This window comes from Schistosoma haematobium, chromosome 7 (genome assembly GCF_000699445.3).
Source record: "Schistosoma haematobium chromosome 7, whole genome shotgun sequence".
Lineage (NCBI taxonomy): Eukaryota > Metazoa > Platyhelminthes > Trematoda > Strigeidida > Schistosomatidae > Schistosoma > Schistosoma haematobium.
This window is the reverse complement of record NC_067202.1, coordinates 3830611-3958448: the sequence shown is the minus strand read 5'-3', so window position 1 is coordinate 3958448 and position 127838 is coordinate 3830611. Positions and strand designations below refer to the sequence as shown.

The 127838-nt window shown below is 35.4% G+C and overlaps 1 protein-coding gene across 1 annotated transcript; it reads right to left on the bottom strand.

Annotated features, from left to right (window-relative positions):
- Positions 1 to 22037: 22037 nt before the first annotated feature.
- On the bottom strand, positions 22038 to 92096 carry DRD4 (Dopamine receptor D4). The gene is made up of 4 exons (XM_051217834.1): positions 91359 to 92096; positions 37175 to 37287; positions 25623 to 27844; positions 22038 to 22454 (listed from the first exon to the last, which is right to left on the bottom strand). Exons 1-4 carry the CDS (start codon positions 91671 to 91673, stop codon positions 22231 to 22233), a joined length of 2874 nt encoding a protein of 957 aa, XP_051064259.1. The 5' UTR covers positions 91674 to 92096; the 3' UTR covers positions 22038 to 22230.
- Between the last annotated feature and the right edge of the window lie 35742 nt (positions 92097 to 127838).

Here is a 127838-nt window from a genome sequence, read left to right as displayed (position 1 = left end):
CAGCAGCAGCAGCAGCAGCAGCAGCAGCAGCAGCAGCAGCAACAGCAGCAGCAGCAGCAGCAGCAGCAGCAGCAGCAGCAGCAGCAGCAGCAGCAGCAGCAGCAGCAGCAGCAGCAGCAGCAGCAGCAGCAGCAGCAGCAGCAGCAGCAGCAGCAGCAGCAGCAGCAGCAGCAGCAGCAGCAGCAGCAGCAGCAGCAGCAGCAGCAGCAGCAGCAGCAGCAGCAGCAGCAGCAGCAGCAGCAGCAGCAGCAGCAGCAGCAGCAGCAGCAGCAGCAGCAGCAGCAGCAGCAGCAGCAGCAGCAGCAGCAGCAGCAGCAGCAGCAGCAGCAGCAGCAGCAGCAGCAGCAGCAGCAGCAGCAGCAGCAGCAGCAGCAGCAGCAGCAGCAGCAGCAGCAGCAGCAGCAGCAGCAGCAGCAGCAGCAGCAGCAGCAGCAGCAGCAGCAGCAGCAGCAGCAGCAGCAGCAGCAGCAGCAGCAGCAGCAGCAGCAGCAGCAGCAGCAGCAGCAGCAGCAGCAGCAGCAGCAGCAGCAGCAGCAGCAGCAGCAGCAGCAGCAGCAGCAGCAGCAGCAGCAGCAGCAGCAGCAGCAGCAGCAGCAGCACCAACAGCAGCAGCAGCAGCAGCAGCAGCAGCAGCAGCAGCAGCAGCAGCAGCAGCAGCAGCAGCAGCAGCAGCAGCAGCAGCAGCAGCAGCAGCAGCAGCAGCAGCAGCAGCAGCAGCAGCAACAGCAGCAGCAGCAGCAGCAGCAGCAGCAGCAGCAGCAGCAGCAGCAGCAGCAGCAGCAGCAGCAGCAGCAGCAGCAGCAGCAGCAGCAGCAGCAGCAGCAGCAGCAGCAGCAGCAGCAGCAGCAGCAGCAGCAGCAGCAGCAGCAGCAGCAGCAGCAAAGCAGCAGCAGCAACAGCAGCAGCAGCAGCAGCAGCAGCAGCAGCAGCAGCAGCAGCAGCAGCAGCAGCAGCAGCAGCAGCAGCAGCAGCAGCAGCAGCAGCAGCAGCAGCAGCAGCAGCAGCAGCAGCAGCAGCAGCAGCAGCAGCAGCAGCAGCAGCAGCAGCAGCAGCAGCAGCAGCAGCAGCAGCAGCAGCAGCAGCAGCAGCAGCAGCAGCAGCAGCAGCAGCAGCAGCAGCAGCAGCAGCAGCAGCAGCAGCAGCAGCAGCAGCAGCAGCAGCAGCAGCAGCAGCAGCAGCAGCAGCAGCAGCAGCAGCAGCAGCAGCAGCAGCAGCAGCAGCAGCAGCAGCAGCAGCAGCAGCAGCAGCAGCAGCAGCAGCAGCAGCAGCAGCAGCAGCAGCAGCAGCAGCAGCAGCAGCAGCAGCAGCAGCAGCAGCAGCAGCAGCAGCAGCAGCAGCAGCAGCAGCAGCAGCAGCAGCAGCAGCAGCAGCAGCAGCAGCAGCAGCAGCAGCAGCAGCAGCAGCAGCAGCAGCAGCAGCAGCAGCAGCAGCAGCAGCAGCAGCAGCAGCAGCAGCAGCAGCAGCAGCAGCAGCAGCAGCAGCAGCAGCAGCAGCAGCAGCAGCAGCAGCAGCAGCAGCAGCAGCAGCAGCAGCAGCAGCAGCAGCAGCAGCAGCAGCAGCAGCAGCAGCAGCAGCAGCAGCAGCAGCAGCAGCAGCAGCAGCAGCAGCAGCAGCAGCAGCAGCAGCAGCAGCAGCAGCAGCAGCAGCAGCAGCAGCAGCAGCAGCAGCAGCAGCAGCAGCAGCAGCAGCAGCAGCAGCAGCAGCAGCAGCAGCAGCAGCAGCAGCAGCAGCAGCAGCAGCAGCAGCAGCAGCAGCAGCAGCAGCAGCAGCAGCAGCAGCAGCAGCAGCAGCAGCAGCAGCAGCAGCAGCAGCAGCAGCAGCAGCAGCAGCAGCAGCAGCAGCAGCAGCAGCAGCAGCAGCAGCAGCAGCAGCAGCAGCAGCAGCAGCAGCAGCAGCAGCAGCAGCAGCAGCAGCAGCAGCAGCAGCAGCAGCAGCAGCAGCAGCAGCAGCAGCAGCAGCAGCAGCAGCAGCAGCAGCAGCAGCAGCAGCAGCAGCAGCAGCAGCAGCAGCAGCAGCAGCAGCAGCAGCAGCAGCAGCAGCAGCAGCAGCAGCAGCAGCAGCAGCAGCAGCAGCAGCAGCAGCAGCAGCAGCAGCAGCAGCAGCAGCAGCAGCAGCAGCAGCAGCAGCAGCAGCAGCAGCAGCAGCAGCAGCAGCAGCAGCAGCAGCAGCAGCAGCAGCAGCAGCAGCAGCAGCAGCAGCAGCAGCAGCAGCAGCAGCAGCAGCAGCAGCAGCAGCAGCAGCAGCAGCAGCAGCAGCAGCAGCAGCAGCAGCAGCAGCAGCAGCAGCAAAGCAGCAGCAGCAGCAGCAGCAGCAGCAGCAGCAGCAGCAGCAGCAGCAGCAGCAGCAGCAGCAGCAGCAGCAGCAGCAGCAGCAGCAGCAGCAGCAGCAGCAGCAGCAGCAGCAGCAGCAGCAGCAGCAGCAGCAGCAGCAGCAGCAGCAGCAGCAGCAGCAGCAGCAGCAGCAGCAGCAGCAGCAGCAGCAGCAGCAGCAGCAGCAGCAGCAGCAGCAGCAGCAGCAGCAGCAGCAGCAGCAGCAGCAGCAGCAGCAGCAGCAGCAGCAGCAGCAGCAGCAGCAGCAGCAGCAGCAGCAGCAGCAGCAGTAGCAGCAGCAGCAGCAGCAGCAGCAGCAGCAGCAGCAGCAGCAGCAGCAGCAGCAGCAGCAGCAGCAGCAGCAGCAGCAGCAGCAGCAGCAGCAGCAGCAGCAGCAGCAGCAGCAGCAGCAGCAGCAGCAGCAGCAGCAGCAGCAGCAGCAGCAGCAGCAGCAGCAGCAGCAGCAGCAGCAGCAGCAGCAGCAGCAGCAGCAGCAGCAGCAGCAGCAGCAGCAGCAGCAGCAGCAGCAGCAGCAGCAGCAGCAGCAGCAGCAGCAGCAGCAGCAGCAGCAGCAGCAGCAGCAGCAGCAGCAGCAGCAGCAGCAGCAGCAGCACATAGTAGTAGTAGTAGTAGTAGTAGTAGTAGTACTATTTATAATTATGCCACATACACAGTGATAAAATGTTCAGTTTGATAACTATTTGTATGTTTGTCTTAAACAATGGATGCTTAATATTACTATTATCCGGTTGCATAATGAATAGAATGATGTGGATATACTGTGTGTTTAATGTTTGACTTTCTTTTGAATCTTGTTCTTCTTCTTTCCGGTTTTTTTTTTAAAGAAGGTTAATTTATTCACCTAACAGAGAGCATAGAATGGATATTATAGAGTATATACTTTTCATCCATATATTTACTAATTAAGATTGTGTTAAGTAAGTATTCTCCCTTCATCTCTTTCTTATACACATTTCCATAAATCTATCTATATATACGAGCATGACTATATGGTAACCAATCAGAATATGCTCCTCTTCTGTATTTCTTTGTTTTTCTATTCTTCTTTCTTAGTTATGCTTCTATTCTCAAATTGTTTACTGTTTCCTCATTTCTTCATTTTTCCTCCTTCTTTCATTTGTCTACATAACTTCATTTGATTATTCAGAAGTAGTACTATAATAAATTAATAATTAATTACTATTCAATTGGTATTATTATTTGTGTATTGTTAAACATTGAATTGATATGTTAATGTTATTGGTTCATCAAGTGAAATTGCAATCATCATTTCATGAGATCACTATGTTTTAAATGTTTACTGATGATGAAGAGGATGGAATGATGGAATGCAGATGGCACAGCCGAGAGTGGGAGGAGTCAGCTCTGGCTCTCGAAATGCTCTCACATGGCCACATGCATACAACCACTTCCAGGAAGTCCTACTCACTGCCTCTTCGTGGCGGCGGTCTTGGTGGACACGAAGGATACACCTACGGGAATTGGAAATCCTTGATTCCAAACAAATGGTGTCCATGTGCTTCACGATCCTGAAGGAACAAATAGCGTATGAACTAATCGTTGGTTACCAGCTACAATGGGATTTCATCTCTTTACGTTGCTCCATTGCCTTGTCGATCAAACTTTTAGGTCGAAGGCTCCGGGTGTGACCCCTAAGAAAACCAACTACTTCGGTTCGGACATCCGGGCCATCACATAAATCGAGTGATTTATGTGGCGCATATCTATTTGGTGTCTCCTTGTATTATTGTTTATATGTTTAAATAAACAAAATAATTAAATATGAGCATATTGTGCTGTTGCATGATAAATTAAGTTACAGATTTAAAACGTGACCACAGATGATCATAAGTGTCTTCTCGTGTATGTTAGGACTAATGAGTGAATAATGCTAAAATGTAAAGTGAATTGCACCAGATGAAGATATAAAATCAATTGACGAGGTAATGAGAATGTAAATGAGTGAAATTCAAACAAGAAAATCGTGATAAATTCATACGCTCAAAATTTGGGGAAAGACAAAGAGTTGATGCACCCATGACCACCCCTCGAGGTACACGGTGTCGAGTATATGTCAGAAATGTGCCAAGTGATGTAGATTCACTACCTGATCAGTCGATTTTTCGTATATACATAGTGCCTTGTGTCTTACACCGATTTTGTTCATTCAATGATCCTACAATACACGAGTGATACTTGAAGGACACCTGAAATCTAATACTGATAATCTACAAATAATCTGTCATCATAGTGGTCATTTACACAGCTATAGATGAGGATGGATCGAACAGGTTCTCTGAGTAGACATATATCTTGCTTACACTATAAATGACGCAAGTTGGCGAAAGTCAATGACGCTTTGTGAATTGGTGCCGAGATTTCACGAGAGATCAAACCATCGAGACTGCTAAGACTACCAGTAAGAGTGAACAGGTAAACACACTGAGCTACTAACTTGACTCTATATGATAAATTCGAGAGTTGACTGGGTCCGGTAGCGAAGCAACATTTAGCATTTGGAAGGAGAGAATCCTATTTGAACATGTCTGAATCAGGAGACTGCGTTTTGTCAGCGTCTCCACCAAGTAGAACTATGTCATCTGCCCATACTAAGTGAACAAGTGAATCTCGTGCTAGAAAATTAACCCCTGAAAAGTTAAACGATGAAACCGTTGTCTCTGGAGGAATCATATCCATCATGACGAAGTCAAGTAAAAATGTGGAGAGGACAGCCTTGATGAACATCATTTGAAGTACCAAATTTTGATGACGTTTCGCTATAAGTTCTCACTTCACCAGTAGTGTTTGAATAGAGAGTTTGTACAAGGTTGGTGTAGTTCTTTGGTACATATCTCAATGGTAGACACTGCAATAGAACCTCCCGACCAATAGAGTCGAATGCCGACTTAAGTTCAAGGAATACAACCATAGATGGACGTTGAAAAGCATGTCTATGTTTCAGAACCTGGTGGAGGGTGAATATTTGGTCTGTACATACATTCACGTCTAGGTCTGAAACCAGCCTGGTTTCTCGGGTCCGCTCTTCACGAGCTCTAGGTAGACTTCCAAGTATGTTTGAGGCTAATATTTTAGATACTTTATTTGTTAGACTGATTCCTCTGTGGTTATCGTAAGAGGATTTTTATCCTTCTTTATAAACTGGGAGACCAGTCAGATGGGGTTAACTGAAAAAACTGAACCACTAACCCAAAAATTCCGGAGGTTAATCCATCAGATCCTGCTGCTCCCCTCACTTGAGATTGCTTATGGCCGCTTCAACCTTATTGAGAGTTTGTTATTTAGGTTGCATGGAAATGGCAAGTGACAGAGGTGTGGTTGAATGTTAGTTGAACTGTTCCCTAGAGCGTTCTATCCAGCTGTCTGATCTGTTTGATAGAGAGTGAATTATGGTCCCGTTTTTATGCGGGATAGACTAACCAAGAGCTTGATTTTTGATAAATCTGAACAGTTGTCTACTGTTACCTACCGCTACTGCCATTTCTCGCTCTTCTGCTTTCGCTACCCACCACTGTTCATGATCATTGTGTAGGCTTCTTATCAGCTCACTTTTAAGCTGCCTCAGTTCTTCATCATGCTCGTAGCCAATAAAGAATATTGTATCACATTGCTGATTATCTATTTTGTTGAAATTCGACTCATCTACATTCACTTGTTGTTTGGACTGCAATTTATCATTCTCTTGTCAGTATATGTGCATCCTATGCGTATTGCTTCGATATTGCTTTAAGTCACATGATTTATAATCATAGATGAGTGGTGTCTAGCAGTGGAATCCAGGATTCACGTTTCGATTTTCGGATTGACCATCAACTCAGGGATACATATACATCCAACTTACGATTCTTGAATGGGATGAAACTCGCGTCCTGGCTTCCACTGTTAGCCATCATCGATCTTTGCATATAAAACCCGATTGATCTCAGACCATTGGTTACGATAGTCACGTGGACCCCAACCAAGTAGTCTGCATCATTATGCACTTGGGATTGTCTTTTTTTCTTTACTAGTTAAAATTGTCCAACTTGATAATTTTCTAAAATAATCACTGAGTTTAATCACTTAATTACTTACGCCTGTTACTCCTCGTGAAGGAGCGTAGGCCGCTCACCAGCATTCTCCATCCAACCCTGTCCTGGGCAATGCTTTCTAGCTCCGTCCAGTTGTAATTCATCGTTTTCATATCTGATTCTATTATCCGACGCAATGTGTTCTTTGGCCTTCCTCTTTTCCGCTTCCCTTCAGGATTCCAAGTTAGGGCTTGCCTCGTGATGCAGATTGACGATTTGCGTAATGTATGTCCTATCCATTTCCATCGTCTTTTCCTAATTTCTTCTTCAGCTGGAAGTTGGTTTGTTCTCTCCCACAGAAGGCTATTGCTGATGGTATCCGGCCAATGGATGTTGAGTATCTTGCGTAGACAGCTATTTATAAATACTTGTACTTTCTTGATTGTGGTTGTTGTAGTTCTCCAAGTTTCAGCTCCATACAGTAGAACTGCCTTGACGTTCGTATTGAAGATTCTCACTTTGATATTGGTTGAAAGTTGTTTTGAGTCCCATATGTTCTTTAATTGTAGGAATGCGACCCTTGCTTTGCCGATCCTCGCCTTTACGTCTGCATCGGATCCTCCTTGTTCATCGATGATGCTTCCCAGGTATGTGAAGGACTCTACATCTTCCAGAGTTTCGCCATCAAGAGTGATTGGATTGCTGTTTTCCGCTTTGAATTTGAGGACCTTGGTTTTCCCTTTGTGTATGCTGAGGCCTACTGATGCAGAGACTGCTGCTACACTGGCTGTCTTCATCTGCATCTGTTCGTGTGTACGTGATAGGAGGGCTAGGTCATCTGCGAAGTCCAAATCGTCTTATTGATTCTGAGCTGTCCATTGTATTCCGTGTTTTCCTTCAGATGTCGAGTTTAATCAGTTCAGTAACTAAGTTAACTTCACCAAAAAATTAACTTTTCTTTGATCCCTTCCTAATAAATATTCTTGTTACAATATTTAGCTTTTAGAATAATCAAATTTGGAAGGGAATTGAGCTGTTTATGTGTTCTATTATTGAGGTATTTTGTTTTAGAGTAATTACAGTCATGTTAGTGTTATTGAGCAGTTGATACATTCAATCATTAAATATTATGCTAATCAATCAATTCTCACTTTATTGAATTTAGTTTTAGACATGTTTATTGTATCGCTGTGGTGTGTGTATGTGTGTGCTACTGATGTCAACAGATATAAGTAGCATATATCATCAATAGAAAGTGAAATGCCTGATAGCAGAAGTGTTATATCCCGACGAGAATAATGAATGGTAACTTTTAGGATCTATTGATGTACCAATACTAAACGTATATTTTTATCGCATAATTGTTAAATAATTAAACTATCCATATCTCGCGAGGCGGGATCGTGGATGTGCACTGCTGAGGAGTCCCACAATAGGACTAAACGGCCGTCCAGTGCTTCCAGGTTTCCCATTATGGTCTAGCTTCAATTGACTCATGATTGAAACTACTGGAAAGAAATAATTATCATAATAATGGCAAATGAAACCTTTCCGTTGATTGGTTAAAACCTTTGAAGCTAAATCAAGAAGACCATGCCATCATTTCATTTAATACATGAGTAACTGACTTTTTCATCAATTTAATGATGGTGAGAACATAATTTGTGATTGCCCTTTAAACGAATCCCAAGTGATGTTGGGAGATTTCAGCCAATCAGAAGACAACTGGTATAGGTTAAGAATGTGTTATATAAAAACCAAAAAAATAATTGAAGTGGATACACTTTTACAACATGGGATAAAACATTTCAAGATTAGAAAAAGGCTCTGAAGTTCTGAAATCATAATGCATACGATACAAAATCTCGTCCATATGACCCGATAATAGTTGGCCTTTGGAGCTATAATTAGGTTGCAAAAATTCTTTTAGCCTAGACTACATTATTTCTGTAGTGTGTACTCCTCTGGTGGTGTATACAAAATGTCGTTTGGAAACTACAATATTTATTTATTTGAACACAAAGATTGGTACAAAGAGGCTTCAAACAGATATGCTCCAAACAAGTCACCTGATTTGTGTACGGGCTATGATACTGCCAGGGTACACAAACCGAAGGAAGTGGTTTCCTTAGGGGGTCACATTTGGAACCTTCGACCTAAAGGCAGTGGAGCGGCGTAAGGAGATGTAGTCCTATGGTAGCCGGTGACCAATAATAGGTTCATACCCCACTTGTTCCTTCAGGATACTGGAGCCCATGTACACCATTGGTTTGCAATCAGGGTCTGTGAACTCCCCCTAGGTGGACCCTCCGTATCCATCAACTCGACGACCAGTTTGAATATCTGGGCTACTTGTTCCTGCCATCTGGATATTTCAACAAGTTATCTGTTTTCTTGTTTGTTTTAACACATCATTATGCCTATTAGTCGCATAACCTATTCAGGTGTTTGTGACAAGTTTACAACATTTTACTGTACAAGTTACAAAAGAGTCCAATCAGAGACATAATGGTTGCTGACAATATGCATAAAAAAGAATGTATATTATTCAATTGTCGATTCCCGAACTGCTAACATCTAACTGGCGACTACTCAATATTTATCTCAAGGATCGATCAAGAAATAAGAAAAGGAGACTTGTTGAAATACTTTATGCTGAGAATTCTATATTGTACCAGAAATATGATATTGAATAAAGCCAATAATAATAAATAGATTTGTGACCAGATTCTTATTATCACGAAACCTGATAAAAGAACAGGAACTGTTCTACTTAATGAAAAAGACTATATTGACAAGATGAATAACACCTTGAGTGATAACCAAAGATTTGAGGAACTGGATGATCAGATCTTTAAGAAAGCTCAAAGATCAACAGATGATTTCATCAAACATATATGAAAAAATTAAGCCGATAGATACCCATTTACCTAGGTTATGCGGACTAACGAAGGTACACAAATTTTTGATATGTACGATCCCTCTTATCATACTGTAGCAAAGTGGTTAGTAACCGTTTTAAAATCATTTTACAGACACCTAGTAAAGCATAGTATTAAGCATGTGTTCCAGTTCGTCTAAAAAAAATCAAAAACATGAACACTAAAGGTCAAACGATGATGTCATTTGATGTAATGTCAGTGTTGAAAAATGGTTGATATCATGAGTCAATTGAAGCTAGATCATCATGGAAAACCTGGAAGCACTGGACGGCCGTTTAGTCCTATTGTGGCACTCCTCAGCAGTTTGCATCCGCGATCCCGCGTCCCCCCCCACGAGATTCGATTCCAGGACCTATCAGTACCGCGCGCGAGCGCTTAACCATTAGACCACTGAGCCGGCATCCAACGGTGTTGATGTCTAACTTCAACCAATCCACGGGATCTTAGATGCGTACTGTTGAGGTTTCCCAGCAGTACTTCTAGGTTTTTTCATAATGGTCTTAAATCGATTGACTCATGATCTCAAATATTGAAATAAATAATTAGCCTACTTGTAAGTAGTTTAAATTATATCGTTAAAAAACACTTCTCGTTACTTAATCACATTTAACGTAATTAATATTTATCATCACAGTTATTTCATTGCTTTTTCAAATATTATTTATTTGACATATAACTTAAAACTTTCAATGATGATTTAATTCATAAAATAATAAATAATTTATCTTTGACCTAAATTTATTACCATTTTAAGTGAACAAAATTAAAGAACTAATAAGGTCAATTAATTCTTCACTATTAATTGAGTAATTAATTTTATCATTCAATTATCAATTCAGGCTAATCAGTAATTTGATAAAGTGTCATTAATTAATCATGAAAACTAGATCGTTTTTCGTGTTGTTGCTGTTGAATGATTAAACTTTTCCTTGATTAGAAGAATGAAAACTGTAAAAGGTTTGAAGTATTCACAATTGATTGATCACTGGATAGTGATCAATGTTATGTGTGTCAGGTACTTCTTGGTGATAACATCTCAGTTATATAGGAGGTCAATCGCTGCCTGGATAGCACAATGACTGTGAAGCTAGGTGACAGGCAATCGAATCCGTCAAGGAGTACCAGTTCCCTCAAGATTATAGGTATATCTTCCTGATGAGTGCCAAATAGCAAAAAACCTGTGTCCAGGACTTCCTGTTTATTACCTCCAACCACCATTTTAAAAGTTTTGAAAAAGAACGAACATGTCTTGTTATTAAACTCTTGTGAATGAATTGTATATAAATTAATGATTAGCTTAGAAATAGATGTTGAATATTTTAAACGAAAGTTATGACTGTGGAAATATAAGTTTGTGTGTTTGTGTGTCGGGTCATAGGAAACAGGTAGTTACCAATGTATGGTACTAAACGGTTGTTATGTCATATTATAAGTTAGTTAATGTTAAAAGGGTTCAGTATCGGAATAGTAGTATCACGTTTGCAAAGACAGTTTGTTAAATTATGTATTGGATCATAGATGTATACTTTTGTTGAGGACGTTAGATCCCACATAACTCACTTGGAAAACGACCTCATTCTGTAATTTTATTTTGAAAATTTGAATTTCTTTGTTTTCGTACCAAAAACGCTCTTTTCACCTTCATGTCGTATTTCTCAATGGGAACTATCTTAAATGCTATTGGTTCGTTGTGTCTTTCAGTATGCTATTTTGTAACTCTCCCGAAGGATGGTTTTGTGCTGTATATATACGTTTTGAACTGTGCTTGTTGTTATCGCTCGTTACTGGTTTTTTGTAGAATATACATTCCCATTACAAACTTGGACTTCTCCCTCTAGTTAGTGGGGCTGAGACGTATCAAATAGCTAGCTTACTGATCTTGGTCACTGAGTCTTTGTTCTCGTTCGCAGATCAAATGAACTCGTGTTAACTTCAAATCTAACAACTTTTAGGAAGTCTAAAACTATGACGAATCAATTGTCTGATTCTCAATGGGTTATATTGGACAATTGTATTATTCAACTGTTAGACACTTTATTATTAGTCATCTTGCTTAAATGTATCGAATTTAGATCTTAATTTGGACAGCTATTTTTCGGTTAAGTTTCAAATAAGATGGATTTTCTTGATGAATTTTTGTATGAAGGTAAATATGGGAATTTCAATAGTTGAGATCATGAGTCAATTAAGGCTAGACCACCATGGAGAACCTGGAAGCACTGGGCAGCCGTTTTGTCCTATTGTGGGACCCCTCAGCAGTGAGCATCCACGACCCAGCATCGCGAGACTAGAAAAAAGGACCAATCAGTCTCGCGCCAGGCGTTCAACCAACTAGACTGCCGAGCCGGCATCCAATGGTGTTAATGTCTAACTTCAACTAATCCACGAAATTGAGCAACATATCTACCACTATCAATATGGGAATAACGAGGTAAGTAGGTATGTTGATATCATATGGCTTCCAAAGACGTAAATTCATAAATTCGAAATATTTGTTTACGAAAATGAAATTCATATCAGAATAGTGTTTTGTGAATATTGTAGTAATTTGTAATTACTAAAATTTCCAAAAAACCTCATGCTAATAACAATCATCATGTGTTCACTAGTGACTGATATCAACAGCGATTTCCTGGAGTTCTAGTGAGAACCAGTGAACAATGGAGATCAACCGTGTCTGTTGTAGAGGCAGTGACATATTGAAGATAATGATGGATGGTCACACAATATTGTGAATTGGTTGAAGTTAGGCATTATTACTATTAAATGCCGACTCAGTAGTTTGGAGTTGAACCGTTCACCCCTGAGATTGAATGTACTGAGTTCAAGTCTGTTTGACACAGGATCGTGTATGTACACTGTTGTGGAATCCCACACTAGGATGAAACAGCTGTCTATTGCTTTCAGGTCTTCCATGGTGGTATATCTTTAATTGACTGATGGATTCAACTATTAAGAAAAAGTATCATTAGTCAAAATCAAATATTTTCATGTTACAACTTCATATTATCAAAAACAAAAATGTTGAAATCATTCAAGTGACTACTTATTTCTTTGACCCTTTCTCTCATCTCATTATTCTCAATATAAGACATACTGACAAATAAAACCATTAGTAGATAAACTTGAAAATGATAATTTACAAAAACAAACCACCCATGGAATTACAGAGTAAGTTATTCGATAGTTGGTAACAAAAAAAAAGAGAAGTAATAGTAGTAGAAGCAGTAGTATTAGTAGAAGGAGGACGAGGAGGAGGAGAAGCAGTTTGTCACTTCTGATAAGGTAAGGAACATGGAAGACAAGATAGATGAATGGAAAAGGGATAAATCGAATTTGCCGTTCTACTCACGGATCGATTCGATTCGAAATTCAAGTAAATTGTTACTACTACTACTACTACTACTACTACTACTACTACTACTACTACTACTACTACTACTACTACTACTATTACTACTACTACTACTACTACTACTACTACTACTACTACTACTACTACTACTACTACTACTACTACTACTAGATGATTTTTAAAACGTTTCTTTATTATAAAATCAGTAAAACTATGACATTTATATATATAAACATTTCTCTCTCTTTCTTCCCAAAGAATGTAAATGAAAACCTTCCAGTTATCAAAACAATTGACTTCAATACGAAATAGTATCACTATGCAGTATTTTGTTGTTGTTGTTGTTGATTCAAATTTATGCATATTCTCTTCAGTCCCCTGCCAACACTAAATCACCTTTTAACTTAACAACATCATATATCCCAAGGAATATTTTCTTGGTTAGCTAGTCACTATTTTAATATTATTATCAGAAGAATAATCTGACCTAGTTCTATTTACTAATAATTGTAACATATATATGTATATATAAGTAGTATATGCCCGATGTTTATCATAATGATCAAATGAAATAATCATAAAATTATATTTGAATAACGCTTTTTTTCTTTCTTAAATGTTTCTGAATGTTAAATGAACAATAATCCGGAAATCTTTAAAAAGATGGTTAGTGATTTCTATGGATACATGTAGTATGTTGAATAAATATGTGAATTAGAGGTCATAGAAAAGTTTGTGGATTAAAGATAGACCATCATGGAAAATCTAGAACAACTGTATGGTTGTTTTGTACAAGTATGAGATTACTCAGTAATGTACATCTACGATCCTACATTAAAAAGACTCGAACTCAGGACATTCAATCTCAAGGTTGAACGGTTCAATTGCAGACCATGAAGCCGGCATTCAACATTATAATTGCCTAACCTCAACCAATCCACAATATTGTGTGACCATCCATCATTATCTTCAATGTGTCACTACCTCTACAACAAACATGGTTGATCTCCATTGTTCACTGGTTCTCACTAGAACTCCAGGAAATCGCTGTTGATATCAGTCACTAGTGAACACATTGTGGTGCGTGCTACTTATATTGATATAAGTAGTATATTATCCGAGTCAGGAATGTAATGTCCGTCAGCAGAAGATGAGGGAAGATCAAGAAAGCAAGAGCGGAAATAGAATGCAATTTGTATGAAAAGGCAAGGACAATGTAGTCTGAGATATTTTGGAACAATTGGTGGACATTTTAGAAATTAACGATTTAATATATGGTTGTCAGATTTTATTGAGATACTCTTTAATTTTGTGTAAATACATTCGATTGTCCCCATCCCTGTTCTGTTCACTACAACATGATAATTTTTATTATAATGGGGTTTTGTGGAGATTTCAGTACATCGGTAGATTCTGATGTTCGAATTCTGTGAGCGCGGTTGAGGATGCGCATTGCTGAGGAGTCCTACAATAAGACGAATCAACCGTCCAGTGCATCTAGATTATCCATAGTGGTCTAGTTTTAATCAACTCATGAATTCAACTATTCAATTACTAAAAATCTCCACAACTACCCTCTTCTGATAATAATGATATTTTTTTTTCCTACGTTAGTTAACAGTTATCTAATTGTATTTATCATTGAGATGAAGCACATTCCTTTTTGGGACGATCTATAAATTGATCTAATCTACCATAACTTTTTATTGATGATCATAAACTTTAAAAGTTGGAAATAACTGATGTTATCATTAGATTGTATGTAAATAAATTGACTGAATTCTCTTTCCATCATTGTCTATTAGTTGATAGATATAATATAGTTTAACAAGCTGAATGAATTCATCTAGAATAGTTTGAATAAACGACTATATATACTATCTAGATCCTTATAGATACCTTAATGAATTGCTTGATTATTAGTGAATAGTTAGTAAGGTAGAGAAACATATTGAATAGTTTACAAATTGTAACAAATATAGTACTCCATTTTATGGATTATGATGTTCATAGTCAAATTAGACAAAGATGTTAGAAGTGGATAGGATATACATTGCGGAAGCTACCAAGCTGAATCACGAGGTAAGTGAGAACTTGGTATCTTGAATGGAAACGAAAAAGAGGAAGTTCAAAGAACACATTGCATTGAGGATTGGAAGCAGGTATGAAAAGGATGAATAGCGACTGGAAAGAATTGGAAAGGATTGTCTAGGATAGAGTTGTATTGGAGAATGCTGGTAGGCGATCTATGCTCTTCCACTATGGGTAACAGGTGAGCGTAGGTATGTAAGTGAGCAGTCGATTATCCTATTTATCAATCGTTTACGGATTATTTACGATTGTCGTTAAAATCATGAACTAAGGAAGATCTGAAAACACTGGACGGCTGTTTTCTTCTAGTATGTGACTATTCAACAGTTGGCATTAACCAACCCTCATTCCAACACCGAACCCACTGACTTCATCCTTCCGTGCCGGCGTTTAACCTTCAGACGACTGAGTTAGCACCCAACGGTGTTAATGTCTAAACTCAATCAGTCCACAACATTAAACGACCATCTTCCATTGTTTCAAGTGGTAAACTGCTTCACTCTGGCTGTCACGTTTTCTCACTAGAACTACGGAAATTTCTTTTTGAAGCCATTAACTAGTGAGAATATGATAAGCGCAAATACAGGGTTGTGGAGATTGTTGAATTTTATTAAAATAGTGAGCCGATCTAAGTTAGATCGCCGATTAAAACCTGGAAGCAGTTTTTAACAATCTCTATAATCTTATACTGACTACTTAATATTGGTTGATCGCCGAGTAATATTCAATGTAACGTCGGTGATCAACCTATTGTGAATACCTAAACCATCTTAGTAGTTTTCCTCCCTAATAGCTTAGCTGTCACATGCAAGACTATAAAAATGAAGGACACAGATTCAAATCCCATAAATATCATCACTTCCTACAACCACTTTTGATTATGGTTAATTTTGGTTAAGGCCTTTTATTAGCCTACTTAACAGATAATGTCATTTGATCAGTAACAATTCGCATATTTCTTTGTACCGTTATGATCACTAGATCATATGACAGACTGTAGCTAAAATGTTGACCGCTTAAATATCACTAGATGATTCATTCTCCTCCCCAGGTATATATGTACTCAAATCCTATTATTAGTCCTTGCTTTACCTTGCTGCACCCTTATGCAATTTAACTAGAAATTTGCCGATGTAATTGTTCGTATCTACTTATTCGCCTCTCCGCTTCAGTTTCTTTCGATGTGCTTATAGCTTTGTGATCTGCGCTAACCGTTAATAAACTATAGTTGACGCTTTTCATTGCCTTCTGATTTCAAACACTGTTGAGGTTTATACAAAAATGGTTACAAGGGTGATTGGTTAACTAAACAAAGCCACTACAGTATGTTTAGCAATTAGTTTCAACTACCATAAAGTCTATGCCAAGCTGCGTTCCCTACCGATCATCTTTTGACTAACTTGATCACAATCCGTACAAGAAAACTCCTGATCAAATAGTACTTGAATTTGAATACAACAGGAAAATATATTCATAACTATCTTCCACCTCTAATTGGTCAACTATTACCCAATCAAATAAATCCATCCCATTGACCTTGATGAGCTAGGATATTACAATAAGTGTAATAAAATGAACAATATATGAGTTTTACTTTCCACCAACTTGACAAATACACTAAGATCAACTAAATTACAACAACAACAACAACAACAACCACACACATACACACGTTCCACAAATATCGTTTATTGTTTGTGTTGTGAACAAGATTTTGATGGAGTTTTGTTCTCTGAGCTGAATGAGAGATTATGAACAACGATATCATCAGTATAAAACTTCAGGTAGAAGTGAATGATGAAAGCTCCACGAATAAACTACCCAGCTCAAAGAACTAAACTCTATTAAAATCATCCACCTGATCGACAAATCTTCTCCACCATCTCGAAAGATGTGAACAAGAAAAAAAACCCAGCAACAAGATTTTGATTAATGAATTCCAATTATAAGATTATTTCCTTTGAATTCTCATTTTCTTCCGGTCTCTTTATCCAAATGTAAATGGGACTATGCATAATTTTAATGATAAGCATACACATTATAATTTGTAGTCAGAAACAATAATCTTTAAGCAAAACGAAAGAAAAAAGAAAGAAAAAAACAATAAACTTCATAGTCGAATTCATGAGTCAATTGAATCTAGACCACCATGGAAACTCTAGAAACACTGGATGGACTTTTAGTCCTAGTATAGGACTCCTTAACAGTGGGCATCTACGATCCCGCCCCTCGGGATTCGAACCCATGACTTTGGGTCTCGCGTATGAACGCTCAGTCCATTCATGATATTTTTTAGACATTTCTTTATATACGATATGACATATAAGATATTTCTCATTTTTATTTAGATTTTAATAAACTTTTTTACAATATGCCAATAAATGTGTACATTGATTAATTAGGTCATGGGTTGGAATCCCGCGAGTGGGATCATGGAAGCGCACAACTAAGGAGTCCAATATTATGACGAAACAGCTGTTCAGTGTTTACAGATGATTGATCACTGGGTGATGGTCAATGTCATGTGTGTCAAGTCCTTCTTAGTGCAGATCGAATGCAATCCATCAAGTTGCAATGCGGCTACTAGTCTGGGTGACTCGATATTGCGTTCACTATGTTGAGATAAGATGGTGGTTTGAAGTAGTCAACACGAAACCCTGGACACGGGTTTCGTGCTATTTGGCACTCGTCAGCAATGTGTACCTGTAATCTTGAGAGAACTGGTGATCCCTGACGGGTCTGAGCCATCTAGACTAGTGGCCATATTACAACTTGGTCGATAGCATTCGATCTGCACTAAGAAGGACTTGACACACATGATATTAAACACCACCCAGTGATCAGTCAATTCTGATTACATCTCAGTCCTACAGAAGGTCGGTCGTGGCCCGGATAACTCAATGGTAACGTCTCTGAATGTAAAGCTGGATGACACAAGATTGAGTCCGTCAGGGAGCACCGGTTCCCTCAAGATTACAGGTACACCTTGCTGACGAGTGCGAAACAGCACGAAACCCGTATCCAGGATTTCGTGTTGACTACCTCAAACCACCATCTAGCTGTTCAGTGCTTCTAGGTTTTCCATGGTGGTTTAGCTTTAAGAAGACTTACGAACTTAACCATTAATTATCGATTTCATCTCAAATAATCAAAAATCATTTGTAATTTTGCAATGTAACTTATTCTAAACTATTCAAATTGTTAAACAGAAATATCATGGTGATCTAATATTGATCGACTCATGATCTCAATCAAAAGAGAAAGAAAATAATCTGATGTGGTTTCGCCTTTGTTATTTGATCTTCTCTTTTTTTTTTGATCAACTTTTGATCAATGAAGTTGACTTTGTATCGATTTACTCTGTACAGATTAATCAGAAAATTATTAGATCAGTTGGTTTCATTTCTATTTGAATACTAAACTGATGTCAATGTCCGAATAAGTTATTACGTAATTTTTATAAATTCGAAATCATAAATCTTTTATTATACTCATTATCAATAAAATCAAATTTCATTGGTTGAGATCATGGGCCAACTAAAGCTAGACCACTATGGATAAACTTGAAGTACTGAACGGCCGTCTCGTCCTATGATGGGACTCCTCAGCAATGCGCATCCACGATCCCGCTTCTTGGGATTTAAACCCAGGACCTATCAGACTCATGCGCGAGCGCTTAACAACTATATCACTGAGTTGACTGGCGTCCAACGGTATTAATGTCTAAATTCAACTAACTTAGAAAATCAAATTTCACTAAACAATATGAAAGCTATTTTCATGTGGATATGCTCATTGATCACAGAGATGTGTCGAATAACACTTCTTCTTTCTTTTACTCTAACCTAACCTAACTGTAAATATTGCGAAGAAGATTTATATGATAGAGACTCCAGTGTATTTCTGAATTACACTCGAGTTCATTGAATTATACTTTGAATAAATTCAATGATTATTAGTTTCAGAAATTATCAAATTTATTAATTATCGTTTGAGAATTAACTAATATAATGAAAATTCATTGAACATTAAGCACTTGAAGTTAATTAGTTGGTGTTCGTGATGTGTTGATGTATAGTTAGAGTCGAACTGCAATTGTCAGGGACCATACAACTTCGAAAACGCCGGTTCTTGTTTCATCATCGAAATTACTCAGGATACTAAGGTTTTATGGTGTGACTTTCCAACAGTGTTAAGCTTAGTCAAGCCTTATCCCGTGAAACCGATTGATTTTTCTAGAAATGGACTCCATTTTACAAGGCCCTTAAACCCACCTCGATACCACCGAGTTTTAAAGCGCATAAATCGTACCAGGGGCAATTATATAGGTATTATGGTATCATATAAGTTTTCATTTATCCATCCTTTGATATACACATTGGTATAGTTAACACTGAGCTCAAATATACGATACGTGAACACCGGTAACACATAAGTTTTCACTCATGGATTCCATAGCATTGATACAAATAGATTCATCTACCTAGTAGGATGATGAGTCACCATTCCCTCCTAACGTATTTTCTACAACTGACTGTCACCTACACATTACAAGGATATCACTGGTATAAGGGTTTTAAGCGCTGCGTTTCGTGATATACATATAAACATAAGCATTCTTTCGGAGAGAATTGATGGGTACCTCCTCCCCGTATTTGCTCCCAGATTATTCGTATTATATCTTCAACCTGAAGAATTAGGCTGTTGATTTTATTAGATATAGTGCAGATATTTTGTCGGCTTACGTTATTCGAGCTAACCCAGGCGCGTACCCTTCGCAAATATCTACATATATAAACTACACAACCCAAGACTCAATGCAATTCATGTACATCAGGGAGAATGCAAAACTTCAGTCAATTCTGAATCTGTAACCCAGTTAATCCGGTTTACAGTAGTGTTGAATTAGTCCTATCTCCTCCGACCGCTCAAATTAACTAGCAAGGTTTCTTGAAGGATTTTGGTTGGATTTCGCTACTTGGTTTATAGTATTTTTAAAATACTGATCTTATCGTAAGCTGTCGTTTCATTTATTAACTATTATCATTTTTGTCAGTCGTATTGCCATTTTGTTCAGTATCACCTGTTTCTGTTCAAATTATGATTTATTCTATGTTGTGCATCGCAGTGACATCTGAACTATAAGCTCATAGGATTTTGTACGTCAATTGATTACTGACTTAGTGTTCTAACTGGCCGGTAAGGGGAGCAGTATGGTCATTATTCAAGATTATTTGTTGTAATACGTAGCGAAAATGTTATTGATTTAACTGATGTAAAACCATACTCCTCTGTAATTAAGTGATTCTACCTACTGTCGACATATAAAAGATTGAATTCACAACATTATCTTCACATGTTCTAAATATAGGATTTCCCATAGGTCGCTTTTATTTACTTAAGTTACTTTTTCTTTAGATTGACCAACATTAGAAATATGGAAGCACTGGACGTCCGTCCTATCCTAGTATGAGACTCAGTAATGCGCTTCTACAGTCCTGCATTTGGGATTTGAAATCAGGACATTCGGTCTTGCGCGCGAATGCTTTAACTCCAGACCACTGAGTCAGAATTCAATGCTAATAATGTCTAACTTTAACCAATCCACCATACTGTGAGATCATCTTCCATTGTCTTCGGTAGGTAACTGTATCACACTCGACATGGATTAGCTTCACTGGTCAAATGTGTTTAATTTAAAGTTCTTGTCAGTGTATGGGATGGGACATTAATAAGTAGTCACTAAATAACACATTAGTCAGTATATTAACATAAAGAGTTTAGAAAGCATAAGTTACCTTTGAAACTGTATAGTATAGTAGAACACTTATCCAATAACACATTAATGAGAAATGTATCATTGTCTCAAATTATCCAATCTACTGAATATATTTTAAAAAGTGTTTAAGTAATACGAATAATTTCATTAGTTGAGATCATGAGTCAATTAAAGCTTAATCACCATGGAAAACCTGAAAACACTGGACAATCGTTTCGTCTTATTGTGGGACTCTTCAGCAGTGCGCATCCACTGCTTTCAGGTTTTCCATGGTGGTCTAGCTCTAAATGACTCATGATCACAACTATTGAAATTACTATAATATTCCACAAAACCCCTTCTGATACTAATATAAATAACACAAAAATAACCTTAACTACTGATAACCGATAAATCAATTTTAAAATCGACTCTGGAATCAAAATATAGATCATGTTGAAATTATCATTCTCTTAACACTAAAGTCTGTATATAAATTTCATCATATCTTTGATATCATTCGAAGGAGTATTGAAAACTAAAGGTCTAGAGTTTGCTCACGAGACCAAAAGTTCAGATGCGGGGCTTTAGAAGCGCATTACTGAGTATCATATTAGGATGGAACGGACGTCCAGTGCTCCCATATTTCCAATGTTGGTCATTCTAAAGAAAAAGTAACTTAAGTGAATAAAAGCAACCAATAGGAAATCCTATATCTAGAACTGTTGGGGACGTTAGATCCCACAGAACTCACTTGGGAAACGATCTCATTTTGTAATTTTATTTAGAAAATTTGAATTTCTTTGTTTTCGTACAAAAAGCGCTCTTTTCAACTTCAGGTCGTATTTCCCACTCGGAGGAATCTTTAATGCTATTGGTTCGTTGTGTCTTTTAGTACACTATTTTCTAACTCTCTCCAAGGATGGTTTTGTGCTGTATATATACGTTTTGATTTGTGTCTGTTATTATCACTCTTGCTTCCGGAGTTTTTATGGAATATACTTCCCCGTTCGGACTTCGACTTTCTTCTCTAGTTAGCCGGGCTGAGACGCAATAGAGTAGCTATTTTATTGGTGTTTGGTCACTGAGTCTTTGTTCCGTTTGCAGTCTAAGTGAACTCGTAACCGCTTCAAACCTAGCAAGAATATGTGAAGATAATTTTGTGAATTCAATCTTTGATATGTCGACAGTAGACAAGATCACTTGATTACAGAGGAGTATGGTTTTACATTAATTAAACCAAAAACTTTCTCGTTAACTCTCTTTAAACTATACAAAAATAACTTTTTACGAAACATATAATAAAATCATTTAATAACATAACAGTTTTTATTTCCACCTCCACCTTCACCCCACACCCCTTCAAATTTCAATACAAAATACTGAGTACTGAGTTCGAGTCTCAGAGTGACACACCAGGTACATTCAGGTACATTCTACTGCAGACGAGTCTCAAATAGGACAAAACGTGCATGAACCTAGATTCCATTACTATTCACTATCCATCTTTACTTATAACACTTAACAACATGACAGTTTTTATTTTCACCTTCACCCCCACTTCACACCCCTTTTCAAATTTCAATAGAAAAGATACTTCACTTGTAATTTCTATCAATTTATTGATTATTTCCCCTTTATATATATACATCCATAGAAAATATACAATTACAGTCATCTATTCGAATTCACTTTCATTTCCCCTTTATTATTATTATTATTATTATTATTTGATATGTAATAGTTTTTGAAATGCTAAACGAAATTCCATATTGAATATTGTATATATAATTGGATTTAATGCAGAATTAATATAACCAAGCCATGTACATGATGACATTAATTTACTAGCATATTCACATAGACCATATTGATCTGATCCTAAATAGATACATAAACCTAAACCAATATTAATAGAAAAAAATGGTAACCAACATGCTAGAAAAACACCTAAAATAAAGAAAAAGAAAAAAAGGAAAATCAATATGTTTTTTTGTAATTGTAATATATACAATCAAATTATGAATAGTTACTATGAATGATATAAAGAGTTTTGTTTCCGTTAGTGATTAATTATAAGAAGTGATACCAAGTGTTCTAATATGAATCTATGACTGGCGAGACTATAATTTATGGACGAACTAATCAAATTGACAATAACAGGTTTTGTATTTTGGCGCAGAATTCATTTATCCATTTGACTAAATGGAATCCTGGTATTATAGCTGATGTCAGTTCGTGATGAAAACCTTAAATCTAACCATCAATTATAAATCATAACCCTTACTTAGCCCTTGTAAGTAGGTTGACGCTCTCAAGGTCAGTCTGGCGTCGTTCAAAGGTAGTCCATAAATTATAGTCTCACCATATAATGAGTTGATTGAAGTTATGAATAAAGACTGATAGATAAGAACTTAGTAGGCCCTCTTTGATAGACCTAAGTTTGATCCGCAATAGAGCTATCGATATGGAGTATTGAGGAATCAAGTGCATTCTTGTTTCTATTGGGTGTTTAGATCAGGTTATTCAATGATGAAAAACCATGAAATTGGTAATGAGTTTCCAACTTTAGTTGTATGTAGACAGTCAATGAAACATAATACGTTAAGGTTAAACTGTAGTCTAAACTTTTCATTAAGGCGTGTTTTACAGTTTGAGAGAACTAATTCTCCCTTATGGATATAAACCTTTGCCACAGTGAGGGGTTGACAATAGAAGTTTGGTTATAGAATTTCGATTTTGAAGAACGTCGATTAATGAGAGTAATGAAGTATGACCGCATTCCAGATTCAAAGTTTCACTGAAGCTTGTTTGATTGAATATACACATGATAAACTAAGAAGTGAGTTACACTGTTGTTTGATTATCTTGTTCTAATACATTTGTCTAGTTTGATTAAGAAATCAGATGACAGCGAAACTGGTTCAAATTCTTACTCTTCGTTTCAGTCAATTGAGAAAGACGAACAAGTCAAGATAAATGTAATATCAGTGATGATAGAAAAGAAAATCATTGAAAATCTGGTTCATTTCGAGAGGTTTTGTCAGCACTGGTTTAATTAGTATACAATATTCATCACAGTTTGATCTTAACTTGAATGCCATTAGAAATCAGAGAGTATTGGATAGCTATTTCTTTTTAGCATGGAACTCCACAACAGTGAAATTCACATACAAACCTTTTAACCGAATCCAGAATATCCAGGCTTCGCGACAAATATTATGCCAGTAGTTCATGGGTATGATAACTAATGAAAATGAGGAATATAGATAGTGAAACAATACGAAGACTGGAAATCGTTTTGAAGATAAAGATTTCATACCTGTGTACCTATGCCATCGATATTGAGCTATTTTAAATAAGGTCTTCAATTGCCACGTGAACTTACTAAAAAAGCCGGGAATCGATGTTTTCCTTTAGTCTGACCGTATTCAGCTTTCTTTCATACACTTATATAGTCATTAGTTAATACATAAAAAGCAATGACAATTTGCCTATATGTCCTATATCTTCTCCTTTTAAATTGACAAGAGTTTATGGTTTGGCTATTCGACTCCATGAAGTACTCTTATGCGTGACCTTAAGATAACTTACATAATCGTTTATCCGTATTCTAACAAATGCTGAAAGATCTTTGTATTACCATTCTAGTGACATACTCACGTATTTTACCTTCGACTGGTAGACTTCACAGCCATGAAGAAGTACTGAGCGAAACTCATGTATGTAGACAGAAATTTCACTAATTCTACAAATGCCATATGTTGATGTAAACCAATTTCATTTTGTGTTAATATCGAGATTTATTCAGCTATTGATCTATTTGGGTCAACGAAACACTTAGGCTAGATGAAGTGATCATTACACTCAGTTTTCTATGATCAGACGAATTACTGATGTAGATAGGTTCTGAAGTAACATTTAAAACGGTAGTGCTGTTCATTGTCATTTTATACTCATTCAAGCAACATAGATGCATTCAGCTTATGACTTTTAAGCACATTAAAACAGTTTGATGTGGAGTTCCTGTTGGATGTTGGCAAAATTTCCAATTCTCCTTAGTTTTAATGATTGTCTAGCCTAGTACAACCTTGTAATAAGAAAAAGCTAGGTTTCTAGCAATTTGGAAGGGTTCGTATATTACATTTATAAATGTAAAGAAGAGCTGCAACTAATCTCTATTAATGTATTTATGCATTCTGAGTCAATCACATCGATATTGCAATGTTTCCACAAGTTTTCATTAAAGTCAACTAACAGTAGAATGCAGGATACAAATGTCATCTTAATCTTAACCCTCCACCTCCATCAAATCATCATCTAATCTATATGTACCAAATGCGATGAGATATGAATCGTTGATTTCACTTCTAGTCACTATATACAAATCTGGTGAGACTATAATTTATGGATGATCTTAAAGCGACGCCAAAGTGACCCCGAGAGTATCTACCTACATAATAAGACTAGATTATAAAGGAGTTTAAAGAATAAAGATAATGATTTACAGTTGATGGTAAGAGTTAGGATTTAGATTTATGAATTTCATCATGTACTAACATCAACTTAATGCCAAAACGCTATTTAATCCGATAGATGAATAAATTTCACATCGAAATCCAAGATCTATTATTCTAAATCTAATTGATTTCACAAATTGAAATCATGAGTCAATTGAAGCTAGACCACCATGGAAAATCTGGAAGCACTGAACGGTCGTCTCGTCTTAGTATGAGACTCCTCAGTGGCAGTGCGCATCCACGATCTCGCATCGCGCGAGTTTCCAACCCAGGACTTATCACTCTCGCGCCAGGCGCTTAACCAACTAGACCACTGAGCCGGCCGGAATCCAATGGTGTTAATGTCAAACTTCAACTTCCAGGTTTTCCATGGTGGTCTAGCTTCAATCGACTCATGATTTCAATCTGTGAAATTTCTAAAATCTCTACAAACCCTTTCTAATTGATTTGTCTAATAAATTATAGTGTCAAATTCAATACCTTTTAACCTTAACCCTTACTCCTCTCAGTCATCATCAACCAGATCTGTTATGAGATAGTAACTCAATTCTAGTTACTATATCCAAATATCTTATTGTTACTAGGCAAATGAACTTACCCAATACAATAGCTAATGTTTTTGTTGCTTTTTTCTCTTTATTTGATAGAATATTTTTAGTTTTTATTGTTTTATATATAGGACTTTGACTATATAATGTTTTTTGGGTTGATTTACCACTACTTATATCGATATCAATAGGTAGAATTGAATTAGTTGTCATTGTTTTATTAATATGATGATGATTATGATTATGATTATGATTTATAGGATCATTTATATTTGTTTTATGATGAATAAATTTAAATAATCTAACTAAATATTTCATAAAATCTTGTATATTTTGTTTAAATTGATCATTGAATTGAATTTGAAATTTATCGCGGGAAAATTTGAATTTATTTTTTTTTGAATTTTTCATATTTTTCTTATTGATTTTTTCATGAGTTTTACTCAGTAATCCGTTACTATGGTAACAATTTATTTTATGATTATTTTGTAATGGAATAGATTTATTTTGATTAAATGATTGACAATTATATTGAAATATAATAGGTTGACATTGAATACATTCATATGATTGATTATAATTAGATTGATATAATGAATTTGATTTTAATTGATTTTGACAAAATTTACATGGAGTTAATTCATTCACAGTTTCATCATCATCATCATCATCATCATCATCATCGTCTTCATCGTCGTCGTCAACATCATCATCATAATCATCATCGTCATCATCATCATCATCATCATCATTATCTTCTTCTTCATCACCATTATAGTTGTTGAAAAACTGACCTTTATTTAATTTAATCCTATAATTTATCATCTCTTCTGAACATAGTCCAGGACATGAATATTCCGAATTATTTGATGATGAAGAACTATTATATACATGTGAATGATTTAAACACTTATGAATCCATGATAATTTGAATAGATTTCTAATATTTGATCTAGATAAGATATGATGATGGTCGTGATGATGATGACGACGATGATGATGATGATGATGATGATGACAAGAAGAAGATTTTTGTGTTGAATATGAATTAAACTTTTCAAATGACAATATAGAAGATTTTGATTGTTTCTTTGAATTACAAATGACTTCTTTTAATATCATTGGAGAATTATGAATAGTTTGTTTTTGTTCTGTATGTGATTGTTTCTCTTCTTCTGAATGTATAGAAGGCGATACATTATATAGATAACCACATTGAAATCTAGTCCTAGATTCATTAACATCATCATCATGATCATCGTCATCGTCGTCGTCATCGTCTTTGGTATATGGTGATATAAGTGATACATCATTTGAATTATTCAATATATGTTTAGGTGATTCCATTGATTGAATTGTATTTAAATCTATATCAGAATGATATAATTGATTAAATTGATTATTTAATAAATCATTATTATTTTCATTGAAATGACTTCTTTTATTTTGATTGGTTAATTTCAAATGATCCATTGAATAGGTATAATTCATTATTGAAACGAATCGATCAGAATTATTTAAATTTGGTGATGATATATCATAACGTGGTCCTTCAAAATTTACATCCGAGAAATTCTCATCGAATTCATTAGTAAATTGTTTATGATCTGAATCATGTTGTTTTATGCATTCTATTACTTTGATTGGTGAAGATGATTGTAATTCAGAATAACTAATTTCATCATTTGAATTCATTATTGTAGTAGTCGTAGTAGTAGTAGTAGTTGTTGTTGTTGTCGTTGTCATTGTTGTTGTATGATATAATGTAGATATAGTTTGATCATTATTTAAACAAATACGATCATATAATTGAACAATCGATTGTTGTTCTTGTTGTTGTTGTTGTTCTTCTTCTTCTACTACCCGTCCTTCTTCTTCATCATCATCATCTTCTTCTTCTTCTTCTTCATGTAATCTTGATTGTTTTCTTTGTAATTGTAATTGTTGTAATGATGATGTATATGGTTGTTGTTTTAATGATTGATTTAATCGTAATAATTTATGTCGTTGTTTAATTAAAGCAAATATACGTTGATAAACAACAATTAATATAATAGCTGGTAAATAAAATGAACCTAATGATGAACATATAATATATAAGGCATTAAATGATTGACATATAGTTGGATCATTATAACGATTTACATTTAAACCGCATATTAATGGTATAGCTATTAAGAATGATACAATCCATACTAATGCAATAGATATTTGTACACGTTTCATATTATTATGTTTTGCATAGATTATTGGTTGTGTTACAGCTAAATACCTAGATACAAAGAAAGAATATAAATAAGGAGGGGGAAGGGGTGGAGGAGGATTGGAGAAAACAATGATATTTATGTGTAGAAAATGTATTTTTGTTACAAACAAGAAGAAGAACAAATCAAAACACAAGTTAGACATTGAGACTGCCCCCAAATGCCCTGGTATGGCCGAGAGTAAGGTGAACCCGCGTATACAGCCTCTACCAGGAAGTCCTACTCATTGCCTTCTCACATCATGGGTGTTGTTTACGAAAATAAGAGGACGAAAAGCGAATGTCCGGCGCTTTAACCAGATTCCAAACCAATGGTGCACATGGGCTCCAGTATCCTGCAGGAACAAATGGCGTATGAACCAATCGTTGGTCACCGGCTTCCAAGGGACTGCATCTCCTTACGATGCTCCACTGCCTTGTGGATCAGATTTTCAGGTCGAAGGCGCGGGGTGTGGCCCCCCAGGAAAACCACCTGCTTCGGTTTGGGCACCCGGACACTATCCCAGCCCCCACACAAATCGAATGATTTATGTGGCGCATATGTATTTGGTGCCTCCTTGTACCAATGTTTATGTGTTTAAATAAAATAAATACTGTTGAATGCCGACTAGGTTAACCGTTCGCGCCTGAAACTGGTAGATTCTGGGTTCGAATCTCACAGAGTGAGATCGTGGATGCGCACTGTCACTGAAGAGTTTCGTGTTAGGATGAAACAACCATCCAGTGCATCCAGGTTTTCCATGGTGGTCTAGTCTTAATTGAATCATGAATTCAACTGTAAAGTTACTAAAATCTCCACCAAACCCTTTTTGATAATAAGTTACAATTTAGTTAATGAGATAAAAAGTAAATCAGATGTATAGTTAAATTTCATTGGTAATAGTTGTTAATTGACCTATTGAACTCCCTTTCTTATAATCATTTGTATTTTAAGTGATATTTACCATATTGTATTAATTCTTCCATATATTTGTCATAATGTAATGTCTATCAACTCTTTCTTGCTAACCTGTTATTGGGTCTTTGGATATTCATTCATCGATATCTTTAAGTTGTGTTATTTGATCAAACTATACATACCAATTTAGGGGGTCAGTTTCATTCGACATGATTATTAACAAATTTCCTCCATTATACTAATAATCTATTCAACTGGGTGTGTATCAGTGAACTGTTACTGAGGAATCTATATTCATTATTTTGAACCATGATCATGAGTAAATTAAAACTAGACCACCTTGATGCACTGGACGGCCATTTCGTCCTATTGTGGGACGCCTCAACAACACGTATCTACGATCCTGCCCCTCGGGATTCGAACCCAGGACCTATCAGTCTCGCACGCGAACGCTTAAGCTTTAGACTACTGAGTCGACATCCAATGGTGTTAATGTCTAACTTCAACCAATCCACGTGAGGGAGATTAGGCTATGCACTGCTGACGATTCCCATACTGGGACGAAACGGCTGTCCAGTAATTCCAGGTCTAAAATAGTCATTTATCATTGATCGATTCATCATCTCAATTTGATGTAACTTTAATTATCTATATTTTGCGAAAAAAATAATTAGAAATACACGAACATGTAAAATAGTTTTATGCAGATGGATGGGTAAAACGTTGACTAAATCATAAAGTGCTAACATTAATTACTTAGATGAATGAAAGTATGATTAATTCACTTGTTTACATTGTTCATTACAATTATACTAGTTGCAGGTAAATTTTTGAGTTTACATCATTGACTGATCTAAGTTAGGCAACCATTGACAAGCAGGATGTACAAGACAGTTGTTCCAATCTAGTGTTGGACTACTTAATTGTTCACATTCATAGATCAAATGTAGGATTTCTCATAGAATTATGAATGTGCACTTCTGGGTAGTCTAATACTACAACAAAGTGGTCTTCACAATTGATTGATCGCTGGGTGGTGATCAATTTCATGTATATCAAGTCCTTCTTAGTGCAGATCGAATGCTATCGATCAAGTTGCAATGTGGCTACTAGTCTAGGTGACTCGACATTGCGTGCACTATGTTGAGATAAGATGGTGGTTTGAGGTAGTCAACAAGGAACCCTGGACACGGGTTTCGTGCTATTTGGCACTCGTCAGCAAGGTGTACCTGTAATCTTGAGGGAACCGGTGCTCCCTGACGGACTCAATCTCGTGTCACCCGGCTTCACAGTCAGAGACGTTATCACTGAGCTATCTGGGCCACGACCGACCTTCTGTGGGACTGAGATGTAATCACAATTGATTGATATTTGGGTGGTCATCAATGTCATGTGTGTAGTAGTAGCACGAAACCCGGGTCCAGAGTTCCTTGTTGACTACCTCCAACCACCATCTTATCTCAACAAAATGGTCTTATTTAGCATTCTTCAGATGAATGTACCTTGATACTAGTGGGACTAGTCACCCCAAGACTAACATCATATACTTCGCAATTTGATTAGTAAGTCCCAAGTAAGAAGAAAAAAATGTCTATTCTATATTCCCTTGCAATTCACCACCAAACTTTTTATAAAATGATTCCTTCAATTTGATTAACTTTTCTTTTAACAATGGCTAAACCTATTCAATTAAAGACAGGACAATTTTCTTTACTTTATCTCATCTGGTCTATCTTGTCTCTTATCTTTTTCAGTAGTTGAGATGATGAGTCGATTGAAGCTAGACCACCATCGAAAACTTGGAAGCATTGGAAGGCTGGTTCGTCCTATTGTGGGACTTCCCAGCAGTGGGTATCCACGATCCCGCCTCACGAGACTTAAACCCACGACGTATCAGTCTCGCGCGCGAGCGCTTAACATTTAGGCCACTGACCTGGCCTCCATCTAACGGTGTTAATGTATAACTTCAACTAATCCACGAAATTGAGCGACATATCCACTATTGTCTTCAGTGAGTCACTATCTCACAACAGACCTGGCTGAACTTCTCACTAAAACTCCAGGAAATACCTCTTGAAACCAGTCACTAGTGAGCATATGTTGATTAATATCAGATGGGTTTTGTGGATATTATATTAATTTCAATGGTTAAGATCATGAGTCAATTGAGGTTAGACCACCATGAAAAACCTGGTACTACATTATCTATTTATTACTGATACTAATATTCATATAACATTGGAATTGATTAAATGACATATATATATTTATACATTTGGCAAAGAAAACCAAAGTTCTAGGTGGTAAATATTAACTTACAATCTAACTCTTACTATCCCTTACTCTATATATTTACCAATATGTATATGTGTTTTTTTATAAAAGACAAAAAAATATAAAAACAGAGAGAAGGAGAGTGAGGGGGGAGTGAGGGAGGAGTGAGAGGGGAAGAGTAAGGGGAGAGTGAGAGAGGGAGAGTGAAGGAGGAGAGAAAGAGAAGAAAAAAGAAAAGGAAAGAAACATATACATTACAAAAAGATCTCGTAAAAATAAAACAATAAATGAAAATAGAAAGAAAACAAACCATTGGAAACAACATTAGACTATTGATATAATCCCATTATCATTTGTATTAGGAGTACCAATTAATAAGAGAATACAGTTGTGCTTTTTTTTTCTGTTAAAGGAAACTGGTTCACAAATAAATAAAGAACCAGTTGAAAGAGAAAAAAAAGGAATATTAATGTAATAAAGAATAGGGATGATGAAAGAAAATAAACAAAAAAAAACATAATCTGTAAAATAAATAAAGCTAAAAAAACAACACATAGAAACATCATCCATGTTGTTCACGGATTCTTTAAATTATAAAACAAAAAAAAAACACAACTTCACCTTGATTTGTTGCCAACTGACATGAAATGAAGAGTAAAAAAAATATAAATAGAGGGAGAGAGAGAGATAGTACAGTGTAATGCAAAAGTTTAGTGTTATTTTATTTAGTTAATGTGTTGTTATTTCCTGAATATGCTTACATACCACACACATACACATATACTACACACACACACACATACATACAGGATATACACATTGACTAAATAAAGATTGTTTTGTTTTAATTATTCTTTTTCTTGTTCCTGTTGTTCCTGTTGTTGTTGAAAAGATGATTTACAATTTCAAGTTAATTTTCATTAAGAAATGATATCAACTAAAGAGTTATTTGAGTAGTCAACAAACGTTTTATAGTAATTTCAATGATTGAGATCATGAGTTAATTGAAGCTAGACTAATATGGAAAACCTGGAAGCACTGGATGGCCATTTCGTCCTAGTATAGGATTTTTTAGCAGTGCGCATCCATGATCCCGTCTCGCGAGATTCGAACCCAGGACTTATCAGTCCCTTACGCGAGCGCTTAACTTCTAGACTACTGAGCTGACCGGCATCCAACGGTTTTAATGTCTAATTTCAAACAAATTTTATATCTGATCTAGGCTTGAGATTATTTGTAACACCTTCAATGTTCAAAGTTCAGGGTGAGATTACAATTTATGGATGACCTTTGAGCGATGATAGACTGATCTTCAGAGTGTCCATCTAATATCTAAGACTAAATGAGGATTATAAACCAGTGTGACGAGTTAGAATTATCATTTACATTTGATGGTTAATGTTAGGGATTGTATTTAGGGTTTTCATCACGAACTGACATCAGCTATAATGCCAAAACAGTATTTCACTAAACGGATGAGTGAATTTCGCGCCAAAATCCAAGACTTAGTATCTTATACCTGATTGGTTTGTTCATAAATCATAGTCTCCCCGAAATAACTAATTATCATGATCGAATTCTATTAATCAAGTTGCAGTTTGGCCATTAACTTAAGTGACTATTTAGCACTTGTTATTATTAGCACTTCTCATAATGAAATTGGTATTCCATGAATGATTTGAAACCATACCATTTAGCTTTCATAGTTTAAAAATAGAGTAAAGTAGAGTAGAATAGATAGATAGATAGATAGCTTAACTTCCTTGCTGTCATTATCTTATAATTGGATACTGGACTGAAATAGCTTATGTACTAATAGACAATAAGATTCCCCCCCAGTCAATTTTCATGATAACTGAGTTATTAATCAAAAGGAGATCACTGATCGGATAGATATAAAGTGAACAAATCAATCAGCCAACCTTAGGAAAAATTTCTTCCATAATGTTTAACCTTTTAACGCTGTCCTCTGGTCTTGTTAGTTAGCCAACACTATTTCCCTTTCTCTTTCTCTGTATTGATTAATTGATACAACACATGACAGCTGGTAATTTCAAATGATACTTAAGAACATTATACCTTTCACTGAATAAAATTAGGTAGTTTCTATAGCCAGTATCTTTAATGCAAAATAGATTTTACACTAGATTTTCGAAAGTTTGTTTAAGATAGTTCTTTTAGTCAATTTAATTCAGTTGAAGAACACAAATCTATTATAAGCAAAGATGGATAGTGGCTAGTAGTGGAATTCAGGACGTGCATTTCTTCCTTTTTGGCATTCGTCAGCTGGATGTACCTGCATCTGAGTTTATGTTCACTTTGGGACTCGGGCCCAGTACCGTTCGCTTCAAACGCCATCGCGTTATCCACTTAGCTACTAAGCCCTAATAGCCACTTACTTGTGAAATGGTGTGAAGTTTAGTTCACTTGGTATTGTTTTACTTGAATCTTTCCATTGATGTTTAGGACTGTAATTGATCAGTTTCTTATTGGCATATGTGCATACTGTATGTATGCCTCGATATTGTCTTAATTCACAAGCATTATAATCTATTCTTTCAATGTGTTATAGATGCTGAGGAAACTCAGAGTGATTTGAAACAACAGTTATTCTCCAACTAATGTTAAGGAGTGATAGGAGTTACTTTACTGACAAATTTATGTACATAGGTATACATACATAACTAGGTAGTATTCGGTTTACAATTCCGCATGTTAGGCGTGTGAATTGCATGCTTCTACACAGGTAGCATCCTTTAATAATAAAAAACAAAGGCATCACTTACCTTGTGAATAAACCCTTGAACAAACTCTCACTAAAGTCGCAAACGTCATTGGCCATCTCACCAATAGAATTATGAATCAATCTAAACATCACTGCTCACTTCTTTCACCACAGTGGGGGTGATTTATATTCATTAACCATGGAAACCATGCTTGGTTTACTGTATCACTCTCCAGAGGTGCAGCCACGTGATGAAATGTGAGCCTAAATCCAATTCTAGTCTCATTCCTTCTATTCTAACCCTGATATATCTTATTATTATTATCGGAAAATGTTGATATCATTGGAGCTGATTGAAAAAAGTTGATATAAAGCTAATTAACAATTATTATTCTAATTAATTAAGTAACGGACTGATCTTAGTTAGATAACCAGTGGACCTTAGGAAATACTGGACAGCTTTTTCACTATAGTATATAGCTCGTTAACAGTGAACATTCACAATCTCATTCATAAATACTTAACTTCTAAATTACTGATCCAAGATCCAATAATGTATATGTCTAACTTCAATGAATTCAAAATGATGAATGATTATTCTCTATTGCTTTAGGTAGATAATTGTCTTACACTCAACATGAATGAACTCTACTAATTACCGCTTCTTACTAGAATCCCAGCAATTAAATATCAAAGTTAGTCATTCATGAGAACAAGACTAAATAGCTATTCATTACTTACTGGTTTTTGTAATGGTAGTGTGACTGTGAATGAGTCCTCCTCCTACACACACACACACACACACACACACAGTTATATACATATATATTAGGATGAAACGGCCAGCCAAGACGTTCAATTTTTCACTGCTGGTCTAATATTTATCAATTCATGATTTCAATGAAATCTTCACAATCTCATAATGAGAAATTTATTTTGAGGATAGTCGAGACGTTATTGTCATTCAAATACGAATGATTTTGTGATAGAGTTTTATTCTTTGAATTTGGATGGTTTTGATTGTGAAACTTTCATCATTCTACTGACCGATATCATCAGTATAATAACTATCCAAATCAAAGAAACAAAACTTCATCATGTATAATCTACCAGTGATTTCAATGTTTTCAACGTTAACAAGAAACAAACAAACAAAAAAATCATGATGAGATAAAAGTAGAAAACAACTCTAATTATGTTTCCTTTTGTTTCCTTATTTTTTTTAAATGGATATAGCTAAGATGAATGAAGAAGAAGAAAAATAAGAGAAATATATATAGAATAATTTGTAAAATTGTTATCTTTATGAAAGAATTCGAATTTATATTAGAGATGGGAGGGGGTTGGTGGGTTGCTGAGTAAGTGAGTGAGTGAGTGAGTGAGTGAGTAGGTGGGTGGATGGGTGGGTGGTTGGTTGGTTGGTTCAACGATCGAACGAACGGATATTTATTTAACATGGAAACTGTTTTTCCATTCACTAGATCATTCATTCAAATCATATATATATTGGTTGTGACTATCATTTATTTCTATACTCGATAATAAAAAGAAACTCGTAAACAAGTGTCTTTTCTGTTGTTGTTGTCATCGTTTTTTCGGTTACTCTTTCTTTTTTTTCTTCTATCTAATATAATCTCATTTTCTCTTATTGTTTACTTCAGATTCATTTATACTATGTCTTAAATGTAAATCAAATAAAAGAAGCGAAAAACATGTTGATTTATTACTCAATTACTTGCTTAAAAAGTAAAAAAAAAGAGAATGAAATAGTCTTCACAACCCCTATACTGATAGTTACCATATGCTCACTAGTGACTAGATTCGTGAGGGAATTCTCGGAGTTCTAGTAAGAAACCATGACCAGTAGAGTTAATCCGTGTTGAGTAGAGACAAGTATCTACTTCAGTACAATGGGAGACGGTTGCGCAATTTCGTGGATTGGTTCAGGGTTAGACATTACCACAATCGGATACCGACCGGTTCATTGGTCCAGTTGGGTTAAGTGTTCACTCTCGAGACTGAAGGCACTGCTGAGGAGTCCCACAATAGGGTGAAACGGCTGTCTAGTGCTTCCAGGTTTTTAATGATGTTCTAACATTAATCGGTTCGTGATCTCAATCCGAAACCTAATAATCTCCACCACCCCTATACTGAGAATGAAAAAAGGCAAACAAACATCAATAGTCAAGATATTCATCACGGTAACATCCAATCCACTTATTTCTCGTTCCTTTTCTTGCTTTTTTGTTGATTTGCATTAAAATGAAAATCAACACAAGAAAAACAACAACAAATAGTGAATCACTCAATTAGTATTTATTGGTATGTGTGTGTGTTTCGTTTAGTTGAATCTTTCTTGTTGTTGTTGTTGTTAAGACTAGTAATCTGAATGAAAACTCCTTATAAAATGATCATGAAATTGTAATGAATGAGAACTTTGAGGTGGACGATCAATTTACGGAATCTCTTGATAAAATATGTGAACCAAATTTTGATCTTTTGTTCTTTACATTCAGTATGTTTCTTTCAAGTCACAATTCCTTCCTATTACCATTCCTGATTTATTCAAGATAACTTTTATAGACTAATGCTGATAGGTTGTCTACTTCGATTAGTGTTATATACTACTCAAGTCTGTCGACATAAGTAGCATACACCACTGTTATATCCCGATGAGAATAATGAATAGTAACTGTTTGAATCTATTTCTGGACTAATACTATACATATACTTTTATGGTATAATTATTAAGTAAATAAACTATTCATATTCATGTTTCTCTTAATATAAGCTTTATTTTGACTATTATTATACGATTTACCGGTCTTGAGTTATGCCTTGTCCATCAATCACTATCTCCCATATTCGCAGCCACTTTAGACTAGATTTTGTACAAATGTCATTTCCTATTTTATGGTACGATGTTACCTGTTTGGTATGTACATAATCCCAGTATGTTTGAAATAAATCGTTCATATCGCAGAGGCTGAGATCGGTGTTCTAGACTTAACAGGTTAGGCTAGGCAGGAAGCAGGACCGATAAGGACTCTGGACTGCTTGTAATTGTTTTATGCGTCATTGGTCAGGGTCGTCCTATCATGCGGCTCCTCAGTAGTGTGCATCCACCATCCCGCCTCGCGAGATCTGAACCCAGGATCTATCGGTCTCGCGCGTGATCACCTAACCTCTAAACCACTAAGCTGACCGGCATCCAACGGTGTGAATGTCTAACTTCAACCAATGCACGAAATTCAACGACACATCCTTCATTGTCTCCAGTAAGATCACTCCTTAAAACACACACAAACATATATATGTAACACAGATGAAATAGCGATGAAAACAATCATAAGACTTTCATTACAATGATTAGATATAGTTAAATTTATAATCAGAAAAATATTAGAGATAATTAAGAAAAAGAAGACAACAGTTAGTTTACCTATCTAAACAAATGGCTACTAAATTGAGTATTGATGCAGTACAGAATAACACATCGAACATAATGAATATATCACAGATCATTGTTCCAAAAATCCAATAACCGTTGACAACCTAGATGAAAAAATTTGGTTACGAGGGAGCGAGAGAGAGAGGGGGGGAAAGAAAGAGAAATAAAATAACAGGCATTATGATAATGTAAACAATGAAATGTTTACTCAGGTGTTATCAAATAGGTGTTTACTGATAGAAACAATTCATATTTAAGAAATGATTCGTGATAGAATGTATTGTTATCTTATAATTACTATGTAATATATACTTATCTTTTTATATTGGTCTAATAGAATAATGTTGAATGTGATCATTAGATAGATTGAACATTGTAACATGATTAGATGGTGGTTGGAGGTAGTCGACAGGAAACCCTGGACCCGGGTTTCCTGTCGACTACCTCCAACCACCATCTAATCTTGATATATAGTGCATGCAGTGTCAGGTCACCTAAACTGGTGGCCGCATTGCAACACGGTCAATAGCATTCGATCTGCACTAAATAAGGACTTGACACCCACGACATTGATCACCACCCAGTGATCAATCAATTGTGATTGTAACATGATCGATGAAATAGACATATTTCAGTGATAATTCCAAAAATAAACTTCTATTCATTTTATGGAGGTTTGGATCTATCTATTGTTGATGTTATAATCCACAATTAATTAATCTCTATTAATATACTTCCATTTGATTCAAATTGTCATAAGTTTATAAGTACAGTTAGAATAGTTTCTAGTATTAGAATAGAGGAAGTGCGCTGTATTCTATTTAGGAATTGCCAGATGACTATACCTAAATCCCAACTGCGATAACAAATGAATACGAATATCGAGAGAGTTCATATAGTTCTATATTTGAAGCGATTACAAGTTCACTTAGACTGCAAACGAAACAAAGACTCAGTGACCAAAGATCAATGAAATAGCTATTCTATTGCATCGCGGCACCGCTAACTAAAGAGAAAAGTCGAAGTCCGAACGGGGAAGTATATTTCATAAAAAAAGCCAAAAGCACGAGTGATAATAACGGACACAAATCAAAACTTAATATATAGCACAAAACCATCCTTGGGAAGCGTTACAAAATAGTATACTAAAAGACACAACAGACCAATAGCATTAAAGATTCTCTCGAGTGGGAAATACGACCTGAAGTTGAAAAGAGCACTTTTGGCGCGAACACAAAGAAATTCAAATTTTCAAAATAAAATTACAAAATTAGGTCTTTTCCCAAGTGAGTTCTGTGGGATCTAACGTCCCCAACACATAGGACGTAAAATATGACAAAAAAGACTTATCAATTGTAGTCCGTAACAATAACAGAAATACATGAAGGTATACAAATAAAATTGATACACATATGACAAGCCAGTTGCTAGTTGAAATCAGTTGCTCAGTAGATAACTCAATAGGCTTTTTAGGTGATAGATACTAGGCTCGAGTTTTATAGTATATGTAGTGGCATTGGGCCCTAATACGAGACAATATGGGAAATGGACATTCAACATTTACCACGGAGAAAAACCAAACGATGAAGAGGGCGGGAAGAATGTATTGAATTAATGGGAGTTGATCGTATGGCATGGCTCGCCCATGCTTGCGTGGTCCCTGCTGAATGTCACCTTTTATCTTTCATTCATATCAAATATATTGTTCTATCTATAGCCTAAGTTTGTTCTCTATCATGTACTGGTAATTGTTACGATGTAGTGAGTTGGTGTAGACGATGATGTGACTTCCACGTAAGATCTTATAGATTAGGCAGTTATATCATGAAAAATCTACAATTTTAGGATTAGGTCTATTATTAGAGCAGTACTAATATCACAGTAGACCATAATTCTTCATATACATTGATACTATAGTTCAAGTACCTCCACCTATCGGATTCGAAACAGGACAAAACACAAATCCTACATTTTACTGCTAGCCCTAACTACAGGATTAATTGGAATTTCCAACCAATTTAACCATTCAATGAAAATAACAAATAGTGAATATAACTGATTTAGTTACATGTAATAAGTATGAAAACAATACAAATGTAGAAACTTTACAATATTCAATGAATCTCTTATCAGTAATCTTTAAAGTAAGATTTACACAACACAAGGAAGACGAAAAAATGTTGAAGGTAGATGAAGATCTTATTTCCCATTTTAACCAAATCAGGGCCGTGGGTTCGAACCCCGCGAGCGCGGTCGTGGATGCGCACTGTCAAGGAGGAGTCCCATAATAGGATGAAACGGCTGTCCAGTGCTTCCAGGTTTTCAATGGTGGTCTAACATCAATCAGTTCATGATCTCAATCAAGAAAAAACTTAAGAATCTCCACAACCCTATACTGATAGTTAACCAAATCTACTCATTTATATAACTATTTTAACCATGTTTGATAATAAGTCTATGAATTTGATTTTGTGGAGAAGGTGTTCTAGCTGGATGGTGGATGATTTTAATGGAGTTTTATTCTCTGAGTTCAGAGAACAGAGAATAAAACTCTATCAAAGTCTATGAATATCATACCTATAACTGAATTAAGGAGAAAAACCGAAATAGATATGACAACAAAATTCATGTTATACATTCTATTAAATGAGTACAATATTTTATTAGTACACCTAGTAGTATACTGAATAGTTGTTAAGCTGGAAAAAACAAACGTATTATCTACTGGAATAAAATCAAACTGAATGAATATGAATGGTAAACTGGACAGTTATGACATGAATTGGATATGAAAATAATACTAAACAAAAGTCATCCTGTGATTTTTTCATTTTGTTCTATGCTAAAGCATTAATAATGTGTCATATCGAAAAAAATCATTTACATTTATATCATTGTAGAAGCTTTGGAAGATGTGAAAAAACCTCTACATATCTCGGCAACATCATTGATGAATACGGTGGATCTGATACAGTTATCAAGGCGCCGATTGGCAAAGCAAGAGCAGTATATTTACAACTGAAGAACATCTGGAACTCAAAACAACTCTCTGTCAACCAACACAAAGGTCAGAACTTTCAAAAAAATGTCAAGACAGTTCTACTGTATAAAGCAGAAATTTGGAGAGTAACGAAAGCCATCATCCAGAAGATACAAGTGTTTATTAACAGTTGTCTACACAAAATAATTCGAATCCGTTGGTCAGACACTACCAGCAACAATCTACTCTGGGAGAGAACAAACCAGATCCCAAGGGAGGAAGAAATCAGGAGGAAGTGCTGGAAGTGGATAGAACAAACATTGAGGAAAGTGCCCAGCTGCATCGCTTGGAATCCTCAAGGCCAAAGTAGAATAGGAAGATCAAAGAACACATTACACCGAGAACTGGATACAGACATGATAAGGATGCACAACAATTGAATAGAAGTAGAAAAGAAGGCAGAGCTGGTTGGACAATGCTGGTCGGCGGCTTATGCTTCACTGGGAGTAACAAGTGTAAGTAAGTAAGTAAGTACGTCCAATACTTCATTAAAAAATGTCCATCAATTGTCTCATACTTTGTTGTTCCTTCATTCTCATATCAATAATTCACTATTCTTGTTCTCTTCTATTTGACCTTCTCAATCTTCTACTGCCAAATATTCTACATTCAATTGGTGTCACATACTACTTATATCTGTCGTCATAATTATCACACATCATACTACGACATTTTATCATATATTGTTTATCCCTTGAATACATTTTAGACTAAATATGTCTTGTTTCTTCTACTTCAAAGAACAGATAAAGGGTTGAATAATACCAATTGCTCTGATACTCATTTCCTCTTATGTATTCTATCATCAGTTATCATGAACATGTTGGACTTTTTATTTGAATATGAACTAGAATCTGAGATTGTATTACAATATTTGTATTGTTGAGTAAAAGTCTAGACTAAATGACGTGAACAGGTTACCGTAATTCAAGAAACGATAGAAATCTTTCAATCAACCAAAGAGAACAATGAAATGACGTAATGTTCGTTAGACTTGTGGATTATGTCCTCAGATATTTTGAATCAAGATTCTAGGAATTGATTAAATGAGGTAAACTATTGTATAAACCCGGTTGTTTTTATCCTAATTCAGGACTCCTCGGTAGTTTACATCATTAATATATTTGGTGAAAACAATAATCTGAGAAAAGCTGCTTGTTTTGAGAAGATCGCATTACAAGTGTGACAAAACAGTCATCCAGTCTTTCCATGTTTTCAAGGGTTTTCTAACTTATATCGGATTGTGATTTCAATAAAACTCATTTTCTCATTTCTTTGCACTATTGAATAAATGCAAATGATGCAAGAACAACAAGACAGCCCATAATAAACACATTTTTGAGCACATTTCGTAACATAACTCTATAGGAATTCACTTGGTATTGTTTACTTGAGTCTTCCCATCAATGTTTAGCACTGCAATTGATCAGTCATTTATTGACATCCTTTGCGTATTGCTTCAGAATTACCTTAATTCACAAGCATTATAAGCAAAGATGGATAGTGGCTAGCCGTGGAATTCAGGGCGTGAGTTTCGTGCACACCTCGCCCTATCCCACGGATATCCATTCCTGGCTGCAAGATCTCAACGCGGAAATTACTCATAAAAAGGTCATGTGTGGACGACCACAAGGAGTTGTCCCCTGGGCACTGTGGTCACACTCTCAGGTCACTAAGGCCACCTCTAATCCAATTTCCTTTTTAGGTACCTGTAGAAGAACCCTTCCACGGTGTAGGCGACCGGGAAGTGATAACCGCCCTCATAACTCTAATACCACTCAAGAATAGATTGATGTTTGGTTGTTTTGTTTTTACCTTTTTTTACTTGAAAGGAAAATTAATGATTGTCTACTAGTATCAAAGTTTTTTCGTGTCCTAATGTTTTCTTTCATTTGACCTTGTATATTACAAAAATAAAACGGTACAATCAATTGCATAGAATTTCCCATATTCATGAAATATAGAAACTATTTTTTTATTTTTCTATTCATATTTTCAAGAAAATCAATTAATAAAACAAAATATGGAAAAAGAAAAGAAAAACGGTCTTTATCTTCAATAGTTGAGATCATGATTCAATTGAAGCTAGACCATTATGGAAAACATGGGAGCACCGTTTGACAACTGTTTCGAACTATTGTGGGACTCTTCCTTGGAAGTGAGCATTCACGATCCCACCTCGCAGGATTCAAACCCAGAGCCTATCAGTGATGGTCGTGGTTAATGTATCTCTCAATTTCGTGAATAAGTTGAAGTTAGACATTAAATCCGTTAGATGCCGGTCAGCTTAATGGTCTAGTGGTTAAGCGCTAGCACGCGAGAGTGATATGTACTGGGTTCGAATCCTGCAAGGCGGGATCGTGGATACGTGTTGCTGAAAAGTCCCACCATAGGACGAAACGGCCGTCCAGTGCTTCCAGGTTTTTCATGGTGGTCTAGCTTCGATTGATTCATGATCTCAACCATTAAATGATCTCAGTTTCTTAGATTTAATTGTTCCTAATGTCAATTACTGAATGGCACAAAGGTTAAACACACTAACAAGTATTAGAATAACACCAACGAAATAATGGGCCTGAGATTCAAGGAGAATTTCAACATTAAAGATCTGGGAGCATTTTCATTCGTTTGTTTATGAATCAAGCTATTATGATGAAAACTTTAAGATAAGATCGAAGATAGATGGTGGCTAGTAGTGGAATCTAGAACGCACATCTCGTTATATCTGAAACTCGTCAGATGGATGTACCTGCATCTCAGTGTTGATGTTCACTCAGAGACTCGAACCTAGTACCGTTCACTTCACTTTATCTACATCTCTACTGAGTCCTAATAGCTACTAGTTTGTGCAATATGTGACGTGTAAATTCATTTTTATTTCTTGTTTTAATCTTCGCATCGATGTATAGGACTGCAATTGGTCAGTCTCTTATTGGCATATGTACATCCCGTACGGATTACCTCGATATCATTTCAAGTCAAGCAACCCGCACAGGATGCACATATGCTAATAAGTGACTGATCAGTTGCAGTCCAAAGCATCAATGCGAAGATTCAAACAAACAATACAAAATGAATTAACAATAAAATGTTTCTTTTACTCCATATTTCAATGAATAACTCATACTGAATACATAAAAGTATCGGTTATAATGAAGTAGAAAAATAGTTCGAAATAACCTTGAAAGACATTTTGCTCATTTTGTGTTATTTGAGCCAACCTTATCAGCATTGTGGTGCGTGCTACTTATATTGATATAAGTAGTATATGACGCGAGTTAAACACGTAATGTCTGACAGCAGAAGATGGGAGAAGATCAAGAAAGGAAGAGCGGGAACACAATGTAATTTGTAAGGAAACGCACGAATAATGAAATATGAGACAATGGATTGATGTTTGCAACAGGAACATTCTAGGTTGAAATGATGGATTGATATTTCGCAAATTAACGAGTTGCTATATGGTTTTTTTATTTTATCGAGTAACAATTCGATTGTCCCCATCCGTGTTCTGTTCACTACATCATGGTTTGATTACTAATGAAAATATGACTTAGTTCGTTTGTATTGATTACTGGAATCTTGCCCAATCGCTGGAATAAATCAATCTGTTTTAGGCATATGTTACACATTACATTCGACTGATGAGTTCTGACTAGGACAAAACTCTCGTACTCGGTTCCACTATTAGTCACCATTCACAAATCTTGAAAATCTAACTTTTATTTATCTTATGCTTATATTCAATCATGACCGAGAATGTATTGCATGATGTACAGTTTACACTTATTTATCTATCTATTCAAACCTTTTAAAGTTTCCTCTCTTGCCGCCCCCCCCTAAACTGTTACTTCTTCCAAGTATCGGTATACTGTCATAGAGCTTGTCTGAACACATTTAAAGCTCAACCAAACATCATTCTGATAATAAATAAGCTTTACAGAAATCTTCTTCTTTTCCATATGGTTGTATAACTTTTTGATAACACGGAAGAAGGCAATAAAATTTCATTGAAATATTTGATTATACTGGTTCACTATAAACAAAAACTAAACTAATATCATTCAATGGTTATGTGTTGAATTGGTTTTAGTGAAACTCTCATTAATAATTTCTTCTTTTTTCTTTTTACATTTATGTAGGTAGTTAATTTTTAAATTGTTTATCCGGGTTAGTGTTTTCTACAGGATGGGGTTGCCGACTCCACGTTCAAACCTCCTCCTTTTATCTGAGCTTGGGACCGGCAGTAACTCTAAAAGAGCTACAGGTAGAGCAAAAACTTGGGGAACTAATACAACCATCATCAAATATTTATAAACAGTTGTTTACATAAGATGTTCAAAGTTCGCTAGCGGGCATACCATCAGCAGTAGCCCATTACGGAAGAGAACAAAGCAGCTACCAACTGAAGTGGAATTTAGGAAAAAACGATGGAAGTGGATAGAATATACATTGCAGAAATCATCGGACTACATCATAAGGCCAGCCCTAACTTAGAGTTCTAAAGAGAAAAGAAAAAGAGAAAGACTAAAGAACACCCTACATCGTGAATCGGAATCAGATGTGAAAAGGATGAATAGCAACTGGAAACTACTGGAAAGGATTTTCTAGTACAGATTTGGATGCAGAATTCTGGTGAGCGGCTTATGCTACTACACGAGGAGTAACAGGCGAACGTAAGTAAGTAAGTAAGTACGTAAGTAAGTAAGTACGTAAGTAAGTAAATAAATAAATAAGTAAGTAAGTAAGTAAGTAAGAGTGAGTGAGTGAGTAAGTAAGTAAGTAAGTAATTAAGTGAGTAGGTAAGTAAGTAATTAAGTAAGTAAGTAAGTAAGTAATTAAGTAAGTAAGTAAGTAAGGTGGTTAGTTGTTGTTCTACCTTTTTCCTTATATAGTCTCAATCAGTTCTTTTACTCATATAGGTTTCAAATAAAACGAGCTAATCAGCTTTTGACTTTGACCTCAACTGTTTACTTACTTACTTACTTACGCCTGTTACTCCCAATGGAGCATAGGCCGCTGACCAGCATTCTCCAACCCACTCTGTCCTGGGCCTTCTTTTCTAGTTACATCCAATTCCTGTTCATTTTTCCCATGTCTATTTCCATTCCTCGTCGTAATGTGTTCTTTGGTCATCCTATTCTCCTTTGGCCTTGAGGATTCCATGTGAGGGCTTGTCTTGTGACGCAGTTGGGTGCTTTCCTCAATGTGTGTCTTATCCACTTCCAGAGCTTCTTCTTGATTTCTTCCTCCGCCGGAATCAGGTTCGTTCTCTCCCAGAGTATGTTGTCGCTAATATTGTCCGGCCAACTGATCTGAAGTATTTTGCGTAGACAACTGTTAATAAACAACTGCATTTTCTGGATGATGGCTTTCGTAGTTCTCCAGGTTTCTGCCACATACAGTAGGACTGTCTTGACATTTTTATTGAAAGTTCTGACCTTGGTGTTGGTTAACTGAGAGTTGCTTTGAGTTTCAGATGTTCCTCAGTTGTAAATATGCTGCTCTTGCTTTGCCGATCCGCGCCTTCACATCTGCATCAGATCCACCGTATTCACCAATGATGTTGCCCAAATATGTAAAGGTTTTTACATCTTCCAAATCTTCTCCGTCAATTGTGATTGGATTGGTGCATGTTGTGTTGTATCGGAGAATCTTGCTTTTCCGTTTGTGTATATTGGGACCTACCGCTGCTGAGGCTGCTGCTACACTGGTCGTCTTCTCCTGCATTTGTTGTTGCGTTTGGGATAGAAGGGCCAGGTCATCTGCGAAGTCTAGATCGTCCAATTACATCCTAGATGTCCATTGTATCTCGTGCTTCCCTTCAGACGTTGACGTCTTCATGATCCAGTCGATCACCAGGAGAAAGAGAAAGGGTGAGAGTAAGCAACCTTGCCTGACACCGGTCTTCACTTCGGACGACTTTGTCAACTGTCCTCCATGCACGATTTTGCAGTGTAATCCATCATATGAACTCTGTATAATATTGACTATCTTCTGAGGCACGCCGTATGATCTCAACTACATTTGATATTAATTTTGTAGTCGAAAATTTGATTACTTTTTTGTAAAATTATTGAAAATGATCTTAAAGTTCAGTTTAATCCTTAATCTAATGCTTATTAATGATAGTTAACAAACCAAATGATCACACCATTACTTAATCAAATAGATTGATATTCATCTCAAAGATTATGTAATTAGATCAAGTGGTTAATTAAAATAACTAACTAAATTAACCAATAGAAAAGTAGCTAGTATATAAATAACCATTAAGAATGCAAGATTAATTAATAGCTTATTCAAAGCTTTTTGTAAGCACTGATGGAAAGTGGCTAACAGTGGAATCCAGGACGCGCGTTTCGTCCTATTTGGGATTCGTCAGCTAGATGTACCTGCATCTCAGAGTTGATGTTCACTCTGGGACTCGAACCCAGTACTATTCGCTTCAAACGCCATCACGTTATCCAGACTGATCAATTGTAGTCTTAAACCTCAATGGGATGATACAAGCCAAACAATACCGAGTGAATTTATTCAAAGCTTATTGGATAAACTTTAAAATGGGAAAATAACTGACTATATATTTATATAACTTAGTTTTCACAATTGATTGATCACTGCGTGGTGATCAATGCCATGTGTGTCAAGTCCCTATTTAGTGCAGATCGAATGCTATCGACCATGTTGCAATGTGGCCACCAGTCTAGGTGACTCGACATTACGTGGACTACATATTGAGATTAGATGGTGGTTGGAGGTAGACGACAGGAAACCCTGGACCTGGGTCTCATGCTGTTTGGCACACGTCAGTAAGGTGTACCTGTAATCTTGAGGGAACTGGTTCTCCCTGGCGGATTCGATCCCGTGTCACCCAGCTTCACAGTCAGAGACGTTACCACTGAGCTATTCGGGTCGCGACTGACCTCCTGCAGGACTGACGAGTGCCAAGTAGCACGAAACCAGTGCCCAGGGTTTCTTGTTGACTACCTCCAACCACCATCTAATCTCAATAACTTAGTTATAAGTAGTATTTCACTTTAATTCATAAATTCCTATTGTCAAATTTTAAACATTCTCATAATGAAAGTTTACAATAATATGGGTTAAACTGTAAGAAAATATTTACCTCTTAAAAGTTAATATTATTCATATTTTCTAGGTTTTCTATAATGGTCTAACATAAATCGATTCATGAATTCAATTATTAAATTAACACGATCTTCACGAAACCTAATTTTGATACTAATCAACATATGCTCACTAGTGACTAGCTTCAAGAGGTATATCCTGGAGTTTTAGTGAGAAGTTCAGCCAGGTCTGTTGTGAGATAGTGACTCACTGAAGACAATAGTGGATATGTCGCTCAATTTCGTGCATTAGTTGAAGTTATACATTAACACAACTTAGTGGTCTAGATATTAAACGTTCGCGCGAGAGACTGATAGATCTTGGGTTCAAGTCGAGATCGTGGATGCGCACTTCTAAGGAGTCCCATACTAGGATGAAGCAGCCATTCAGTGCCTTCAGGTTTTCCATTATGGTTTAGCTTTCATCGGCTCATGAAATCAACTATTACTACAATCTCCACAAAACCTCCTTTTTGATTTAGATAAAACTTAAGAAAAAAACAGTTTAGTTTCTTTCATTTTGAAAACACATTTTAAAAGAAAACTAAAGAAATTATCTTTAACATCCATGTAATAATTCAATTTATAATTAAAACATTAACATAAAACACAAAAGCCTAGTAACAATAGTTGAATAGAACTCATCAAAGCACATAAAGTAACCCATTAAATGTAAACAGACTTCCTTAGCAACAAATAATTAAACATTGTATATTGAAATTTTAAATTATTTTTTTTGAGTTTTCTTTCAACGGTTTTTATCTAAATCTTTTTAATCCCTGAGTTTGATTTCATTTATGATTACCCAACACATTCAATACATACAGAAATCATATGGTTACTATAGATTCAAGCTTTTAAGATTAACACGGAACAAGTGTAGTTATGAGTATACAATTATTTTTTTTTGTGTGTGTACAGAAAATGATAGATGTGTAGATGTTTCTGTTTGAACGGTTGGTTTTCCAACGTTTACACGTATGGAATGTTAATTTACCTTGAACGAATATCTACACTAAATTCCTTCCCAGTGTCTATTCTATAGGACTTCAACACAAGTCAGATCAGGAATATGTGATTAGCCTGGCTAGAACGTAAATATATATCCATATCAAAAACTGACACCATCCAATAACAATGAACAATCAATCAGTAATTAATGATAAGGATAAGGGGATATATAACTCATCTGACACCTGTCAGACTATTTACATGTTTGACTAAGCAGACAAACGATCATTATCATTCTGTTGCCAACACATCAGTTTCTTTGATATGATATAGAACGTTTAAAGTATTTTTCATTTGAATAAATCAAATTGGAATTTAAACATGCACATCGTTGATTACTGGTTAATTAAACTTGAAATAAAGTGCTCATCATGAAGTCTAGAAGTCTCAGATTCAGTTCCAGTTGGTGGAGTCATGAAAGCTGACATGAATGAGACGTCTCAAAATAGGGGATAAACGTTGTTTTCTAGTGATCAATCAATTGTGATTACATCTCAGTCCTACAGGAGGTCGTTCGCGGATCGGATAGCTCAGTGGTAACGTTTCTGACTGTGAAGCTGGGTGACACGAGATCGAATCCGCCAGGGAGCACCAGTTCTCAAGATTTCAGGTACACCTTGCTAACAAGTGCCAAGTAGCATGAAACCCGGTTCCATGGTTTCCTGTCGACTACCTCCAACCACCATCTAATGACACGTCCCACTTCATTTGGTTTTCGGTATCTGCACGTATCTTTATCCCAGTGTTGATGTACACTCTGAGATACAAACCCAGTAGTAAAATTGATTAAAAAAATGATGTTTGAGGCGAACAATACTGAGTTCGATTCCCAGAATGAACTGCAATTCCGGTATTCCGTAACATCCAACTGACGAGTCCTAAATAAGATGAAACGCATGTCCTCAATTCCACTGTTAGCTACTATTCATAGAGTTATAACTTTTTTCCTCAAATTTCTATATAATGATTCCAGATTGAACATAAGTTGTGTATATCTTAAACCGTTGTTTTTGTTTATTTAATCCAATTTAATATTTCCATCTTACCTTTCATCTAATCTAATCAGTATGTTTCTTTTATTATTCAAAGAATCTTTAAGATTGTTTGATGAATTTTAATTGAATTAAAATAATTAGCCAGTAGTGTTGTTGTTGTTTATGGACAGTTCATCAAAGAACTCAGTAAACTGAATGAATGAATGAATGAATGAATGGAGCTTTACTATTAAACTATTTAGTATTATCTATTTCATATTCTAAACAATAATAAACCCTTTGAGCAAATAAATATTGGTAAAAGGTGGCATCGAATACATATGAGCCATATAAATCACTTAACTTGTGTGTGGGTTGCAATACTTTCCGGGTGCCCAAACTGAAGTAGGTGGTATTCCGACCTAAAGGTTTTATCCACAAAGCGATGGAGCAACGTCAAGAGATGCAGTCTCATGGTAGCCGGTGACCGACAGTGGGTTGGTGCTTCATTTGTTCCCTCAGGATCCTGGATTCTATGTGCACCATTGGTTTGGAATCAGAGTTGGACAACTGCCCTAGGTGTATTCTCTATATCCATCAACCTGATTAAAGCGTCGGACATTCTCTTTTCGTCCTCTCAATTTTGTTAACAACACCCGTGATGCGAGAAGGCAGTGATTGTATACGCGGTGACCGTGTGAGAGTGTTTGGAGAGGGAGAACTGACTATCCCCACTCTTGTCCGTACGAGGGCATTATTTGTGGGCCATCTATACATATCTTTTGTATAAATTTTATTTTAAAAAGCTAACTAAGTTTATGATGTAAATGTTTTGTGTTAACTTATATTCACTGGTCAACAATTTGGTTTGAACTCTATAACGATTCCAATGGGATACTACACTAACAAATGCTGTAGATTAGCATCGAAAATACTTTGATCTACTGAACGTACCATCTGAGTTTTATTTACATTATTATTTCCCTCATTCTATGGTGTCCGATATTTATTCCAAGTATTTAAAGGTTCTTCATTTCATTTTATTGTACCAACAATTATTCCTGGAGTCCTAGTGAGAAGCTGTGATCAGTGGAGTTCAACCAGTTCTGTTATGAGGCAGTTACTAACGAAAGAAAATGATGGTCGGTCGCGCAATTATGTGGATTGGTTGAATTTAGGCATTAACATCGCTTGATGCCCGTTCGGTGGTCTAAAGATTAAACGTTTGTGTGCGAGACCGAAGGTCCTTAATTCGAGTTCCGCTTGTGGGATCGTGTATGTGTACTGTTGAGGAGTTCCATACTAGAATGAATGTGCCATTCAGTGCTTCCAGGTTTTTAATGATGGCGATTTAGCTTAAATCAACTCATGAATTCAACTATTAAATTACTACAGTTTTCACAAACTCTCATTCTGATATTAAATTCATACGCTATTTATTTTAGGAAAAAATATTGTATCCGATTAGAAACAGTAATTTAATTATAAAACGGTAGAATCTATTGAATGAATTTATTGATTAGAGTATTTTACAATGTCATGGGAAAAAAAACTAAAAAAAACTCAGAACCTCCGGGTCCAAGGAGAACACTTAACCTTTTGACTACTGAGTTGGGATCATTTAGTTGATATTTTTAACTTCCATTACTTCATAGTATTGGACAATTATTGATTTGTAACTGAATTATATCCGACTTAGGTGAAGTTTATGAATCGTTGTATTCGTTGAGGGTCATCTAACTCCCACTATTTGTTTAACCAGTGTAAGTTCGGGATGTGAACTTTAAAATTCTAGTATTCAGAGAATCTAGATTAAACGTTTCCTTCTAATTTTACACAATTTATATATGTATCTATATGTGTATGTGTGTATGTACAAATGGGTGTCCCATCTTCACCCCCTCGTATTCACAGTTAAAATGTTTATAAAAGTGAGGGAGAGAGAGAGAGAGAAAGTTACAAAGTGAATGACATCATGAAGTCATCACCCATAAAAATGATAATAATGAAGAAGATTATAGTGAATATCTGGAAAGTTTGATTGTAAAGTTAACATTGTCTATTGAAAAAACATCAAAATAAACAGAAGTCTAATATTTTTTGTGATTATTTTAACTCATATCAGAAGGGATTTTGTGGATATTATAGTAACTTCAATGATTGAGATCATGGGTCAATTGAAGCTAAACCAACATGGAAAACCTGGAAGCACTACTGTGGGACTCTTCAGCAGTGCGCATTCACGATCCCGCACCCCGCGAGATTCTGCTCACTAGTGACTGAATTCAAGAGATACTCCTGGAGTTCTGGTGAGAAGCCGTTACCAGTGGAGTTCAACCAGGTCTGTTGTGAGATATCAACTCACTGAAGACAATGGTGTACGGTGGTACAACTTCGTGGATTGGTTGAAGTTAGACATCAACACCATCGGGTGCCGGCTCAGTGGTCTAGTTGGTTAAGCGCCTGGCACGAGACTGATACGTTCTCGGTTCAAATCTCGCGAGATGGGATCTTGGAAGGGCACAACTGAGGAATCCTACAATGGGACGAAGCGGCGGTCAAACAGTGTTTCCACTGTGGTCTAGCTCCAATTGACTCATGATTTCAATCAGTGAAATAATTATTCGCCAATTAAGCCTAGTTAGAGGAACCATGTGATTTGATGAAAATTTTAATGTTTTTCGTTACTAATATTGAATAATATATCAACTTCTAATAAAAAAATTAACAACAACACCTATCATTAATTTCGATTGGGTTGACAGTGATCAACCAAAAAGACATAAATCATAGTTTTGTGTTCAATTCATCATATTAACTAAAAGCATCAGAATACCGTAGGTTAATTATTCATTACTATGATAAAACAAGTTATATTTGTCAGTTGTTGTCATCAACATCATTAGCCACAACAAAGACAATATCGATAGTAATAAAAACATCAATATAATCAGTTCTATTAATTATCCTTTCAATGTTTACACAATCATATTTATATATATAAACTTATCTAGTTGTCAGTTTACATAATAATATCATATTGTCCACCTCCCTGTTCTCTTCAATTCTGTCACGAAAAAATTATATTTCAAAAGTTCTCATCTACGTTGTCACCATCATCATCAACAACATCATTATCACCAACATCATCAAAATCATTATCACCACCACCACCATCATCATCACCAACATCATCACCATCATTATCACCACCATCGTGACCATCATCACCATCATCATTATCAAACATAAAACTTAATTTAGGCAAATCACTTTGTCTTACTTAAACTAGAAATTAATGTTAACATGAATAAATGAAAGTGTAAAGAATAGAAATTTTTCAATTTATAGCCAACTTTTTTATATTAAAACAAAATTTGTAGAATGACAATATGTTATAACTCCGTCTGGAGTCCCTCCGGGGGCTACTGCCGGTCCCAAGCCCGAATAAAGGAGGAGGGTTGGGCATGGGGTTAGCGTCCCCGTCCCGTAGAAAACTAACTCGCTAAAAAAACGCTAACCAGAAAAAATTATTCAAACTTTTTAAACTCTGTCCTGGGAGTCAGAAGGTCTTCATTTAGAAGAACTATGACGCCTCATGATGAAAGCGGAGTTCCTTCGGAAGTTACGAGGCCGATGCCTTTTCTGACAACCAGAGAAACCATTTATTTAGGTACATAGAAGTCTCAGGACAGAGTGGGTTGGAGAATGCTGGTCGGCGGCCTATGCTCCACTAGGGGTAACAGGCATAAGTAAGTAAGTAATATGTTATACATTCTTTAATGAAGTGTTAATTATCTATTCTTTTTCCATATGATTATGAATAGACAGATATAAAAGACGATGGAAATGGATAGAACATACATTATGGAAATCATCAAACTGTACCATGAGGCAAGCCCTAACTTGAAATCCTGTAGGGGAGCACAAAAAAAGAGGAAGGTCAAAGAACACATTACGTCGAGAAAAATAGGAGCAGTTATGAAAATGATGAATAATAACTGGAATAATCTGGAAATGATTGTCTAGGACAGAGTTGGATGAAGAGTACTGATAGGCGGCCTTTGCTTTTCCACGAGGAGTAACAGATGTAAGTAAGTAAGTAAGCAAGTAAGTAAGTATATATCTATTTGTCGTGACCGTTTGATATCATAGATTTATAATACAATGGAAAATTGTACTTGGAATAAGTGTGCATGTATAGTGATGTTGTGAAAAAACATTCAGATGAAGAAGAGCAACTCAATTATTGAATACCCAATCATGCAGTTATTTGTTAAAATGTAAAAAATTATATATCAAATACATCATTTGTATATGTTCTTTCGACTGTCCTTTACAAGTTTGATTGTTCCTTCTGTTATATCTTGGAGAGAATTATGAATGGTAACTCTTGAGAACTATTCATGGACCAATATGATACATGTATTCTTATTGCATAGTTGTTAAGTAACTAAACTATTCATATTCATGTTTCTCTTGATATAAGCTTTATTTTAACTCATAGACTATTATTATATGATTTACCGGTCTTGAGTTATGCCCAGTTTAGTAATTACGGTCTCCCATATTCATAGTCACTTTTGGCTAAATCTTGTACAAATATCATTTCCTATTTTATGGTACAATGTGGTCTATTTGGTTGGTATATAAACCCAGTATGCTTGAAATACATGATTCATATAACAGAGGCTGAGATTGGTATTTTGAACATAACAGATAGGGCTAGACAGGAAACAAGACCGATAGAAACTCTAGACTGCTCGTATAAGTATATGCGTCATTATTACAGTCGATAAATCACTGTTCTCTAATTTGCGGTATCATTACTTTACATTATTAATAGGGCACAAGGCCACAAGTTATCACACTTTCATTTACGTTGTTATCTTGATTGTTTTCAGTTTCCTACTCTTTTATCTTTAGTTCAATCTTCTCAACCTTCTACTCGCAGACATTCCACATTCGATTGGTGTTATATACTATCTATATCTGCAAGCTTAAGTAGCATACATAATAGTGTGTGGTGGAAGGAAACACTTGATATCACATTGGAAGAATACTAATCTTTTATTAAATAAACATCGCACTAAATTACAAAGTCGTAATGTCCGGAGCACGATCTCCGATCATGCTATATATGCAAATTGCTATAGAGTCACATACTAGATTGAAAAAACTATCCAATACTTCCTGATTATAAGTCTATGATATCAGCTATAAAATTCAATAGCCTAAACAAACGTCACATAGTAATGACTTCTATGAATTACTGTTAACGATGAACATGTCTCTATTGCCCTGTACCACTGAGATTCTTATATATACTCACAAATCTATTCAAATACTCTACACTCTTGATACAAATAGATATAATCCAATTACAATCTATTCTATTATCAGTGGTCTAGTTGGTTAAGCGCCTGACACGAGACTTATAGGTTCTGGGTTCGAATCTCGTAGGGTGCTAGGTCGTGGATGCGCATTGCTAAGGAGTCCCACAATAGAACGAAACGACCATCCAGTGCTTCCAAGTTTTCCATGGTGATCTAGCTTCAACTGACTCATCATCTTAACCATTGATATATTTATTTGTTGATTATTATATAACATTTGTCAATAAATTGTTTAGTCATATAAATCTTAATCTTATAATTTATCCAATACACTCTACATTATAAGATCTGACTATTTCTTACTTCTTTCAGTCTGTCACAATCACTGCCACATTTGGCTAAATCTTGTACAAATGTTGTTTCCTATTTTATGGTATGATGTGATCTGTTTGATTTGTGTATAAACCCAGTATGTTTGAACTATTTTGATTTATCACAGATTGAAATCATTAGCCAGTTGAAGCTAGACCACCATTGAAAACATGGAGGCACTCGACGGCCGTTTCGTCCTAGTATGGGACTCCTCAGTGGTAGTGCGCATCCACGACGCCGCACCCCGCGGGATCCGAACCCAGGACCTACTGGCTTCGCGCGTGAGCACTTAACCATTAGACCACTGAGCCGGCATCCAACGGTGTTAATGTCTAACTTCAACCGATCCACGAGGTTGCGCCACCATATACCATTGTCTTCAGTCAGCTGATATCTCACAAAAGACCTGATTGAACTCCACTGGTAGCGACTTCCCACTAGAACTCCAGGAGTATCTCCTGAAGTCAGTCACTAATGAGCAGATGATTATTATCAGAAGGGGTTTGTGGAGATTTTAGAAATTTTCACAGATTAAAATGGTTAAGTGCTCGCGCGCGAAGCCAGTAGGTCCTGGGTTCGAATCCCGCGGGTTGCGGGATCGTGGATGCGCACTGCTGAGGAGTCCCATACTAGGACGAAACGGCCGTCCAGTGCTTCCAGGTTTTTAATGGTGGTCTAGCTTCAACTGACTCATGATTTCAATCTGTGAAAATTTCTAAAATCTCCACAAACCCCTTCTGATATTTTGATTTATATCACAAAGGCTAAAATTGGTATCCTGAACATAACAGATAAGGCTAGACAGGAAGCAGGATCAATTTAAGACTCTAGACTGATCGTACAGGTTAATGCGGCATTGGTCCGGTTTTTTTTTTGTTTTTATTCTTTTTACTGAATTCCTTCTATAAAACAACTTTATGACTAAATAAAAATTTACATACTCTCATTGTATATTGAATCATTAAAAAAAGAAGAAATTTTGTACATAGATACCTATGTGAGTGTGTGTGTGTGTGTACATGTGCTTGTGCACATAGATTTCGATCACAGATTGATCTCTTTTTCATTTCCCCCCCCCTCTCAAATCTATAAATAAGGGTAAATAAATACTCAAGTTTTATCTTTCTATTCTCAATGGAAATAGAATCCAACTCACTGAATGACTACATCTAGACATACATTTATTAAAATAACGGTACATTATAATTCATTTACTTCCTTTATAGAATATACTACTATTCATAACATAAATAAAACAATAAGAGTCTATGATCAAACAACCAAATGTAAAGGCAAACAAACTTACTTACGTCTGTCACTCCTCGTGAAGGAGTATAGGTCGTTCACCATCATTCTCCATTCAAACATACAAACAAACAAACAAACATACATACATACATACATACATACATACATACATACACACATACATGTAAAACAGTAATGAAATGAATAACAATACTCTTTAAGAAAGTATTATTCATTACATAATAGTTTACTTCAGTATCTAACGGTTAACAATATTCTCTGACGTATTACATAAGAAGAGTTTTATGAAGAATAATGAAATCATTTAAAGTTTTTTTGCATTTTTGTTACATCATCAAAAATTTGTTCCAAAATTTATCCATTTAATAATTGACTAATTATAATTTTCATTTGTAGAATGTATAATTGATGGCATGAGAAGAAGCGAGACGAATGTCTATCGCTTGAATCAGGTTGATGGATATGGAGGATCCAATTAGGGGAGTGAGAAACTTCTGATTCCGATTCAATGGTGTACATGGGATCCAGGATCCTGAGTGAACAAATGGTGTATGAACCTATTGTTGGTCACCGGCTATCATGAGACTGCATCTCTTGACGTTGTTCCACTGCCTTGTGGATCAGATCTTTAGGTCGAAGGCTCTAAGTGTGCCACACTAAGAAAACCACCTACTTCGATTTGGGCACCCGGGTAGTATCATAGCCCACACACAAATCAAGTTAATTGGGTGGTGTATATGTATTCGGTGCCTGTTTGGACCAATATTTATGTGTTCAAGCAAATAAATATGTAATTTCAATGGTTAAGATCATGAGTCAGTTGAAGTTAGACCATCGTGAAAAATATCCACAAAACCCCCCTGATATTAATCAACATATGCTCACTAGTGACTGGTTTTAAGAGGTATTTCATAGAGTTCTAGTGAGAAACAGTGGAATTCAACTGGGTCTGTTATGAGATAATAACTCACTGATGACAGTGGTGGATGTGTCACTCAATTTCGTGGATTATTTAAAGTTAAACATTAACACAATTGAATACCGGCCGGCTCAGTGGTCTAGTGGTTAAGCGTTCACGAGCGAGACTGACAGATCCTGGGCTCGAATCTCGCGGGGCGGGTTCGTGGATGCACACTGCCGAGGAGTCCCATAATAGAACAAAACGGCTGTCCAGTGCTTCCATGTTTTCCATGATGGTTTAGCTTCAATCATTGAAATTACTAGAATATCTACAGAACCCGTTATGAAAATAAATATGTATTTATTGTGAAGTTAACCTTGAGATGGTAGAGAAGATTTATAGCTCAGATGAATGATTTTGATGAAGTTTTTGTTCTGTGAGCTGGATAATTTGGTCGTGGAGTATTCTTCGTTATTCTGAACGACATCATCAGCATAAACTTCAGGTGATAATGCCGTTCAGAATAAGTAGTATGCATCATCAGTGGACAGCGGAATACCTGGAAGCAGAAGATTGTGAAGATCAAATAGAAGAGAATGAGAACAGTGAATTATTGCTGTGAAAATGAAGGAACAGTGAAGTCTGAGACGATTGAATGACATTTTGCAAATGAAGTATTTACTATGTTGTTCTCAGATATTCTGTAATGATGTATTGATTTATTTTTGGTTGTCCCCATTTATGTTCTCGTTCACAACAAAGTGAATGCATTTTGAACTAGGGTCATTGTGTTTTTTGAGATGATTACATCTTCATTTCTTGTACCACTCTTCCGCGTTAACAATTCATGTCATGGAATTCATAGTGGTTCCGCATCTTCAAGTATAAGTAATAGGCGACTCAGACATAACAACCGGAGAAAAAGATTCCTGATATAACAGCTTTATTCCAACCAAAAATATACAAATCCAGTATTATTTACAAAAATAAGTTGTACCAACTGTAAAAAACTTTTCCTGGTCTTGGTACATTCCCACTCTTCATCTGTTTGATGGCTGAAATAATTTTGATTTTTGGTGATGTAACCTCTTCAGGAAGGTCTGCAGGTGCTGCTTCAATTTTCGATTGGTTCATTAGGAGTGATGTATTCAGTAGCTTTCTGAAGTTCTCTACCCATCTATTACGCTGTTTTTGTATTTCAGTGATTGGTTCCTGAGATTTGTTCTTGAACAATCGCTCTGGATTATAATATTTTCCTGTTCGTTTCTTCGTTGCATCATATAGTTGTCTCAAATTTCCTTATGTTGTAGATTTTTCCGCTGTCGTTGCTAGGACCACCAAGTATTTCCGCTTGTCAGCTCTAAAGCTCTCCATCACTTGCTTATTTACATCCGTGTATTCGGCCTGTGCCTCGACTTTGTCTGCATTAGTTTGACTGTTGTTAATTTCTGTCTTCTTGTTCTTCCTTTCTTGAATTTTATCCAAAATTTCCACAGAGATCTATTCCTTATGATGACGCTTCTTGCATCCCAGAACCTCCTGACGTGGTGAAGTTAGTACTTCTTTAACATCTTTCCAATTATGCTCTCTAGTAGCTTCTTCTTCTTCGAGAAAATCTGGTAATACTGGAAAACTTTTGTTCAGAGTTATCTTGAATTCGTTGAGTTTGTCAGTTTTTCGAAGAAATTCTGTGTTAAAAGTTCCTAATGCTATCTATCTAGTTGTTCACTGCTTTTTTGGTTTCAGTTTCACCAAGGTTGTCTGAATCTCTAACTGCTTCTCTTTTTTCTCTTATATTTTCCATGGACCTACTGAACGTTTTGTTGATGCAAATGTATGTTACCTCCGACAAATACTGAAATGAATTTCAATGGGAGAACATTGAAATTCTGTATAGTGAGAACTCTAAGAATGCCATAAAACTACTGGAAGCAGGGCACTTAGATCAATCAGTAATCGATAGAAACACTGATTTACACCCGATCTACCAACCCTTTCTTGAAACATCAAGCAACAACCTGGTCAAAATTCAATTGAATAAAATATTTAACTTCAGTACAGAGACAGCCGAAGACAAAGAAACCTACGAAGAGAATAAGTAAAAATCGAAATCACTAAAGCAAACTAGTTTAAGACTCATAGAATGCCTATGAAGTGAGAGCTAATGATTTTGTTCATAATGACAATGAAAGCTCCACAGTTAAACCATTTACATCACACACACACACACACTGAAACACATTCACTTAAGCTACGAATCTTTCTGATAATATTACAGGATTACTATTATCACAATGATAAGACTAAGTAATGTATAGTGACGAGTGGTAAATAATGGGAAACCTAGATACATGGTTTACTGTCAATCACCTACCATTGCCTAACAGATGAGATCATATAAAATTACGTAACCTATCCAATTAGATACAACACTAGATATAATATCAAATATAAAAAACAGAAAGAGGTTTTTGTAGATACCATAGCAATTTAATAGTTGGATTCATGAGTCAATTAAGGCTAGATCACCATCACTGAAAACCTGGAAGCACTGGACGGTTGTTTCGTCCTAATCAGGGACTTCTTAACAATGTGAATCCACGATCCCGGTTGCTAGATTGGAAACCAGGATTCCAGGTTTTCCATAGTGATCCATAAATATGCATCAAATGTCATTATAATAAATTTGATCATTTCTCATTTGTCAATGATCAACTGTTGGGATATTCAGAAAAATATCCCAAAAATTATCCTGTTAAGTCTCATGCTATCCTTGAACGTGGAATGGTGTCATTTCCCTACTGGTCAATATTTATGGTAGTCCCAACTGTATAAATATGCATTTGTCTGTAAAGTATTATTCCTATTCCTATTCTTATTTTTCTCCTGACCCAATAAACAATTTCATCTTCGGTTCGTGTTCTGATATATTGGAGATCGGGGAACAGTAATGGGGTAGTACTGGGATATCTGAAGTTGGTTAGTCGGTAGAAACTAAAGAAGTCACCCCGCGGTCCACAATATCAGCAATCTAGACTTTAATAATTAAGATGAATCTTGAAAAAAAAGATTTTGCTGATAATCGATAAATTAACGTTTATTATTTGATAAACTATCCCTTGAATCATTCAAATTGAATGGTTTATGCATAGTTCCTTTTTTAAAGGAATGAAAGGTATTAATTAGGTTTATAAAACTATATTCAGTATTTTGGCTAATCTGTCTGTGGTGTGAGTTACTTATATCTACACAAGTAGTATATGACGATGGTCAGGTATAGAATGTATTTCAGTAGAAGGTCGATGAGGAAACAACGGGAACGGAACGCAATCAGTATGGAAACGCATGAACAATGAAATCTGAGACAATGGATTGATGTTTGCAACAGAAACAGTGAAGTTTGAGACGATAGATTGATATTTTGCAAATTAACTATTTACTATATGGTTCACAGATTTTATTGAGATACTCTGTAATTTTGTGCTCTAATATATTCGATGATATGAGGGTTTGATATTAACTCCTAACTTAATTAAGATGAAATGGAATATTATCATGACTATTGAATATATTTTTAACAGTTGAATTCAGTACACACGCCCACTGATGCGGAGTCTCATACTAGGACGAAACGGTCATCTAGTGTTTCTAAGTTTCCAATGATAGTGGCCTAGCTTAAATAGACTCATGAATTCAATTGTTAAAAATACTACAATCTTCATAATCCCCCTTACTGAGATTATTTATATGAATGTAATCTAATTATATGTATTCATGCCTAATTACGTTTGGGGGCACCAAATAGATATGCGCCAGATGAATCATTCGATTTGTGTGAGCGCTGGGATACTGTCTATGTGCCCAAACCGAAGTAGGTGGATTTCTCAAGCGGGCACACCCAAAGCATTTGACCAGAAAGTCTGATTCAAAGAAGCAACCTAAGGAGATGTAGTCCCATGGTAGCCGGTGACCAACAATAGGTTCATACACCATTTGTTCCTTCAGGATCCTGGATCCCATGTACACAAATGATTTGGAACCAGAGTTTTTCGAATTCTTTAAGTGGATCCTCCATTATCCACTAATCCGGTTAAATCACCGGAAATCCGTTATCTGTCCTCTCAATTTTATAAACAACACCCCCACCATAAGAAGTCAATGTGTAGGACTTCCCTGATAGTGGTTATACGTATGTGACCATGTGAGAGCAGACTCTCCTCATTCACGTCTGTACCAGAGCATTTGGGTGAATGTGTTTCTTCTCATGATAGAAAAAACAAACAAAAAACAATCATTATCAGAAAGGGTTTTGTGGAGATTTTCAAAAATTTCACTAGTTGAAATTATTAGTCAATTAAAGCTATACCACCATAGAAAACCTGGAAGCACTCGACAGCCGTTTCGTCCTAGTATGGGACTCCTCAGTGGCAGTGAGCATCCACGATCCCGTCCCTCGCGACGTTCGAACCCATGACCTATCAGTCTCGCGCCAGGCAATTAAATCGATAAAATATTCATTTCCTTGAACTACTTCTTTACTCTTTTTATATTTATACTAGAAAATATCAATTACAACATCGTAGTCAAATGAAATCAAATGAGAAACAAGCAAACAACCAACCAAACAAACAAAAACTAAATCCCCATTACATTACATATTCAATATTTTAACGAGATATACTACTCACAAACTAAAACAACACTTTAAAAAGTAAATAAATAAATAAAGTTTATCAACCGTAACAATCATTCTTAATAGTAGAAATAAACAAACAAGCAAAAAATCTATACCAGATTCATTCTAAAATATTCGTATCATTCTTATTCTTATTATCGTTACATTCATTTTACATTCTTTCGTTTGATTGACCTAATTTCCACTTTTCTTTTCTCTTTTTTTTCTCTTTTATTTAACCGACTATTCAAGGTTGACTAACCAGAGTGTAATACATAAAAGCAAAGCAAAACAAAACAAAACAAAAGCCGAAATACACAGTTTATTAAAGCAAAGATGGATAGTGGTTAGAAGTGGAATTCAGTAAAGTGAGCGTTTCATCCTATTTGAGACTTGTCAATTAGATGTACCTGTATCACAGAGTTAGTGTTCATTTTGGGAATCCAATCCAGTACCAGTACACAGTACTGAATCCTGATAGTCACTAGTTTGTTTATTAGTGTGAAGTTTGAATTCAATTGGTATTGTTCACTTGAATCTTCACACTGAAGCGAATGGTACTGGTTTTAAGTCTCAGAGTGAAAATCAAATTTGGGATACAGGTACATCTAGCTGACGAGTCCCAAATAGAATGAAACGCTCGCCTTACTGGATTCCATTGCTAGCCACTATCCATCTTTGCTTAAAATGATTGTGATTTTAGGCTAGTTCGAGGCTAACCGAACAGGATGCACATATACCAACATGAGACTGATTAATTACAGTCGTAAATAACAATAAGAAAATACAAGTAAAACAACATCAAGTGACTTTACATAGTTTATTTGTTTATTTGAAAATTTTGGTGGTTGAAATCATGAGTCAATTGAAGCTAGACCACTATGGAAAATCTGGAAGCACTGAACGGCCGTTTCGTCCTATTATGGTACTCCTCAGCAGTGCGCATCCACGACCCCACCACCTACGAGATTCGAACCCAGCACCTACTGGACTCGCGCCAGGCGCTTAACAAACTAGAAAAGTGAGCCGGCATCTAACGATGTTAATGTCTATCCTCAACCAATCCACGGAATCGAGTGACACATTCACCATTGTCTTCAGTAAGTTACTATCTCACAACAGACCTGGTTGAACTCCACTGGTCACTACTTCTCACTAGAACTCCAGGATATACCTCTTGAAACCAGTCACTAGTGAGCATATGTTGATTAATATCAGATGGGTTTTGTGAAGATTGTAGTAATTTCAATGGTTAAGATCATGAATCAGTTGAAGCTAAACCAGCTCAGTGGTCTAGTGGTTAAGTGCTCGCGCGCGAAAGCAGTAGGTCCCGAGTTCGAACCTCGCGGGGGGCGAGGTCGTGGATGCGCATTGCTGAGGAGTCCCTCAACAGAACGAAACGGCTGTCCAGTGCTTCCAAGTTTTCCATTATGGTCTAGCTTCAATCGAATCATGATCTTAACCATTGAAATTACTACAATCTCCACAAAACCCATCTGATATTTAAAAATTCCCATTTTATTAAAAACAAAGATGTATATGTATCTATCAAGTAAATTCTCATAACTAATCTCTTGTACATGTGATTTTCTATTTAGTTTTTAATGTTTAATGAGCATAAAGAATCTGGCATTTTTGACTACATTTTTTCCGTTTACTACTTTCTCTAAATGGGGGTGTTGTTCACGAAATTGACAGAACAAAAATAAATATCCAGTGCTTTAACCGAGTTGGTGGATATAGAGGATGCAACTAGAGGAGTTAGAAAATCTTGATTCCAAACCAATGGTGTACATGAGCCCCAGAATACTGACGAAACAAATGGCGTTTGAACCTATTATTAATCCCCGGTTACTATGGGACTGCATCTCCTGATGTCGCTTCACTGCCTTGTAGACTAGACCTTTAGTTCGAAGGCTCCTAGTGTGACCTCCTAATAAAACCACTTATTTTGGTTTGGGCTTACGGACAGTATCCCGGCGCTCACATGAATCGGATGATTTATGTGTGGCATATCTATTTGGTGCCTCCTTGCACCCACGTTTATGTTTTTATATAATAATAATAATAACAATAATATTAAACCATTCATAGAATGTAACTGAGACGATTTTCATATAAGACCTTTCGTTTAAATTTGATCAGATAGTTTCAGAATATTTGAACGCCGAGTAGGATGTGAGACATATCTTATTCGATAATTTTGATATTTGATTATATTTTCTTTAAAAAAGTTTGAACCAGATTACTAGGCGAAACGTTAGATTTACTTCACTGATAATTTTACAAATACATTCCTCCTCTTTAATGTCTGAAATAATTTACTTCGGTCGATATTTTAGGATACTTATTGATGTTACCGTTACCCTTATTAGTTATTTGACTTATATTTACTATGGAAACTTCTTCGACACTACGGCGTGCCTTAGAAGATAGTCAATATTATACAGAGTTCATATGATGGATTACACTGCAAAATCGTGCATGGAGGACAGTTGACAAAGTCGTCCGAAGTGAAGACCGGTGTCAGGCAAGGTTGCTTACTCTCACCCTTTCTCTTTCTCCTGGTGATCGACTGGATCATGAAGACGTCAACGTCTGAAGGGAAGCACGAGATACAATGGACATCTAGGATGTAATTGGACGATCTAGACTTCGCAGATGACCTGGCCCTTCTATCCCAAACGCAACAACAAATGCAGGAGAAGACGACCAGTGTAGCAGCAGCCTCAGCAGCGGTAGGTCCCAATATACACAAACGGAAAAGCAAGATTCTCCGATACAACACAACATGCACCAATCCAATCACAATTGACGGAGAAGATTTGGAAGATGTAAAAACCTTTACATATTTGGGCAACATCATTGATGAACAGGGTGGATCTGATGCAGATGTGAAGGCGCGGATCGGTAGAGCAAGAGCAGCATATTTACAACTGAGGAACATCTGAAACTCAAAGCAACTCTCAGTTAACCAACACCAAGGTCAGGATTTTCAATACAAATGTCAAGACAGTTCTACAGTATGGGGCAGAAACCTGGAGAACTACGAAAGCCATCATCCAGAAAATGCAGTTGTTTATTAACAGTTGTCTACGCAAAATACTTCAGATCAGTTGGCCGGACAATATTAGCGACAACATACTCTGGGAGAGAACGAACCTGATTCCGGCGGAGGAAGAAATCAAGAAGAAGCTCTGGAAGTGGATAGGACACACATTGAGGAAAGCACCCAACTGCGTCACAAGACAAGCCCCCACATGGAATCCTCAAGGCCAAAGGAGAATAGGATGACCAAAGAACACATTACGCCGGGAAGTGGAAATAGACATGAGAAAAATGAACAGGAATTGGATGTAACTAGAAAAGAAGGCCCAGGACAGAGTGGGTTGGAGAATGCTGGTCAGCGGCCTATGCTCCATTGGGAGTAACAGGAGTAAGTAAGTAAGTAAGTATATTTTGTTAATGATTTCGCACTGTAGAGATTATACTATTTAACAGTATATTAACAAGTCGATCAGAATAGTTCAGTTTGAATTAATTTCGATATTAAATAGTGAATACATCTTTAGTCATAGTGTGATTTTCACAGTTGAATTCATCAGTCGATCTATGCTAGACCACAATAATTGAAAACCTTGAAGTATCGAATAGCCATTTCGTCCTTTTATAAAACTTTTCAAAAGTGCTTGATCACGATTTGGCATGCGGGACTCGAACCCAGGATCGCTGGTATCAAACGTGAATGTTTAACTAATCATATCATATAAATTGAGACGTAATCTGCGATGATTGTTTTGGAATATTAAACTGTTAGGAGCGTCCATGAGCGAACTTCAGGGAGCTCTAAGAAGCTTAGAAAGAGCCGAAGATACTACATACAATCATTTTTGGAAGAATATTCCAGAATTCATATGTGTAGGTTCCCTGTTGCACAAATGCTAATAACCCTCTGTATGCTCATTGGACAACAATAATGATGATTTAACTCTTCTAAAAACTATAATTACCTGACAGTTTTGTACCATAATTGACACTATTAGGAATGGCATTCATTTCATTTGTATTCTGTCTTCTCATTTGCAACTTGGGAGGGTTCTAGCTTTCGAGTGTTCAAATTATACCTGGAATATTAGGAATCTAAGCTCTAGATATAACTAAAATCTAATTATTTGTAATAATTACTTCCAGCAATATTTTGTTCAGATAGAATAGTTTATATAATAAGCAAAGATGAATAGTGGTTAGCAGTGGAATCCAGGACACGCGTTTCGTCCTATTTGGCACTCGTCAGCTGGATGTGCCTTCACCTCAGATCTGATTTAATCTTCATCTCATTGCACACACTAGTGGCGATCAGGACTCAGTAGCAAAGTGGATAACGCGATGGCGTTTGAAGTAAATGGTACTAGGTTCGTGTCACACAATGAATATCCAGCTGACGAGTCCCAAACAAGACGAAACGGGCGTCCTGAATTCCACTTCTAGCCACTATTCATCTTTTTAGTTACACTTTGATTACATAATAAAATTTACCCAAATATTAGCTAAATTATTATGGGCTAGTTTCGTGAGACTATACGTTATGGATGAACCAATCAGGTTTAAGATAATAGGTCTTGGATTTTAGCGCGAAATTCATCCAGCCATTTGGTTAAAGAGAATTTTAGCATTATAGCTGATATTCAATTCGTGAGGAAAAACTTCAATCTAGTTCTTAACCTTTACCACCAACTGTAAATCGTAATTACAAAGCCTTATCTGGTTCTACTTATTAGGCAGACACACGGTCACTTTAGCGTCGCTAAAACTTCTTCCATAAATAATAGTATCACCAGGCAGATCAAAGAAGTCAGGAATAAACTACTCATCTTAGTTTCGTTTAATTTGACACAATTCATATCGTCTTGACGAAGATTGTTATTTCCAATAGGATTTTAGTCCATAGCAAAGGACATTGGTAACCATTCATTAATCGATAAAGTGTACACAACTAGATGATAACGTTAGTTAAATCAATAACTAATATTATTACTGATCAATGGATATTCATTCATTCTCAGTATGGGGTTATGTAGATTATAATATTTTTCATTGAAATCATGAACTGATTAGTGATCGATAACGATGATCTCTATCAAAAACTTAATAATCTCCACAACCTCTATACTAGTAATTACCATGTTCTCATTAGTGACTAGATTGGTGAGGGAATTCTCAGAGTTCTTGTGAGAAGCTGTGACCAGTGGAGTTAATCCGTGTAGGGTAGAGACAGGTATCTCTACCTCAGTACAATGGAAGATGATCGCACAATTTCGTGGATTGTTTGAGGTTGGACATTAACACCGTTGAATGCCGTCTCATTGATTTACATTTTAGTGTTAGGACACTGGAGTCTCTGGGTTCGAATTCCATGAGTGAGATGATGGATTCGTACTGCTGAGAAGTTCTGCGATAAGACGAAACAGCCATCCAATGCTTCCAGGCTTTCAATGGTGGTCTAACACTTCAATCTATTCTTGATCTTAATGAACAATCATTCATTCATCCATTCGTCAATGTGAAGATTTACTTACAAAGAATTCAGTATGAAGTTTTAGTTTTAGTTTGACAAACTGAGAACTTGTAGGGGGGGAGTTGTTTTTATATCAATACTCATTGTAGTGTTATTAAAATTTCGTTTCATTTCATTTTATTTATTTATATCACGCATATATATACTACTGATAAATATTGTATACTGAGAATATCATGTTTTAATATTGAATAAAACTAATGTCATTTATGTATTGTTTGTTTGAATCGTTGCATTGATATATTAGAACTGCAATTGGTTAGTCTTTTATTGTCATATATACATCCTGTTTGGATTGTTTCGATATTATCTTAAGTCACGAACATGATGAAGAAAAATAAATGATGGTTAGAAATGAAATCCAGGATATGTGTCAAATCGATGTACCTATATTTCATAGTTGATGTTCATTACAAGATTTGAAAACAGTGTTGTTCACTTCAGTCCCGGAATAAATATCAACTCTGCAGTGCAGGTACATTCAACTGACGAGTTTTAAATATGATTAGACGCCTATTCTGAATTCCGCTGTTAGTCACTATCCATTTTCACCTATATTGTCATTGTTGGTAATAAAACGACAATAGATAGTAAATAAGTCAATCTGCTAGGAACAGACTGATCAATTGTGATCTTAAATATCGATGGAAAGATTAGAAAAAAACACTAGAAAAGATTTATATACTCTATATGCATAGTTCCTTTTATTATCTTCAAGTGAGCTTAAACAAATATTTGTGCAGGATAATATGAATTCATTTTATTTCGCATGACCGGATACCATCTGCAGTAGCCCATTATGGAAGAGAACAAAACAGCTTCTAACTGAAGTGGAACTTTAGTAAACACGATGGAAGTGGATAGAACATTTATTGCGGAAATGATCGGACTACATCACGAGGCAAGCCTTAACTTGGAGTCCCAAAAAGAAAAGCAAAAGAGCAAGACTAAAGAATACACTACGTCTAGAATTCGAGGTAGACGCCAAAAGAATGAATAGCAACTGGAAATAATAGGAAATGATTGCCCAGTACAGAGTTGGATGGAGAATGCTGTTAGGAATCCTATGCTTTTCCACGAAGGGATAGCAGGCGTGAGTGGGCAAGTTAGTTTCTTATCAGTTGCTTATACCTATAATATTTTAAAATCAAGTTATCATAAAAATTGATATACTTATAAATACGGAGGTGATTCGAGCTGCTTATGTGTATTATGATGTAGCGAAGAGTTCAATAGAATTATTACGGTCATGAAAAACGTTTCGTTTCAGATAAATAAGTTGAGTTTGAAAGGGTAAATTCAGGAATATCGAACTAGAAATCGTAGAGTTAAGAAGCTTTATGATGTTCAATCCAGTAAGCTGAGTGATTTTATTATAAGGTTTCATCATACCCGTTTCTTAACTGAGAATAAAAAGCAGAATAAGACGAAATGTAGTTAGACATTAACACCGATGGTTTCTCAGTAGTCTATAGGTTAAGTGTTTGCGCGTGAGACTGATAGGTCCTGGGTACAGATCTCACGGGGCGGGATCTTGGATGCGCACCACTGAGGAGTCCCATACTAGGACGAAACGACCGTCCAATGTTTCTAGATTTTTCAAGATGGTCTCAATTGACTCATAAATTCAACTAATTTATGAATGATTAGAGAAAAATAGGTTTTCTATGGAAAGAAAGAAAGGAAAAATCAAAAATGGTAACAGTCGTTAGAAATATCATCCAATGTTATATAAATGATAAAAATACGTAATTTAGCGTGTAATGTACAAGATGGACGCAATATATATATTGTGGTGTGTGCTACTGATGTCGACAGATTTAAGTAGTATGTATCATCAATCGAAAGTGGAATGCCTAACAATTAAAGGTTAAGAAGATCGAAGAAAAGATGATGAGAATAGAGAATGATTGATGTAGATATTCTGTAATTTTATACTCATATACATCTGATTGTCCCCACTTATATTCTAGTTCACTACAATGTAACTATACATGTTATGAATGAACACTCAGGTATATTTAAACTGATTATTGTTTACCTTTCTATTCTCTTCAGTTATATCATCTCATTCCTTTACTACCAGGCATTCCACTTCTGATTAATGTTATATACTACTTATATCTGGCAAAATAAGTAGTATACACCACATAAATACATATATGTATAGTATGATAAACTTCATGACGTTACAAATATGCACAAATTTCATTCATTATTCAACTATATATGCATTATATAGTTAGGTTATTTATAAGTAGACAGGATAAATATTCAAGATTTCTTTCTTGTCGGTCAGGAAAAAAACGATAGTAACAAATTATTTTAATGAACTATTTTATTACTGAAATAATTAAACTGAACATAGAGATTTTCATGGTTAATTAACTACAACGTTAAAACTAAAGGATATAATGATGTAGGATAGATGAAATCTGTGTGTTTCGTCTTATTTGGAACTCGTCAGTTAGATGTATATGTATCGAATTTCATAAATGAATTCATGAGTCAATTAAAGCTAGACCACCATTATTGAAAACCTGAAAGATATTGACAACCGTCTTGTCCTAGTATGGGACTCCTCACTAGTACGCATCCGCAATATCGGCCACTGGATTCGAATCCAAGAACTATAGGCCTTGCACTCGAGCGCTTAACTTCTAGATCACTGTATTTGAGTCAAAAATATCAATAACAGGATAAACTAAATCATTTTAAATTGAATTAAAAAGGATAAATTATTTAAGATCATTTTTGTCAAATACTGTAATTAATTAGAAAAGTATGAACAAAGAAAATAGCGCGCTTGAGAGAGCCAAGGCTGTCGAATGGACATCCATAAGTAGTTGCATACTAATTTGAGGTGACCGTTTCCTAATTTGTTATCATCGAAATCAATGCAGTTAGATAACTATAGAATTGAAATGGATTGGAACGCCACAAATTTATGGATCAAGACAATTCTATATCAGTCGGAGAATTTCTAGAAATATAATTTTCAGATCAATCAACAATCTGCATACACATTGATTTCGATCAGTCCTTTGAACCTATAAGCGAAGGCTTGATCTACTGTATGATCAGAAATCAAAGTAAAAAGATAGTCGATTTGAATAACAAGACAAGTGAAGATGACGAATTCTATGCAGACTATTGGCTAAAAACAAATTTGATATAACACACTTGTAAATTAATTAAGTCAGTGCTATATGAAGATAGCTCCAAGAAGGCTATCCAGAATGACAATGGAGGTTATGCAATAAAACATTTCACTTCAAACAACTCAGCAACACCAGTTTTGCAAATAAATACTAATCTATGGTTTACAAAATCTTTCCAAACTATACATATTTTCTTGATATATTTGAACGTTTGCGTGACACCATAGATTCTGGGTTCTAGTCTCACGTACGTGATTGTGGATGCGCAACGCTAAGGAGTCTGATATTAGTGCAAAACAAACGTTCAATAATATATTTGAGTTTCATATACGAAGCGCGCTTTGTTCTATTCAAGACTAATTGCGTGGATTTCTCTGTAGCATAGTGTTGATGTTTACACTGAAATTCTATTCTAGCATCTACAACTTCAAACATCTGCATATTATTCTCTAAACTAATATCTTCAGTCAATCACCGATTTATTCATTGTGTGTTTATCCTTTAAACTAGTTGAGTGTGATTGAGATGATTAACAGACAAAGGCAGATGATCCTTAAACCTCAATTTTCTGTGATTAGCCTTAGAAATTCTCTGAACAGCAGATGATTGCCAAAATTTTCAAACCATTGAACAAGACACAGATATCACGCTACTATGAGCTGTTTTCATATCGATGATGTTTTCAAGATGGATGCTGTGTGGAACGCTATGAAAATCATCATCTTGAACAATAAATATTTCCACAGAAAGTTTTTATATAGTTGAGATCATGAGTTAATTGAAGCTAGACCACCAAGAAAAATCCTGAAAGCACTGAATGGCTAGTTCTTCCTATTGAGGGACTCCTCAATAGTGCGCATCCACGATCCTGCTCGCGGGATTCAAACCCGGGGCCTTCAGTCTCGCGCGCGAACGTTTAACACAACTGGACTACTGAAGCCGCATCAAATGGTCTTAATGTCTAACCTTAATCAATCCACGAAATCGAGCAACCATCTTTCATTGTACTGAGGTAGAGATACTTATCTCTACCCGACACGGATTACCTCCACTGTTCACGGCTTCCCTTGAGCGGGATCGTGGATGCTCACTGTTGAAGAATTCCACAATAGAACGAAACGACTTTCTAGTACTTCCAGGTTTTCAATGTTAGTCTAACATCAATCAGTTCATGATATCCATCAATGAATCATTTTATAGTTTATACCTAACTTAACTACATAATTTCAATCTTGTTTCATTGACTTTCCTTCTTCTTTTTTTTCTCTTTTTTGTTTAGTTTACTTTTCTTTTTCACTTATTTCTTAAATTTTTCTTTTCTCTGCCTATTTCTTGCATTTCGACAACAGACATAGCATCGAACAAAGAAAAAAGAACTGGAGAAAATCCACACAAAACTAAATATAGAACAAGAAGATTCATCCAATTGAAATGATTCAATGAAGTAAAAAAGAAAATTCGATCATACAAGTTGTACAGTGATTAATTGAAAAGTGAGGAAAGAAAAAAAAGAAAAGAAAGCTTATTGTGTAACACCAGTAACACCCGTTATTGTAATCTGATAATCAAATACATAACTACTTACTAAAATAAGTAACATGAATATGTAATAATAATATGAGGAGTCCCACAATGGGACGAAACGGCCATCCAGTGCTTCCAGGTTTTCTATGGTGGTCTAAGCTTCAACTAATTCATGACCTTAACTACTGAAATTACTATTATATCCACAAAACCCATCTGATATATAATAAGAGTTTTATTCAATATGTATATGATACTTTACAATTCTAGTCAACATCTGTTACGAGTTACATAATCATTATGTAATCATATGTAACAAACGCTTACATTAATATTATACTTCTAACATGGTATATAATCATTCGTGTTCATTATCATTTCATAAGGTTGTAAGTAGAATGAATGTTTATCATTGATCGATTAGTGAGTAGTAACTATGGATTTAATGTTTGTTAGAGTTGATCGGATACAATTGATCAAGTTGTAATGTAAACAATTGTTAGAATGATTCGATACAGATTGAAGTAGGCGGAGATTTTAAGTGGTTGGAGGTGGATAAAGATAAATCCTGCTTGTATTAGGTTTAACGGTAGTTGGGCTTTGTTTGTAAATGGTGGTTGTAATTTTAAGGTAATTGATTCTCCTTGTTAGCTCAAAACCGGTATCACTTAGAGTTACAATATTGGACGCTATAGTTGTGCTATATATGTCACAATTACCCTCCTGTAAGACTGATTTATCCGCAATTAATTGATCACTGATTGGTATTCAGTGTACCTTGATTCATTTTTCACTAAGAGATTGTGCGATTTTTGACTTGATGTACATTATTGAAGTTTATAAAGTAAAGATGGTCAACAGAAAACCCTGATTGACCAAGGTTTTGTGCTATTTGATAATCTCAACAGTTGAAATCATGAGTCAATTGAAGCTAGACCATCATGGAAAACCTGGAAGCACTGGACAGCCGTTTCGTCCCATTGTGGGACTCCTCAGCAGTGCGCATCCACGATCCCGCCCCGGAAGATTCGAGCACAGGTCCTATCAGTCTCGCGCGCGAGCTCTTAACCACTAGACTACTGAGCCGGTCGTCATCTAAAGGTGTTAATGTCTAACTCCAACTAATCCATGAAATTGAGCGACACATCCACCATTGTCATCAGTGAGTTGCTATCTCACAATGGACCTGGTTGAACTCCACTGGTCACTGCTTTCTTTATCTCAAAAAGGTGATCCCTTCTTAATGACTATCAGAAGTCATCTTTTCCCAAAATATGGAACACTATGTTCAAGCCTAAGTGAGACTTTGATTTGTGAACGAACCAATCATATTCAAGATAACAGATGTTAGATTTTGGCATGAAATTCATTTCCTCATTTGGCTAAATACCATTTTATCATTACAGACGATGTCATCTCGTAATGTAAACCCTAAATCTAATTTCCTAGCCTTAACATTCAACCATAAATCATAACCTAAATTTCTCACATTAACATATAACATTTTATTTAACCCTTTATCACTGATTACAATCAATGTTACAGATCATATGGCCCAACATGATGTCTTACTTTGTTATCTGGCTTTCATTGTTCGTTTAATCAAAGCTAATATATGATGTAAGTAGGTTATACTGTATAACAGCTCATTGAGAAATTCAGGACGCAAGTTGTTGATTATCATTGACGCGTGATATTCACCTCTTATAACTGTTACACTGATAATTAGCTATAAATTACTTGTGATATGGTAAACCAAATGATAAGATCAATCAACGGTAATCAGAAGTGACCTGAAAGACAATTGCACATTATTGACTAAGGAATGAATTAATTTCTTACATAGGTAGCCCAATATACTTTCTTGTCCACTGTTATGTTCACGCGATTTGCGCATACAGTAGTTCGTGTATCAAGATCAGTTATTGGACATTACCTGTCATAACAACTTGTTCCAAAGTTATGACGATATTCATTGAAGTTTGCAATTTCCCCTTTTAAATATTTAAATCTGTATTCAATCAGAGTGAATGAATTCAGTGCCAATCATACTAAAACTAACTATTAAATCATGCTAATCTATTCTTGGTAAACACAAAACATGAAAAGAACAATTCTGAATATGAATAATAGGGAATTATCTAGAATAACTACAATGACAATGCTCTATTTGTTATTGCGTTTTGAATGAATACATTACCTTCATGGTAATGTTATAATTGAAGTATAAATGAAACCGTTGAAGTACATCATTTTCGAGAGAGAAAGAAAAAAAGAAAGAAGAATATGGCGACTGAATATATCTGTAGTTGTCAGAGAGAGTGAGACACAGAAAGAGAGAGAGAGAGAACGAGAGAGATAAGGTGAAAGGATTTGACAATTGTTTTGTTTCCATGTAATACATTTCATTTATGTTTATTTTATAATCATTTGAATAGGTTTGAACATATTCTTGTTATCAACAGATAACTAAGAGCATCTTAAATTCACATGATGTTACTTGTTTGAATCATTCCATTGATGTTTAGGAGACTACAATTGATCAGTCATTTATTGACATATATGCATATATGCAAGATTCAGTAGCTGAATGGATAACGTGATGGCGTTCGAAGTGAACGATACTGAGTTCAAGTTTCAGAGTGAACACCAATTCTGTAATGCAGGTACATCCAGCTGATGAGTGCCAAATAGGACTAAGTGATCCGAGTCCTAGATTCCACTACTACTCACTATCTATCTTTGTATATAGGAGAATCTTAGTTTACTTAATATCTTTTTGAAAAATGATAGTTACATAATGTCAAGATAATCGCACTTTAACCGAGTTCGTGGATATGGAGGATTCATTTAAGGGAGTTAGAAAACCCAGATTTAAAACTAATGGTGTATATGGGATCCAGGATCCTAAAGGAACAAATAATGTATGAACTAATTATTGGTCATCGGCTACCATATGACTGCATCTCCTTAGGTTACTCCACTGGCTTGTGGATCAGACCCTTCGGTCGAAGGCTCCAGGTGTGGCTCCCTAAGAAAACCACCTACTTCGTTTTGGGCACCTGGACAGTATCCCGGCTCTTACACAAATCGAGTGACTTATGTAGCGCATACCTGTTTGGCGCCCCTTTGTAACAATATTTATGTGTTCAAATATATTATTATAATAATAAAGAAAATAAATTTATGGGAGGACACTTTTGTTGCTATCACAGTCAATATTTTTAGTTGAATTTTTTGTCATTATCTTTTTCAAAGAAAATGGATTTTAGAAAAATATACAAGAGAAAGAAATCAGATAAAAGAGATAATCAATTGATTAGTTATGATCTGATAATATTTATATATATATATAAATCTATAAAAGGATTAAGAATAGAATGTAATTTCAAGGGGTGGATGGTGTTTTTTTTTCTTCTTCCGAATGTTCAAATCAATTTAATGACATAACACACTTATTGGATTAGATGAAAAGATTGTTTCTATATGAATTACGCAATGATGATGATGATGATGATGATGATGATGATTTCCAGAAGGATAATGAAACCTTCAACTGTTATACTTATTATCTAGCTCATTTAACTCAATAACATTAAAAGAATACATCTAAGTTGTGAATTATTTCCAATATATTTTATTATTGATTATTAATAGATATACTAAAGTACATTCAGAGATTTTGTCACGTTTTCAATGTTAATATATGGTGTTAACTTTCAATGTTGTTCTAGTATGGTCTTAGTTACATTTGTACCTTGTTTGCTAAGATATGAATGATAATGCATAAAATATGTATTATAAGTTCATCTGATTATTACATAGATCATAATCAGAAGGGATTTTGTGGAGATTTTAGTAGTTTTATAGTTGAAATGGTATTAATTCTACATTACTAATGACTGGTTTCAGGAGGTATTGCCTGGAATTCTAGTGAGAAGCAGTGATCATTGGAGTTCAACCTGGTCTGTTGTGAGGTAGTAACTCACTAAAGACAGTGGTGAACGGTGGCTCAATTTCATGGATTAATCAAAGTTAGACACTAACATCTTTGAATGCTGACTCAGTGGTCTAGTGGTTAAGCGTTCACGCGCGAGACTAATAGTTCCTGGGCTCGAGTCTCGTGAGGCGGGATCGTGAATGCGCAACTGTTGAGGAGTCTCACAGTAGGACGAAACGGCCTTCCGTTGCCTCTAGGTCTTTCATAGTAATCCAGCTTCAAATGGCTGATGAATTTAACTATATTACATCGATGTCACTAGGATTTTAAGAGAAATTATTCAAGTCATTTTAGACACTATAATTCAAATAGTTTGGAACGAGTGATTATATAATGATAAGTTTAACTCAACTACAAGGGATACAATTTAATACAGTTTGATCAATACCGATAGATAAAGACAATAATTCCTTAGTGACTGTTATCATCCATTAAATAGTGTCATTTCATTTTGGTAAACTTGCATCTTCAATCACATAGTTCGCTGAGTATTTCTTCATATACAATAGGGAATGAATAATATATCTTACAGTTTATTCTTAATAACAATACTTCAATCATAGTATTAAGTATATTAGTACAGGGTTATGTAGATTGCAGAAGCCGTGACCAGTAGAGTTCAAACCTGTCAGTTGTGAAGCAGTGTTCACGTGTGAGATCCAAAGTCCTGAGTTCGAGTCCCGCGGCGAGATTGTGGATGAGCACTGCTGAGGAGTCGCGTACTAGTACGGAATAGTCGTCCAGTGTTTCAATGGTGGTCTTACATTGATCGGTTCATGATCTCTATTAAAGATATTTTGCATATATTTCTCTTGAGAACATAAAATTCAACTTTAATCATTTTTATACATTACAAATAAGTTTTTCGTCATCTAAATGTACTCATATACGTAACTCTCTCTTAATAACTATGTATATATCTCAGGGGTTATACACATTAATTCAGTCTTACAGTTGTCAGGTAGAAGAAATTCATCTGTACTAATTAACATATATCAGTGTTTCAGATCGTTGTAAGATAAAAAGAAAAGGAGCACTGTAGGTGAAAAGAAATTTCCCCGATTTCATACATAGAATTATGTAACAATCAACAAATAGACTTAGTTTAACTGATGACAGAAGAGATTACAGTTGGATTATATCTATTTGTAATAACAACAATAACAACCACTACCACAAATAAAAGGAATAAGAATGTGAAATATTTGAATAGGATTGTACGTTCAATCAATGGTATCTGAGGTGTATAATTTCAAAGATCAACGCTGATATTCTACGTCATTGATTATCAACTAAATCTCCCCTAATGAAGGCTAAAAATAGAAAGAAGCAAATAACCAAATCTCTAGAATATATAAAGACCAGAACATAATTACATAATGCCATACAGTAGGACAAGATTATTGTTTCCTTTTCACTATCCAACTGTTATCACTCGTCGTTCGAATACTTCTTGTCTTGGCTCTTTTAATGCTACTTTATGTATCTGGTCGTTGCTGATTGTTATGTTGGAAACGTTTATCACTCATACTCGGATCGAGGGACCTCTGCAATTCCCACGATGCGAAAGTAAGAACACAAAGACTGGTATAAGTGATGATTTATTAACCCCAAGACACTATGACGACGACGACAACGACTCAAGTCGAAAATACACTCATTTATATATTGATTGTATACCTATTTTGATTAATAATTAGGATGAAATCACATGTATGAAACATACTTATAGTTATAACAAATCACAGACTGAGTATAGTTCATGTCAATGGAATACAAAAATATCTCACATATTATACAACATAAAATATTATACGACAAAAGAAAATAGAATACTACATTGAATAATCATTCCATTGAATCAAAAACGGAAGTAATCTTGAACAAAACTCATAATAAGTAATTCAATCGAAAAATTGACTTTTCTTACCATCATATCACCAACAAACATTCAAATTAAAGAGTGATAAATCTATCAAAAAAACCCATCGGAATGGGGTTTTTGTGTAGGTTGTATTAATTCTGATAGTTGAATTCATGATTCCATTTAAGCTAGATTACCATGAAAACCCTGGAAGCACTTTTTGACGGCCGTTTCGTCCTAGTATGGGATTCCTCAGTAGTGCGCGTCTATTATCCTGCATGAGGGATCCGAAACCAGGACTTTCGACCTCATACGTGGACGCTTAACCTCTAGACAACTGAACTGGCATCCAGCGGTCGATTGAACGAGACCAATGTAGGCTGGCTCAGTGGTCTAGAGGTTAAGAGTTCGTGATTACGATCTGTCATATTTCTATAAAGGACAGTTGATGATAACTATTAACTTTATTATTATTCTCTGGAGTGTGATACGATAACTTGATGTCATACAAGTAGGATGGTTACATTTACCCATCTGATATTATCCACCTGACTTCTATATTCATATACAGAAACATATTGTACTTTCAAAACGAAGATTTTCATCCAGAAGTAATTTTGTTTTTTTAGAGTTCAGTCGATCAGAAGGTAACTGATGATGAAACTCATTTAATCAAAATCTATAGATCTTTGTTGTATGTTAGTTGATATTCATGAGTATGACAGATGTGAATAAAATCAAGATGCGAGACTTCTTAGCCAACACCTATAAGCAATCACCATTCTCCATTGTATTACATTAGTTAAACTAGTTGTCATATTTAAACTTGGTTGGCTAAATTCACTGAAACTATTGAGGACTAGAGAAACACAATATATATTATTACTTGACGATTATTCAGTGTGAAAAGCCATTTGTACCAAACGGATCACCAAGATCTGATCAATTTTTGCGTGATAAATAAATGAACACCAAACTAAGTAAGATGGTGGTTGGAAGTATTCAACAGAAAACCTTAGATCTACGTTTCGTGCTACTTGGCACTCGTCAGCAAGGTGTACCTGTAATCTTGAGGGAACATAGTGTACTCTATGTCAAGTCACCCAGATTGGTGACTACATTGCAACTTGGTCGATAGGATTCGATTTACACTAAGAAGGACCTGACATACCTGTCATTGATCACCACTCAGTGATCAATCAATTGTAAATACAAAACTAAGTTTTATACCTTACTTCAAGAGGTGATTTTAATTCGACAATCGACAAACAATCAACTGATAACAATGTGAGTAATAATTAACTCATTCACCAAGTACTTAGGGACGAGCTATATTTACATGTATGAAGTTTAATAATATCATCGAGTTCCTCAAACCTAACTGAATGAATCCAATGACTCAACATCAAACATTTTAACCACTAAGTTACCAATCATTGCTAACCTAAATCATATGCTTTCAAAGAAATAGAATAATATGATAAGTCTAATTTTCAATTATTCTCTTTCACTGGACAGCCGTTTTGTCCTATTGTGAGACACTTCAGCAGTGTGCATTCACGATCCAGCCTCTTGAGATTCGAATCTAGGATCTGCCAATCTCGCGCTCGAACGCTTCAATCGACTCATGATCTCAACCATTAAAATTACTATCATATCCATAAAACCCCTTTTAATATTCACTTTCATATAAGAAATATGATCATATGGTCCTTCTTTTTTACAATAAATGTTACATTCTATTAACTTCATCAAATAACGAATGACATATTCATGTGATACCCTATCCGTCTCTCTATATATACAACGAATAATGAAATGTTACTTTAACTTCATATATATTACTGTTACATTGTTATCAAATTGTTTTTCTAATCATTATCCATGATGAACAATTGTTATGTAAGTGATTTAATTAACAAGGATATTCTTCATTGTCATTTATGCATCATTTCACAAATATGAATGATCATTCTAATGATTTATTACATAGAAAAGAAAACAACAGAATCTATCATGTATGTTACTGTCAACAAATTCACTTATATATATGTATATATTTGATATCAAATGGGTTTTGTGGATATTATAGTAATTTCAATGGTTATGATCAGAAGTCAGTTGAAGCTAGACCATCATGGAAAACTTGGAAGCACTTAGACGGTCGTTTCGTCTTATTATGGGACTCCTTAGCAGTGCGCATCCACGACCTTAGATTAAACCAATTTAATCAACGTACTGGAAATAAGATATATTTTCTTCAAGGTAACCATCATGTGCTGACTAGTGATTAGATTCAAAAATGTAACTCTTGAAGTTCTAGGGAGAAGTTGTGATTAGTGAAGTCTAATCTATATCAAGTGTGAGATAGACATTCATCTCAGGCATTGGATAAAAGGTTGGGAGCATGATCATGGATTAGACATTAGCATTGTTTGCTCGTATGACCGAAGGTCCTGGGTTCGAATCCTGCATATGGGATCTTGGATACTGAAGAGTCTTATGCTAAAACGAAACAATCATCCAATGCTTCCAAGTTTTCTATGATTGTTTAGGTTAGATCGGTTGTTAGTATCAAAGATTGTAATTTATATAGTTTTGTTTAAGCATATATGTGTGTTGTACGGAATGCCTCTATTCCAGTCCCAGTGTAGAACATTAATATAGAGGTACAGATACATCTATCAAATGAATTGCAAACAGGATGAAACAGGAATAATAAATTGCGCTACAATTTGTCACTAACATCTAATCAAATATTTGGGGTTCTTTCTTTATGAAAGTGAATGTGTCTGTGTTAAATTGGTTAAGTTAATGAAATTTAGGAGTATTGTGCACGTAGAGATAATGATACATAAATGAATTTTGTTAGACTATTATCATCCATGTCTTTGCTTTGCAAGTTGTCGAATGCATCGACAACTTCACTTGGAAGTCTGATCAGCCCTAATGGGTTGGTGTTTGACGAAATTTCTACATGGATTCAGAAAGCTCGTTTGGCTTTTGCCAACTGAGGAAGAAATCAGGAAAGTGGATAAGACATACACTGCGGAAATCGTCAAACTGCATCATGAAGCAAACGCTAACTTGGAATCCTAAAGGGAAGAGGAAAAGTGGAAGATCAAAGTACACACTGTGTCAGGAATTGGTAGCAGTTGGAAACAACTGGAAAGGATTATTCAGGACAAAGTTGGATATAGAGTTCTGGTGAGCGGCCTATACTCCTCCACCAATGGTAACAAGTGTGACTAAGTAAGTATATTTTGAATTATTGTGATAAATTGAAACAAACAATTTTGTGAACTAGTCTGACCTTTTTATTAACATTAGTCGAAGGGCACACTACGTTCATCTTTTTATTCTGTCTATTTGGTAAACTATATGAATAAAACATACCCATCTTCAATACTGTTCGGATTCAGCTTCTTGTTTCTGTGTAATATTGACTAGGTAAGTCACAAAAAGATATATGCAAAGTTGATTAGCATAGATATTTTATTATTTACCATTTCATAGATTTTGATAGAGTAACTAATGTGTTACATTTCATAGTGTCCAATACAGATACACACATTCACTATACATTTACCAAATCAGCTATGAAAGTGAAATTACTGAGTGATCAATGTTAAACTTTCATTGACAAACCAAACTGATAGGTACAAAAATCACAGGTTTGTATATTCCTCTTGAGACGTTGACTAGTAGAATATTCCAACCCATCAAGCTGAATAGAACACATTCACTTACCCAAAATGCTGAATCGCTTATAGCGCATTCAATATCTCAAACTGATCTATGCCAACATAAAACTACAGTCAGTCAGTCAGTCAGTGAGTTACAACGTAGGACCAGGCACATATATGCATCGGTTCAAGGTGCCATACCTCATTAGCACAGCAAGATAAACAACGGATTCATAGAAGTAGTTAAGTCAATGGTGGTAATATATAAAAGAATGATTCCATATAAGAACATAGTACAGGAAGGAAGAATTAGTTCGTAGAAACATATGAAGCGATTTTAATGTCATAGTTGAAAGGAAGACAGGAAGTGTATACGCCTACGCCATTGTGACCTAGATCTAGATCTGTACATCATATTTTTATTCAAAGTTTACCATATTCTATAAACCATAATAAGATAAAGATTAGATAATGAAGATTTTCAACATTACACTCATCAGTCTGTGTATTCAGTCTATGTATTCAAATTATCCTTTTCAATCGATACCTTGATACCCTTTTGCGATTTTACTGAAATATATTTGTTTGCTATGATAAAGAGACTTAAAATAAGAGATATTTAATACAGTTTATTGGATGAACTTAATTTAGAAGTGAGTGAAGTAAGTATACGACTAACTGCTTCCAATCTCTTATAATGCTAAATCATGGTCACGGTTGTGTTTAGTATTTTGATAGTAGTCAAGGTCAGTTATGTCATACTATGATTTTATTGTACTGTAGAAAAAGAAAAAAAAGACAAGAATAAAGAGATATAAGCTATTCACATTATTGCCAGTATCATCATGGAAATATTTTTGAATCATTCATGGTTAGTCAGTGGGCAATTCTACTTGACGTCGGTTTCCTGATAGTGTATCTAAAATCACGCGTTTGTCAATCAGTCAGTATTTACTCGTAGTATATTAATTATAAATAGTTAATACAATCAGATAAAACTGACAAAAAATATCTAATTTCAACAGCTGAGATAATAAGACAATTGAAGCTGGATCACCATGGAAAACGTGGAAGCACTGTTTGACAGCCGTTTCGTCCTATTATGGTACTCTTCAGTAGTACGCATTCACGATTCCTACTTGCGATGGATACTCACTCAGTGGTCTAGAGATTAAACGCTTACATGCAAGGCTCACAGGACCTGGGTTCGAATCTCGTAAGGCGAGATCGTGGATGTGCACTTCTGAGGAGTCCCACAGTAGAATAAAACATGATAAACATGATTATCAAATAATAATTCACAATAATATTTTATCTATAACACTTAGCTACTGCAATAGTTTGTCAGTAGTATTGAATCACATAAGTTGTGTTTCATATATAAATATAAGCAAAAATAAAAATATATAAAATTAGTTTTTTCAAAAAAATCCTTTCAACTTATATTAATATTTGTACACTTATCCATTAGAAGCAACACATCACTTTTTGTATTTTGCTTGGAAACTGTATAAACATTTTACATTGACATTCTATTCAATAGTTTAATCACCAGATAAATTTTACTCAGATACAATTTTTTAAAAAAATTACGGTTTTTTTTTGTAAAACAAAAACACACACACACACACATACCTACATATTTCTCTTTTATGAATATCAATATAGATTTATTTCGAAAGTTATTTAATCATTATTGACATACTCATTTATTATGTTTACATTTTCATTAAATGTGCCTAGTTCAATAACCGTGGTTAGGATTTCCAAACCTACTACCACCCCCCCCAATACCTCTTCACCCCATCCCATTCCATCCCATCCCATCCCACCTCACCCCCTAACCCCTAACTCCTATTCCAAAAACTTAGATGAATTTCACATAACCATTTCGATATTTTAAAAAAAAAAAAAGAGAAAGAAAAAGGAACAAAATAGTAAAATAAATGAGTTTGACATTCACATGATCATGACAATGAATAGACAGGCGACCATTCAGTTAATTAATTAGTTTTGGTATATTCAATGTCAAATAGATGATATAAATTTGAATCTGAATAATATTCCATATCTATTTGAGATTATGAATAATATGAAAACAAAGCAAAACTTTAATGAATAATTCACATGTAAAATAGTTTAGATTTGAGTAATTCACAAGTTAATTGTTAATTAGTTAGTATACTACAATGTTAATATTACTATCAAGTGTAAGAGTGAGTGTAGAAACAGACATGAGAAGAATGAACAAAAATCGGATAGAACTAGAAAGAAAAACCCATTATAGAATGGGTTGAAGAGTGCTAGTCGGTAGCCTATGCTCCATTGGGAGCGAGTGACGTAAGTAAGTAAGTAAGTAAGTAAGTAAGTAAGTAAGTAAGTAAGTAAGTAAGTAAGAGTGAGAGAAAGAGATTAGAATAGAGTAGAGTTGAGTTAGAACGTGGAACTTTATAGTTGTATAAGAAAGGGTTCAATTTATCTAAATTGATTAATTCTGTTGCTAAGTGGTAGCTTTGACATATTTAGTTCATTTTATTCAATCAATGCTTAATATTATCTGATTAGTTACATATTTATTCATTCTATAAGTTGTTTGTTGAAAATATATAAGTAACAGAGTTGTTCTACTGAACTTTTCTTAAAATCGATTCCTTGTTTGGTTTTTTCTTTAATCACTTATGGGGGAGGGGATTAATTAGATCGAGCTCAATAGGATACTCATTAATAGACCTTACTCAATTATTCATAGTAGTCGATAATTGTCATAGTTGAAAACTATCTTCTTTCAATTTTGAAACTGAATATTAATTTGAAATGGTTTAAGCGATCGTTTTTGTTGATCTTTCTAACTGAAATTCAATAAATCTTGTTTGAGCCCCCTTATGCCGATTATCACAATGTAGAATAAATAAATCTTAGTCAAAAACATAATAATCTTCAAAACCTGTATACTGGTAATTAACATGTTCTCATTAATGACTAGATTCGTGAGGGAATTCTTGGAGTTCTTGTGAAAAGCCGTCACTAATGGAGCTAATCCATGTCGGGTAGAAACAGGTATTTCTTCCTCAGTACAGTGGAAGACGGTTGCTCAATTTCGTTGATTGGTTGATGTTAGACACTAACACCATTGGATGACGGCTCAGGGGTTCAGTAGGTTAAGCCTTGGGCGGGACCGTGAATGTGAACTGTTGAGGAGTCCCTTAATGGGACGAAACGGCCGTCCAGTGTTTCCAGGTTTCCAGTGGTTGTCTAACATCAATCGGTTCATGATCTTAATCAAAAATAGAATATAATTAGTAATAGAATTCAGGATATGCGTTTTTATCCTATTTCAAACTCGTTAGCTCAATTTACTTGGATCCCAGTTACTATACCCAAGTCTCAGATTGAGAGTCAACTCAATAATACAATAAATCTAGCTGATGAGTTCTAACTAGAATGAAACAACCATACAGACTTCCCCTACTAGACATATTTCACCTATTTCATACGTTTTCATTATTTACAAAGAAAAAGTGAACAACTTCTAGAAGAGTATCTAAGTGGACATATGAAAGCACAGAACAAAATAAAACAAAAAATAGAGAAACACCCACTTAGTTCTTTTCGATTGTTTTTAAAAGTTTCTTCTAATTAATTAACATTTTCTACAAATTTAAAACTAAAATACTAGATCACCATGGAAAATATGGAAGTATTCGATAGCGATTTCTTCCTAGTATGTGACTCCTCAATAGTGCACGACAGTGATCCCCTTTGTGGGATTCAAATTCAGGACCTATCGATATCACGTGTGAATGCCTAACCTTTAGATGACTGAGCCAGCATCCAACGGTTTTAATGTTTAACTTCAACTAATCCTTTCTTGTTGCTTTTGTACAAAGACAAAAACCAAACACAAGTAATCCAAATCAATACTGGAAAGCTCATTTTCAAAAAATAAGAACACTTTCAAATTGTTTATATCAATTTCATTAAACAAATTATCAGTTGTGGTCATGTTAATTATGTACTTTTGGTTTCATCTGATTGACTATACTTCAATAATTATAATGTATCAATTTGAAAGTGCACACTACTGAGGAATCCCTCAATATGACGAAACGGCCATCCAGCGTTTCCAGCTTTTCCATGATGGTCTAGCTTCATTTGACTAATGGATTCAATTCTTAAATTACTACAATCTCCACGAACCCCCCATTTGAATAAAAAAATGTTCAAATTTGTTACGCTTTGATGAAATCTCGATGTTGAATGGTTCTGGATGACCTTAAGCCCATCATTTTTCAATCAGGAAAATTATGCACAAACATAGGAACAAAAATAAAACCAATGGGAGATACAACCAAAACAAAGAAGAAAACAATAACAGGTTTGATGTTAACAAGAACTAATCAACATCGAGGTGTACAGGACAAGTTGTGAGCCACATGTGAAGAAATTCGAATACTTCACTTCGACCTGAAGTTTGTATTGATAATGTCGTTCAAAAGAACAATGAATGATCCACGACCGAAGCCATCCAACCCAGAGAACAAAACTCCATCAAAATCATCCACCTGAGCTACAAATCTTCTCCATTATTTCTATTTTGTTTATTATTTCTATGCTCTCTTTCACACATACACACACTCTCTTCCTCTCTCTGTTACGTTGTCTCTCAGTAACTAATATGTAATCTGATTAGTATATACGCAGACAATTGAACTGGACAGTTGGTTTAAGGTCAATTCATATGAATCTAATAGTTTACAGATGTAGTACATTTCCGTTCTCTAAAATTATTCTGTTAATTAAAAGATAACACACTCACATATACATAAACACTTGAACAACAGTATTGTAATCATGAAAAAAATATAAGAAAAACGGGAAATGAAAGGTTAATTGAAGAGAATGATACTGTATAGATGAATAATTGACATTGCATAATAATAAATTGTCAAATCATCTATATCCTTATATTGATAATTACATCCAACTTGTTGAAATCAGCTTACTTTTTTAAAGCTTAGGTCGTAAATAAATGATCAATCAATCATACTATGTAGTTTCTTTGTTTGGGTTGATAGGGTTTTATTGATTTGATTCATAATTCTTTAAGTAGTACAATACGTATAATCACCTGTAAATGTCCTGGTACGAACGAGAGTGGGGAGGGTCAGCTCTCTCTCTTCGAATGCTCTCATATGATCACGCACATACAACCACTGACAGGGAAGTCCTATTTACTACCGTCTTGTACCACATGTGTTGTTTACAAAACTAAGAGAACGAAAAGAGAATGTCCGAAGCTTTAACCGGGTTGATGGATACGGATGGTTCGGGTGGAAGAGTTGGAAAACCCTGATTCCAAACTAACAATGCTCGGAGATTCAAACTCAGTGTTAATATCAGGAATCTTACTGGAAAATCACTTTTGATCATGAATAACTTCACGTAAAACTGGGATGACAACAGTTGCACATGATTAGTGGGCAAACAGGATCTTGTAATTTAAACAATCAGACTGATTGATTTCTTTTTATCCGTCAAATATGTGTAAAAAATTAGTTTAAGTGATCAATGAGAGCTAACTGTGGTAATCTTTATCTAATCCTTACGGTTGATCAAATTCTATCAATCGAATCCCAATTAAACCAAGACCAAGATATTAGGTTGTTAGAGGTAAATGACAGAAAACCCTAGAGTTATGTTTTGTACGTGATAGTTAACAGCTGAATAGACCGACAGTTACATCTTAAACTTTAATGCTAGGTAACATGATTGTATACCATGGAAACAACACCATTTCACTCAAGGTTCCAGTTAGCATAAAACATAAGTTATTACAGGATTTCCAGATAAACAGCTTCAATTGCCGAATATATTTGAAATTTTCCATCTGATTTGTAAATACTAGACAAAGTTAATGTTTTAAAAGTTTAAAAACACTTAGGGAATAAAGATTTAGGATACACGAAGCCAGAATGAGGGATAAAATAATAAACAGCTTATTTGGATGTAATCAGAGTTGAAATAAATAAAAATATTACTACAATCTACACAAAACCACGTTCTGATAATACTCAGCATGGGCTCATTAGTGACTGGCTTCAAGATGTGTTTCTTAGAGTTCCAGTGAGTAGACGTGACCGGTGGAGTCAAACGGTGTCTGTTGTGGAGTAGTTATTCACTGAAAATAATAATGAACAGTGGTGCAATTTCGTGGATTGGTTAAAGTTAGACATTAACACCGTAGAATGACGGCTCAGCGATCTGGAGGTTAAACGTTCGCATACAGGACCAAAGTTTCTTGGTTCGACTTCTGAGTGTGGGATTGTAGATGTACACTGTTGTGGAGTCTCATACTAGAACGAAACGACCGTCCAGTATTTCTAAGCTTTCAGTGATTCTGTAGCTTAGACTGATACATGAATTCAACCATTAAATCACTAACATTTCCACAAACCCTCATTCTAAAAAAATACTATCTGTCAATCATCAGTACATGCAAACTCAATAATACTACGTAATAAAAGATGAACATATCCAACATTCAGTATATTTTTAAATGTGATCAGTAACAAACTGAAACCATATAAGGTAACCAACCAGTTTACAGTGCTTAATCATTGTATAATTACTAAACTTTTCAGGTCCTTTTTCCACTCAATTAATAAGTGAGTATTGCATTTTAAAGAAAATTATGTAATTTTCTACTGACAAATTTTATTTTAAGCATTTAAAGATATTCAGGACGAAGCGCTGGAAGTGGATAGGACACACATTGAGGAAAGCACTAAGTGACGTCACAACACAAGCCTTCACTTGGAATTCTCAGAGCCAAATGAAAACAGAAAGACCAAAGAACACATTACTTTGAAAAATGGAGACAGATATGAGAAGGATGAACAAAAATTGGATAGAACAGAAAAGGAAGGCTCATGTTGAGTTGGTTGGAGAATGCTAGTCGGAGGCCTATGCTCCATTGGGAGCAAGTGACGTAAGTAAGTAAGTAAGTAAGTAAGTAGGATATAAATGAATACAGATAAGTGAAAATCCAATTCAAATTTAGACATTTTTTACCTTAACACTTTACTAAATTAATCATTTAACCTTGTAATATTGATTTATGATAGTAATAGAGAGCTAATCGTTTAACTTCAGTAACTAAGTAACTAATCATCTATCAAATAATCGAGTAATATTTCTTATACTTTCATTCAAACTGAATAATGATGTTTTAAATTCACTTGATGTTGTTTACTTGTCTCTTCTCAAACGTGATGACGTTTGAAGCGAACGGTACTGAGTTCGAGTCCCAGAATAAGCATCATCTCTGAAATGCAGGTACATCTAGTTAACGAGTCCTAAATAGGACGAAACATGCGCCTTACTGTATTCCACTGCTAGCCACTATCCATCTTTGAATAATGATGTTGTTTTTTTATAAATTAGGATAGAATTGGAATGTCGGTGACTGAAAGTGTCGAATGTTTACTACTCAAATAAAACAAGACTGTTTTTATTTCTACTAAGCAAATTGTTAAATCTAGCTTATTTACTATAAAATCAGTTAAAAAACAATATTCTGAAAACAAGAATTTTCTCTTAATAACATCAGTTAGATAAAATTCATGTTTTATTCAAGAACTCGTCGGTTTATGAATTGAATTCATGAATTAATTAAATCTTGACCAATATGGAAAATCCGGAAGCACTGGACAGCCATTTCGTCTTAGTATGGAACTCCTTCGCAATGCACGTCCACCATCCCGCCCAGAACCTACCGATTTCGTGTGCAAACTCTTAACCTCCAGACGACTGGACTGTCATCCAACGGTGTTAATGTCTAACTTTAATCAATCCACGATTGATTTATTGAATAAGTCAATAATTTAAACCTCGATAATTATTGATAATTATTTAATTACTACTTATGTAATGATGTGTATTTCAATTTCACTGGTTTGGTGGTTAACATATCGATCCTCTTAGCATAATTAATTATTCAATATGTGAGAATTGAGTGAGGATGTTTCTTTTTTTCTGTACGAGTGGATACCGATTTGATTGATTCATTTATTTTGGTATTGATTGTTTGAATCTTCCCATTGATGTTTAAAACTACAATTGATCAGTCTGTTTTTCGAGATATGTACATCCTGTATAAATTGCCTCAGTATTGCCTTAAATTACAAGTATTATGAACAGAGATGGATAATAGCTATCAGTAGAATTCAGGGCATGTGTTTTGTCCCACTGTTAACTTGTCAGCTGAATGTTACTGCATTCCAGAATTGATGTTCACTCCAAGACTCAAACTCAGTGTCGTTCACTTCAAAGATTAACGTGTTACCTGACTGATCATTTCAGAGAATAAATATTCAGATTTGTTGCATATAACAAACAGTTCAACTTTTCCACATCAAAGTACTAGTTTACATGTTTAATACTACTTGTAATCACTTTGATTTCATCATCTTATATGTAATACAACTAATGGCTTCATTTTGTGAACAATGTCATTGAGTATATTCAACATTTTATATTACATAACGTACAATCTTTTGCGAATAGTTTTTCAGTCAGATCCATCAAACATGTGGATACATCGTCATCAGTTAACAGATGCCCTTATAACTTTATCAGAAGACGTTTATTTGTTTTCTATTTCCTGGTATATTTCTCATGAATTATATGATTACTTCAAACAAGCAGAGTAATCTATCAAGCACTGAAATAATTCTGACTTTCATTAAATTATCATTAAGGTGAAACTATAATTTATGGACAAACCAATCAGATTTATGATAACAAGTCTTGGATTTCAACACAAAATTCTTCGTCCATTTAGTTAAATAGAATCTTGGCATTTTAACTTATGTCAATTCAAGATAAAATCCATTAATCTAATTCCTATCTTTAACCATCCATTGTAAATCATAATGCTTATTGAGATGGTGGAGAAGATTTATAGCTCAGGTGAATGATTTTGATGGAGTTCTGTTCTCTGAGGACGACCAAAACTATCCACCTCAGAGAACAAAACTCCTTCAAAATAATGCTTAATGTTTACACAGATTTAAAACATTCATTTAATCCTAGTCAGTAGGTGGACATCGTTGGCCGGACACTATTAGCAACAACCTACTGTGGGAGAGAACAAAACAGATGTCAGTGGAGGAAGAAATCAGGACGAAGCGCTGGAAGTGTATAGGACACACATTGAGGGAAGCACCCAACTGCGTCACAAGACAAGCCCTCACATGAAATCCTCAAGGCCAAAGGAGGAGAGGAAGACCAAAGAACACATTACTTTGAGAAATAGAAATAGACATGAGGAAAATGAACAAGAAAAGAAGGCCCAGGACAGAGTGTGTTGGATAATGCTAGTCGGCGGCCTATGCTCCATTGTGAGTAACAGGCGTAAGTAAGTAAGTAAGTGGGTGAACATTGTCAAGGACACTTTATCATTACTCGATAGTCATTAATAAATTATAATCTCACCATAAAGTAATATTGACATTAATCAATAGTTGTTACTATGTTCTTCTTTTACTTTAAAAACAAACAAACATTAACAATCATAGTAACGATCAAAAACCGATTGTTTTAATCAATAATTATTATCATTAATAAAAATTTAAAAAGTAATATAATTAGACTTACTTCTAACCATGTAGCTAATGGCATAACTAATATTGCTAAACTAATATCAGCTATTGCTAAACTAACTATAAACCAATTTGTTGCATTTCTTAATGAACGTTCACGTATTACACTTAATACAACTAATGAATTACCAAATAATGTAGCAATTGAAAATATCATTAAACATAAACACCAATAACGTTTTTCTATATATAATAAATAATTATATGTATTATTTAATGTATTATATATAATAGATTGATTATGAATGGTATCATAATTATAAGTAGTATTATAAGTAGTATTAATAGTTATAACAATATTATTGTTCATTGAAATGAAATAATAATAGGAAATAATTGATTATTTAATCATTCATTCATTCATTCATCATATTTGATTTCAATAATCATATAATTCCATGGTTATTTCTGTTTTATGAATATGAATTGAGGTAAACATTCCCAATAGATACATATTTTCTCTAAAAAAACAATCCATATTTCTGGAAGAAGACGAAAACAATGAGATAATACTCAATACACAAAGATATCATAACATGTTTGTTCTGTTTTTTTGTTTTGTTTTTTTGTTTGTTTGTTTTGAGAAATCGGGAATTATTTTATTTTTTTTTAAATGAGGCATAGTAATAAATCAACATTCTGATTGGTTAAAACTATTCAACCAATCAGAATTTTCTATACGAAACAAAAAACGATTATTATCACCAAAATCATATTGACCAATCAAATGAGAGTTAGATTTATTAGTTTAGGGGTTGTGGAGATTGTTAAGTTTTTGATTGAAATCATGAGTCAATTGAAGCTGGACCACCATGAAATACCTGAAAGCACTGGACGGCCGTTTCGTCCTAGTTATGGGACTCCTTAGCAATGCACATCCACGATCCCGCACTGCACGAGATTCGAACCCAGGACCTAACAGTCTCGAGCCAGGCACTTAACCAACTAGAACAGTGAGCCAGCATTCAATGGTGTTCATGTCTAACTTCAACTAATCGACGAAATTGAGCGACACATTCACCATTGTCTTCAGTGAGCTACTATCTCACAACAGACCTGGTTGGACTGTACTGATCACTGTTTCTCACTAGAACTCTAAGAAATGCCTCTTGAAGTCAGTCACTAGTGAGCATATGATGATTATAATCAGAGAGGGATTTTGTGGAGATTGTAGTAAATTCAATAGTTGATTTCAAGTACTGAAATTACTACAATCTCCACAAAACCCCTTCTGATAAAAAATAAGCACTGTATACTTGATTGTGTATGTAATATTAATCCAAATTACCTTATTATAAATTAAGTTCTCAAGGTAGTCTATGTCAAATATAAAGTCTACGAACATATAAATGAACAATAATTATGTCAAGTAAGAATGGTATTTGTAAATAGTACAAGAAATCATTCAATCTATAGTAATAGTAACAAATTGTCACAGCATCCTAAGAAAATACAATCTCAGAACAATGATGTCACTGACATGACAGCATGCTATAGTAATAGTAACTAATTGTCACAGCATCCTTAGAAAATACAATCTCAGAACAATGATGTTAATGACATTCTTTTCTTTAGAACAGCATGCTATACTACTTATTTATTTTACCCTAAATTATCATGTTCAATATATTTGAAAAGAAATTCAATTAATATTCTACCATCCCCAATTGTATTGACTAATTTATTCTCTCTAAATAAAATTTCCTCAAAATCATATAAAACATAGAAATAATGGACATATTTTAAACCATTAAGACACTTTTTAAATCAAAGAAAAACCTATTGAATATATATATTTACTTCACTGGTGGAAATCATGAGTCAATTGAAGCTAGACGACTATGGAAAACCTGGGAGGAGTGGACGGCAGTTTTCATCCCAGTATGAGACTCCTAAGCAGTGAGCATCCACGACCAAGTAAATTCACTTTCATCACATGATTACATAATCCAATTGATAGAAACTATGTTGTCATATTGCATCAATGTATTTATTTATTTGTTTTCTAATAGAAATAAAAGACCGACATAAATGACGTGATTCCTTATTACAAATTGGTGACCGAGTAGTTTCAGTTGTTTTTTTATTATTTTTTCTTTTCATTTTTTTCGACGCCAAATCATTGTCTTCATTCTCAGTATTTTGCCTTATTCACAATGCCAATCAACCTATCAACAACAACAACAAGAACCAGAACAAACAAACAAGAAATATACACTTACACACAAGCAGTAACCAAATCAATATTAATATAAAGAACGTAATATTTTGTATTTTATATTGATGTATTTATATACATTAAATTAGTAACCAAGTGGGATTGAATTGTATAACATTGTTTCAAATTTGTGTTGTTTGTTTGATATTTGGTGACAAAGAAAAATTAAGTGATTTTCATATTTTAAAAATAATGATGATAATAATAAAAATGAAATTATACGACTATGACGATGATGATGATGATGATGATGATGATGATGATGATGATGAAGCAGATATGAACAGGATGAATAACAACTGGAAAGGATTTCCCAGGACAAGGTTGAATGACGAGTGCTGGTAGGTGGCCTATGTTTCTCCACGAGAAGTAAGAGGCGTAAGTAATTAAGTAAGTAAGGATGAGGATGATGATTAATGATCTTCAACGGGGTGTTGGACTGTTGATAAAATGATATGATTATGACTGGTCAAGAAACGACATCTAAAGAAGGCACGGAGTCATGAGATAAGGTTGCTTTAAGAGTTTAAATGTTAAGAGTACAAAGTTTAGGAAAATAGATTTACTATGTCAATATTAAAAAAGTTTATATTGTTTGTAATTTCACCTTGGCATTTACAAAATCTTCATTCTGATTAGCTAACTTTTGATTTGTTTGACTCAAGGTTACCCTTAAAATTACTCGGTACCGCCAGTTCGGTTCTATCTTCATCAAGAAAAAGTAGATTAATCGACTGAAGTCATTTATAACTGTCGTAATTTTATCTTAATCAACTGTGGTCCACTCTTTGTATTGATAACCGTGGCTGGACGAGAAATGATAGGAATTTCTTTACAACAAAAAGTTCCCGTTTCTAATTATGAATTCCGAAGAAAAACACATAAACTACACAGTAAGGTTACAGGGTTAAGTCGAATAACTCAGAAAACTATACTAAACATTCTGTCCTTAATTTAACATAATTATCATTTTATAGCGGTCAGGCAAGATGGTATTGAGAGGTAATACGACCTATTTGACATGATTCAACAATAACAGTTTAATTGAAATATAATAATAGATGTGACAAACCCAGAAAGTCTATATTTGAGTTTATTACTACTAGACTAATGTAAAATACTATATTTCGTTTGACTATTGTGAACTGTTTTGTTATGAATTTTCAAGTCAATTGTGTCAATCTCTCATTAAAAACATCGTTGTTAAACTATGGTTTCAGAATGATTTTCTTTAAATGCTTCGATTCCGTTGACCAAACACTATTAGCAACCACCTACTGTGGAAAAGGACGGACCAAGTTCCAGCGGAGGAAGAAATCAGGATGAAGCTCTGGAAGTGGATAGGACACACATTGAAGAAAGCACCAAATTACGTTTCAACACAAGCCCTCATTTGGTATTCTTCAGGCCGAAGGAAAAGAGAAAGACCAAAGAATACATTACACCGAGAAATGGAGATGGATATGAAAAGGATGAACAACAATTTAATAGAACTAAAAAGGAAGGCCCAGGATTGAGTGGGTTTGAGAATGCTAGTCGGTGGCCTATGCTCCATTTGGAGTAACAGGCCTAAGTAAGTAAGTTAATTCATAATAAATTAGCGAAATCGAATATATAAAATCGAAGAGCTTGTTATTCTATTCATTAGATTTAATTACATAAGGTTGGAATCGAGAAAAACATGAATACAATTTTCGGCTCAAAAATTAATTGTTTCAGAGTTTAAATCATGAACCGATCTCAGTTAGACCACCAGTAAAAACCAGGTGGCACTGGAAAACTGTTTCATTCAAGTTTGGAAATCCTCGATGGTAAACAATTATAGCCTCTAGTTCCGTGGCCAGAGCATAACCCGATGGACAACTGATCGCTTCTCCAAATTCAAGCGGTACTCAATATTATGTGACCAACTGCCATTGCTTGTTGTGAATAATTGTCCTACACCCGATACTGTTGAACTCCACTTATCATGGTTTCTCACTGGTAGGTCGTGATGTAAGTTATGAGTATTTGGCGTTATCTAAAAACTCTCTATACTAGTAAATCATTTTGATAGGAAGTTTAGAAGACAAGGATGATTCGAATTTCATCATAATGACTATTTAAAAGAATTAGTTTTAATTTTTTTACATTTCATTAAAATCATGAACCGATCATAATTAGACCCCCACCGAAAACCTAGAAGTACTGGACGGCCGTTTGGTTCTTTTATTGTACTCCTCAGCAGTGCGCATCCTCTATCTTTCACATGGGACTCGAACTCAGAAACTTCGATCACGAAAGAACCCTTAACCCTTAGACTTCTAAGTTGGTATCAGACAACGATAGATAGATTCATCTTCTCACTAAAATTCAATAATCTCTACATATCTATGCTGAAAGCTTTTTCGATAATTTAGTTCCATTCTCTTTTAATGGTATGATACAATTTTATTTGCTTGTATATGAGCTGCGTATGTCTGAAATACATGATTGATACAATGGCAGCTGAGATTTATGTACTGAAGTTGAACGGACAGGGCTAGACGAAATGACTAATCAGGACTCGGAGTTGAATGTAGTCTACTTGTATTGGTTTACGCGTCATTGGTCTGGTCACTAAGCAGGAGTTATTCTTAGGTGTTATAATTCACAGGGCTATAAGAACACACCAGTATGGAATCGAACGAGGCATCATCATTGTTGGGTCAATAGTATTTGAATAATCAGTTTCAAGATGAAATAAACATGCTGGACCCATTTTATATATAATGAAAATACTCTGTCTCCTTACATAATATGGATAACTAAATTTATAAAGTAAATGCGTATGTGGAGATTTAATTTCCTAATTTAAAATCACAGTAATATAATTACAGAAATTTACTATGTGAGTTATGAACTACTAGAACTGCATTTTAAGTAGTATAATCTGAAGCCAAGGTACTTGTACAAATAGCTGTTCAAACCATTAGGGTATATATATATATTCTCTGGAAATTGTATACTTTGGTTAATGGGCATCGAATTAAAACAATTACACATTAAGAATTTCAATGATATTATAACTAGTGTACTTACATGACCATATTAATATATTGAATGTTGGATGTGTCGCTCAATTTCGTGGATTAGTTGAAGTTAGACATTAACACTGTTGGATGTAGGGTTAGTGGTCTAGTGGTTAAGCGTTCGCGCGACAGATCGGTAGGTCCTGGGTTCGAGTCTCGCGAGTCGCGATCGTGGATGTGCACTGTTGAGAAATCCCACATTAGGACAAAACGGCCAATCAGTACTTCCGGATTTTTTATGGTGGTCTAACTTCAATTGACTTATGATCTCTACTATTAAAATTACTATAATATCCACAAAATCCCCCTCTGATATATTGAATTATTTGTTGTCATTGAAGTGTTGAAAACAAAATGAACACAATTCGTGCAGAATTCTAGCATGACATTTTGATGAAATAACATAAATTTCACATTGTAACATCCTTTATAAAATTAATGAAATGCTTAATTGATTAGTTCTTTTAAGTGAAATGGTTTTCTATTGGTCACATTATTCTGTAGATGTTATTTGTCGCAGAACGATATCAGCTAAGATGTTATTAAATGGTAAAGGGAGAGCGATTATGTCACTGTATAGAACTTATCAGAAGTATTCACTTACGATAGTACCAAGGATCGAACTCAGGCCCATGTGAATGCTGAATCTTCATTACATTGAACTGGTATTCGAAGGTTTGTTTTTTCAAATGTAATTAATTCTTCATATAACTCGAACATCATTCGTCACGTTTAATGATACTGTTCTGAAAGCCGGTGTTTTTATAATCCACCAGTCACAACTTTAGACTAGAAGGGATCTTGATGTAAGTTATGAGTGAGCTGATGCTTACCACAATACAGCCCAACTGATTGTCAATGCTATCTTAATTTAGATTAAGCCAAGGAGAACTATACAAGATTAGGCCAGAAAGTGGCCGTGAGTGTGAGAGACTGTAACTAATAGATTGGAAATAACTTAAGAATAGTAAGTCGTATAATAGTGGTCAGTAGATTAAATGAAAGCTTATGATAAAAGGAATATGAATATACATATCAACTAGCTACCTAATAGTTACAGAATAGAAATATATGCAATAATAGTTCATAAAGAATTCCTAGCAGTCACCATTCATCTATTCTTTGTTCTAATATAACAGAGTCCCGTGTGCATGATCGTGGATGCGCACTGCTGAGGAGTCCCATAGTGGGACGAAACGGCCATTCAGTGCTTCCAGGTTTTCAGTGATGGTCTAACATTAGTCGGTTAATGATTTTGTTTATTTTTCTTTGTTTATACATTTGACCTTTCATTATTCAGATATTTGGTGTCAAAGTGTATTTCACCCAAGTTGTAATTCTTGTTAAATTTTAATAAAATTGACCATTTTACGCAACTGCTTTTAGTTAACCTTATATTTATAATCTACTTGTCATCATTCCATTAATCCCTACTATTTTAGTGAGTCATACGATCGACATCAATGTAGTAACAGTGAAAATAAATACTCCAACTGAAATCATGGTTCGACCAATGTTAGACCACCACTGGATGGTCGTCTAGTCTTAGGACGGGAACACTTAATAGTGCGTATCAACAACTATGCACGCGGGGCTCGATCCCAGGATCCTAGGTCTCGAACACGAACGCCTAACCTCTGAACCACTGAGCTGACATCCAATAGTGTTAATGTCTAACTTCAGCTGTATCGGTTGTGAGGCAGTTATCCACTGAAGACAATTGAAAATGGTTGCGCACTATCGTGGATTGATTGAACTTTGACATTAACACCATTGAATGTCAGCTTAGTGATCTTAAAGATTAAGCGATCATGCACGAGACCAAAGATCCTTAACAATCTTCACAACTCCATACTGATAAACACTTCAGTTGGCATGTTTTATTTTCTGAGCTGAATGGTTTTTACTGTCGCTCTATACCATATTATCTACACTAAAAACTTTGAAAAGGAATGAATTAGATAAATTTTTCTATAATCGACGGTTTTATCAGTGAAGAATATGATTGGTTGTTATTCGTAATTGTTATGATACTGAAGTAATTTGATTGGCTATTATTCGTAACTGTTATGACACTGAAGTAATTTGATTGGTTGTTTTATTACAGGTTGCTATGGTTATTCGAATATTTGATTGTTGTAATCAACCAATCAAATTTCAAGTAAATAAATGGATAAAATACATGAAGAATTTCTAATTATTTTTCGTAAAAGAATATACAGCTGATGAAAGTATTTTACAAAAAAAAGATATAAAGAAAACCATTTTCATAATCTATTAATCAAATTCATTAACTGTTAGTCTCCACTTATATATATATATATATATATATATATATATAGAGAGAGAGAGAGAGAGATTCCAACGTCACGCTGGGTTTTTGTTTTAATCCCTTTATATAGTTTAGTACCAATAGTTGAACAAGCTTATATTAGCTATTATGAATGATTGAATTTCACAAAAATATAATACAAATCACATTTACACATATACACATACAATAAAAAACAATCACTAAGACATCATTAATCATCATGTTTTCCAACTCATTGACTTTAATTTCGCTAGGAAGAAAAACATTATCAAATAAATTATAGTGAAAAAAAGAACATTGTCAGTAAGAGAAGCAAAACTAAACGAATTTTACATTCAAACATGAGACAACCATACTTATATCTATATAGATTTTCAAGCTTAGTTGTTATGGTGTATCCAGACTATTGATGACAACAGAGCAATAAATTCATTCAGTCTATTGACTATTTTTCTTTATTTCTTTTTCTTCTACAATGTTCCATTTTTGTTTTGCCATAGACATAAGTTTTTTTGATCAACGTCTATCAATTTGATGAATGAATGAATAGTTACGGAAAAAAGCGGAAAAAAAGGAGAGAGAGAGATAGGGAGAGAGAGAGAGAGAGAAAGAGACCAATCTACAGGATAGATGTGAAAATGTAATTTTTGTTTCAAAATTTTACTCTTTTATTATTTAAAATTATTATTAAATATTAAATAGTATTGAATATTGAAAATCGAACGAAAAAAACTTGTCTGAAATGAGTTCAATTGAAGATAGGGAACAAACACCCAGGCAGTATCACAACCTATACATAAATCAGGTGACTTGTGTGGTACATATATATTCGGTGCCCCCTTTGTACCAATATTTCTGTGTTTAAATAGTGAGTTTAACATTGTTGAATAGACAACAGTCTACACTACTAAATTAATAATCAGTTATCTTCCGAACCATTACTGATTGTCATCAAGTGACCATCTCATTTGGTTACTTTTTGATTGGCTTACTATATTAAGCTTTACAAGTAAATTGTCCAACTCTCGAATAGGGCAACTCCACAACAATTCAATATGTGTTGGAAAAACACTCTTATAACTACTGATATTAATAATGATAAGAGATAGGTGAGGATAAACTTTACTCTCGTTCATAATTTTGACCTAACACCTAAAAACCAACCAAAATGACGTAAGAATTATTATTTACACTAGTGTAATCCATGGTTGAAGGCGTGATTCGTTCTCTTTCATTTTTGCTGGCTTACATGAAAAGTGTCGAGTTTTCAACGACTACAACACCACTTCGTCATGCTACAGACGTGTCGATTGTAGTGGAATCAGTCATGATGGGTGAAAAAATTATAACATAGCAACAGTCATTCCTCCAATTAATTTAATAATATAAATAATTTTAAAATATCTACAGTCGATTGACTAAATAGACGAAAACATAACCATAATTACTAACTACTATACTCTTAGATGACTTGAAAAAAAAAAGAGTTTATCCCCAGGAATGGATTATTCAACTAAGGTTAGCTTTTAACGCTGTGTAAACTCACAAGAAATCGATAAAAAACATACTGATATGAATTAAAAACAAACAACGAACATTTGATCGTCAGATCACTAAGTCGATATCCAGTGGTTTACATTTCTAACTTCCATCAATTCATTATTACAAATAAAGTTTTTACTCTGTCAAAGCTGAGACAGTTGTATACCAATAGCATTGGATAATGGTCATTCATTGATGAACCACTGCTCTATTTCTTGGTAGAGTCGCGATTGCCTGTTACTGAATAGTTTCACATCACGAACAAACTTCTATTCAATGCTTCTTAACTCTTTTTATATGACTTTCGTTTCGTCAAATAACTTGACTTATCGTTGATCTTTACATTTACAGTCTCCAATCTATCTATTTTTCTATTTAAGAAAAATAAAATTACATAGAAATCAAGTCGGTGAGACTATAATTTATGGATGAACCAATCAGTTTTAAGATAACAGGTTTAGATTTGGGCGCGACATTTATCCACTCATTTGGCTAAATATCATTTCGGCATTATAGCTTATGTCAGTTCGTGATAAAAACCTTAAATCTAATTTCTAACCTTCATCATCAACTATAAAACATAATTCTAATTCCTGACACAGGTTTATAACCTTCATTTACTCCTTGTTGTCAGGTGGGCACTCTCAAGGTCAGTCTAGGGTCGCTTAAGGTTGTCCATAAAGTATAGTCTCACCACCAAGTCTATCAAATAAGAATAGTTATGATTGAATTACACAATGAAAAGTTTTAAATACTCATTTCTGAATCTCCCCTTGCTCATTATTATGTAGATGTTGAGTGGACTATACACTCACAAGAGGACTTTTACCATTTATTAGCTGAATAAAAATATTCTGACAAAATAAGACCATTACAAACAGTTGAGTGATTATGCACAATACGATTAATAGTTAGTTTATACTAATATCTTCGGCATAGTTACTGAGATTAGTAACCACTTAGTGATGAATATTTAACAGTATAATGACAAATATTTAATAATAAGTGATTAGTTATTTTTGTGTTTTAAACTTTGTGCCCATTTGATTAGGAACACACTTATTGTCCCCTGTAATAATTTGTTCGTTATTATCATTATTGGTGGCTTTATTCAATGTTTGGTATAATATACAATTGTCAGCACAAAGTATTTCAACAAGTTTCCTTTTGTTATTTCTTGATTGATTGTTATGTCCTTTGGTCGGTCTATTCACTTTTGGTGCTGAGGGTACTTATCTAATCCGGTTTAAGATCTTGGCGCGATAGGCTGACCGATCCAACCTTGAGGCTAGAACGCGTGAGTTCGAAGTGGGGTAGAGAGAAAACTATTCTATCACCTGATTGGCTGACAGGATGCGAACAAGAGAAGACACGACAACTGGAACACTACTCGATCTATTCCCGATATACCGATTTCAGTTCGGATTAGTGTAAAAAAGTACATAAATAAATAGGTGACTAACCCGACCACAATGTACAATAATTAAGGAAAATACAATTATGTCCAAAGTTAGGAATTAGAGTAGAAAATAGGGTGCAAAATATTATGTTTAAATTACAGTAGCTTCGGAACAAAAAAAGAGTATGACAATGTATCATACATCGGACGAAAGCTTATGTTCTGTAGAATAGATTAGCGACACAAACAAATGTCAGTGTTTTACAAGCTTTGAATAAAATGGAATAACACCCCGAAAAATAGCTTTCGTAGTTTGTCAAGGCCTCTTGTTTCCCTGTTCACATCATTGATCCTGACGATAACATATTGAGTGTTAGCAGTTCAGGAATCAATATCTGAATAATGTCCATTCATTTCATTGTATAGTACCATTTACCACGATGTACCTGATTCGGCATTTTTGTAACTTGTAAACCGAATGATCGAAAATATTTCATAAACGCGACAGAATAGATTATGGAATTAATAGATACAATGATGTGTTCGAACTAACAAACAAGCAAAGAAACAGACAACTTGTTGATATATTTAGATGTCAGGAACAGGTTACCCAGTTACTTAAGCATATTGCCAATGTAGTTAGATGTAAATAGTACATTTTCGTAATCTATTTAATTGAAATTAATCTATTATAAATTGTTCATCAAATGGATATTGAAATTTGTACTTATACATTGGTTTCGTTTGTTTGTTTGTTTGTTTTAATCTGTCAGACAGTTTCATCGAACATCACACGATATAACTGGTGGTTGTTGTTGTTTTTTTTAATTTTAGATAGTAAGATGTAGAATGGAATCAATTGAAAACGGTCATTATCGTGATAAGAGAGAAAACTAATGTTCATACAAGTTCTATGTTAATCAAGGGTATATGCATGTCATTAGTAAAAGAGATAATTATATCTTGATTATAATGTTAAGTTCCTTGTTGATAGACATAAGTTCCTAATTACAATATTGATTATTTTACCTGGAAGTTAATGGATTTATATATGCACAAGGATAAAATTTTTATATTGGTACATCATTTCACATGGTATTTATTAATTGCCATCTATGTTTAAATATATGAATAAATCGATTTCGTACGGTTATGTAAACGGTGTATTTAATTAGAGATAAACACCCAAATGCCCTGGGAAGACCGAGGGTGGGGAGAGTCTATTCTACCGTTCTAAATGCTCTCACATAGACACGCGAATATAGCCCCTAACAAGGGAAGTCCTACTCACCACCTTCTCGTACCACATGTGTTGTATACGAAATTGAGAAGACGAAAAGCGAATGTCCAGCGTTTTAACCGGGTTGGTGGACATGGACAGTCCACTTAGAGGAGTTGGAAAACGATAATTCCAAAACAATGATGTACACGGGTTCTAGGATCCTGTGGGACAAATGGCGTATGAACCTATCGGTGATCATCGGCTACCATGGGACTGAATTTCTTGACGTTGCTCCACTGCCTTATGGACTATACCCTTAGGTCAAAGGCTCCGGGTGTGGTCCTCTAAGATAATCACCTGCTTCGGTTTGGGCACTCGGACAGCATCACAGCCCACACACAAATCAAGTAACTTGTGTAGCGCATATGTATTCGGAGCCCCCTTTGTACCAATATTTATGTGTTCAAATAGTGAGTTTAACATTGTTGAATAAACAAAACACCCAAAGCCTTTGACCTAAAGATATAATCCATAAGGCAGTGGAGCAATGTCAGGAGATGCTGTTCCATGGTAGCCGGTGATCAACACTAGGTTCATACGCCATTTTTCCCCCAGGATCCTGGAGCCCATGTACATCATTGGTTCGGAATTTTCCAACTCCCATAGGTGGATCCTCCGTATCCAACAACCCGGTTAAAGTGCTGGACATTCGCTTTTCGTCCTCCTGATTTCTCAACCAACATCCGTAGTGCGAGAAAGCAGTGAGTAGGACTTCGCTGATCAGTGGGCTATTTGAGAGCATTCGGAGAGGGTGAGTGGGCTCCGCCTACTCTCGTCCGTACCAGGGCATTTGGGGACGATAAAATGGTTGAAACCATGTACTAAATACTGTTATAATATCTCGTAAAAAGTAGTTGTAAAAAAATTTTACGGATTAAAAACCTATTCTGGATAATGAGAATTCACAATTCTCTTCTCTTAACCAGTATATAAATTGAATAATGAAAGATGGAGTTTTGTTCTCTGAACTGGATGATTTGGTCGTGGAGCTTTTATCGTTCTTTTGAACGACATCAGAAAACAAACCTCCATCAAGATCATCTACCTGAGTTACAAATCTTCTCCACCATCTCGAAATAATGAAAGTTTTCTGTATGTATCTAATCGTGTCAATTAGTTATTGGGTTTGACGACAGTATTGCGAAAAATGTAAGGTAGTTGATAAATTTCTCATTTATACATTTGTATGATATTTCATCTTAAGAAATCTTAGTAACAAATGACATATAGTCTTTTATAAAGAAACTGAAAACACCACAACTATTCGACCTTTTAAGAAACAAAATGATTTAATTCGGAGCCGTCTTGATCAACTCGTTGGAATAGTGTCTATGAATCGTCATCCATATGAACGGATACCGACAAGTTTTTTGAAGATTCAGTTGAAAAAAATTGAATAGAAGTTCATAAAACTACATAAGAAGATGAAAAATGGATCAGTTTTATGTATGAAGCCATTTGAAGAACTCAGATCATCTGGTATTATCATTGGACAATCATCAAGCCTTCCAAAGATATATAAGAAGGAGTTGTCTTTAAGGCTCACATTAAACATGAATAAACCGTCGTAATAGTTCACAACAACCTTGACATTGGTGATCCGAAACATTATCTATGATGCACCTTGAAAATTTAGTTTCGATTTAATAGTGAGTTCTACAGACAAACTGATGACGTCGTTACGGGTTCACCATTTGACTCTCTTCTAGCGGATTATTTTATGATCAATCTTGAAAACACAGCACTTCAACTGATGATTAACAACGTTCACTTATACAAAAGGTATATGATTGACACTTCTATTAATTGTAATGAAAACAATAACCTCGATGTCATTCAAGATAAGTACAGTGATTGCCGTCCAATCAACAAATTTGCATCAGAACTAGAATCAAACTCAAAATTTGATTTCTTCGACTTCATACTAATTAGTAAACAAGATGGTAGGTTAAAGATCTATATACCGAAAACTAACTTGTAATGGACAATACACAAATTTCCACACCTGGGTATTTTTAAACAAAAAGAGAAACTTAATTCAATCCTAATCATCAAGAACTAGACGAATGTGTTCAGAAGACACAATAGACAAGGAACTGTCCAACCTTCCACAGATATTTCTTAAAAGCGTCTATCCATCCGGTTTTATTGAGCAAAACATGAAACCTTAATTACAATCTACAAAACTGTCTTCATGAACACTGAGTTGAAAGAAGAAACTGTCACGGAAATTTTGAAGAATCATCTGACGAAATCTTTGAGGAAAACGTTTACTGTCGCCAAGCTTCGCGTAATTTTTCCAGCCGCTCCATCATTCATGGATGTGTCAAAAAAAACCTTATAATTTGGCTACATCAGTGTATATTTATGAGCTCACTTGATCTTGTGGAACAAGTTACATAGGGTGCACAAACCGTGTGCTTACCAACAGCATCTCTGAACACTATCCCTCGTGGTTTTCGATCAGTGAATGTAAATTAATCAGCAGTTTGATTTTAGAACATCTTCCAAACTCTACTCACGTCACCCTAGCTGACAAGTCATCCATACAGTCCAGAGATTTGGTTCATGGGTAGAATGAACGAATAACACATATACTGTAGAAGCATTGGAAATTTATATTTCCAAACCTGGACTTTGTATGCAGATGAGACTTGAGCAAGTCATCGTTCTTCTATGATCTTTACATTTAATTTACATGAGCAATGGTTTGGATTTATTACATCCTTCTAATGTTTCTGATCTTGATTTCAATTATTCTTTATTATCACCTTGTTTTTAATTTGTTCTTCACCCTTCTCACACTCGACACGTGAACAGTTATCCTTCTGACATTTGATTTCGTTTTATTATGTTCGAACTTATGCGTTCAGTGAATGCTTCCAAAGCCAGTATGTCAACCGACAACACTGATTCACCAGTAAACGGTTGTGGAAATTGTGGAATTTCATTAATATCATGAACCGATCAAATTAGACAACTATCGAAAACACAGAAACACTGAACAGCGCCCAACCACCCACGACATACAACGATTCTAATGTCTAACTTCAATCAATATACGATATTGCACGACCATCTTTCATTGTCTTTAGTAGGTAGCTACCTCACATCCTACACGGTTGAACTCCACTTGTCATGGCTTCACGCTAGAACTCAGGGAATTTACTTTTAAAGGTTTTCACTACTGAGTACGTGGTGATTGTCAGTATAATGTTTTGTAGACTATCGACTTCCGTCGAAATCGCGTACAGAGTTGTGAGTATGCAATGCTGAGGAGTTTCATACTAGGTCAAAGTAGCCAACCGTTGCTTCAAGGTTTTCAATAATGGTCTAACATAGAGCAGTTTATGATTTCAATGAACATTAAGTTTCATCAAGTTCCTAGATATAATCGAAATGTTTACAACTAGTTACCGTGAATTCTATGAGATATTAGGTTGGTTTGACCGGATAACAAAATCCTTATTCTGAACTGTCGATTCAGCTCATTTTGGAAGTTAAATGAAGCTAAAATTGTTTACATTGTGAAGTATACTGTACATAGTAAATTAACCCAATGGTTTATCATATTAATATAATTTATCATTTAATTCAATTGTGAAATAATTTTATTAATCGAATTGATATGTCCTACTAAACTAGACCACCACTGAAAACCTGAAAGCACTGGATGGCTGTTTCGTTTTAATATGGGACTCCTCAACAGTAGGTGTCTACAATCTCTACAAACCCCTATTGTGCATTGTTAAATAACTCTATCTAAGCTTCTAAATGATATTCATAAAAGTAGAATTGTTGATGGTTAACATTATTCACTTGACATTCATCGTAATATAATGGTATCTAGGTGACGACCAGTGTAGCAGCAGCCTCAGCAGCATACACAAAGGAAAAGTAAGATTCTCTGATACAACACAGAATGCACCAATCCTATCACAATTGACGGAGAAGATTTGGAAGATGTGGAAACTACTACATATTTAAGCAACATCATTGCTGAACACAGTGGATCTGATGCAGATGTGAAGGCGCCGATTGGCAAAACAAGAGTAGCATATCTACAATTGAAGAACATCTAGAACTCAAAATAACTGTCTATCAACCAACATCAAATTCAGAATTGTGAAAACAAATGTCAAGACATTTCTAATGTATGTGGTGGAAACTAAGAGGATTATGAAAGCCATCATCCACAAGATACAAGTGTTTATTAACAGATGTCTACGCAAAATAATTCGGATCCGTTGGTCAGGTACAATCAGCAACAATCTACTGTGGAAGAGAACAAACTCGATTCAAGGGGAGGAATAAATCAAGAAGAAGCACTGGAAGTGGATTGGACACACATTAAAGAAAGCACTCAACTACGTCACAAGACAAGCCCTCACATGGTATCCTGAAGGCCAGAGGAAAAGAGAAAGAACAAAGAATACATTACTTTGAGAAATGGAAACAGATATGAGAAGAATGAACAACAAATTGAATAGAACTTGGAAGGAAGGCCCAGGACAAGGTTAGTTGAAGCATAGTGGTCGGCAGTCTATGCTCCATTCAGAATAACAAGCATAAGTAAGTAAGCAAGTAAGTAAGGTAGCGAAATTGTGTTCACCAAATTATAACTAATAAAATTGAAAAGATAAGTAATTTTCATTTATTGAATAGACCCTATCAACTACAATTCTTCTTATTTATTGATTATCAAGGTAAAAAAAATACTTTGATCCTATTCTAAAAAAAAAATAAAAATCAAAAACAAAGAAGAAAAATAGTATCCATGTCTACATCATAGTATGAATTAAATTTATTTCATCCATATTTTATGTTCATAGACCGGAAAAACAAAAGCAACCCCACTGATATTGACGTACAAAGTAGAATGATGATATAACAATAAAATATTATAATAATAATAATAATGGTGAGTTTATTCCCATGTAAACTTCTTAGAGTTTTCCCACCCTAGAGACTATCGAATGCTTGTTAGATTCCGTTTTTCTTTTTTTTTGTTTTTTTTTCTTTTTCAATCAAAATCGTGACAGACCTAATTATTATTCAAAAATTCCAATCAATATTTTTAACTTATTGCTAGATTGATTTATGATAAAATAATAAAATCAGACGGAAATTTTTATAATCAGAAGGGGTTTTTGTGAAGATTTTAGTTATTGCAGTGACCAGTGAAATTCAATCGGGTTTATTGTGAGATAGTAACTCAGTGATGACAGTGGTGGATGTGTTGCACAATTTCGTGGATTAGTTGAAGTTAGACATTAACACCGTTGGATGCCGATCAGCCCAGTGGTCTAGAGGTTAAGCGTTGACGAACGAGATTGTTAGATCCTGGGTTCGAAGTTCATGAGTCGGGGTTCTGGATGTGCACTGTTAAGGAGTCCCACAACAGGACGAAACGGCCGTCTAATGCCTCCAGGTTTTACATGGTGGTATAACTTCAACTGACTCATGATCACAACTGTATAATTTTTATTCAGTGTAAGAGTATATTACTGTTATATCCAAGCGAAGAATAAGTGAATAGTAACTGTCAGGATCTATTTATGAACGAGCCCCCAATGCCCTGGTATGGCTGAGAGTGGGATGGGCCCGCCCTCCCTCTCGAAGTGTTCTCACATGACCACTTGTATACAGCCACTGACAGGGAAGTCCTACTCACTGCCTTCTCGTGGCATTACTGTTGTTTACGAAAATGAGAGGACGAAATGTGAATGTCCGGGGCTTTAACCGGATTTAAAATCCATGGTGCACATGGGCTCCAGCATTCTGCGGGAACAAATGGCGTACGAACCAATCGTCGGTCACCGGCTACCATGGGACTGCATCTCCTCACGATGCTTCCCTGCCTTGTGGACCAGACCTTTAGGTGGAAGGCCCAGTGTGTGACTCCCTAAGAAAACCACCTGCTTCGGTTTGGGCACCCGGGCAGTATCACAGCCCTTACACATATCGAATGAGATTTGTGTGTCGCATATGTATTTGGTGCTTCCTTGTACCGATATCTATGTGTTAAAATCAATAAATAAATAAATTTATGAACATGGTGGGCTACCATTTTCATATTGCTTAGTGAAAAAAAATCTAAATGGATATTTAAATCTATCCATCTACTGTAAATCTATACACTCAAATCGTTGCATGGACTTCAGTTCAGCACGTTCATTCAGTGTAAGAATCTCTCTAGCCTTAAATCTTTTTAGAAGAGCTAATAAGATTATCGCATTTGAAGAGGATAAACAAAAAGAACGAAAGCATGTCATTAACATCTTATAATTTGATAATTTTTCTATGAAGATTATTAGAAGTGTAATAAAACGAAATGTTTAACTGCTAAATAATAATAAGTCGAATGAAATACTATGGATTGGTACTACAGTTTTACCATACCATCATGGCACAACAGAAAAACTCCAAAGAATCTTAAAACAACACAGAATGAAAGTACATTACAAAACAACGAACACTCTTCGAAATACTTTAGTTTGCTTAAAAGAAAAAAATTCCTTTTATGTTAACACAAAACTGTGTCTACAAATTATGATATATCGATTTTGATGCCTTCTATATTGAAGAGTATTTGACAATATGGATAGAAGAACCTCATGAAATCTTCTACGATAATATGGTGTGGTTGAGATGATCGTCAACATCATATGGAATCCACGTGACGGACTACACTGATAATTCAACAGCTATAAATTTAATTTGTAAATGTTTGTATTGTTTGTTTGAATCTTCCCCATTTGATATTTAAAATTGTCATTGAATCCAGGTACATCCAATTAACGAATCCCACATAGGATAAAACACATATCTTGGTGATCGACTAGATCATGAAGACATCAACATCTGAAGGGAAACGCGGGATACAATCGACATCTAAGATGCAGTTGGATGGTCTAGACTTCGCAGATGACCTGGCCCTTCTATCCCAAACGCAACAACAAATGCAGGAGAAGATGACCAGTGTAGCAGCAGCCTCAGCACCAGTAGGTCTCAATATACACAAACGGAAAAGCAAGATTCTCCAATACAACACAACATGCACCAATCCAGTCACACTTGACGGAGAAGATTTGGAAGATGTAAAAACCTTTACATATTTGGGCAACATCATTGGTGAATACGGTGGATCTGATGCAGATGTGAAGGCGCGGATCGGCAAAGCAAGAGCAGCATATTTACAACTAAGGAACGTCTGGAACTCAAAGCAACTGTCAACCAACACCAAAGTCAGGATTTTCAATACAAATGTCAAGACAGTTCTACAGTATGGGGCAGAAACCTGGAGAACTACGAAAGCCATCATCCAGAAAATACAGGTGTTTATTAACAGTTGCCTACGCAAAATACTTCGTATCCGTTGGCCAGACACTATTAGCAACAACGTACTGTGGGAGAGAACAAACCCGATTCAAGGGGAGGAAGAAATCAGGAAGAAGTGCTGGAAGTGGATAGGACACATAATGAGGAAAGCACCGAACTGTGTGACAAGGCAAGCTCTCATCACTTGGAATCCTCAAGGCAAAAAAGAAGAGGAAGACCAAAGAACACATTACGTCGAGAAATGGTAACAGACATTAGAAGAATGAACAATAATTGGATGGAATTGGTAAAGAAGGCTCAGGACAGAGTGGGTTTGAGAACGCTAGTCGGTGGCCTATGCTCCATTAGGAGTAACAGGCATAAGTTAGTAAGTAAGTACACATCTTGGATTCAAAACCTAACCACCAGCACCACTCATCTTTACCTACCATCGTTACAAACTGTAACTTATCAAGTTTAATCACTATCTCTTAAAAGCTTATAATTGAACAGTAAATAATGAGATAATATATTTACAATGTACCAATTACAATTCTTAATATCAATATTTAGTAAGTAAGTAAGTAAGTAAGTAAGTAAGTAAGTAAGTAAGTAAGTAAGTAAGTAAGTGTGTAAGTAAGTAAGTAAGTAAGTAAGTAAGTAAGTAAGTAAGTAAGTAAGTAAGTAAGTGTGTAAGTGAGTAAGTAAGTAAGTAAGTAAGTAAGTAAGTAAGTAAGTAAGTAAGTAAGTAAGTAAGTAAGTAAGTAAGTAAGTAAGTAAGTAAGTATACGAACATAATAAATAAACTCCAATTAAGATTTTGATGAAGTTTAGTTCTCTGAGCTGGATGATTTTAGTAATGGAGCTTTCATTATTCTTATGAACGACATCATCAACACAAACTTTAGATAGAACTGAAGCATTCAGAAGAACAATAAAAGTTCCATGACCGAAACCATCCAACTCAAAGAACAAAACTCTATCAAAATGATTTACTTGAACTACAAATCTTCTTTATCATCTCAAACTCTAATTAAGTAAAATAACACACTTAAATGATAGTAAATACTATAAGAATTCATGATGTATGGTAGAATAAATCCTAATTTCTTTAAATTATTCTCTTTCTTTGCCTCTTTCTTTTTATTTTGTTTCATAAAACCTTAGAAATACGTTTGTTTTTAAGCGGAGAAAAAAAACACGAGAAAACACATCTTATATTCATTCATTCATACATTGGCCTTATTCCCCCATTTACAGTACATTGATTTTAAAAGATAACTGGGAATAATCCCTTAAATAATAATAATAATAATCATACCAATAGAACTGACAATGGTATACTTCCATCAGTAATTAATTGATAAAACAATTAAATGGATACTTAATCAATGAACCAATCAGAATTCATTTCACTTATTCATCAACGAGATGATCAATGGAATTCAGATGAAAGTAAATAGAGTGAGAGAGAGAGAGAGCGAGAGGAGGGGAGGAGGGAGATAGGGAGGTGGGGAGGTAGGGAGTAAACTATGTTGACAACAAAAATCATCTTGAATTCTACACGCTTCATTTAATTTTTACACATGATTATAAATGCTATGCAAATGTTTAAACAATAATAAAGGAATAGTAATAATAATAATAATAATAATAATAGTAAACTATATTTTATAGAAATGAGGAAGACATTGAATGTATGGTCATAGTTTAAATAGAAACATTGAAATGATGATATAAACTTAATAATTAGTTTTCATAATGGTTACAAACTGAAATAGAAATAATGAATAGTGGCTAATAGTGGAATCCAGGATGCGCATTTCGTCCTGTTTGGGACTCGTCAGCTGGATGTACATGCATCTTGGAGTTGATGTTCACTCTGTGACTCAAACCTAGTACCATTCGTTTCAAATAGAAATAGTATCTTATTAGTTTGATTTTAAAAATTTTAGTTAAACTAAGTGACCATTGTTAGTATGGAATTTTCAGTCAGTCAGTTACAAAGCAGGATCAGGCACATATATACATCGGTTCAAGTTGCCATACCTCACTCATTAGCACAACAAGATGAACACCAAATTAATAGAAGTAGTTAAGTCAATAGTGGTAATATATAAAAGAAAGATTTCATATAAGGACACAGTACAGGAAGAAAGAATTAGTTCATAGAAAGAAAGATATGAAGCGATTTTAATCTCATAGTTTAAGGGAAGACAAAGAGTGTATACACCTACGCCATTGTGATCGATTCTGAACCATGTCACACAGAGTCTCCAACCATTGGTTACGATAGTCATGCGGACCCCAACCGAGTAGTCCACTTAGCAATTGAGTCCTGATAGCAGTCCGCACAGGATGCGCCTTACTGGATTCCACTGCTAGTCACTACTATACATATGTCCTTATAATGTTTGTGACTTCAGGCAGTATCGAGTCAGTCCGCGTAGGATGCACATATGCCAACAAGAGACTGGTCGATAATCAACATGAATCTCTCCTTGATCTAGATTTTGTGTTGATTGAATCTTTTCAATAATGTGTACCTACAGTCTTGAAAGAATTAACGTTTTTTTTCATTCAATTTTATTCGCAAACATCTAACTTTAGAGTTTGAGACATTTCCACAATAGTGGGCGATGGAGTAATATCGTGAATTATTTGAAGTTAGACAATAACTCTGTTAGATCCTGGCTCACTAGTCTAGAGGTTAAGCGTTTTTGCACGTGACTGAAGGTCATGGATTCGAATCTTGCATCAGAAATCGTAGATGCATACAGTTAAGGAGTTCCAAATGACGAGTTTGTTATTTTCCTTAAAAAGAATATAATAATGATTACTATAATATGTGTCATGTTAAAACAGAAAACCACCTCTGTGAACGACATTCAACCAAACCCCATTGTAGAAGAACATAGTTGATGGTATACTGAATAGTCATATATTGATTAAGTAGGAAAATCATGATTATGCTGTCAGTCACATTAATACACAGGGTTTTATTATTAAATGAAGTGTTCATACATGTCATTGGTTACATAACATGTGAAGTGTTATTCTAGATGCAGATTGTATTGTAAACAAGAATAGAAGAGATATGAAGACTATAATTGAGATAAATGGTCATCATTTAAATTCATTTAGTGTTATTTACTTGAATCTTCTAATTGATGTTTAGGACTGCAATTGGGAAGATTCAGGTAAACAAAAATACTAAGTGAATTTATACTTCATCTCATTATACAAACAATTAGCTATCAGAATTCAGTAGCTATGTAGATAATGCGATGGCGTTTGAAGCGAACAGCATTGGGTTTGAGTCTCGAAGTAGACATCAACTCTGAGATGCAGGTATAGCCAGGTGACGAGTCCTAAATAGAACGAAACAAGCACCTTACTGGATCCCAATACTAGCCACTATCTATCTTTGTTTGGGTCATCATTTAAGTTTATTATTGTGATTTAATCTATAATAAATTGAAAATATTCATATTGAAACTAGAAAATAAGATCTACTGAATAGTACACCGGTCATGGAAATTATTCATTCACAAGAGTAATTTATTTGATTTTGCATGAAAGTTCAAATAAGATGGAAAAAGGTTCTAAGTAGCTTCAATATACAACTCCGGATGTTCTAATAAGAAAACAGTGACCAGTAGAATTTAATTTGTGTCGGTTATAAGATAGTTATCCACTGAAGACAACGAATGAAGAATGTAAGATATAGTGAATTGATTGATGTTAAACGCAAATACCAGTGAAATCTTGCTCAGTAGTACAGAGGTTTGAGATGAACGCTTTTAGTGTTGTGTTCTTTGAACTAAATAATTCAATCTAGAAACAAGTCATCTAATTGATAATAAACAATATCAACATTAGATCTTATATATCAATCCATATGAAAGAGATTAATCAACCTGAGTTGTTGTTCATTACTGTTATGTCACGATAGGCATAATGAATGGTGATGATACATTCATCTTATGTAATAATCAACAACACGCAACAAATCTGTTAAAGTTTTTCAATGAAGCTCATCCAAATATTCATTTCACTATGGAACATGAAAAAGAAAACATGTTCCATTTCCTCGATATAGCGATAAAACGATGAAAGGATGGCACAGTTCAACGCTCAGTTTATAAGAAAGACACATGGAATGGTAGTTATCTCAATTTCAACAGCTTTTGTCCAATCAATTATAAAAAGGCACTTGTTAAAACACTGTTTCATAGAACAGAAAGAATATGCACTGCCGATACAATAGAAGAGGAAATTATGAATGTTAAAAAGTGTTTAAGAAATAACGGATACCCATTGAAATTCATTGAGAAATATGGAAAACGTGAAGATAAAATACCCAAAGAAACTACAGTAAATAAAAAATCTGTTTTTATTCAACTCAAGTTCAAAGGCGATAATGTCACAGGGTCAATCAATATGAGACTAATAACTGCACTGACAAAAACATATCCTGCAGCTAAATTGATTGTCCTGTCCAAAACGACATGTTCTTTGACACAATCAAAGGTCGACAGGTATCCCTTTCATGTTACCACCAACTGTGTATACAAATTTACATGTATCTGCCAAAGCAGTTACATTGGTAGAACAGAAAGGAGAGCCTACGTCCGATTCAAAGAACATATTCCGAACAGTTTGAGATCAAACGGACTAAAAGCATTTAGCAGCGCTGTCGCAAGACATCTCCTTGACACAGGACACGAAGTCGATATACTGAAGTCCTTCAAGGTGATCAACAAACAATCAAATTCAAACCTTTTGAAATTCGCCGAAGCAATAGCGATTAAACGTTTAAAACCAGATCTTTGTATACAAAAAGAAACAGTAATAAATCTTTCTTTGCCCTGGTAACATTCACCCCACCCCCTTTTATTTTTATTTATTTTTATTACGTCATTTCAACTCTTTCTGAATTTTATAATTACATCATTCATAACGGACCAATTTTAATTTATATCTCTCTTTATTAACATTAATCTATTTTCAGTTACTTCATTACATAATCGTCTAATGTGTTTTAATTCTATGATTTCTAATCACTATTTTCTGGAACCTTCCCTCCCAAACTCTATATATTCGAAACAAAAATTTTATGACCTCATTAACTCTAACGAAATCTTTACCACATTATGTTACATATATTCATCCTTCATCGCCCTCTGTTGTATAAGTATGTCAATATCGATAATAATGTTGAATTTCAAATATTTTAGGTTGTAAGCAGCTGATGAGAACCTAACGAAATAAAATGAATTCATGTATTATTCTGCACCAATCTTTGTTCTTGCTCTCTTTAAAATAATGAATGGTAACTTTACAGATCCATTTATGCACCAATACTAAATGTATATTCTTATCGTACAATTGTTAAATGACTAAACTATTCATATTCATATTCCTCTTATTATAAACTTTATTTTGACCCATAAACTAATACTATACGTTCTACCATTCTTGAATTATACCCTCTATATTAATTACTACTTCCCACATTCATAGCCACATTTGGTCAATTCTAGTACAAATTTTGTTTCCTATTTTATGGTACGATGTGATCTATTTGATTTGTATATAAACCCAGTATGTATGAAATATAATGATTCATATGGTGGAGGCTGAGATTGATGTTCTGGACTTAACTAGCTGGGCTAAGCGGAAAGCATGTGTAATCAGGACTCTAGACTGCTCGTACGGGTTTTATACGTCATTGGTCCGATCGATAATTCACTCCTCTCTAATTGGCGGTATCATTACGTTATACACTAACAGGGCACACGAGTCACAAGTTATAACAATTACAATACCATCAATCTATTGGGATAGGTATTATATTCAATTTTAATAATCTATGAATTTTGATGGAAGATACTTTTTATTCTTAGAAGAAGATTAGTCATATTTGATAATCTCAATATAGTTTGCATAATATAATTATATATATATCGATACAGACTTCCCTTGGCGTTTTTTTAGCTAGTTGGTTTTCTACGAGATGTGGTCGCTAACCTCATGCCTAAACTTCTTTCTTTATCCGGGCTTGGAACCGGCAATAGACCCAGAAAAGCTTCAGTTGGAGTTATACAGACTTCAGTACTGATGAATTTTGTTAATAATTAAAGCCAAATGAATCATATAATGAAAAATGATACCGACTCATGTAGTGGGCGGTAATGATGCAAGATAATCAACTTTTGATTTCATATACTTATTAGTAACCTATGAAGTTAAAATTCAGTTAACAATTCCATATCAATAGCATAGTTCTATAAAAGGGGAATATTCTATTTGCAATTAAAAATGATCAGTAAGTAATGACTGATGTCATACTGTGGTGTTTGAATGAACTAATGATACCTTTGTACTTGTTGAATGCTTGATTTCGAATTCTAAATACAGTACATTCGTTTGTGGTTATCTAATACTTTTTGATCAGATTACGTTATTTCTGGGATTCTTAGTTCATACTATAATTCAAAAACTCCTAATCATCACATATACATATGAAATCTTTCTCTAGTGTTGACTGTACTCTATGGATTAAGTTGAAATCGGATTACTAGTCTAAGTGATTCAACCTACATAGCTCAATAGTAATATCTTTGACTGTGAAGTTGGATAACATGAGATTGAATAGAAAAATACTTATCAAGTCTTTTCAAGATTAGAAGTACACTTTCTGAGAAATAGTAGAAAACAGTACACAAACTAGGTCAAGTAAGGTTTCATGTTGATTATCTTTAACCACCACTTTAAATCACCTAGTATTATTAATAGTTTTTGTGATTATTATTCTCATAATTTCAATGAACCTATAAGGTTACTTAAGTAGGTAACAGAAACTATTTTAAACTGGTTTTATTCCACCAACTAACCTAAATTTCAGAAATTGTTATATGATATTCTCTTATATGGGTCGTTTGAATCTTCTCACTGATGTTTATGACTGTAATTGATCAGTCTCTTTTTTGGCGATTTGTACATCTTGTGGGGAATAGCCTCAATGTTGTCAATGAAGTCTTGTCCATTTCTTTTTACTAACAATTCATTTAAAGCTAGACCACCATTGAAAGCCTGAAAGCACTAGACGACCGTTTTGTCCTAATGTGGGACTCCTCAGTGGCAGTGTGCATCTACGATCCTGCCCTCGGGGTTCGAACCCAAGACCTATCGCCTCGGTGGTCTAGAGGTTGAAATACTTTATTCGGAAAATTTTATATTGCAATAAAAATATAGTATAGGATGGAGCCTTTAATAATGATAATTATTATTATTATATATCCTCATCTGTTTACTATGAACATGTCAATGTAATGCACCTCAACTTTCTGTACGAAAAACATAAAAAACAGGGAAGGTTAGGGCATGAAATGAAATCTCCAGTTGATCATGAATCGATTGATGTTAGATCATCATTGAAAATCTGGAAGCACTGGACAGCTATTTCGTCCTAGTATGGGACTCCTTAACAGTACATATCCACGATCCCGCTCTATGAACTCATGAATTCAACCATTGAATTACTAAAATTTCTACAAAACCACACTCTGATAAAATTCATTTTGTCTTTTGACATCAGTTTATTATGAAAATTGAATCAATAATCTGACTTTTGTGAATAGTCATTATTTGATCGTATCAAATCAAGAGAATGATTATTTATTCATAATCACACAATAATTCCCACTGTATAAGATTATTAAACAATTACTAAACTGAAGATAATTTAACAAGAGACAAGTATGAATCTAATTGTATTCGAACACTCACTGAATGGGCATCAGCCTCTTGACTTCCGAAGGAACTCGGCTTTCACCACGAGGTGTCATAAATCTTCTAAATGAAGACCTTTTAACTCCCGACCGAGGAAGAAATCAGGAAGATGAGCTGGAAGTAAGTACGACACACATTGAGGAATGCACCCAACTGAGTCACAACACAAGCCCTCACCTGGATTCCTAAAGGCCAAAGGAGAAGAGGTAGACCAAAGAACACATTACTTTGAGAAATGGAGACGGACACAAGAGGAATGAACAAAAATTGGATAGGACCAGAAAGGAAGGTCAAAGACAGAGTGGGTTGGAGAATGTTCTATTGACAGTAACAGGCAAAAGTAAGTAAGTAACTCAGTGGATCACAAATGAATTTGATTTATTATGAAATAAGAAGAAATCCTCTTATATACTAAGACGTCAATGTCACGAAAGTTGTGCAATCACTTGTTATGCATGAAACTAAGGATTTTGATTCACTATTTCAATTATGGTTTTTTTCATCTAACTATATGCTTTTTTATGAGCTATTGAGAAACGATAAGTTATTGATTTATTTGATTGAGACCATAAATCGATCGGTGTTACACCATCATTGATCTTAATCAAAAACTTAAAAATTTCCACAACCTCATACTGATATTGATTTATTGATAGTCTTTTTAGACATTCGAACGACTAATCAATCTAGATTAAATCAATATAAAAAGTATGTATTATACTAGGCAAATCTAAATCTCCATGTTTTTCCTCTTTCTTACGTTGAGTTGCTCGGGTTACTAAAATGCAAACTTACGTTTCTCACCCCTCGTCAAGGAGTATAGACAGCCCACCAGCACTCTTCAGCGAACCCTGATCTGGACAAACCTTTCCAGTCCTTTCCAGTTTCTATTCATCCTTCTCATGTCTACTTCCAACTCTCGACACAGTGTGTTCTTCGGCCTTCTTCTTTTCCACTCCTCTTCAGGATTCCAAGTTTGTGTTTGCTTCATGATGGAGTTTGGTAATTTCCGTAATGTATGTCCTATCCATTCCCAGCGTCTTTTCATGATTTGCTCTCTTCCATAGTAGGTTGGTGCTGATGATATCCGGTCAGTGGACATTCACTATCTTACGTAGATTATTGTTTATAAACACCTGCACATTTCAAATGATGGTTGTGGTAGTTCTCCAAGTCTCAGCTCCATTGAGTAGAATCGTGTCGACGTTCGTATTAGAGACTCTAACTTCGATATTGTTTGAAAGGTTTTTTCGTTCCATATTTTTTTCAACCGTAGAAATTTGGCCTTTGCTTTTCCAATTCTTGCCTTTATATCTGCATCAAATTCTCCTTGTTCATCGATGGTGCTGACCAGGTACGTGAAAGATTCCATATCTTTCAAAGCTTCTCCATCAAGTGTGAGTTCTTTTGTATATTTTCCAAAGTAGGAGAATTTCATTATAACTAGTCAAAAATGAAGTACACTATATAACTTACAGTAAGCCATTATTTGTGTGAAAAACCGTTTCTGTCTCATTTATCAATCGAACACACAATCATATAATGATGTTGAGAAATAGTGAAGAAGAGTTGTAGCTCAACAGATGGTTTTAGTGAAATTTTATTCCGTGTGGTGGATGTTTATTTAATATTGTGATGAAAACATTCACCGAGAGCGTATACAATTGTCCTATTTCGGAAATCTAATTTATGGAAAAGTTCTCATAATTTCTCAAAACAAGAAGTGTGTTTAGGGCATATGATTTTGAGATGTCAAAAATAGTGGATTAAATTATCCAGATGAGCGAAAGAATCTCCATCAAAAAAAAAATCATACATTTCTCATTTTCATTGATAACAGAAATTGATGAAACATTTAAAAACTAGGAGCTTACTGGATTGAATTTTAATGGTTGAGATCATGAGTCAATTGAAGCTAGACTACCATGGAAAACCTAGAAGCATTGGACTGTCGTTTCGTCCTACTGTGGAGCTCCTATAAAGTGCGCTTTCACGATTAACCGAGTCGGATGTGTGATAGTAACTGACTGAAGATAATGGTGGATGTGTCGCGCAATTAGGTGGATTAATTGCAGTTAGACATTAACGCTATTGAATGGCGGCCAGCTCAGTGGTCTAGAGGTTAAGCATTCGTGCATGAAATCGATAGGTCCTGTATTCAAACCTCGCGTAAGGGTGAGATCGTGGATGCGCACTTCTGAGGAGTTCCACAACAAGACAAAACAGCCGTTCAATTCTTTCATGTTTTCCATGGTGCTTTAACTTCAGATGACTCATGATCTCAAACATTGAAATTACTATAATATCTACCAAAACCCTTAATTAATTAGATCTTGTAAATCAACCTAGTGTGTTGAATCTTGGAACCTACGTAATAATTAGTAATGTATAGAATTATTATTTGGTTTATGCATAAGATGAATCAATATTCTGCTTAGTTTATCAATAGACATATCATGAAATTGACAGATGATACCCATTTAAACATTAAAATTAAAATACGAAGTTCAGCGAAGGGATCTCATTTCAACGAATTTATTATCATATATATACGATTGTACAACTTGATAATAAATTCGTTGAAAAGAGATCCCTTCGCTGGACTTTGTGTTTTAAGTATCATGAAATGCTAATTCCTTTGAAAGGAAATAAGTTATATCCTAAAATAGAAGAAATAAAGTTTGCACCACTGAAGTGATAACGTATTGTATAATTGAAAAAGACCGATGCATAGTAACATGAAATGATTTAGTATATTTGTATGAATGAATTAAAAAAGTTAAAAAAAACACTTATGTATTTTAATAGAATGACTTAGTGAAAAAAATGGTTTAAGGCCATATTCGTCACAGAATGACCTCAGTTGAGTTACTATTAAAATCCATGAACTACTACTATTTTACTAGTATAGGGGTTGTGGAGATTATTAAGTTTTTGATTGAGATCATGAACCGATTGATGTTAGACCATCACAATTGAAAACCTAGAAGCACTGGATGGCCGTTTCGTCCTATTGTAGGGCTCCTCAGCAGCACGTGTCCACGATCCCACTCGCGGGAATCGAACCCAGGGTCTTCGGTCTCGCGCGCGAACACTTAACCAACTGGATCACTGAGCCGGCATCCAATGGTGGTAGTTTCTAACATCAACCAATCCACGAAATTGCGCGACAAAATTCCGTTGTACTGAGGTAGATACCTGTCTCTACTCGACAAGGATTGGCTCCACTGGTCACGGCTTCTCACTAGAACTCCGAGAATTCCCTCACGAAGCTAGTCACTAGTGAGCAATCACAACCAAGTGGTTTCATGGTTAGACACTAATCACTTTCGGGTTTGATTCTCAGCATAGTCTTATATATGCACAGCCATGCAGTGACATACTACGACAAGACAACTGTCCATTATTCCCGGAATTTCAAGGGTACTGAAATTGTGTCAAATTGTTAAGAATATCATCATGCTTAAACTAAACAGGAATGATAGGAAAATTCATACTATATTCTGTTTTAATTAATGATCAATATATGAAATCTATAAATATAGACAATACTAAGGTACCCAAATTTTAAAAGACAATACACTACATATCAACTGAATATCAACTCTACCTTCAAACAAACTGGAAAAACAAATCAATTGACCATATGATTGAATTTTCCATTGTATCTCATTTTCATGTCAAAAGAAGTGAACAATGAAAAAAAGGAAATAGACAAATATAATCAACTGTTGGAAATGTATTAGTCTCTGCATCAGTAGGCCTCGGCATACACAAGGGGAAAACCAAGGTCGTCAAATTCGAAACGCACAACAGCAATCCAGTCACTCTTGATGGCGAAACTCTGGAAGATGTAAAATCCTTCATATACCTGGGAAGCATCATCGATGAACAAGGAGGCTCAGATGTAGATGTACAGGCGAGGATTGGCAAAACAAGCACAACATTCCTACAATTGGACAACATATGGAACTTTAATCAACTTTCAACCAATACCAAGGTGAGAATCTTCAATACCAACGTCAAGGCACTTATACTGTACGGAGCTGAGACTTGGAGAACTACTACAATCACCATCAAGAATATACAAGTATTTATAAATGGTTGTCTACGCAAGATACTCAACATCTATTCACCGGATACCATCAGCAACAGCCTTCTGTAGGAGAGAACAAACCAACTTCCAGCTGAAGAAGAAATTAGGAAAAGACGATGGAAATAGATAGAACATACATTACGCAAATCATAAAACTACATCACGAGGCAAGCGCTAAGTTGAAATCCTGAAGGGTAGCGTAAAAGAGGAAGGCCAAAGAACACATTATGTCGGGAAATAGAATCAGATATGGAAATGAAGAATAACAACTGGAAGGAGCTGGAAAGGATTGGTTGTGACAGGGTTGTATGGAGAATGCTGGTAAGCGGCGTATGCTCCTTCACGAGTAGTAACAGGCGTGAGTAAGTAAGTAAGTAAGTTGGAAATGTATTGTCACGTAATAACTTTGACTGAATAACCAGTAAATTTCAATTAATATGAGATATTGTTCTATGTGCTACTGATATCGACAGATATATGTAGTATGTATCATAAATCGAAAATGGAATGCATGATAGTAGAAAGTTGAGAAAATCGAAGAGAAGGAGAATGGGAGAGTGATTGGATTGTATGGAAATGAAAGAAAAACAAAGTCTGAGACTAACGATCATAATGTGATGCCATATAGACCTGGTATGTTTCTTACATCAGATCTACAAACAGATACATATATCTCTAATCTTACCACAAAATTCCCACATTTCATGCCAACTGAATTATATCCAGGTTATAATAAAATTTCCACATTAAGCCTTATAGATCACGACTAGGTAGTTTATTTGATAAACTGTTAATTTGTGAACCGTGTACTTTAATTCAATCATATAAATGTTTGGTTATTTCCACAAGAAGAAGGACTTTCAATCTGACCACCAAAAGATTGTTCATTTTGAGTGAAACCATAAATCAATTTAAAATCAGTGGAAATCTGGGACCACTAAGCAGGCGTTTCATCTTAGTATGAGACTCCTCAAAAGTGGGAATCCATCAATCCACTTGTAAGATTCAAATCCATAACCCTTGATTTCACACCCGTAACCTCAAACTCTAAACAACTGATCAAGCATCCAATGATGTACAAGCCTAGCTTCAATCATTGTATGATCATTTTTGATTGTCTTCAGTGGGTACGTTCATCATAATCAACATAGTTTAGGTTGATTTAACTCTGGAAGCTTCCCTTCAAGGCCAGTCACTGCTGAACACATGATGATTACCGTTATGATGTTATGGAGATTGCTTATTTCGACTGCCTGTTCTGGGGTCGTGAGTGTACACTGCTAAGGAATCTCGAATTAAGACAAATCGACCATCCAAAGCTATTTGATTTTTAGTGGTTGTCTAACTTAGATCAATATTGTGATTTCGAATTTGTTACAGAATGTATGGAATGAGAATAAATAAACAAAATAAATGTACGTCTATATTATTGTAAGTATGCTGGATGTTTATTGGATATGCGAATAAATTCGTTGATTAAAACAGTTGAAAACATATGAGTTTTTTTATATAAAATATGAAATGAATTAGAAGACTTACTTACTTACGCCTGTTACTCCCAATGAAGCACAGGCCTCCGACTAGCATTCTTCAACCAACTCTGTCATTGGCATTCGTTTCTAGTTTCTCATATCTTTTTCCTATTTCTCGACGTATTGTGTTCTTTGGTCTACCTCTTCTCCTTTGGCTTTGAGGAATTCAGGTGAGGGCTTGTCTTGTGACTCAGTTTGGTGCTTTCCTCACTGTGTGTCCAATCCACTTCCAGTGCTTCTTCCTGGTTTCTGTCTCCACTGGGATCTGTTTTGTTCTCTCCCATAGTAGATTGTTAATGATAGTGTCTGGTCAACGGATCCAAAGTGTTTTGCGTGCGTGCTATGTTGTATCGGAGAATCTTGCTCTTCCCTATGTGTATGTTAAGACCTACTGCTTCTGATGCTGCTGCTACACTGGTCATTTTCTTCTGCATTTGTTGTTGCATGTGCTATAGAAGTAATGAATTAGAAGAAACAACATGAAATCCAGATTTTCTTATTATTCAATAATTACCATGGTACAACTAACTCTACTACCCCTTTATCGTTTATATTTTGTTTAAGTTTGCTCAAATATGTATGAATTTAACTTACATCCTTTCTTCATAAGAACCGAAAAATTATTTTGAAAGATTCTTCTGTCATTGAAGTTAATGTGATGTAATGGTAAGACTAACTTATTTTCTAACCTTGTTACCGTCCTGCAATGATTTAGGGATATTCTTTTAAAGTTTGTGTTTAAGGCATTACATTTGATTTCATGGACATGTAATGAAGGAGAACACAAGTGAGAACAATCGAAAGTATTTGAACACAAAATTACAAAACATCTTAGTAAAATCTGAGAACTATACAATAAACTCTTTATTTGTAACATATGCATCAATTGTTTCAAATTTGACTGTTCCTTATGTAAATATCAGTCAATCATTTCAAACTTCAATATTCTTTCATTTCTATACTAAATGGTTGAGATCATGAGTCGATTGAAGCTAGACCACCATGGAAAACATGGAAGCAATGGACGGCCATTTCGTCCTATTGAGGGACTCCTCAGCAGTGTGCATCCACGATCTCGCCCACGGTGAGATCAGAACCCAGGACTTATCAGTGTCGCACGCGAGCACTTAACCATTAGACCACTGAGATATTCTATTGTTGACTTGCGTTATATACTACTTATGTCGATATAAGTAACACAAACACACACCATAGATATAGTATCCAATAATTTCATTCATTGGAATGTTTTATTAACATAAAGTTAAATTACAATGAAACTAATCGTCTTAGAAGATTTCTGCATTTGACCTTTTGAATAATACAAATTAAAATTCTTTATAAATTAACTTTAATATTCAATACTACATATTAAAAGTTCATTATTCATCGTTCAATATGCTTTTCATGTTGATTATTCAAATAACCTCATTAATTAATAGTTATTATTATCAAAAGTATAGAAAGAAAAAAGCAGGTTAGACAGATTTGTGTTGTGCTGTTCTGTTTGTTTGTTTGTTTTTCAATCATCAATAATCTTACTACTATTAAAACTTTAATTAAGTAGTATTGAAAGACTTGAAATTATCAAAAGAGGCGGTAAATATTCTTAACAGTTTAAAACAATTAGATAAAATTGAAAAAAAACACAAGGATTTACTATCAGAATTGTTCTTGTGGAGATTTTAGAAATTTCACTGGTTGAAATCATTTGCTCACTAGTAATTGACTTCAAGAGATACTCCTGGAAATCAAGTGAGAAGCCGTTACCAGTGGAGTTCAACCAGGTCGGTTGTGAGGTATGAGCTCACTGAAAACAATGGTATACGGTGATGCAACTTCGTGGATTAATTGATGTTAGACATCAACACCATCGGGTGCCGGCTCAGTGGTCTAGTTGGTTAAGCGCTCGCGTGCGAGACTTATAGGTCCTGGGTTCGAATCTCGCAGAGGGCGGGATCGTGGATGCGCACTGCTGAGGAGTCCCACAATAGGACGAAACGGCCATCCAGTGCTTCCAAATTCTCCACGGTGGTCTAGCTTCAACTGACTCATGATTTCAACCAGTGACAATGATTTACTCTTAAGGACATAATAAATAACAAGGAATCATTGTTATTGGATAAAAATCAACAAATCGCTTTGTCGACAGATAGATAGGAGGACTATCGGTGTGTGTATGTGCGTGTGTAACAAATAATATACACATCTACTAATAAGAGACTTATCAGTTACAATTCTCAACTGTTATAACTTGTGGCCTGAGTGCCCAGCTAATGTATAACGTAATAATACCATCAATTAGAGAGAAGTGAATTATCGATCGGATCCATGACGCCTAAAACCCGTACGAGCATTCTGGAGTCCTTATTGCACATGATTTCCGCCTAATCCAGCCAGTTTAGTCCAGAACACCAATCTCAGCCTCCACCATATGAATCATTTATTTCAAATATACTGGGTTTATATACCAACCAGACAGACCACATCGTACCATAAAATAGGAAACAACATTTGTACTAGAATCGACCAAATGTGGCTATGAATGTGGGAGGTAGTAATTAATAGACAGGTCATTATTCATGAATGGTAAATCGTATAATAATAGTCCATGGGTCAAAATAAAGCTCACAATAAGAGGGACACGAATATAAATAGTTTAGTGATTTAACAATTATACGATAAAAATCTACGAATACTATTGGCCCATCAATAGATCCCAGTAGTTACCATTCATCATGCTTATCGGAGCATAACATAAATAATATCACGTGAATACAAATATTTATCTAAAATCACTGATAATATAAAGTTGACTGTGATAGTCAGCCAAAAAGGTATATTTCACTTTTTAATTCATTGATATTATCAAACATTCAAAAGAGTTATATTGAGTTGATAGAAAAGTATTGTCTGATCTATTGAATAATCTTGATAAAATTTCATCAGTTGAACTAGGAGAATTGAATTATACAGTTTTCATTATTCTACTTGATAGTAATATCATTGTAAACTTCAAAGAGACATGATAATCTATATTTGTTAACTTATGTTTGATTGATTGTTCTCAACCCTCATCTTTTAATTATATACCATCTAATTTGATTTGGCGTTTAACCATACAGTTTTTTTATGATTCTTTTAATTGGTTAATGAATTGAGTTGATCAAAATTGATTGATCACTGGGTGGTGATCAATCTTAGTCCTACAGGAGGTCAGTCGCGGCCCGGATAGTCTAGTGGTAGCGCCTCTAAATGTAAAGCAGGGTGGTACGGGATCAAACCCATCAGGGAGACTAGTTCCTTCAAGATTAGAGGTACATCTTGCTGACGAATGCCAAGTAGCATGAAATCCGGGTGCAGGGTTTCCTGTTGACTACCTCAAACCACCGTCTTAAATTGAATTGATTTTGATTGCTGATCAGTTAGAGTGTCAAAAACTTGAACATTCTTTAATCTTCATTGTATTTATTCTGTTCAAGAATGCAACGTTGTCCCATTCGTACATGTGTTCATAATTGTCTACATGCATTTTATATAAGCAAAGTGATATCATATGGGTACTACGTCTAACTCAGGGTCTTAAAAGTCGGAAAAAATGAAGATTTCGTAAATGCGACAAAAATGATCTTGATGGTCCAGTAATAGTATTCCGACACTAGACAACGGATTTAAAGCGTTATTTAAGCTCTAACGCTTCAGGTTGGGCTACTTCTTTTGCTACCCTACATGTGTTGTATACAGTATAAGCTATATAGCTATGGTTCGGCATTACTTTGGCAAGTTTTGCTGACTGTTCATGTACGAAAATTGGTTTGCTGGTTAACCGATTTCATTCATACTGGTGGTAGCTTTTCATTGATCTCAAGGGCCATTGTCATTGGGACATTGTAAGGCATGTCACCATTGCTAACATTAATGAGTT

Excerpts from the sequence above, each read along its gene's own strand:
- DRD4 (XM_051217834.1), bottom strand. The coding sequence starts at position 91,673 with ATGAACAATAATATTGTTATAACTATTAATACTACTTATAATACTACT. Across the intron at positions 27,845-37,174 it reads GTAGCCATTTGTTTAGATAG|GTATTTAGCTGTAACACAAC; the intron begins GTAAACTAACTG and ends CTTTGTATCTAG. Across the intron at positions 22,455-25,622 it reads AACATTAGCTATTGTATTGG|GTGTTTTTCTAGCATGTTGG; the intron begins GTAAGTTCATTT and ends TCTTTATTTTAG.